The sequence below is a fragment of the Amblyomma americanum genome, chromosome 5 (genome assembly GCF_052857255.1).
Source record: "Amblyomma americanum isolate KBUSLIRL-KWMA chromosome 5, ASM5285725v1, whole genome shotgun sequence".
NCBI lineage: Eukaryota > Metazoa > Arthropoda > Arachnida > Ixodida > Ixodidae > Amblyomma > Amblyomma americanum.
In genome coordinates this window covers 77132059-77276237 of record NC_135501.1, presented here as the reverse complement: position 1 = coordinate 77276237, position 144179 = coordinate 77132059, and the positions used below count along the sequence as shown (strand labels likewise).

Here is a 144179-nt window from a genome sequence, read left to right as displayed (position 1 = left end):
ACCCGGCCACGGTTTGGTTCAGTCGCTCCACCGCGCCGTTGCAAGCCGGATGGTACGGTGTTGTCTGCTTCTTAGCGATCTTAAGCAGCTCGCAAACTCTCCTCATTAGCTGCGACACGAAGTTCGTTCCCCGATCTGTCAAGAGTTGCCTCGGGGGTCCATGTCGGAGCACGATCTGTTCGACAAATGCTCTTGCAACCGTGTCTGCCTTCTGATCTGGGAGTGCTACCGCTTCCGCGTATTTTGAAAGGTGATCGACAAATACTAAAATGTACCTGTTTCCGGAAGTGGTCGTGGGCAATGGGCCCATTATGTCCATACCTGTCCGCTCGAAGGGAGCCGAAACCTCAGAGAACGGCTGAATTGGAGCTGGTCTTCGTCCCTTGGGTGTTTTTCTTTCGAGACAGGAATGACACTTCGCACAGTAGTCTCTAACATCCTGTCGCATGCCACTCCAAAAGTACAAACGCTCCACACGCCTGCGTGTCTTCGCTACGCCAAAATGACCGGCGCATGGCGCATCGTGAAACGCGCGAAGAACCCTTTCTGTCCACGACCGAGGTATGACGACTCTCTCCCAAGCGGTTTTCTCTGGTCTCCCTTTCCTGGTTGGCCTCGTGCGCCGACACAGGGTGCCGTCTTTGTCAATGAAATAACCTAGCTGTTCGGGGTGAGACGGTGCGCCCTCTAAGCTTTCGATTATTCGCTTCAGGTCAGGATCTTTGCACTGCTCTGTGCGTAATTCGGCGGGGTCGACTACGGGGACAAACTCATCTATAGCTGCCACGGCAGCTGTGCGGCTGAGTGCATCAGCATTCAGATGTGTCTTTCCTGACTTGTGCTCAACTTCAAAGCAGTATTCCTGCAGGTGTAGATTCCATCTAGCGAGTCGCGAGCTAGGGTCCCTGACACTCATCACCCATTTCAGAGGATGGCAGTCTGTGACTAGCTTGAATTTGCGGCCGTAAAGGTAGCATCTGAAGTGCTTTACTGCCCAGACAACGGCGAGGCACTCCCTTTCCGTAGCTCCGTACTTTTGCTCTGTGGGGCTCAGCTGTCGGCTAGCAAAAGCAACGGGATGTTCTTTGCCCTCGATAACCTGAGATAGCACGGCACCAACTGCGAACTTTGACGCATCTGTGGCCATAACGAAGGGCAAATTAAAATCCGGGTGGCGCAACAGCGGTGCACTCATTAGCTTCCTTTTCAGGGCCCCAAAAGCATTCTCCGCGTTTTCGTCCCAGCGAAAGGCGACATTTTTGGCTGTTAAGGCGGTGAGCGGCTTAGCGAGCTTGGCGAACTCCTCTATGTGCCTTCGGTAGTAACCGATCAGGCCGAGAAACTGCCGGACCTGGCGGACGCTAGTCGGGGATGGAAAATCCGAGACACACCTTAGTTTCTCAGGGTCCGGTCGCACGCCGTCAGCTGAAACAACGTGCCCGAGGTATTTCACCTCGTTTTTGAGGAATTGGCACTTAGAGGGCTTCAGCTTGAGACCCGCTCCTCTTAGTCGCACCAAAACGTGCTCAATATCGCGCAAATGGTTCTCAAAACTGTCACTGTATATGATAATGTCATCCATATACACGAAGCACAGCCTCCCCAGAAGACCTGCCAGGATAACATCAGCGGTTCTCTGCCAGACAGCAGGGCTGTTGGCCAGACCCATCGGCATTCTTTTCCATTCATAGTGCCCTGAGGGCGTGTTGAATGCCGTTTTCTCGGCATCTGCCGGATCCATTGCTATCTGCCAGAATCCCGCCGCCATGTCCACTACCGTGAAGTACCTGGCAGAGCCCAGCTGAGAAAGCGTCTCCTGTATATTGGGGATGGGGTATGGATCGATGCGAGTTACGGCATTTAGTTTGCGGTAGTCCACTACCAATCGATACGAGCCATCTGGCTTTTCCACCAATAATGCTGGTGCTCCCCAGGGTGACTTTGAGTGTTCGGCAATGCCGCGATCAATCAGGTCCTGCACCTGCCGCTCCATCTCCTCACGTTGGGAGTAAGGAATCCTGTACGCACGCTGGTAAACGGGCGATGAAGTGCCGGTTTCTATCCTGTGCTTTATAACGCCACAGCAGCCCAAATCCAGGTTGGACGCGGCGAATACTTCCGAGTAGTCGTTCAGCAAACCAGCCAGAGCCTCCCTCTCCCTGGATTTTACGTGAGAAAGATCGAACGACACCTTTGGAGCAGCCGAAGGACTAGCATGCTCTACAGTTGCGAGTACCGTATCGGTGGGCTCACGTGTCTCTATCGCAGAGGTGAAGAAAGCCAATGTTTTGTTCTTGGGAAGGCTCAGTGGCTGCTGGCTACAGTTAACCACCCGTAGGGGCACTCTGTGGGCGTCATTAACTGTCACGAGGCACGCGGCTGCCTTCAGGCCATTGCTGAGAGAGTCGACCGGCTCAAGCACTCCCACGGCGCCGCTCTCTACATCTGAAGGCACAAACGCGTACAAAATGTGCTCCGACCAAGGAAGGACGACCGCCTCATCGACCAGCCTGACGGCAACCCGCGAATATACCTTCTCCAATGATCCCACTGTTTGACGGGTGTCAATATCGGTAATGCGAATCTCAGCCCCTCTCCTGTTCAAAAACGGAACTTTTGATCCGCCCGCATTAACCTCTTCCTCAGAGAATGAGACTACTACCTTCCCTTTTCTCAAAAAATCCTGCCCTAATATACCTGACACTCCGTTTGGCAGAGACACCGTGTCCGGGCATACGTAGCAGGGGTGCTCCAATGCAATTCCGCCGAGAGAGAAGTGTAACCGGTAGAGTCCACTTATGCCAAGAGGATCCCCCGTTATGCCTACAAATTTGGTTGCCATACCACCAGACGCTTCCAACACCTCGCGGTCCCCCTTCCTTCGAAGCGTGTTAAAACTGCTCTCCTTAAGCAATGTCACCTTTGACCCCGTATCTATCAACAATTCCATGCAACAACCATTTAACTTGCAACGCACAACAGGGCATGCCTCGTCGGCCACACAAATTACCACCACCTCATCATCCACTGCTCCCTCCCCACGCTCCTCAGGCTGGGGAGGACTATCTAGTTTTTTGTCTCGGTATCTGGAGCCCCGCTGTAGGCTTGCTTAGGGCGTGTCTCGCCTGCTTCTCTTTGTGGCTCCCCACGGCGCACGTTTTGGCAGAACCTGGCGATGTGTCCGCGACCCTGGCAAGCGAAGCATACGATTTCTTCAAACTCTCGCATACCGCGCCTGTAGCTTTGTGGCGGTCTCCGGTTTCCAGCGAATGGGCGCTGTTGAGCGCGCGCTTCAACCTGGCGTTCTACCTGCTGAGATAGCAGCTGTTCTAAGCGATCTAACCACTCTGTCAAGAGAGCAACCTCAGGGTTGAGCACCGCTCTCTCTATGACGCGTACTCTCGCTGCGGCTGTCGTTAACGCCTCATTTTGTTCCTCATCCAATGCGGCCTCCACGGCTTGGTCGAAATTGCTCGGCTTGCGCGAGAGCACGAACCGGCGCACGGGGTCTTGCAGACCAGCCACGAACAAAGCGGTCATTTCCTCTTTAAGTATATCCTCCGCGTATTTCTTCTTAAGCTGGTCTCCTTCCTCCTCCCTGCCTAACGTATCGCGCTCTAAGCGCTGAAGCCGCGACGCAAACGTTCGCACGTCCTCCCCTACCATCTGTCCGGCGTCACGGAACCTCTGTACTCGCACGTGACGTGGTTCAGTGTCAAAATGCTCAAACGCGATCTTCTTAAATTCCGCAAATGATTTTGTGGATTTTACTTTTTCGTCTCGCCATGCAAAATCATGAGCAGCTCCTGCCATCTTACACCTCGCCATTCCCAGCATTTGAGCATCGGACCATCCCCCATTTTCCCAATCTCTTCTAGCATGGAAAAGAAATCGCAGATTGGAACCCCTGTCTTATCTCCCGTAAACGTCGGAATGACGCTTCCTAATGCCAGCATGCTTGCTCCGAGCGACGGCTGTGGAGTGGGAGCTCCCTCAGATAAAGACATTTTTTTTTCAAGCCCTCCGGTGCCTCAAGCCTCTCAAATGGGGGTAAAAGTCCCACAATCAGTCCCGTGATTCCCTTTTGATTACAATTTTGAAGTCATGAATGTCGCAGCATTCAGAGGACATTTGCTTTTGAGACCCCACTTCTGACACCAGTGTGATGACCCCCATAATGCGCAGGTCCACACGGGACGGAGAGGCAAAGAGACACCGTATGGCTCAGTTTAAACAAACAGATATATTCAATAATTATACATGATTAAGATTCAGAGGCTGGGGCGTCCGAGCTTACGTGCCGACGACTTCATGGGGGCGATGGAGTGGCTCCGGAGTTGGGCTCGAGCGGTTGCTGGTGGTAGCTGCACGCCGTCGGGTTTCGGCGCTGAAGGCCCTCTTGGCGAACGATGTCGTCCTGAGCGTCCCCCTTCCGTACTGCTTCTCGATTTTTATATCCTCTTCTCCACACTCCCTAGGGTGAGGACGCCCACACCGGAGGGGAAGGAGGGGGGCTAGGGCTTTCACTTGGGCGCACAAACATACCACCGCACTTATTGTCTCGCCCCCCTCACGTGTTGAGTCCGAGGGAAAGAATGTTGTCTTCGAGGTAGCGCATAGCGTCGGCTGTGGTAAGACGCGCTCTGGCCCGCTGACCGTTCCCGCGGGTCACCGGCCTCCATTCTCCATCCATCAACTGACACTCGCTCCTCAAGGTAAGGCGCGCTCTGGCCCGCTGACAGTTCCCTTGTCCTGGAATGTGCTCGCGAGGGCCGCCCCTGGAACCGCCACGCCAATTGGGGAGGATAAGCCCGTTTCCCCGCGGCGACGGCGGCGGGTCCCTTCGTTCTGGTCGTCACTCAAAGAGCATGGCTGGGTAATTGATGATGCCGCTGTCATCTGGGTCTCCGTCTACGCCGCGCCGTCGAACGCGGAACCTCGTAGCACACACAAGGAATGTACCTCGTAGCACACACAAGGAATGTACCTCGTAGCACACACAAGGAATGTACCTCGTAGCACACACAAGGAATGTCACAATATATACACATTACGACAGCCCCTCTTCCTCTACTATGCATGCGCACAACCGGCGAGGCGAGCGGCGTCTGCTACACGACGAGCGCAAAGGCTAAATGAGGTCATGCCAGATGGCACGCAGAGCTGTGCCACCACGCCGAAAACGCCACCATGCTGAAGAGGCGAAACGGCTACAGTGATGTAGCTTTCGCTACAAAAGATATTAGGTCGAGGGTCACGAATCCAAGTATTATACTTATAGAAAACCATGATGGTGCTATGAGATTTAGCAGTGAAAATCTATGGAAAATTATCACTGAAGTTGTTTACGAAGAATGTGTTCCAATCTGCTGTTTCACTGGAGCTTCAGATAGCATCACTTGAAGATAATGCTGAAAAAAATCTGGCAAGCGAATCGCTCGTTACAAGAAATTATCGCAAAGATATAGACACTGGCCATGACCTACCCTTACAAAAATTTCTTTAGACAGTTCACAGACTGCTTATATACTTGACTCCATAAAGACTATACACTCTCTATAGACTAGTCTATAGACAGCCTATAGATTTATCGCGATACACTTTTAGTAGACTTTTGTCTATAGACACGTGTCTACTGAAAGTCTAAGCGACACAGGACTTCAGACAGTCTATAGTCGTACTGTAGACATGACCAGACACTTCGTATATATTTTTGTCTATAGACACTCTATACAGAAAACTACTGAAAGAATAGTTGACACAAGTTTATAGACAGTCTACAGACAGTCTACAGACGGACTTACGGCCGTGCAGTTTATGTAGATTTCTGTCTGTAGACAAAAGCCTACCAATCCAGTAGACATAAGGCTATGGACAGTCTACTGACATTTCATATGTGTATGGCCTGGCAGTGCTGGTCACCGTTGTCTATAGACGATATATAGCCGTCTTCCTACAAAACCTGCAACAGACCGTTGTCTAAGGGAGACCGTATACAACCGTTAAAAAACGTCACCACGCAGTCTTCACAAATGGCATAACAATCAATATACATACAACTTTAGTTTCTTTCCATACAGTGAAAATTGCTTTTTGAGGAAACGAAAAGTTGTTAGAGCGCTCGGCAACTGATTCGGAGCTCCCTGGTTCGAACCCGACCGCGGCGGCTGCGTTGTTATGGAGGAAAAACGCTAAAGCGCCCGTGTGCTGTGCGATGCCAGTGCACGTTTAAGATCCCCAGGTGGTCGAAATTATTTCGGAGCCCTACACTACGGCACCTCTCTCTACCTTTCTTCTTTCACTCCAAAGCATTATCCCTTCCCTTACGACGCGGTTCAGGTGTCCAATAATATATATGAGACAAATACTGCGCCATTTCCTTTCCCCAGTAAACCAATATATCGTTGGACACCTGAACCGTACTACCACTACCATACTAATACCGCAACGACAAATACCGTACTACAACTGCAGTGAAGCAGAAATAAATCTTGCGGACACGACACTTACGAGAGCGTACAAAACAGCGATACACCTACCGCAATCAACCTCGACGTAGAAGCTAACGGCTCTTGTCTGCATAACACCTTTGAGGAGCTAAGGGAGGCCCAACTCGTAGCTCAGCTCCAGAGTCTGAAACTGACCAAAACAGTGACAGAGATACTCAAAAGATGCGGCTACGAGGGTGCACTGTCAGAGATAAAGAGATCGAAACGAATACCCGATGAAGTGCGGCAAACAATTAGGGTAGCACCAATTCCCAAAAATATGGCTCCGAACCTGCACGAAGGCCGACGGGAGGCTAGGGCACAGTATGTGAAACAAAACATAGCCAACAAAGAAAACATTAAGTACACAGATGCGGCTGCATACGGAAGAACTAGACAACAAAACAGAAATAGAGTGGTTGCAACGGCAATTATTCATGACCTCAAAAAAATAGCCAGCGCAGCTATCAGGGATGGCACGATTGAGGCGGCCGAAGAGGCTGTCATTGCCCTAGCGGCAGCAGAGGGCTACCGTGCTCAAAGGTCCCTAATAATTTTACCAGACTCGCAAACAGCATGCAGAAACTACATGAATGGCAAAATAGGAGGGAGGGGGAGGGGCAGCGCTCCACATCCTGAAGACAGCCAAACGACCGCCGAAGGAAAAACAATCGCAACACATAATAATGTGGGTACCGGGACACACATGCATCGCGGGGAATGCGGAGGCGGATAGGAGAGCTCGAGAGCTTACAAACCAAGCCTCCAACCAAACCAGCCTCGAGCAGCCTGACGCGGAACCAGTGCCCCTACTCAGAAATTCCGAATTACTATAAGGGGGTAAGGATTAGATATCCCCCTCCTCAGAACAATCTCCACCAGCAGGAAGACTGCTGGTGGACTATAAAAGACTGCGTTCGTCGACGGGGGCCGTCATTTTGGAGCAATCCAGGCAGCCGCGACACTGAGCAGCGGGTAAACCCCTGTTCCTTCTATGAAGTTACGTGCTGGATGTTTTTTCCTGTTTGGTAAAAGAACGTGCATCCGGCTGCAGGATTGCTCCACATTTGGCGAGAATCATGTCTGATAAAGCGCCGTCCACGATCAAGGAGCTAGCAAAGGCCCTGAATGAGATATCTGCTCTTTTTGATGCCAAGCATGTAGAACTGAAAGATACAGTGAAAGCGGTGATTGAAACAGATTGAAACAGAGTTTCAATCACTGAAAGAATCTATGAGCTTGATCAATGAAAATATCGAGGGTTTCAAATCGGAAATGATGGAGATAAGCAAAGAACTTGCTACCACTAGAGCAGAAAATAAGGAAATGTGCAGTACTAACACCAATTTGACATCATAATTAAAGAAGGTCAGGAAAGAGTTGACTGATATGCCATAATACAGCCGCAGAAATAACTTGGAGATAACGGGTGTTCCTGTAGTTGTGGACGAGAACCTGATCTCCACCATAAAAACAATTTCTGAATGCCTGAACACTGAAGTCGTCGAATCTGACATTGAGGTCATTCATCGTGTGCCCACAAAGAAAAGAGATGGACAGAACATAATTGTCAAATTTTTCCCGTGCACTGCGGGATAACTTTCTGAAAGTTGCAAAGAGGCAAACACTGAATGTTTCTTATTTGGGTTTTGAGGGCGACACGCCGATTTATGTGAATGAGCACTTGTGTCCTTGTCACATATATTAAGGTGCCTAAATTAAATTTTAAATGAAAAAAGTGTGAGGAAGACAACGCGAATTAGCCGAAGAACAAAAAAGAGGAATAAGCATTTGTTGAGGTGGAAAGAGATGATTGGTGGAGAAGCATTCGGTGAGGTGGAGAGAGATGATTGGTGGAGAGGCATTCGGTGAGGTTGAGAGCGATGATTGGTGGAGAAGAGAAGAAGACGACGACAAGGCTTACGTGGACTAACACCGAGGCTATAAAAGGGCGAATGAGAGTCAGGCACAGGGGGAACAGCAGAGAAGCGGAGGCTCCGGCGGGTGAGGGTCACTTTGGCTGGAAGAAAGCGACGCCGGCTACTGCTCCGGTGAGCTCGCGTTCTAAGGCATCGCATCGTGGGCTTCTTGCCGTGCCTGAGCCCGTTCGGGGGTGTCAACGGAGGACGCGACCACCTGCTACGGCCAGGGGTGTCTCAAGCGCTGTTGCCACCTATCCGGGTGGTGCCCCAACGCCAACAACACCGGCATCACCTCCACGGGCGCTTCGACCTGGAGTTTGTCCGACGCAGCCAGCGACGCCAGCCCAAGCACGTCGAACGCCGCCAGCAACGCCAGCCGAAGAACGCCGAACGCCGCCTCGACGCCGGATACTGGATACATACAACGCCGCAGCCACACCAAACGAAACGGGAGCACGAACGCCGAACGCTAGTAGTAGACGCTGATAGCAGTGTGCACGGGTCGTGTGCATTTATAGTCTTTGTGTTTTGTGTTAGTTTTGTTAGTTTTGTGTTATAGTGTGTGTGTCACGTAGGCTGTATTAAATGTGCGTTTGTGTGGGTATTCCCGTCGCCTAGTCCGTTCTTTCGGTCCGAGTGTTCTCCGGAGAGATTCATGACTGTCCTGCTAACAAATTATTGCTAGGAATGGCACTGAATGCAAAGAAAGACAAAACATGGAAATTCACGTCGGTGTCAGACGGAAAAATCCTGATGCTCAAGGCATAAATTTCACATGTTCTTCATGTGACAAGTGTAGAAGACCTGCAACAAGTTTTCGAACACAATGGCTGTCAGTATAAATAAAATCGAGCAAACCTGGATAGAAAGGGAAACATATCTGTTTTGCATTGCAATATATGCACCATACATAAAAATTTAGACCATCTTCTTTCCTATGTATCTCCACTCTCCTTCCATTATGACTTCATTGCAATTACAGAAACATGGCTAAAGGAAAATGAAACCGCTGAAATACCCGGATATGCCATATCTTTACCAAGGTGCCGCACATCACGTGGTGGGGGTGTATCGCTTTTCATAAAAAATAATGTTAACTACCAGGTTGTCACAAATAGTTCATATAGTAAGCAGTCTGTCGAATCTATTTGTACACCTCGGTTGTGGTATTATTATTGGTGTGGTATACCGGCCTCCCAACGCGAGCGTAATGGACTTTCTCTCGGATATGGAAACTATCATCACCCCGCTAATGACTTCTAATACTCCACTTGTTATATGTGGAGATTTCAATATCGACATTTTAAAGATGGATGTTCCGAGTGCAACTACCTGCTTCTCATGCAGTCATTTAACCTTAAAAACGTTACTTTTTTACCTACTCGAATAACGCAGAAATTTTCATTCCTTATTGATCACATGTTCTGCAACAATAAAATGACTGTACCTAAATCCTTATTGCAATACGTATTCTAGAGACATAAGAACTCGAGTAAATTACGCCTCGGTTCGAAACTTCTTGCAGAACATTGATTTTGGGAAATTGTACGACAGTGATGGGAATATAGAGTGCGACAATTTTGTCCGTTCCGTATCAAATGCCCTAATGAAACCCACGTGCGAATGCACACGTCGTAACTACGAAGAAGCTGTGTGCCCGTGGATAACTGATCATATACTTGCGGTTCTAAAGAAAAAAGACTCCTTCTATCACAAATGGAAGCAAAACAAAACAAACAATTATTATCCTGGTCAATTCAAGCTTTATAGGAATAAGTCGGTTGCGATGATGAGGAGAGCGAAAAAAATTTATTACAGTTATCTAGTTACAAAACCTGCCCTTGACTCGAAACAAGTTTGGAAAATTGTTAAGGACGTCACAGGACCTGGACCGAAGAAACGCGTTACCCCTAACGACCTTTCCGTACAGGTTGTCAATGACTTTAATAACTACTTCAATAATATTGATGAATACCTTGCAAATCAGTTCTCTTTTCAGTGGGCCTCTACTAAGCTACCTAGAGTTGTCCACACCGATTTTAATCTAAATGCAATCACTGACAAGGAAATTACATCTGTAGTAAGCACATTGCCAGTTAATAAAGCGGTTGGGCCCTACAGTATTCAGACCGCAGTTTTAAAGCATAATATCGAAATTCTGTCTAGCCCACTATGCCATATTCTTAACCATGCGACAAAGACTAGTTGATATCCAAAAATTCTAAAAATCGCTAACGTTTTTCCTATTTACAAATCTGGAGACGAAAACGACCCAAGTTGTTATCGTCCAAAATCTGTACTAAGCATTCTAAATACAGTTTTTGAGAAACTAATTGCCATCCAACTAAAAATATTTCATGGTCACTTTAATGTAATCTGTCATCAGCAGCATGGTTTCGTCCCAAACGGGTCGACCTCTACAGCCGTTCTAAAGCTTTCCCAGTTGATAAATTCAGCTCTTAATAAAAACGAAATCGCAATTGGTATATTTTTAGACGTGAAAAAGGCGTTCGACGCTGTATCACATTCAATATTACTGAACAAACTAGCCGCCTATGGGACTGTTAATGACACACTGCAATTTTTCAAGAGTTATTTATCAGGTCGACAACAGAAAGTGGTAATTAACCACCTTGACTCTACATATAGCTATATAAAATGCGGAGTACCCCAAGGATCTGTCCGGGGGCCTCTACTGTTTTCCATTTATATAAATGATATTCCAGATTCAGTCTCACTTTCGCAGATTCTCATTTATGCATACGACACGGCCCTCATATTCACAGGTAATTCGGTTTCTGCGATGCAAACCCCCATGAAACAAGATTTAATGGCCGTTTCCAACTGGTTCAGTAACAATATAGTAACGTTAAACATTGCAAAAACTAAATATGTCGCCTTCCATACAAGAAGAGGAAACATTGACTTTAAGCAGATTAAGATTTGTTTGAACGGTTGTGTAATTGAATCAGTTCATTCATTTAAATATCTTAGTGTTATATTTGACAACAACCTTAACTGGAAGAATCAAGTAAACAGCGTTTCTAATAAAACTGCGTTTGGCTGCTACGTCCTTATTAAGGCTAGACAATACTTTCCACGCAACATATTACGCAGCTTGTACGTTTCATTTGTTCATTGTGACCTGAGTTATTGCAGCGAATCATGGGGGCACACATATTCAACTTATCTCACACCTCTGCTACGCGTACAGAAATGAGCACTAAGGATTATAACATTTTCTTCATTGCATCATCCAAGCCACAATCTGTTTGAAGAAATTCGATTACTAAAATTTTCCGCTCGAGGCGACTACAAAATCTCCCTTCTAGTAAATTGCATGTTAACAACTATCCACTCCCGATGAGCTTATTCACTTTGCCTGTTCGCAACATAAGACACCCTGCCCACGGTAATTTTAATCTTCCGATCCATCACAACACATACGGTGAGAGATTGAGTTCATTGGGACGAAAGTCTGGAATACATTGCCACTGGAAGTAAAGCTTGCCAGAAATTTTAAACTGTCTTCAAAATTATATTTCTTGCAGAATCAAGAAATGATGTGATTTCTCTTTTGTGTTTCTGTGTTTGCATTTTGTCTGAATTCCCCGCGTATAGTTTGCTGAAATGCTGGTGTGCAGCTTCCTTGTACCTTTGCCCAAATGCCTTGTTTTGCATCCTATCGGGCACTGATTGGTTTTGCTGTCTTATTGCTCTGTTTTAATTTTTTTTTACTTTACATATTTATGCGGTTGCCTAAATTTCTTGTTTTGTATTGGATCGGACACTAGCCATGTAGGTTATCGGTCCAAATATTTCGCACAGATTTTCCTTGGGTTATGAAGTAAAGCTTCTTTTGATTTGATTTGATTTGAAGCGGTCTATTGGAGACAGCTACAAACGGGAACTTTCCTGAATCTAAACATACTAAGATCCACCCAGAGCTATATAGCAGCAAGTGCCCGTGGTGCGAGGACAAAGCCACGTTGATTCATACAGCGTGGTGTGAAAAGAACACAAATGCGGCCGCAATAAACAAAATCCCGAGTGCGGAGCAGTGAGAGAGGATGCTTTCCAGCCAGTATCCGGCGGTCCAGGCAGGACTAGTGCGGAAAGCCTACCTGGCGTCAAGACTCAGTGGGGCCCTGGAGTAGGGGCTCCAACCCTGCCACAAGAGCAACAGACCACATCAAAAGATGTGAAGAGTGGCTCGACACTGAGACACACTCATATATTTCTATGAATAAAGTTATTACTACTACTTTTCCGTTTCGCCTCCATCGAAACCCGGCACCCACGGTTGCTCAGTAGACGAGCACCTTCACCACTGAGCAACCGGGGCGGGTAACCAAGCTAGGAATATGCAATACGTGCACCTTAAAAATTCCCCACATTTATACATATAAATGCCGAAAGTAACAATCCGGATAGATTCCTCAAAAGCAATCTTGCGACCTGTTGTATGCAGTCATTCATACGGGCATGTTGACCTGCGTAGCGCAATAATAATAATAATAATAATAATAATAATAATAATAATAATAATAATAATAATAATTGCCTTTGGGGTCAATCTAATATACGATTCGACACCTGAACCGCGCCGTAAGGGAAGGGATAAAGGAGAGAGTGAAAGAAGAAACGAAGAGAGAGGTGCCGTAGCGGAGGGCTCCCGAATAATTTCGATCACCTGGAGATCTTTAACGTGCACTCATATCGCACAGCATACGGGCGCCTTAGCGGTTTGCCTCCATAAAAACACAGCCGCCGCTTTATTTTTCCTTTTAATTCGTTTTTCATTTTTTTAGTTTTTATATTAAGACTCCTTGATGGTTAGCATGATATGCGGTTTCTATTATTTTGGGTACTTTCCCACTCCTGGGGTTTTTTGCTGATGATGACGACAACACGAAAATTTCCTTGGACTGTAGAGGTACGCAGCCTCGCTGTAAAAAATCAGCTGTGGTGCAACGACTGTAAACCGGGTTAGAGAGCGAAAGCTGTGGTGTATCGGTCAACTAGACGCGTCTTGGCTTCTGTAACGTTCGGTGCGTTCCCGCATACTGAATAGGCAGTGCGCCCACCCTGCCACTCTGGCAAGTGGCAGGTAAATGAATGGTTCATCGCGAGAGGTTGGTCACCCAATGAACGCTGCGGCCTATTGCTGCAGTGCTGCTTGTCTGTCACAACGTTGTAAGTGCTAATGCATCAAACCCACTTCTCTCTCTCACCGCCGCCACGTCCCTCAAAGCAAATTTCAGGCGTCCACTGTCCAGGAGAGCCAGTTTTGCACCTTGCTTTCGTAAAAATGAAATTCAAAAAAGGAAATGGCGCAGTATCTGTCTCACATCTCGGCGGACTCCTGAACCGCGCCTTAAGAGAAGGAATAAATAAAGGAGAGACTGAGAGAAGAACGGAAGAAAGAGGTACCCTTATGGAGGGCTCTGGAATAATTTTGACCATTTGGCGATCGCACTGACATCACACAGCACACGGGAGCCTTTGCATTTGGCCTCCATAGAAACGCGGCCGCCGCAGCTGGGGTTGAACCCGTGTACTCCGGATCAGTAGCTGAGCGCCCTAACCACTGAGCTACCACGGCGGGTTCGTCGAAACCATCGGAGTTGTCCACGCCAACGGCGATGAACACAATAAACGCAGTAGGTTTTAAGCTTCAGTGTCCCGTTTCTGCTACAACGTTGGGAACGCCAAAACATGCAGTACTCATCTGTAACTATCGCCACGTAGATTAAAGCGCGACTTAGGCGCGCACTGTCCCAGAGGGCTATTTAAGCCTTTTCCTTTGCTTTGGAAGGAAATTGAAGGTTGGTATAAAAAACGAAAATTGGGTTTTGGGGAAAAGAAATGGCGCAGTGTTTGTCTCACATATCGATGGACACGCTGACCGCACCCTAGTAGTACGTGGTTTTATTGAAATAATAAAAAGGAAGAGATTGTTTGTAGCCCGAGATCTATCATCGATACTGAGGCACCTGAGTTGGCGCAGCACAAGTAAAAGATAGCAGGCAGAATAAACAAATAAAATGAAAGAGGTAAGGGGCAGGAAGAGAGGATAGGGGAGAGGTGCGCAGAGGTTGTGCGCGTGATTAGTTTATGATGGAGCAATAAAAACACACGCGGACAGCACTATCTCGCACCGTAAGGGAAGAGATAAAAGAGAGAGGGAAAGGAGAAAGGAAGAAAGAGGTGCCGTAGTGGTGTGCTCCGGAATGATTTCGACCACGTCGGGATCTTTATCGTGCACTGACATCGCACAGCATGCGGACATCTTAGCGTTTCGCCTCCATCGAAACGCAGTTGCCGCGGTCTCGTTCGAATCGAAAATTAGTTTTGCAGAAAGGGAATGCACTCAGTGTCTCACATATATCGGTGAATATCCGAACCGCGCCGTAAGGAAGGAATAAACGCAGTTGGGCTTAAGGTCTTTCAATGCCTACGCGACGACTGTTTTAGCTAGCACAGTGAAGCTTTTCGCATCGAATAGGGCTAAGAGGTGGTAGAGGGCTGAGTTAGTGTGCCCGCTCGGTACGCATAATGTCGAGCTAGGGTATCGGCCCTAATACCACCATCGAGTCCTGCATGTCCTGGCGCCCAGGTGATGACGTGGTTAAGTGGGAGGTGGCCGCCCTAACGAGGAGAGCCGTGCACAGGACATGACCACTTTTATATAGCTATGCAATCGGCTTGGGAGCTTGTAAATATCCGGGAGACGTGGTGGAGGAGTGGTCACTCATTTTGATGGTAATAGCTGCATCGATGGCTTCTGCGACCGCCGGGTCCTATATCACATTCTATAGCACATCGCTGGAGGCCGCATTGGCCTGTGTCACAAAATTCGGCACATATTGAGACAGATACTGCGCCATTTCCTTTCCCCAAAAAACCAATTATTATTATTATTATCATATTAAAAACGGCACTGCGCGTAAGCAATGGCGCCCGTGCGCTGTAAAATAAAACGAAAAAACAGCGGGGAAGGAACCCCGGGGTGTGTGTAACTTTCCATTCAGCTCACCGGCGCGGCCACAAAGTAAACAGCCACGCGCGGCGTTGATTTCTCTAGAACGTCGGAGAAGTTTCTGCTCGTTCTCGACGGAGAGGGCATGGCCTTGACCACACTAAAGTGATGCTCTCTTCCCTTTGCTCCTGCGCCGATGACTCAGCGTGCCGAGAAAAACAGATTTTTTTGGACGGGGATTTCGGCGCTCGACTAATCTGGTCGCGCGCCCGGCGCGAGATGGAAGTTTGTGCAGTTTAAGCTGAGCGTATGTGCGCGCCTGCCTTTGGCGCGAAGAACAAAAAGACGCGGTCTGCGCCTATAAATGAGGGGCTTCAACCGTTCTCGGTGCGCCCGAGCCACCGTGTAAGCTTCCGGGAAGCGCGCCCACTCGACTCCCGGGAGAACACCACCGCCCAGCCAGGACCAGCGAGGCAACGTGTGCCAGTCTGCGGATCGGCCCCGTCGTGCTCCTCAGGTCGTCGGACTGTCGCAGTGCCCGGTGAACATACTGTGTTTTGTTTGTTTGTCTCTCTCTGCGTTAGCGCACTTCAGGTGCAGATTCTGCTGAATTTTAATCCCTCTCTATTGTTACTTTGCACGAGTTGCATTGTATTTGTAGATCACTTCGTATCTGCTCGTACGAGTGATTGTGAAATCTTCTCTATCGTCTCTTTGCTGTATGAACTTTGATTTGTTTTGCAAACCTTTGGCTCCGACCCATTCTCTGGCTTACGACCGGCGAACGTTGGCCACCAAACGACAAACCCCCGTGTCACTTGGTATCTGGTCTCCGGTTGAGCTTGCCACGCTGAGTCGGGGGCATTTTCCTTATAACCGAGACCGCTATTCTCACAAGCTCTAAATGTGGCTGGGGGCGAAGGAGATGCCCTCGACTTAGCGTGGCAAGCTCAGCCGGAGACCAGCTACCAGAGATACAAGGGGGTTTGCCGTTTGGTGTCCAGCGTTCGCCAGTCGTAAGCCAGATAATGGGTCGGAGCCAAAGGTTTGCAAAACAAAACAAAGTGTATACAGCAAATAGACGATAGAGAGGACTTCACAGTCACTCGTACGAGCAGATACAAAGTGATTTACAAATGCAATGCAACTCGTGCAAAGTAACGATAGAGAGAGACTACAATTCAACTGAATCTTGGGACCTAAAGTGCACTAACGCAGAGAGAGCCAAAGAAAACACAGTTTGTTCACCGGGCACTGCGACAGTCCGACGACCTGAGGAGCACGACGGGGCCGATCCGCAGACTGGCACACGTTGCCTCGCTGGTCCTTGGCTGGTCGAGTGGCGTTTTCTCGGGAGTCGAGCGGGCGCGCTTCTCGGAAGCTTAACGGCGGCTCGTGCTAACAGCCACCGGTTGAAGCCCCTCATTTATTGGGGCAGAACGCATCTTTTTGTTCTTCGCGCCAAGGTAGGCGCGCACATACACGCAGTATCGACTGCACAAGCTCCTTCTCCTACTCCTGCCGGGCGCGCGACCCCATTGGTCGGACGCGGAAACCGCCTTCCAGAAATTTCTGGTTCCTTCTTGCATGTGAAGACGCCAGCGCGTGAGTGAAGGGGAGATGGTATGACTTTAGCGCGGTCGAGGTGACGCCCTCTCCGTCTGACGATGAGTAGAAACTACTCAGACATTCTAGCGACTGCCTTCGGAGCTATACGCAGGGCACTCACAAAAAATGGGAAATATAGTTTCGTCATAACCGCAGATGGCAAATGCAGGGCTACCAGCCATTTCGATTAAGAACGAGTAATGGTTGGTGGAAGCGACACCAAGTTAAGGCGACGCAGCAGTTTCTTCACATCGTGGTAAGCCGGATGAAAGCCGAATCTTGAGATCTGGGTGAAAAGCTTTCAAACAGGAAGTGGAAAATTGGCCGGAATTCCATGCGGCAAGCATTATGTCCCGCGCTGGAGCGCGAAGCCTGCGCGCTGCGTTTTTCTGTTTTTTGGGTGGTGGGTGGGAGGGAAAAAGCTCAGTATCTGCTTCACACACCAGCGGACACCTGAACCACACCGTAAGGGACGGGGTAAAGGAAGGAATGAAAGAAGAAAGGAAGAAGGTGCGGTAATGGAGGACTCAGGAATAATTTCCACCACCTGGAGGTCTTTAACGTGCACTGTTATCGCACAGCACGCGGGCGCCTTAGCGTTTCGCCTCCATCGAAACGCAGCCGCCGCGGTCGTATTCGAACCTGGGAACTCCGGATCAGTAGCCGAGCAGCTAACCACTGAGCCACCGCGGGGTGTCTGTTCTCGAAAAGTTGATCGACACAAAATCGCCGTCGTGGTGAGCAGTTCGTGCCGCCTCATCCGCGCGGTGATTGCCTGCTATGCCGCTGTGCCCCGGCAGCCACTGGTAGCTAATGGCGTGCCCTCTATTTATGACACATTGATGTTGTCGAATTTCCGCGACCAGTTGTTCATGGACTCCACGTCGAAGGGAAGCTTGTAAGCGTTGGAGGGCAACTTTTGAGTCGGTACAACTTGACCACTGCTGAGGGCGCTGCTGGTATGTGTTCTATGGTGACATGAAGAGCAGTGAGTTCTCCACCCGTAGAAAAGTTCTGGTGAGCAATCCTAACTATAATTTGTTGTAGTCCTTCCGGGGATGACCATCTAGCCTGAAGAACTCGCAGGGTTCACTGAGCCGTCGGTGTAGACATGCACCCGGTTTGCATCGTGCTCGTGGAAATATTCAAGGGTGACTTGTTTTAGCTCTATCGGCGATAAATCAATCTTCTTCTTTATTCCAGGTATTCAAAGAAGCCCACGGGGATTTTGCAGGCTCCAGAGCGGCGAGGACTGTCTAGGGGCGGGTGTAAACAGCGACGTTAGAATGACGCGATGTACATCATGGCGTTTGTAAACGATGGGCGCGGCCTGGTATTAGGTAGACTGGCTATATGGTGCGAGGGAGCCCGAGATATCTGTCGAAAATGTGTCCTCAGTGCGTCAACTGCTAGGCAGGTAGGAATTGGATGCTCCTGGGCGGTGAGTACAGATGCGGCCGTAGAGGCCCATTCCTAGGAAACTTTCCATCCTAGGAAACTCCGCCGAGCTTCAGCTGGAACTATTTGGAGACTTCGTATGTTTTTTTTTCCAATGTTTCCAAGTGCAGGGTCGCTGTAGCGAAGAAATACTATGAATAAGGCATTGTAGCGCAGCATCATCGACCGCAGTGCCCCTCCCCACGGCTTTCCCCCAAGAAAGGCGAGAACGCGAGAAATCGCTGTCAGTCTCTTTTTCATGTATGACATAGAGGGGGTCGATGATAGATATCGGTCGATCCCAGAGATCGATGGCTCTTTGCGTATGGTATTGCTATGCTGTTTAAGCATACGATATAAAGAGACATGTTCTTGCGTGTGTACGCCACAAGCGAGCACATTTCGGGTTGAAATCTCTAAGCCTAGCAGATGGAGGTATGCTGTAAGCAGACTTTATGCCCTTGGAACTCTTGCTCGTACTTGTGGGCGCGTTGCGCAGATACAGATATCAACCGCATAGATTTACAGTTGCGCCGACTGTGGTAGTATGTCGACAAGCCCGACAAGGGTAAGGTTCAGCAGCGTTGGGCTAAGCACTCCACCCTGCGGTACTCCACGGGAAGTGAAATAGGATGTTTAGCTATGCTAATTCTCTACAATGAGAGATCTGTTGGATAAATAACTACGTATTCAGCAGAACACGCAACCACCAAGCTGGGCAGCTTCCAGAGCGCCCAAATAGGCCTGGTGAGTTACATTGCCGTATGCGCCCTTTTATCCACGAACACTGCCGCGGTCAATGCCACGGGTGCTCCACAGCTACGCGCAAATTCTTATTTAAAAAGTTATGCAAACATGCTTTTTGCAAGCTCGGGTGCCATTTTGTAATTAATCCTCTTCCGTACTCTCATGCCGCATGTACTTAAACGCATCCTGACACTATAAAGCTGCTGCTTCGTACTCAAATCGCTACAGATAGTTTTTTTCCACGATCTTCCTCTCCATACTCACATTCGTGACATTTTAGCACAGCCTTACAATATCTCGGTTCAAGATTTAGCCTTAACTGCAGCTGAGACTAAAGCTGTAATAAATTCAATCTCGCTGGCGTCTTCTCCAGGCCCTGAAGTAATCTCTTCTCGTTCTATTATCGCCTTACGATACAGATATGATTGTGCTAGCTTCTAGCAAACAGAAAACAATGAAACTTCTCAAGACAGTAAAAAGCCCCATTATTGATATTCTTCAACTCTTTCATATATTCTCCTCTGCATCAGCGTTCACAGTCACTAAGAACCTACCGCCTAACTTTATTGCGATATTAGTGATGGCCGCTAGAATGAAACCCTTTTTGAAGGCTCAGTGCACGCTGCAGGTCCAAAGGCTATGAAATTTTTTATCGCGTACGATTTAAGTTTTTTTCGTACCGTACTCTATATAGTCCTTTATATCCTGGGGCAGAACATTAGTTCTGAGAGACAAAGTAGTGAAGGATTGGATATTTGTTTCCTCGCCCCGGTTCCTTGATGACCTTTGGCATATCGCCCAGCACACGGACGACCTTTGCATATTCCTACCACCAAAATGCCGTCAGAATTCAGTGTGCTGCTTATATTGCTCAAAAAAATTAAACTAAACAAGGATGCAACATATTTGAAGTAAATTTTAACAAAAAGAATTTATTGGAAAAGTAACGGACAACCGCTTCATTAAAAAAATAACAGCCGTTTACTTACAGGTATGTTGCACCAAATGGTCGAGAGGCAGCTGTTCTTACTAGTCTGTCAGCTCTGTGTCTATGTTCCTGTTCTGTGTCTCCCTCTTTGGCGCTGGTTTTCTTGCTGTCATCATTTAGACTCTATTCAAATGACAACCCAGTCAAAGCACACTACAGGATTCTAAGACAGAAAATGTGTGTAGTCTGTAGTCTTGTCGTATTTTTGGGCATGTCTTGTGCAGTCTGTTTTGTCTTCTGTAGTCTGTCTTGTTTTTTATAGTCTGTCTTCTGAAGTTTGTCCTGTCTTGTGTAGTCTGTCTTGACTTCTGTAGTCTCTCTTGTCTTCTGTAGTGTGCCTTGTCTTCTGTAGTGTGTCTTGTGTAGTGCTCGTACACCGTGTCACAGTCGTTACTGTGTCACCTGTCAATTAACACAGGATTTGTGTGTTCTAGAGTAGGCAATGCACAAAAACGCACAGCTTGTTAATGGTCGTCTGTCAATTAACACAAGCTTTGTGCATTCCAGAGTAATTCATGCATAAAACCACTAGAATTGAAACAAAAATGATCAATTTTTATTTAGTGTTTCGTGCTTTTTTTCGACCTTGCTTATGCACGCTGTCCAGCGTTGTCCTGGCCGCAGGTTTCTAGATACATCGCCCATGAGCCAAGAAAAGTTGTCTTTGTCTTGGCTGAAAAAAAGAAAAAAATAGAGTTCAATGCAGCTACCTGCACAAAAAAAATGTGAAAGCATTGACGCTTCGTCGACACTGGTCGCTTTTCAAATTTGGCGCCATGGTTGTTTTCTCATTGACTTGATTGGTTATCAACTGACTCTTATTTTACTCTCATTTTATCCCAGCAACCATTCCGAGTTTTCAAATTTTCTGCCATGCATCAGTCGGGCCCACTCACTGAATACCCGCCCAGTCTAATCACCTGTTCATTGCCTTTTCCTGCTCATTAATTACCTAATTGCTTCTAATTTATCATTCTTTTTCCTATCTCCTAGTTACGTATAGGTCATTTATCACTGGCGACGTGATTGCTCATTTCGAATTTTCAAACTTGGCGCCAAGATTTGGTTTGTCCATACTTCCAGTTTTTCGAATTTGGCGCTACGCTCTAACTCCGCCTATTTTCAGCCTTTTCAAATTTCGCGGCACGTTTTCTTTGGCCCAGCAACTTTGATTATCTGATTGCGAAATTTTTTTCGCACAGCATCCTCACATCATCCTCTTCCAATTTCAACCACTCGTATGATGCTATCTCTTCTGAGTTGCCCGCAACTTCTGCGGACATGCACCCGGCAACATAGCCTAGTAAAGCTCTCACTTTATTCAAAATGTAATACTGAACAAGGCTCACGACTGGCCGAGTTGGTACTGACTAACCTCAAAACCAGCCAGAAGACACAACACACGAGAAGACATGGGCTCAAGAAGAGGCTGGACTAACAAAAATTTCATGGAAGGTTTTGATTATTTGATTTGATTTGTGTGGGTTTAACGTCCCAAAGCGACTCAGGCTATTAGGGACGCCGTAGTGGAGGGCTCCGGAAATTTAGACGACCTGGGGTTCTTTAGCATGCACTGACAACGCACAGTACACGGGCCTCTAAAATTTCGCCTCCATCGAAAATCGACTGCCGCAGCCAGGATCGGACCCGCGTCTCTCGGGACAGGAGCCAAGCGCCATAACCACTGAGCCACGGTGGCGGCATCATTGAAGGAAAGCCGGAAAAGAAGACCGGCGAAGAAATATGGGCCCACAATAACCCAAAGCAGTGAAAAGGCGAAATGCAATCAAAAGTCACTTACATACTAATGATTCATCTAAAGAAGCAAATTTCTTACGGTAAAGGTTTACCGACGGCTTAGCCACACGTGTCCTTTGCCTTACCGATGTAGTAAGCCTCAACTATCTACCGACAGATTTATTCCTTCCGTAAACTACTGATGTGTCGTGGAAATTAGGCCTGCAAAGAGACAGGTCTTCCGATTTGCATTCACAAGATACGGAGCGTGCAGTGCCAGATTAGAATTTGCCTTTCCCCTATAGCGTGAAATTTCTCAGTCAGGTGCAAATTCCGATATCTGCCTTTCTGCCCATAGTAGTTGCAGCCATAATGCAGTGGAACGCAATAAACTCCATTACTTTTGCAAGTGTTGAACGTTTTTTTTGTGATGCTGTCCATTGTGGGCGATTACCCTTAGTTCTATCAAGCCTTTATTTAATGGCGACGCAAAGGCCTCCTCTCTTGCACTTCCCTGTTAAGACAACAGCAGCATTACGCTTTGCCGCCACTTTCTTGAGACTGTGACATACTGTGGAGGTAAAGTATATCAGCACCATCCGAGTGTGTGTTCTTTACCCTCGAGCGAGTTAAAACATACTATGAAAGGTTGGTGAGATGGGAAAGTGGGAACACAGCTGCCATTAGCTTGGAAACCTGCTACAAGAATGCGTCCTCAGCACAGTGATGGCAAGACTTATGTAAAGCTGATGTCATGCACGCAAATGCACACCCATCAAGTGTTTCCATCTTTACTGACCTTAACCAGCGACAAATACACCCCTTCACCATTCTTCCTCAGCCACGGGTGTCCGACTCGTAGCTAAAAAGAGCCTTCTCCGATCTTTGGCTGTAGTCCCGACAAACATGGTCGTCCACAAAGCGCAGGTCTATATCAAGGAACTGCTAACAATTCTGCTTAGACAATTCTGATGTACAAGACAGGCCTTGACCGCACGCCTTAGAAACTGCTAAAACGTCTGGTGCCAACTTTTCTGAGCCATGTCCAGAAAAGTTAGGTAGTCATGAACATAACGAAATGCTACTATGCCGAGGTCTCCCAAACAGGGCTCTAATGCCTTATCGACTTTATACAAAAAATGTTGCTGAGCATAGGTACGACCTGTATGTAAATACCGCCCGGCCAACTGACAAATGAGGGTTTGCAGTAAAAGGAAAACAGCCCCATGAAGCCAGCAACCAAAATTACGCAATCGTCTGTAGAAACATGTTCATTGTTCACCCTGATGCAGTTTTGCACACGCCTCAGAGGTCTATCATGTGACAATGAATAGTACAGCGCCCCCTCATGTCGATGCTCACTGCAGAGCACCTGCCCAGGTTGCTGTCCACAAGAAGCTAGAACTCCAGAGGACTCCACTTTTGTGAGTTGGCAGGGCGGTATTTACATCAGATATCAGGAGTATGCAGAGGGCCCCAGGTCGCACCGTTCATCCGCGACATTCTTCTGACCAGAGTCGATACCGCATCAAAGCCCTCTTTGGAAGACCTCGGCATAGTAGCATTTCGTTATGTTGATAGCTACCTAATTTTCTTGCACAAGGAGGGTTCAGATAAGTTGGCACAAAATGTTTTAGAAATCTTTAGGCATGCGATCAAAGCCAATCTTTTACGTCTGAATTTCACAAAGCATAATCGTTTGCAGTTTCTTGAATTAGATCTGCGCTTAGCGGACGACCACATATGGCGGCGCCACAGCTCAAGATCGGGAAGCCTCTTAGCTTTGAGCCGAACCACTCGAGGCTGGTGAAGGACAGGTTGGCAATCGCATGCATCACGACCACTTTATGGAAGTTATGCCATCACAGTGTTTAGAATGCATTCTCGGAACAGGTTTCCAAGCCAATGGCACCTGGGTTCCCACTTGCCCATACCGTGCAGCTGTAGGAGTGTGTTTTTACTCGCTCGAGGGAACGGAACACCACTCGCATGATGCTGGCGTAGTTGAGCAGCACAAAAAGGGGGCCTGTATACCTTACCTCCATGTCATTTCGCACCGTCCCAAGAAAGTTGCACTAAAGTACGATGTGGCTGTTGTCTTGACAGCTAGAAGTTATGTCGGAGCCCTTTGCACCACCGCTCAAACTAGGCTTGATACAACTACGGGTAATCATCCGCTATGCACAGTGGAAGATAAAAAATGTTCACCAGTTGCAAAAGTAAATGGGTTTTTCGCGTTCCGCTGCCTTGTAGCTGAAACCACTATGGGCAGACAGGCAGATATCTGAATGTGCGCCTGGCTGAGAGCACTTTCACTGAATAGAGAGGAAGGCGAATTCTTACCTGGCACTGCACGTTCAATCTCGTGAATGCAATCAGAGGACGACCTTTCTCTTTGCACGCCTGATTTCCGCGGCACATCAGTGGTTTAGGGAAGTGATAAATTTGTCCTGATATAGTTGAGGCTTACTACATCGGTAAGGCTAATGACATGTGCCTGGCTAAACCTTCAGTGTACCTTCGCTCTATGGAAATAGTTTTTTAGATGGTTTACTAGTACAACAGAGACTTTCGATTGTTTTTTGCCTTCTCACTGCTTTGGAGTTTTGCGCGCGTGAATCTCTTTGCAGGTCTTCTTTTGCTGCTTTCGTTCAATAAAATTTTAGTTATTAGACCAGCCTCGTCTTGTGGTCATCTCTTCTCCTGTGTTGTGTCTTCGGGCTGGTTTTAAGATATAATGCAGAATGCCGGAAGACAGCCATTTTATAGACAAGTGCACTTATAATGAACGTTCATTTATTACAAAAAATAGTGCTTACTTCATTAATTTCTGCATGAAGTAAATGACACTGCATTAAAATAAAAAAAGACTAGCCCTCATGGCCAAACTGCCGTTACAGAAACAAAGGGACAGCGTAAACCTACCCTACATGCAAAAGCTTGCACTTCAGGCCAATGCAGAAATCAGATCAGATTACTTCCCAAACTGCATGACACTGCCTCGGAAAGAATGTGACAAGCAATAACAGAGCAACAAAAAAGCGAGCTATAGGAAGCAGCCAATCTCATGCAAACAAGCTACAAGGTCAGGCCAACATAGACGTGGAAGGAGAATTTTGAAAAAAAAGCCACAACAAACACATAACTTTTAATTTTTTCACAGCACACTGAGCCCTTTAAATGGCAAATACTTTCCTGAAAAAACATAAAAGAAGCGGCAATTTTTTTTTCGACAATCAATTTTTTTTATGTACGACATTGTTTTTGAAGCATGGGCAGGTGCAGAGTAGTCAGTTTAGTGCATGCATTCCTAAGCAATGCCATGCCAAAAACTGTACTTACAGAAAAAGCTTGCCTTACTGAGTGAATACCACTGGCCATCCACTAATTTCCAAGCCTGCGGCACGTCCCTGGCACAAATCACACGCAACTTGGTGGCTTGCCCAAATTCCATGCAATTATTGGTCTTTAGCTGGAAAAAAATTGAGGGATCAGCGAGATATCAAATTTTACACGCATTGCTTTGTTTCAATGACCGACTAAGAAAAAACAGCGTTTTCTGAGAGCGCAACTAATTTTTTACACTAGCTTTCTACAGTAAACTATGTTTATCGTGACCTCATTAACACTGACTTGCTGCAGGGTCCCAGCACTACTGTGTGCAACTCGATGGTTTGAAATGCTTGTTAGCTCTGAGCCCTTGGACTTGCACTGGTTAATGCAGAAAACCTCTCAAAGGGCAACCAGGGCTTCGAGCTTTAAGCCAAAGGTATTCAGAAGCTCAGTGGTTCTGTGGGAGAACTTGTGGCTGGGTGACACAGTAACTAATGCTGCTCCAGTTACTTTCACTCCATTGCAAAAAACTCGCACAGCAGAGACCTGTCCTCCATTTTGCATTGTAGAAACAATGACTGAAATTCAAAGCACGCACACTAAATGCACATCTACCTTCTAATACAGCTTCTTAATTATGGTTATAATTATTGCAATGAAGTACAAATGAGTGCATGCAGTTTTCAATTTAACCAAAAATTATAAGCAACCGACAAGCAATAAATATTAAAAGAGAAATAAAATAACGAGAATTGTTTAAAAATCTGTCAGAAGAAATATGTGACATCCACTACACTCCAACAGTTCTTCGGATTGTGCACCTTCAAACCACACTTTCTTACAGGCACATTTGCAGAGAAATTGGGTTGAACCGATCTTTCAGAATATTTTTTGGGTGACAGTAGGGAGTAACCACGTTTTACCCAAAAACGAAGGGCCCTACACATTGCATCACAAGGCTAGATGGTGCACTTGAGTCGCCTCTTATGCAAGAAACAGGAACAGAGATATCTTGACTAAATCGAAAAAAGAGGAAGTGAAGTGCATGTGTACGGGCAAGAGAAACAAAATACCAAAGAACACTGGCGAGTGTGGTGAAGAAAGGTCTTTGGGTAGGATCCCGTGCCTGGAAAGAGTTCCGAGCTCAGAGAATCCCCGGCAGCAGAGCTGATGGCACGCAACCATGAATAATTATCAAAGTGAAAATAAGTTACAAAAAAAACAATCGACAATGGCGAACGACTTGAATGCGGGCCGCACAAGCGAGCGATACAGCAAAAAGGTAGAAATCCTAAATAAGTGCAGTTGAATCCCCGAAAGCTCGCAGTGCTCAGGAGAGGCAGCATCGACGCTTAAAGCTCAGGAGACGCAAGATTGATCTAACTTTTACCTAACACTGTGTCAAATCCTGTTCCACAGGAAAAGCACAGATAAGTTTACAAGTGAAAGGCGAGGATTGTGCACCAGCCCTTCGCATGCGATCACTGTCTCAGAATAATTTAGTACGACGAATATTAAGGCACAAGCACTAATCCGATAAGTACCAACCCTGAGCAAAATAGTGCGGTGTCTGATAGCAGCTGGCCTGGCGCAAGCGCTCCACCGCGCGGCACTTCTCGCTCATCGTCTTCTATGCAGTGCAAATCCATGCTTTTGCACTGAGTGTCGAAGTGCTAGAAAGGGAAAGCGTAACTCTGTTGTAATATCTGGTGCCATTTTTATTTACCACGGCACGCGAGTACTAAACGCACATAAAGACAATGCGAGCAACACTTGTCATGCAAGATATAGGCCTTGCGTTTTTGGCGCCGCATTATAGCTGCGGCAACCGCATGAATACTGCCTCCACTCACATTCCTATATAGCCGCATACAAATAGCGCGTGTGAACACAGATCATTAGCAATATTAATCATAAGAATTGTTTTTTGGGGGAAAGGAAATGGCGCAGTATCTGTCTCATATATCTTTGGACACCTGAACCGCGCCGTAAGGGAAGGGATAAAGGAGGGAGTGAAAGAAGAAAGGAAGAATAGGTGCTGTAGTGGAGGGCTCCGGAATAATTTCGACCACCTGAAACGCAGAGCCCCGCCGCGGTGGCTCAGTGGTTAGGGCGCTCGACTACTGATCCTGAGTTCCCGGGTTCGAACCCGACCGTGGCGGCTGCGTTTTTATGGAGGAAAAACGCTAAGGCGCCCGTGTGCTGTGCGATGTCAGTGCACGTTAAAGATCCCCAGGTGTTTGAAATTATTCCGGAACCCTCCACTACGGCACCTCTCTTCCTTTCTTCTTTCACTGCCTTCTTTACCCTTCCCTTACGGCGCGGTTCAGGTGTCCAACGATATATGAGACAGATACTGCGCCATTTGCTTTCCCCAAAAACCAATTAAAAAAAAACGCAGAGCGGGACTCACTGTTCATATGATTCATCCAGGCTTAGTAAAACCGCGCAGGACTCTTCGTTCCCTTTACAGATGACAAGACGTCGCAGCACTGTCTTTCTTCATGGCTTACCCGTTGAAACTCGGCAATGTTGACAGGCCGTAATTCTGGTCGTTGGTTTCCAAAACACACTCCTGCTCACCTTCCTATTGAATGAGATATTCACACGTGTCCGCCGTACAAGCACCCAAGCAATGCCTCAAAGAGGGAAATAATACAAAACGCGACGCGTCGTTTGCGCTGCAATGGCGCCGACGGCTGCGCTTTCGCGTCGTAGAAAAATTGCAACCGACAAAGAAGTTTGTTTTTCAAACCATGAATATTTAATGTATCTTCACAACAGACAATGCGTTTTTTAAAATTATTTTTACATTATTTATGAATATTAAAGCGCTTTTAGTTACTTTTTCTGGGATGTCATTTTTAGAAGCTGCGACCCTGTGATCCCCTGAAGTGACCACGGTGCCCTAGCAGACGACGGAGCAGACGACGCTGTTGACGGAAAGCAATTTCGTTTGATGCCAGATAAAATCACAAAGCTGCGACAAAAACAGCGAAGAAATGCGCCGTAGCTAAAGCTGGCTAATATCGTGGATAAGTTGAACGCAATTGGCACGATGGAGAGCAGCTGCGATGCATCATATTCGCGACACTGGCACGCTCACCGGAGATCATGAAACTTAGCAGCTTAATCTGCGACCAGTACAAGCGAATTGCTTTGATATCAACTGCGTTACGAAACTACGACGATACTTGCGTCACACTTTAGCTAATATGCAACTGCAATTCGCACTCGCCGCATCCTCTTCGCTTGTCATTTCACAAACAAGAGCCCACTAGCGCATCGAAGCAGCCGTGTTTTCAAGTTCGTATCGTTACGATCAATACGAGCTGTTTAGGCACGTACTGGAATTGAAGTTAGCCTGTGCGTCACGAACGGTGACGATGGCGTCGAGGACGATCTTAACTAAGACTCGCCGCAACGCAGCCGAAAACCGAAGCATATGGGCGTTAAAAGTTGTTCAACAGTACTGAAAACGTGTGCATAAAGTATCGCTCAGTCGCAGGCCAGTCGCTCGCTGCTCGATTTTCCAGCCTTCCGAGTGAAAGTCGCAAGCTGTTGAGCCAATCAGTGAGCCAGCCGGAGTGAGCGAGCCGAGCTTTCGGGAACGACGCCGCCCGCGGACGCGCCGGGCAATGAACTACGCGCTACCCCCGGGCCGCCCTAGTATCGCTAAGCCTAGCCGGTTTCACAGCGATGCAGCAGCTGAGTGCACTTCGAAACTGGCTAGCGCTGAGGTGCTGCTCTCCTCATCGTTTTACTGTGAACCTCGTCTCATAGTAAAACAAAGATATGCTCGGTTTCCGCGACACCTTGAGGAGTGGAGCCAACTGAGGCCAGGAGAGCCGCGATTGAGCAGCAGCAATTAAAGGCGCTGTGGGAAGACATCTGTTTGTATTCCTGTTATCGCTTATACCAACGACTCGATATTGGCCAACGATACTCGATCCGACGGCATAGTATGGACTTGAACAAACATTACTTTCGCATTTTTCTGACACTGGCGGCCGGAATCCAGGCTGGCATGCCGGCCCCGAGAAGGGCGCCCGTACGTTATCATGGCGCTTAACTGTATGGCCGTGGTGCACAGCAAAACCCCCAGACAGCCTCCTGTTCGCTCAGAATGTATTACCACACAGTCACACTGGGACCAGAGCAGTTTAGAGGATCGAGCGCGTGTGCACAGGAGCTAGACTGTGTCAAAGCAGGTGAAACTCTTAGAGCGCGCAATTGATGTCGGTCCCAAGACTTTATTCTCATTTCAACCGAGAATCAAATCGGTTCAAACTCGCCGGCCACCGCATTTCACCTTCGGCTGCATACGCTGTTCTCTATATTTAGCGACATTTTCGTGTCACCGTCATGACATTTTCAGTGAAGGCAATGAACGACGGCGTAAAGTATTGTTATGATAAGAAGCACGTCACTGCCGCTAAAAAATTCTCCGCCAACACTGTGTCAGTATTGGACTTAAGAGCGTTAGCTACGACAGCTTCAAGTTTTTAGATCGGGGCGCTCAGCAAACGTGAAGACAAAATACAAACATCTGAGGGCGTTTCGTTTCTGAAAAAATGGCCTGGCTTAGCTAAGGTTAAGCCTAGGATGCGAAGCATCCCTGTCTGTAGGCGGCATCTCGCTGTATGACTGCCTCGGCGTGAGGAGCGGGTCTCTTTTATACAATGCCGCGACGACAATCGCCCCCTAGCGGGAGGAGCGGGAGTTAGCCTTGGTGGTCGCGGCCGCGCTGCGACCGCGCGAGTTGAGCCCCGTTTCTACACAGCTGGCGTGACGTATGACCACGTGTTCGGCTGCAGAGCCCCTAGCGGGAGGAGCGGGAGTTAGCCTTGGTGGTCGCGGCCGCGCGGCGACCGCGCGAGTTGAGCCCCGCCTCTCCTCAGCTGGCGTGACGTCAGACCTCGTGCTCGGCTGCAGCGCCCCTAGCGGGAGGAGCGGGAGTTAGCCTTGGTGGTCGTGGCCGCGCGGCGACCGCGCGAGTTGAGCCCCGTCTCTCCTCAGCTGTCGTGACGTCAGACCACGTGCTCGGCTGCAGCGCCCCTAGCGGGAGGAGCGGGAGTTAGCATCGGTGGTCGCGGCCGCGCGGCGACCGCGCGAGTTGAGCCCCGTCTCTCCTCAGCTGTCGTGACGTCAGACCACGTGCTCGGCTGCAGCGCCCCTAGCGGTAGGAGCAGGAGTTAGCCTTGGTGGTCGCGGCCGCGCCAGGCTGGGCTATGGTTGAGCTAAGTAGTGTCCCTATTATGTTTCGCATAAAATTCCTTCTAAGATAGAAGCAACGCCATTTGCGTCAAAGATTTTGCACTACTATTGTGATTTACAGCCTCCTTCGCTATATTCGGTATGTTTCCCGCTTATATATCAGTTAACGAATTGTATAAACGCGTGCATTAAAACAAGCCGAATCGTTTGATCGCATCCGGAACTCTCTGCGACAAACGATTAGGCCATATGGCTCTCTGGAAGTCCCCGGAATGCTAGGTTTGGGGGCGAAAAGGTTGTCGGGGCGAATCCCACACATATTCTGGGCTTCATTTAAATATTTATTTTATCCGCAGGAACATGACAAGTCAAATGACACGACTTCGATCATTCTTCGTCAAACGGGCGTCCCAAATTTGATGCAAATGGGGGTCCCCGGGGTTCCACTTCGATAGCCGCTATACTGGCATATGTAAAACGGATCGAAGGTATCTGTGACAACTGAGGCTCTACGTGCCCGCTGTTGCTATGTGATATAGTGTGGTAACTGTCTTGGCCAATTTGACCTTCCCTGCAGACAGACGTGTCCTTGAAAAACGTAAGTAGTAAGAGGTGACGCTCTTAAAACTGAAACGCGGAAAATTGATATCGGTGTTGCTTTGAGCATTTAGACAGACAAGTGCGCGCACGTACATACATGCTGCCTTTTTTTATCCGGTTGATTATGGCGAGTAATTTTTCCTGATTGACGATAAACGACATTATTTTCCGTGACGCGCGTATAAGTATCCTTGGCCTTTTCTGCGCCTGTAGTAGTAGCTGTATATTATATTACATGGCTTGAACATGTCACAGAAGCCAAGAGGACACTGACTTTCATTAGCGCCATTCGAATTGCGCAAGCCAATTGGTGTGCAGGCGCTGTCGTGGCTGGCTATACATGCCGCCACCGCAAGCACGTGCGGATGTGCAGGCACCGCTGGCTTCGTCGCTTGTGCATTACAGCTTTCTGGGCTTTCAAAGCCGCAATGTACTCTTGAGCATGCATTACTTTCGTTTGCGCACATCGGAGCTGAATTTGCTATTTAATATCGTACGCTATATGATATATACCTCTCTTCAGTTGCTACTGTATGTCTGTTATATACCCATCACTTGCAAACACAGTTCTCACATGTTTATTAATAATAATTGGTTTTTGGGGAAAGGAAATCGCGCAGTATCTGTCTCATATATCGTTGGACACCTGAACCGCGCCGTAAGGGAAGGGATAAAGGAGGGAGTGAAAGAAGAAAGGAAGAACAGGTGCGGTAGTGGAGGGCTCCGGTGTAATTTCGACCACCTGGGGATCTTTAACGTGCACTGACATCGCACAGCACATGGGCGCCTTAGCGTTTTTCCTTCATAAAAACGCAGCCGCCGCGGTCAGGTTCGAACCCGGGAACTCCGGATCAGTAGTCGAGCGCCCTAACCACTGAGCCGCCGCGGCGGGGCTCACATGTTTACTGATTTCAAATGCAGTAAAAACTGATACCGCAGCTTTCCTGCTCATTAGCCGCTAATTCCATCTCGTAGAAACTCAACTGCACCTAGGAAAGTGCTGCTTTCACTAATGCGAAGAACCAATTTAGGCGGATGAAGATAAAGTGCAGCCTGTACCTGACGTGGTTCTAGTGCGATCCGTCAATTATACCATTTTTACAGCGATTTACTGGAAAGCCATCGCCGCAACTATGCTGCGTGCAGAGGTCAACCGCCATCGGATCGCGGACTCGTGTCACCTGTAATCAGTGACCTTCGAGGTCAGGGACCCCAGCTCCGCAGCCGCAGATAGCTACGCCTACGATGGAACACCGTCGTCCTGCTGGCTCTACGTCTCCTGCCACACGTGCTGCCGAATCGACATGCCAGGCTGAGACATCCTTTCAAGGAACCACTCAGAAGAGAGGCCGCCTGTCGTCTAAGCCTGCCGTATCCCCGCTATACAAGGTGGTAGTTAAGCCGCGCTAACTTTTCTATGTATCAACTTTGACACACCGTTTCCTTCAACCGGCCTTAGACATGTGTCTTGGAACTCACGGATTTCAAGGCTTCGCAAAATACCGCCTCACTAGCCCCGTGACCATTTCGGTGCGCTCATTAAGCGACGTCAACCGCCTCCGCGAAATGCAAACTTTTCCAGGCTCTGCTTCGACCACCGGGACTGTTCAGGCTTACCTGGCATCTGGCTCAGACCTTCGGCGCTATGTCTGGACGAGTGTAGACCCAAGCATCGCACCCAAGGAACTTGTTACTTTGCATTCTTCGTCACTTAAGGTGTTAGAAGATCGCTACATGTGCAGCGAACGTACGTGTACTGTAACTATGCAGGGCCCTTTGTCTGCTCCGGCTCGCATCTCATTTTATAAAGGTATCCTGTAACACCGCCTATACAAACTTGGAGTCGTTTACTGTTATCGTTGCTTTCGGCCCTGACATATGAAAGCGTCTTGCCCGTGTCCTGCAGACGCCTCTAAGAGGGTTTCTAATTCTGAGCAACATCGTTGTGGCCTCTGTGGCAAGGACGATCACGATGACACTTCCAAAGACTGCGCAGTGAAGTGCCGCACTATCGAGAAAAGGCATAAACGCTCCAAGGGTGCTTGTCCAAATCTAATGCCGGAGTCGTCAATTGGTGCCTCGCCTACATCAAACCGCTTTGCACTACTGGTGCTTAGAAAAGATGACACCACCGCACAACATGACGTTGGTGAAGGTCTTACCGCCTCCCAAACGTACAGTTAATCATTGAACCTAGGCAAAACACGCCCTGCAAAACCAACCCAAAAAATTGGCTCTGGATGAGCAACATTAAGATGACATTGCCGAATTGGATAAACGGTTTGCAGTTCTACAGGAGGAGGTGCAACGTCTTTCCCAAAAACGGGCTTTACTTGTCCAGTCTTCCAATCGCCAATGAACTCGCCCATCTCCTTTGACGCAATCAAATGCGCACACATCGCTTGCCCCCTGCGGAACACAACAGCCTTTTTAGTTGACTTCTGTAGAGCTGCTCCTCTTCGTGGCGCGACAACTGCAACGACTGACAAAAATGTTAATAGCTAGCCTTCCTTCGGTTCTCTAAATATGGATTCAACATTCAACACCCACCTATATGTCTTACAATGGAACTGCCAGAGTTTCCAGAACAAGGCAGGCGAATTCCGTCATAGAGTGCGTTTAGGAAAATTCTTGCATGGGCGTTACTTCTACAAGAGGCTAATGTGTGCCCGTGGTTTGGGGCATTACTGTCTACTCTTGCCCAACTATCCCAGACAGCGTTGCAGCACTGCCTCCAGGACACCTGGAAAGGCCGCCTTCTGCGTAGCCAATTGTTACCTTACGACTCACGTTCCACTGGCGTCTTGGTGCGACAATTGGCAAGAGGTTGTGCCTGGGCTGGTTCGCCTTTCCCGCACTGAGGTGGTCCTTCTGTCGTCCTACATACGTCTCTACAGTGGCAGAGCTCCTCGCTTAAAGCTAGAATGGATAGCTCACCTTTGCGGCGCATACCCGGGACGCTCTATTTTGGTTGGCGGCGATTTCAATGCCCGGCATCAGAACTGGGGTTACACCTGCTCTAATGTGCAGAAAATGTAGTGCTGGACACATTTAATGAGGCAGAATTTGTGCTTCTCTATTTTTAACAAGGTTCATAGGAGTTCAGTGTTCACATTGTCGTAAGCACCGCTTTAGTGCAAGAAGGCTAAATACACAGGTCTGTTTTCCGCTTTAGCGAATTCAATGCGTTGGAGGAGCACAAGCAGACATTGATCTAAGCCCCTACTCCTTCTGGACCGATTCTTAATTCTCCGAGTACAGTAGAACCTCGTTGATATGTTCCCGGTTCGTACGATTTCCCGGTTCATACGATCAAAATCGAGGGCAAGAAAAAATGCCCCATAGAGTTACGTGTATTTGTTTCCCGGTTTATACGTTCCCGGATCACACGATTTCCCGGTAAATACGTTTAAAATTTTGACAAATTGTGGTCGTATAATACGTTTATTGACCAACCGCACATGTGCAAACATACAAGTGGGCCGAACGTGAGGGAACGCGACGTGTTTTTTGCGGCACTAGCCCGCCGTATTGGCTTTTCTGCAGTGCCTTGTTGCAAAGAGGCGAAGCATCACAACCATGTCTAGGAACAAAAAAATTAAAAACTGCTCGCTAGAATTCACGAAAGCCGTTTATGCGGGGACGCGATATGAAGAGGAAAAACGCTGAGGTTTCTATGCGGTGCATAAGGGAAAGAAGGCGAAGCTTTTACGAACTACAGCGATGCGCTTATATACCAAAGGGCCGGGTGTGAGAAACGCAACTTAAAGAGCAGAAACGCTGCGACAATCAGCCGCCGCGGTGGCTTTCTCACAGTACTTGGGAGCAAAGGGGGCGAAGCATCGAAAAATGACAAGGAAGAGATTTTAGTTACTATCGTCACTACCGTCGACGGACCGGATGCGCTACGAATTTTCTTCCGCGCTAAAGAAAGCGCGAACGCGGACTGAATTCAGCGAGCACTGGAATAGGATCTGTTCAGCTCTTGTGCCGAGGAATGCCAATCGCGTTTTTATAAAGTGAAATTGTCAATAAATTCTTCTTTTTTGCCTCATTCAACAGCTCCATTTCTCAAAACCACGCTGTTTGGATCATACGTTTTCCCGGTAAATACGTTTTTTCCCGCAATTAAACAAAAACGTATCAACGAGGTTTTACTGTATATTATTTCTTTCTGCCGATGTCCGGACGGGTGTAGACTCAGACGTCGGACCCAAATAACTTGTTTCTTCTTTGCATTCTTCGTCACATAATGGTCGTAGAAGCTCGCTATATGGGCTGGAGACGTACGTCCGTGTGTTGTCCGATCGTAATCTGTCTGTAGGATTTTATGTGAATCGTAGCTCTTTTGCCCTCATGAATCGAATTCATTTTACTCTGTCTCCGGCTGTGCCTAATTTATTTGTTATGACTGCCTACAATGTTTTTAACAGCTGTTCCTCGCTTCTTGGACCAAGTTCATTATTCAGCATGATTGGAATTTCGGTTATTTCTGCGGATGTGCATTTGGGAATATTTGCTTCTTCTTTCCAAACTCTTGACCACACCCTAGTCACATAAGCTGAATTTACAGCTAAAAAGGAATAATTACTGTGCATGAAAGGAGTGCCGAACTTGCACTTTTTCTTCAAAACTTCCTCTTCCTCTTGTTTTTTTTGTTTTACTTAAAAAATAAAAACGCCTATACCAGTGAACAAATGAACTGTACTCAGAGCGAGCTCTGAACGAGAGCCATATTATTGACAATAATTCGGATGGGTGGAAGGTTCGAGCCCCAAATGCAGCACCTGTCAAAAGTCCTTTATTGGCTGTCTGCATTATTATGCGCAGCATTGTCTAAGTGATTAGCGGATTGCAAAAACTAGGTGACTTCGTTTCGACCAACAAAGCTGTGCGCACTTATAAACGGATAGCACTACAATTTCACGTTTAGTTTGTGCACAAGCAATGCCCACCACTTCTGCGGGTAACTAAAATTTCAGAATCTGAAGGTCCAAACCGAAGGTGCAGCTTTATAAAAAATCGCGTTAAAATGGCACCTCATATTTTTAAGAAGAACTTCTGATGTTTGGGAGGTGAAAATGACTGATGAGTGGTTACAATACGGGCCGCAGGAAAAGCACTGCATAGAAGCTTCATGTGAAAAGAAATTTGAAAAGCAGAGGTTCATTTCGGAAATAAATGTTGAATAATAAGCAGAGGCCAATAACTAATTGTAAGAAGGAAAAAAAATGTTTTGTTAAGTTAGGCGAAAAGCACTATCGCCAATCCAGATCTTCACAAGTGTGTCTAAATCTTCAAAGCACAGTTGCCATTGGGAGAACCATGACGAAAGCAAGGAAAACTTTATTTAAAATGCCTTTTTGAAGAATCACGGTCGGACGTGCTTTAGGTTGCGGTGGCAGGATGAGGCTTCATGAACTTTACTTCCTCACAGCACCGACAAGGCATTTTATCTAGATTGACATGGAAATTTTATAAAAATTTCTGTCCCTAATTCTTATTCGGTCCTGTGCTCAGTGATCGAATTTTTTTCTGTCTTCTGCTAAATAACACGGCTGTTGGCTTAATGATCCTTAAGTAACAAAGCAGCATAAGGTTGTCATGTTTGGAGGCTAACAGAATGATTGAAATTTCTCTTCTAGTTACATTATATGTGATTTAAATGGTCCAGGAATAGCCCCAGTCTACTCCGCGGAAGCAAACTTTACTGCATCCGTTTTAGTGTTGACAGCATGCGACTTGTTTTAGACATCGATTACTTCGATGAAGGACAACCGCCCTTACCCTCTTACCACCTTATGTATTCTCCTCAGACCACGTATCTTTGCCTTGCAGATAGCGGGGAAAGGGGTACTGATTACACAGGAGTAACGTACATTACATACCTTTTCGTAATAACGCGAAACTAGCTTGGTCGACAATAAATTAGAGGAAAACATATTTGAAAGTTTTTTGCTGTTAAATATTGTCACGTCGCGCCCAGAATGCAGCAATAGCTCTACTAAAAGGCAGTGAAACTCTGGAGTGAAAAGTTACATTCCTGGCTAAGCAGAAGCTCCAGGCGTCCATCACTAGGCGCTCTTCGAGAACAGGGCAGACTGCGTGAGCGTACCGTAATACTGTGAAACAGCTATAGCGACCGAAAAGTGACAGTGTTCAGCTTTTTATTAAGCTATAGCTATCGGATCCCTGAAGCATAGAAAGTGTTCCGAAGAGAGAGGAGATTCAAGAAAATGGTTGAAAGCACAGTATAGGAGAGGGGACAGCACCTGTGGTAATTCATCCTCATTTCCCTAGCCCTAGTGAACAGCCAAGCTGATGTAACGGTTATAGTGGCGTCATGACTCCGGTAACAGGCCCTAAATGGGCGAACTCTAATGTTTCGCTGGTACAGGAAGCTGTTTTTATTTTCCTGTTAACCGAATCTACTCAAGACGAACGAGTATTTGCGTGTAGCATGGGTGTGTTAATTTCTTTGTACTCAGGACTTCCCGCAGCAGATACCTGCGAGACGTTTTTATGCTTTTGTATCTAAAGAAAAAGAGCTGTCACGATCTCGAGTCTTAATCTCCATTCGACTGATACATCTTAATCGGTGCTGATAGCGCACTCCGAGTAAGAGGTCGCCTCTCGATGAACAGAGCATGGTTTGAAACTTGCGGGCTTCCAGTGACAAGCTTCCTTGTAGTTGGTAAAAATTTTAGTTATAATTTGTAGTTGCTAAAACTTTCCGCTGCAGTTCTCTGAGAGAGGGAGCGAGTGGAATAGATGAACCATAATAAACCGCAGATCGTACTTCGCACGAGGACTTCCTGTTTTTACTTTAATCGGGAAGACAAGGCCTTCAAACTGTTTTTCGATGAAATGAGAAAACTGCTCCACTCTGAAACGGTAGAAAAGCAATGTAAATAAAGAAACCGCTCCTGCAGAAAATCTGTGTCAGTTTTAAAAATATTCTGTGGATGCTTTGGCTTAGTGCATGTGCTACACATGGCGTTTGACCTTATAACGCACACTCGACTACAGGTTCGAGCAGCGGTGTGTGCCTGTTGATATGCGAAGGCAAAAGCACCTGTGGCCTTGATTCCCGGAGCAGACCGTTAAACATGTTTAGCGCCATCCAATAGGCTTTCCTCCCATGCAACAAAATCCAGGGCTCAACTTTCCAGTTGGCATGATAGTGTGACCTCCATTTCATGATCTCTTTAGGAAGATGCTAGCAACACATGCAGGACACTTATTTCCCAGTCATAGACAATTACTTTTTCTCTGACGTTGAGTTAACGGATACAAAGAGATGTTAGTTGTATAAGGTCATTTGAAAACCTAGCAGTCGACGCTTTTTGTGCGTGACAGAAACGTGTGCGTTTAATCCCTACTCGCACATGCTGTCTTCATACATAAGCATGTTTTCAGGTCGGTAGGCACCAGTGCGCGCCAGTTCGTAAAGATGGACATTGCCAAAGTGGAAGCGTTTTAAACGGCATGAAGCGCTGCTACTACTCAGCACAGAAGCAGCTCTGTGCGCGTAGCTCACTGAGAGCAACGCAGACATGTTTTGTAAAATACAGATACACTTTTTTTAAGCGCCAAACGCAGCGGGAAAATTTCCATGAACATCAGAACATGCCTGACATCGAAAACACTGGCACTAAGTTATTGCCCTGTCCAAGCCTGTTGATTTCGGCTAGGCTGTCATTAAACCATGTGTAATCCCTGACCCATTCGGCCATCTTCCTGAATCTTAGCGTTACTTATATCATTTTTTTCCATACCTCGCTGCACTCTCCTTAAGTTGACCCCTTATCGTTAGCCTCCACGCTTCTGCCACATAGGTGGCTACTAGTGAGATACAGCTGTCGCGTACTTTTGTCTTCAGGAATGTTGGTAAACTGTCATTCACGATCTGAGAGAACCTGCCAGATGCAATCGACTCATTCTAGTGCTATCGTCATCTGGATCTGTGGTCACTACCTGCGCTAAGTGGACGTATTCTCTTAAAACTTCAAGCACCTCGTCAGGGGTAGGAAACTCCTGCTAGTTTCGGTTTCAGCCTCCTCAGCGTACCTGGTGACTGGAAGCGATCTCATACCTAAAATTGAATGAACCCTGCCCAGGCACGTAGCGCGGCAAGGCCCCGGTCGTGTCCGAATGGTTGTGAGAGACTGGTATACGAAGCTGCTCTTTTTCGACGCTGGTGTTTCGAATGCTGCTCAGAGATAGCTTTTTCTTTTGCATTCTTTTTTCATAACGAAAATACGGCGCTCTAGTGTGCTTCTCTCCGGCCGCAATGGGATAAATTAGCGCTCACTCTGTATTAGATGGGCAATAGTGTAGGTCTGATTTTGAGATACGGTCATGATGCTCATGTTCGAATTTGTCCCGCATCAATTCTGGTGCAAATCAAAGAAGTCCAAATTTCGTGGCTGTGGTGAAGGAAAATTTTAGCAGCGCCCGGGCATATTTAGAAGCTGCGGTCGTACCGATAGTATGAAAATTAGCCTGGACAATGACTTTGGTACAAATAGATTGCAAAATTTCGGGGCTGGCGAGTTTCGGTCTGCTCCGCCTTATACTTAAAGACTACCATCGTATCCATCACACCCAAATTTGCCTGCACATCGATTTTGGTTGAAATCGATGAAGGCAAAATTTCTGCGGTGGTGTGGGCCGAATTCCGGAGTAGCCAGGGCCAAGTATGGTGACTACCATCGTATCGAGCACATTCAGATTATCCTGGACATCGATTTGGGTCCAAATAAAAGAAGTTCAAATTTCAGCGGAACAAATGTGTGGGGTGGGATGGGCCAGCATTTGGAAACGACCAGGGCCTAATTTGAAGACACTATCCCATTGGTCATAGTCAAAGTTTGCTTCGCAATTTGTTTAAGGGTGTCGCTGTGAACTGTGAGGTCAGACGGTAACTTCATTCTCATGGTACCTTCATTATACCATGTAAAGCCAAGTTCACTGGGCTGGTGTGCAGCCGTTAGTACGAATGTGCCGAGGAACAGGTGTGCCACGCGTGACGTCAAACTTGCGCCGTCACCGCTGCCGCCAAGGACTCGCTGTTCATGTCCGTGTAATGAGTGTGAATGTAAAAATACAGGTATCACACGAGGGACGTGTATCTTCATATAATCTTGGGTGAATGCGGTGTAGCTGGTGAAGATTAAGGAGCGAGTGTTTTTATGCGTCTTAGGTAGTAGGAGTCCGCTGGGGAAAGTTGCATATGTGGCGGGGGTAGAGACGCCCACTTGGGCGGAGGGTTCTAGGAAGGAGGAAAAATTGGTTGAGGTGGTGTAGAGAGGTGAGTGAGTGTGTCCCGCTCGGTACGCATAACCTCAAACTAGGGCAGCGGCTCTAATCCTGCAATCTAGACATGCATCTCCTGGAACCCAGGTGACGCCGTGGTTTTGCGAGACAGCCGCCCAGAACGCGAAGAGCCCTGCACGGGACACCACCACTCCTATGTCGCTATGCAGACGGATCGGAACTTTCGAAATACGTGGGAGGCATGGAGTTTGGTGTCGCTGATTTATAATGTAATGGCTATAGCGATCGGTTCCGCGATCGCCGGGTCTTATTTCAGAACCTATACCACATCGCCCAAATCTGCGTTGGCCTGCAGGACCACCTTTTCTTGATATCTGCGTCAGCGCCTACTTCTTGAAAACCCAAAAATCAGGGCCCAAAAATACAATTTTTTTCCTCCTGCTTCCGCTTCACTACATAATAAAAATAATAATTGGTTTTTCGGGGAACAGAAATGTCGCAGTATCTGTCTGATATATCGTTCAACACCTGAACCGCGCCGTAAGAGAAGGGATAATGGAGGGACTGAAAGAAGAAAGAAAGAAAGAAAGAAAGAAAGAAAGAAAGAAAGAAAGAAAGAAAGAAAGAAAGAAAGAAAGAAAGAGGTGCCGAAGTTTAGGGCTCCGGAATTTTGGCCCCCTGATGATCTTTAACGTGCACTGACATCGCACAGCACACGGACGCCTTAGCGTTTTTCCTCCATAAAAACGCTGCCGCCGCACACCATTTCGTCTGTACCGGCATGGTCAGCGCAAAACTCATATCGCCCGTAAGTCCCGCCGCGGGTGCATTTTCTGCAATGCCATTTTCCGCCTCGCTTCAACTGGCGGCCCACCAGTAGACTTTCCGACTGAAGCACGCCTAGCTCACCTTCATTTCCTGGACTTCTCCCGCCTGTTCCTTACGTCATCATCCTCATCCTTGGCTCCCCTCGCCCTTTGCGCAGGAGCCAGGCTCGACTGCCTGAGTTTGCTTCACCCGCGCGGCAGCCTGCACAAACCTTTATCCTGGACTGGACCCACGTGTACAAACTTCTTCTACATACCGTTTTTTACTTTATCGTGCACCGCGCTAGGGGGGGGGGGGGCATCTTTAGCGGTGCTGATAAAGATGAAGATGGCGCGACCTGCCTCGCGCAGACCAGAAGCTCTCGCTTGTGCAACAACGAACGCTTTGGGCAACCGGCCTGCAAGCAACGTCTACAGCATGCTCCACCGGCTCACTAGCCGCGGCTACCGGGACCAATAAATGTGAATCGCCTTCCACAGCTTAAGTGATCAAGTTCCACTCAGCCAGTTGTAGCTATCGCGTAACTCCGGGTTTTACCAGAGCTAAACCACCGCCAATTCTTTTGCTTTTTAATCAATTTTCAATAAACAGTAATGTGTCATTCATTCATCGATGAGCATCATAAATTATATATATACAAAAAACATCCCGTGTGAACATTGGTTTCGGTTACTGTTGGCATTTTTCAAGTATAAGGAGCCCCTCTATTCCCTTCTCTTGTCTGCTCCTTATCGAGCAGAACATACTTTGTGAAAAAACCTATGCTCCACCTTAAGCCTAGGAGCGGTAGGAGGCTAAACGAGACAAAGTGAAAGTCCGAGGCCTCATTTATGGCCAATGAACGTACTGAAAAACGCAGTGACAGCGACGAACTCACCCCGAAGCGAGAAGTACTTCTTTTTGGAGCACAGCGCCATGTTGGAAACGATATTTTAGCGTTCCCCAGGCTGAACAGGCATGCACGCTAAACTCCGGAAATAAGGTACGTATCGCGAGCGTACGGAAAGGGTGGATTTCAAATATCGTTTTGCGCACGTGCATTACGAAGGACAACTCTTATTTAGCGCATTCTATCTTCCTTCGTGTGTCTGCGTACGCTATAGTAAGCTGCCTGTTGAGCTGGATGTGTTGCCTGGCATCAACGGCAACTCCACATCGAAGCACGGCCGTGTCAGATGCAGTAGCTCACCGAAGAGCGCGGCTACGCACTTTTCGCAGCTAAGTGACTCTGTTTATCTAGATGTTAACTTTTTGACATTGGGTGATAATTATGGGAGCATGGAACGGCTGCTACGCGTTTTTTTACTTCTGCTTTCTTGTCTTTTAAACCTCCTTCACATTTTTTTGCAGCATAGGTCACCACAGAAAAAAAAAATGGGACAACGTGTGTAGCAAGCGGAGTGAATTAAGAAGCTGAATTAGGTTGTCAAGTTCTGAGTCAGACAAGTGTTGGCCGCCTTATGTCCTGCAGTCACTATCACGTGCTTAATCAGCTTCGAGCGCACACCTTTGAACGTCAAAAAATGTTCTTGTACCTTATCCCTTTTACGATATGGCGTCCACGTTTGGGCACGCTATATTTCGAACTTTGTTTCAAAGCGCTTAAAGCTGCTTCCACGAAGTCAGTGATGACGGCTACATTTGAAATTCCTTCTAGATCAAAGAGTTGGGCCATTTGGATCGCTTTCCAAAAACAACAGCTAAAGATGGCTGTCGAGAAGTAATACAATGCTCCTTCGCAGTGCTGCACCTTATTCTGCTTTCATGCGGTAGAATGCTGTGCGATAGAAAATATAAGCTTTTTTTGTCGGATGCGCTTGGGATGATAATGCAAATAACTATTTGGCATAAATCATGATTTTGAAGAATAGGGCTGTAGTTCCGTGAGCACGGAACCGCGCGGCGTGTGTTAATTCCTAAAGCTTTTCAACCATTCGTGTTATATTCGTGAAATAAGGGGTTTCGAATGTACATGCACAAATTTCCAGAATTTTTCTCTATGTTAGGACATAATGCATGTCTTAATGCGTAAAGTTAAATGACAAACTAGCATAAATTTTAAAATCTTAATCGTATTTTTTGGCAGTTGAAAGGTGAAATTCGAAGTTTAAGATGTGGCTTTAAACACACTGTTAATATCGCTAACTGCTTCATGCGTACTGAGAGCTGCAACACTCTCTAACATGGTGACGTTATAGTCCACGGAGCTGATGCGCAAGGCGATGATTCATTTTCGCTGCCCCGAAGCGAAAGATAGGCGGGAATAAACGTCCCGCATTGCTTACGCCGTTGGCTCATTCTAATCCATCAACGACAGCTGCCTCATTCCGAGAGGAATTTTGCACCGATCTTCATCGATTGTCATCTGCAGATACCCATACTGAGATCATGCGAAATCATACGAAATCATGCACTTTCAGTGAATGCGGATTTCGGCTGCCTGAGGCCTTAACAGCACACAGAGATTGCACAATACACCTGCCGCTTGATTTCGCCTCCACCGACTCAAAGCCAACACAAAACCATTTTCACAAATACTGCGCGGCGATTCTCGGATTAAGCTTAAAATTGCGAGGCAAAAAACTTCTCCATTATGAAAATGCCTAAGAAGGCGCATGACCTCTAAGTTTCTTATGCAAATTTGCGCTGTTTTCAGCGCGTAAAGTGTTCATTACTTATTTGCTTAATTTCATTAGTGACGCCAATAATTGTCTAACTTTGTCTACCGCTGCGGTCGCTAAAGCTCAGTGGTTGTGCTGCTCGGCTGCTCGACCTGAAGGACGCGGGATCGATTCCGGCCGCGGCGGTCGCATTTCGATGGAGGCGAAATGCTAAGGGTTCGTGTACTGTGCGATGACAGTGCACGTTAAATAATCTCGGGTGGCCGAAGTTATCCGGAGCCATCCACTATGGCGTGTTTCAAAGCCTGAGTCGCTTTGAGACGGTAAACACATTGGAACCAATTTAACTTTTTGTCTCCGTGGATGTACCACCTAGATTCGAGAACAACTATTTTTAATGCAGATCGTTAGTTTCAAAAATACCGCAAAAAGATAATCTTCAGTAAACTTAATGTGAAAGAACAGCGTGTTAAATGAGTGTTAGCGCAGAACTCGTAAAAAAAGATTTCTAATGAAATTTTTGCGCTGTTTATGCGAGTTACGGAATCTAGCTTGTAAAATATTTCTCTGCAAATAATTCTATGTTGAAAACCGTACTTCATGTAGCAACAACGAAAGACGCTCCCAGATGTGGATGTTGAAGTGCAACTTCTTAAAGCGAAGCCAAAGAATGCTTACAAGATGTATACAAAGATGCAAGGACACGAAGCTCGTTTCCTTGTCCCTGTTTACACGACTTGTGAGCGATTCGGACGCTTTGATTGAAAAAGTTACGCACCAACTCGCTCAGTAGGCAGTCTGGTTTAAATAAAATAGAACTTACAGCTCAGCTACAAATCAGACATTACATATGCCGTGAAAATACAGGGTGCTTTGTTTGGCTTCAAGAATAAAATTTTGTTACGGTATGCATTCGCAAGACGACCAGGGCTCTGTTACTGTCTCGGTGCTGTGGACGACGACGTTGCAGCCAGTGCCGATGTGCGCTGCTCCACATCGGGCGGTCGCGCCTAGCGCTCAGCTAACCACGGCCATAGTATATATGTAGGACATAACAAAAGTGCTCGGTTAATGTTTAGCGTAAACATAGCGTTATATTCGAATATGCAACGTTACCGCCACTAAGACAGTGTTTGAGTAAAGACTTGCCGCTGCCCCTCTACGACAAGTAGCTGGAACTTTGTGTTGTATTTACTGAAACGCACACTTCTATCGTTCAGACACCGCCTCGCGCTGATACTGTTATGATTGATGCTGCTATGCAAAGAATGAAGTTCAGAGTTTTTCTCGGGAAAAAAAATCAGGGTTTACACTTACGCCTTTCTGAGAAATTGCAATGGCCTACAAAGCATTGGTCCTAGTTGACGTTGTCCAATGTGAACTGGTAGACGGTGCTGCTATCTGAGAAAACAAAAAGGAAATACCTTTTATTCGAATGCGGGATTTCTAGGTCGATTCTTTAACTACCTTCGTACAGAATTAAGTGCTATCGTAATTGCTGAAGAAAGCTTAGATTTCTGACAAATTTCGTTAAATCTAATGTCGAATGGCGTCCTGTGGCTTTCTACACGGCTCTGGTATCAAAGAAGGGAATCGAAGGTTGGAGTTTTGGACGTCGGTAATTATTTTTGCTTCGTGTAGGTGCAACATTTAGGTATCTAGTTCATTGTGCTGGATGCCAGTACTTGCCATGGAGTACAAATGCGCTCAAATACGATGTTTGCCCAGTTGTTTTCTCAAAAAATCTCAAGAATAAGTTTCAGACCTCCTCAACTGTCCAAATTTTTCGTGCTGGGAGATGCGCGGACCTAACAAGAACCAAACTCTAACGGTAACTGTATTGCGAGGACGCCGAGTCCACATATCGATTCATTGCTATGAAAACGTTCTCATCTGGGATTCTTTTTAATGAAGGCCAGTGGGCTGTGCAGTTCAGTGAAGGCCAAATTCTGAACTTTTCGCTGGACAGCGGAAGTGTATTTTTTGTCAGCTGTGATTAGTTCGAGAGCATTAAATTTCTTTGTGCGGTGCAACAGGCAGCATGCATTGCTCAACAGAGAAAAACAGATTTTATCATTGCTGGTTAGAATAACTTTTTCCTGAATCTTTCGCTTTATATGAATTTGTGCCGAAACAATGAGCCCAAAAAGTGACCTTTAATTTTATAAATCTCTTGAGTGGTACGAAAATACTACCCCTATTGAGCGCGAAGCAGTTTATTGGGGCATCTGCCAACAACGCCGCGATTTGTCCACTCACCGCTTGCGTAAGTGATATAAAAGACTATTATTGGCGACATCAAAAGTGGAGGTGCCACTGATCCTGGAAAATAAATTGCAAATGCATAAAAATTTATTTCATTACCCGATCTTCATAGCAGCGATGGTACCACTCGAATATTAGGTGCAGCTGAAGATTGCATTTTGTGTACCTCGAAACCCGCGGCATCAAAAGCAGAGGCATGCCCGTGTAGCTTACACTGCTCCTGTAGCGAAACCGCGTATATATGCGCTGAAAACATAAGTGGCGGCTCCTTGGGTGCGAACTCGAGGGTTATGCGACAGTTTAGCTGGTAAAGTAAAACAGACTTAAATGTCAGTCATTGTGAACAATTGATAGCGTAGCTTCCGGTAAGTCACTGGAAATAAAGTGGCGAAGAGCGAGCAATGCGATACTGTTCAGATGTCACTGTGATGTGAGGCAGTTCTCTTTCCAAAGAGTGATACAATCTACTTCTCATAAATGTGCTGTGCATAAAATATTCCGGAAGTTTGTACAAGCAAACTTGTCAAAAAGTCACAAAGTAGGAGCAACACCTGAAGACTGCACATTGTGCCGTGGTCACATTTTTTCGCCATTCGCATTTGCGGCGGCATTAGCGGTGGTATCTATACTTGTCAGACAGTGGTTTCGCGTCAGTCACCGAAAGAGAGCCGAGGGAAAACAACGAAGGAAGTATTGTATCGTCGGTAGATATCCAGCTCACTCCTACAGCACCTTCAAGTGCAGAAGCCGCGCTCAATACCAATTGACTAGTTAAGCCTAAGAAATCACACAGCCAGCGAGAAGAACAGAGGTGCTCGGGAGGGTGCATTGGGGGGACATCAAATCACCGCAGGCTGGCAAACTATGCACTTTTTTGGACACTACTGATATAAGCCTGTTTGGCTTAAGTTCAATCCCTGAGAGTTTATGCCGCGTTGCTCTAAGTTTGCTCTACACTTTGCAGGGACCGCTAATCTTTACCACCGTTGTCCTCGCATACGCGCTTAATTTCTTTTTCCCTCATCGTCATTTGCAACTGGTGATGAGTGCCTGGATAACACATTACCCGGCTCGCGCTGCTTCCTATTTTGCTTCGAACAACGGTCAAACCTTATGCGCATCCAGTACACAGCTGCATCAAATTCGATTCATAAATGTCTGTATCAAATAAATAAATGTCTGCATCAAAAACTGGCTATAATTGCGGCGAAAAACAGCTGCGGCTATCCTGTCCATGAACTCTGCTAAATCTCGTCCGTCCACCCGGTTCTCCAGCGCTGCAATCTACGTTTGCCATCTGTTGTAACCCACTGCGTTATTCCAAGCGGCTCATATCCGGATTGCATGGCCTGCCCACGTTCGTATCTGCTCGTCTTGACCTGAACAAGGATATAATTACCTTACGCATATTTCCTCGACCGTTCTACTACGTTCCTGGCTTCAAATTACCGTTATGATTTTCCCTTCCGTAATTCACTGCGTTTTCCTCAGTGGACCTTGAAGCTCACGAAAAGCAACATCGAGATAGAAAGCTGCTATCAATGCACTGAAAATACGTTTCACGGAGTCTCATCCCATTGTTAATATTTTAACGATCTTCTTCTCGTGGTCACGATATCCGCTCATCCTTCGACCTACACAGATGGATTAGCTTACCACTTGCAATAGATCTTGCATATTTTAAGCTCTTTATTTTTTTCTGGCTAATAAATAATTTCGGGGAGCAGAATAATAGGTAGTGTACAATAAAATAAATACCACTACAATTACCTGATGCCGGCCGCCACCATGATGTTCCGCAGTGTCTACGGGGGATGGAATAACAGGCTGGCAGTAATTCGAATATCATTATACAGGGTGTTTCACCTAAGACTTCCCATCATTTTTAAAGACCGACTATTTGTGTTACAAAAGCTTTTTTGTCATAGAACTGTCCGCAGTCTAGCACAACCGAATACAGCTACGACGTGCTAACTAGCAAGCCGGTTAACTAATATTAAGTGGCTAACTTTTTGAGTACTAGAGCTAGCATTCTTATTTATTGAGAGGTTTGTATCCATATCAGTTTTCAAAATTTCGTTAACATGGTAAGCTCGTTGCTGTGGCTCAACAAATTTCGGCTATTTCTACGCGTTACGTGCACTGCAGAGGTTGCTTTGCCTGCCAGCGTCTCGAAATTGCATGTATTTGGCTCGAAATAGCCAAGATTTGTTGGGCCACAGCGCCGAGGGTAAGTGCACTTTCGAAATGATAAAAACTCATATAGATATTGACTCATACGGTGGGCTACACGGCTCTCAATAATTCTGGAGCCTAATAATAACAGTTTAAAAGTTAACCATTCAATATCAGTTAATCAGTATGGTAAATATCACGTCTTAGCTGTATTCTTATGTATTATACCGATGACAGTGCTGTGCCGAAACAAGCTTTCATTTAACTGAAAAATCCTATTTTTCAAAATTTTGTTAAATCTTAGGTGAAACACCCAGTATGTATTCCCATACGTTGCACTGCATAGTCATGCCGTTTTAAAAAGAATTTTGTTGTGCCCTGTATGCAGCACCTTCAAAATTATCTCATCGAATGAATATAGCAGCTGTGCCTATGTAGCCAAACGCCAAAGAGCAAGAAAAAGCGCTTAAAAGAAAGTGTTTAATTTACTTTCGAAAGCCGCAATTTTATCCGCATAAGGATATTAGCAGATCTGTAAGTGGGGACCGCCTTACGCCAGTATTTGATGTTGTGAAGTTTGTTCAGAGCTGAGTAGCAGCTACATTACTAACAAGGGCGGACGCATACATCCTTGGACGCAAAACCCAGCGCCCTTAAGTGCTAGCAATGATAGAGTCCTGGCGTTACTATTACCGGACCTTGACCATGAATTTTAGTGTCAGAGGAATTGATAACGGAATTAAAGAGATAGAAAAATAGTCATGGCAGGTTTCTCCTAAAATGTGACGGTTGCGAAGGGAACGCAACTATTGAAGGAACTGGAAAGATGAAGCCTTTTGCAACAGTGAAAACATAATTTCTACGTTCGAACAACGCTGTTACGCCATCGGCTAACTAGTTACATTCTACAAATGGCGAAACGACACTTTACCAGAAGTGCGTCGCGAGCGGTCTAACTGCGAGGCTTGAAGTCTGGATATGGAGGCGAGGCCGCATGACCTCATACGGCGGCGCCTACACGCCAATGCTGTAAAGAGCCTGGTCTGTGTGCTCGTTTCCCACTGATGCAAACAGACGAACGATGCTCTTTTGTGTGCAATAGGCGCGGCAGCTGCGGGGATGCTAACGCACCGATGCGAAGGCAGTCGCATCTGCTCGTCCACTCGCGCTAATCGTTCCAACGAGATCTAGATTACCAGAAGAGGAAAGCGCACGTACAGACGTGTCACTTAAGAATTGGGTGAGGCGCGCGCGCACTACACCACTTTGTAGTTCTAAGATGTGGATACTGTACAGATGGGACAGTTTGTTGCTTTCATATGCCACGTTTTTTCACTGATGAGTATTTAACGTGGCCTAGCTGACATACGCAGCGGATAGGCGTTTTCGCATTTCGCTGCAATCATGATGAGGCCGCCGAGACCGAGATTCGATCCCTCAAAATTTGGTTGGGAGCAGCAGCCCAATTCCGAAGCCACTGAGTCACCCCAGGCAGTATACATACATCAAGAGAGCCTTTAGTGTCACTGTTGATGTGCTCCACAAATAAAGGTGGGGAAAATACCGATTAAAGTACACCTTCAGGTGGAGATAAACTTCTGAACTTTAAAATATAACGGATCAAGAAAGGTACACCACCCTCTTCCAAAGGTACACCACCCTCTTCATCAGTGGACCTTGAAGCTCACGAAAAGCAACATCGAGCTAGAAAGCTGCTGTCAATGCACTGAAAATACGTTTCACGGAGTCTCTTCCCATTGTTATCATTTTAACAATTTTCTTCTCATGGTCACGATATCCGCTCATCCTTCGACCTACACAGATGGATTAGCTTACCACTTGCAATAGATGTTGCATATTCTAAGCTCATTTTTTTCTGGGTATTAAGCGCTTTTGGGAAGCAGTAAAACAGGTAGTGTAGAATAAAATAAAAACCTCTACAATTACCTGATCTCGGCCGCCACCCAGCTTTTCCGCAGCGTCTACAGGTGATGGAATAACATGCTCGCAGTAATTCGAGTATAATTATACAGGTTGTTTCCCCTAAGACTTCCCACCATATTAAACACAGCCTATTTGAATTACAAGAACTTTTTTTTGCATAGCATTGTACGCAGTCTAGTACAACGAATAAAGCTACAACGTGCTAACTAGCAGGCTGATGAACTAATATTAAGTGGCCAACTTTTTAAATACTAGTGCTAGCCTTCTTAATTATTGAGAGGCGGTTAGGCCAGCGTTAGTAATATGCATACCAGTTTTTAAATTTTCGTTAACATGGTCAGCTCTGCGCTGTGGTACAGAAATTTTGGCTATTTCTGCGAGTTATGTGCACTGCAGAGGATGCTTTGCCTGCAAGCATCTCGGAAGTCCATGTATTTTGGCTCTATATAGCCAAGATTTGTTGGACTGCAGCACCGAGGATTAGCGCACTTTCGAAACAATAGATACTGATACATATATTGACTCATACGGTGAGCTACACGACTCTCAATAATTCAGGAGTCTAACAGTAATAGTTTAAAACCTATCTATTTAATATAAGTTAATCACCATGGTAGTTATCACGTCTTAGCTGTATTCTGATGTATTATACCGATGACAGTGCTATGCCGAAAAAAGCGCTCATTTAACTGAAAAAGCCCAATTTTCAAAATTTTGTTAAATCTAGGTGAAGCACCCGGTATGACTTTCTATATGTTGCACTGCATTGTCATGCCTTTTTAAAAGGGATCTTGTTGTGTCCTGTATGGATCGAACAGCTTCATAATTATCTCATCGCATGAGGACAGCAGCTGTGCCTACGTAGCCAAAAGAACGCCGAAGTGCTCGAAAAAGCGCTTTTATGAAAGAGTATAATTTCCTTTTGAAAGCCGGATTTTTATCCGCCTAAGAATGTTATCAGATCTGTAAGTGGGCACCGTCGTACGCCAGTATTTAAAGTTGTGATGTTTCTTCAGAGTTGACTAGCAGAAATAATAATACATCATTCGACGCAAAACACTGCGTTCTTAAGTGCTAGCTATCATAGAGTCATGGCGTCACTATTTCCGGACATTGACCACCAATTTTAGTGCAGCGGAGTAATTGATAACAGTATTAAGGAACTAGAAAAAGGCCCACGGCAGGTTTCTCCTCACATGTTAACGTCGGGATGGGAATGCCACTATTAAATGAATTGGAAATCTGAAGCCTTTTGCAACACTGAAAACATCATTTGTGCGTTCGCACGATGCTGTTACGCCATCAGCTAACTCGATATACTCTACCAATAGCGAAACGACGCTTTTTCACAAGTGCGCCGCGAGCAGTCTAACCACAAGGCCGGAAGTTTGGATATGGCGGCGAGGCCGCATGACCGCATATGGCGGCGCCTACACGCCTGCGATGTAACGAACCCGTTCTGTGTGCTTGTTTCCCACTCATGCCGACAAACGAACGATGCTCTTTCGTGTGCAATATGCGCGGGAGCTGCGGAGATGGTAAGGCATCGATGCGAAGGCAGTCGCATCTGCTCTTTCACTCGCGCTTATCGTTCCAACGAGATCAATGTTACTATGAGAGGAAAGCGCACGTACAGACGTGTCACTAAACATTGCGGTGAGGGAGATGCGCACTACACTATCTGGTAGTACTAATATGTGGATCCTGTACAGATGAGATGGTTTTGGGCTTTTTATGTCGCGGTTTGCCACTCGTGGGTATTCAACATGGCCTAGATGATATTGCACAGCGCATAGGCGCTTTCGCATTTCGCTGCCATCATGATGAGGTCACCGTGGCCAAGATTCAATGCCGCAACCTTTGGTTGGTAGCAGCAGCTGAACTCCGAAGCCACTGAGTCACCCCAGGCATTATAAATACATCAAGAGAGCCTTCAGTGTCTGTTGATGTGCTCCACAAATAAAGGTGGGGGAAATACCGATTAAAGTTCTACTTCTGGTGGAAATAAACTTCTGAACTTTAATATATAACGGATCCAGAAAGGTACACCACCCTCTTCCAATTCGTGCGTTCTTCTTTTCCTCTAACAAAATATAACAAAATCTTGATTTAAACATAATTTACTGCTTTATTCGTCAGTGCATCCCATTGCTAGTGCCTAAAGGCTGGTACCGTTATGTCTTAGCTTTTTTAGAGTTTAAGAGAACTGACAAGTTCTCTATTCGAGCAAATAAAAAAAACGTTAAAGAGGATAAAAAAGCGTTAAGGAGCTGCCACTGAGCTGCCCTGAAGAAGGCCTGCCTATGCAGCAGGGGATCTTCGCTGCGGTGAAAAACCCGCTAAACGGAGCAAAAGCTCTTAAAATACTTCTACTCAATAATCTCAGTGTGCGTCTTTTTTATCACGGTGCTTAAGAACTATCGTGCTCGTACAATAGCGGATGACGTGACTATGAATACACTTTCTAGATAAAAAGCTGGTGGAATGAGACCGTGTTTGCAGTGTTTCAACTTGTAATAAAGTTTAATTCAGATAAAATTAAATTTTTGAATAGCAGTTATGGAATGTTGAAAGGAAGCTTACTAGACATAATTTAAAAAAAACTGCTTGAAGACAGAGATATCTTTCCCTATTCTTTATGATCGCTTTTCTGGAGACTGTTTGGCGAGATTTGAATAACTAGTATTTGAAAGGCATATAGTTATCCTATCCTTACGCGCCGTTCAGCTGTTTATATATTTCACACATTTTTAATGGTTGAGAATTAACAGCTGAAATTGTGATCCAGCTCTAAAGGTATAACAATTAACTGTTGCTCATACTACTATCAGAATCATCAGAACGGTTAAAATGTTAACCATACCCCCCCCCCCCCTCCGCCAATTATGCAAAAAATAGGCAATTTTTACGTTTGTTGACTGTTTCCTTAGTGGACAACAACGAATATGATCTGCCTATCTCCACTCAATACACATACCCTGTTTTTAGTAAGGGTTAACTACAAAGAATGTCTTGAAGACAGTTTTTGTTAAATGATGAGTCCCAAATAAAGACGCTCTCGCTGGCCGCTTATTCTGTGGTTTTAAAGTAGGTGCAGCCGCACTGCCGTCATCTCTTCTGCTGAGAACTCTGCGACTACGCTGACATTACTGCTCTCTCTTCGCATGCGAGCTGAACTTCGTTGTGTTAAGATTCGCGTGTCCTGATGGCGAACCCAGTCCATCGAGTGGAACCCAACGTAGCAGATAAACATCAGTAGTGACGCACTGTCACATCGCCAGAAACGCGAACCAATGCATTGATTATTTAGGCGTCAGTTTCAGACCGCCAAGTTGTGTCTATCCTCATATATGGTAGATTAACAGCGCAAATGAGATGTGCTGTGAAGACCAAAAACACACAGTACGGGTGTTCTATGGCATCTATATTAGAACATGTTGTAGGGCTGGATGCCGTGATTCTTCAGACATGGTAAATTGCGGTCCTGTACTGTCATGGTAATGGTCTTCATCCTATATTGTGGGTGTCTTTTTTTCGTGAAACATGCCTCAAGAAACAAGAAAACATTATTATTCACATTCCTAGGGTTTATCAACTAACGCAGAGATCAATAGGACATATCCTCGCTTTTGCATAGGTAGACGCCCTCCACCCTTTAGGTCCCAGCTGATCCATTTTTCGTGATGTTTCCTCCTTTAATTTTGAAAAAAATGAAGCTGTTCAGAGTCAAGCACCTCCCATACCTTTCTTTGTATCTCGCCTTCCAATTGGGTTGTTTTATTTTCTAGTCGATCACATGATTCAAAAAGCGCAGAAGCGTATTTCACATTAGAACTGCTGTTCTTCGCAAAGTAAAACGACGCGCAGAATCAGGAGCGAGCGGACGCTGAAACTTTTTCACGTGAAAGCATAGGACTGAAAGCATGCAACCATATATGATAACACGGTTTTGTTCCGTTTCAAATGAACGGAGCGCTTCACTCTATAGGAAGCTGGAAAATAAATTCAATGACACGTACCTTAGCTTAGATATATGCTATTATGTGTTCATTAAGCCGGCTTTACAGTCTGTACTAACGAATGGTGCACTTTTCTTTTTGTCCGTTGTATGTTCTGCAAAATGCCACCACGTTAGGCACGCAGCTTCAGCTCTCTACCCTAACCAGCCTGCCAACTTGCAACGCCTTCTGTCTCCTTGAGCATTTCCTGATAATTGGTGAAATACCCCTCTGCCAACTATTAACGCGCAATGTAAAAATCTTTATTTTTATTTACGCAAACTTACGGCGTGTCGTCCCCGTTGGCATCCCTGTAAACGATGTCATACTCCGCCGTGGTGCCGTCGTCAGAGAGGGAAGTTCTGTCGTACCTCTCACAATACTTCGTGGACTCCGGGTCGGATGTAACGTACACGTTGAACGCGGGGAAATGTGACAGCACCTGAGAAGATATGCACATTTTACTGGTAAAGACAAACACAGGCAGCGCATAATTTTTGCAGCTTGTTTAATTGAAAACTTGCCAGCAAAGTGGCGCAGCAGTTCTAGCTTCTTCCCTCCTGCTCTCGTAGCCTTCAAACTGCTGTAAAATACTGCCACGAGAGTACATACCTTTAGTGCATGGCCGAAAAAAATTATCCAAGAAGGATACTAAATTTACGCTGCTTTTTCACCATACATAAAAAATGGCTGGCGGTTTAGCATTGTTTAGCATAAAATATCGTGTGACCCACCGCAAAGGCTCAGTGGTTAGCGCGCCCGGCTACTAAGCAGGAGTTTCCTGGATCGGCCGCGTTTCGATGAATGCAAAACACATGAAAGGCGCCCGAGTGCTGTGTGATGCCAGTGCTCGTTAAAGATCAACAGGTGCTGGAAATTATTAGGGCGTCAGCCTTTCTCGGGTTATGAGTGGCGGGACGGCAGTTGAAGACGGATTCTGTCTGCGCGAACTAGCAATTACAAGTTTTATCGTAAATAAAAAAAATGCACAACTTGATTAAGCAACAGTTAAAGAAATTAAAAACAAACAGAAGTAGAAACACAAAATGAAGCAGTAAAGAAATGGAGAAAGAGGACAGGGAAAGAATTTCGCATTTCCGCTCATAAACAGACTGAAGTGCAATCCTCCAGTGAGAGAGCATACCTTTATTAAGGAAATAGGATGACCTGAAATAGTTTGTGAATAGCGATATTTTTTGGTGCGCGTCCGTATAGCCCGCGATGCCGCAAGATCCCACCGCCTCGAGAGTCTTGCGTGCGAGGCCAGCTTATAGTGTCCCACTCGAGCACTCGATGAGAAAGATTTCCCAAGCCTCTTTAGTGGAGGTGGGGTGGGGAGGAAAGTGGGGACTGTATTGACCGGCCCACACCACGTGGGATAGAGAACAGAGCTCGTGGCAGTGTAGGCACAAAGTATTTACTTTCGGGTCATAACGAGCAGCCATGGTAGGACACCAGTTGGTGTTCGTCTGATGCTGTCGCAGAATGCGTTCGTCTGCCTTCGTCAGTCCCTTTGCCGGTGGAGAAAACCAGTGATGCCTGTCTTAGTAATGGTCGAAGATTTCTCGAAACCGCAGAAGCGGTCTGCTAGGCTCATCGGTTGGGGAGGAGGCGGCAGTAGGTGCCGGGAGGATAAGCGCACGGGAAGCCGCATTCGCAGCTTCGTTAACACGAAGACCCTGGTAGACCGGCACCCACACGATTCGTCTAGACGTGGACGCGGAGTCTTTAACGGCGTTGTAGAGTGTATGTCAAATGCTAGTGGATAAACCTCGCCTTTGACACAACTCTCGCAAGCGAAAATAGAGTCTGAGATGACAACGTTTTCATTGGGGTCTAAGACCGCGAGGGTGATAGCGACTTCTTCAATCTGGTGGGCATTCTCAGAGCGGAAGGAGAGCCCATTGGTTTGCAAGTTGTGGTGGCCTACGGCTGCCGTGTGGTTGCCCGATGGAGTCGGAACATGAGAATGGCTTTTCAGGAAAAAATGATGCTGCAGTTACTGTCTCTCATCTCGGTGGACACCCGAACCACGCCGTAGGGGAAGGGATGAAGGTGCGAGTGAAAGAGAGTCAAAGAGGTGCCGTTGTGGACGGCTCCAGAAAAATGACAGGATTTCAGTAGCTCGGACTTGGCTGGGGAAGAGCTGCAGCAAACCTGTAAATATTCCGGAGCCGTCCACAACGGCACCTCTTTGTCTCTTCTTTCACTCGCACCTTCCTTCCTTTTCGTACGGGGCGGTTCGCGTGTACTCCGAGAAGTGAAGAAGTCAAACCGGACATTATTACGATACAAGAACCGATGGGACCCGTTAGTTTACCAGGATACAAAACCATATCACAAAAAAACATACCACACAAAGCAGCAATGACAGCCACGCTAGTGGGTAACGAACTCACGGCCATTCAGCATGAATTCGACGATTCTCAAGCAGACTACACGCTCACCGAAATTATTCCCGCCAGAAAGAGGCAGGGGAGCCTATACGTTCTTAACCTATACAGCTCCCCAAAAGATTAATCCAGAGAAATCCCGGCATTACTAGAGTCCACCACGAAATTAGCCAAGAATGGGCAGCTAGTGATTACGGGCGACTTCAACGCGCCACACGTAGAGTGGGGATACCAGAAGTCAAGCAAGAAAGGCAACATCCTCTGGAACAAAATCCAAGGATTAGGACTCTCGCTACTTAACGATCCTAGCACAGCGACCAGAACTGGCAACAGCGTTAGCCGAGACACCACCCCGGACCTCACGCTAGCCAGGAATGTGCAGAACCCCGCCTGGCGAAACACAGGGACGGATCTAAACAGCGACCACTACATCCTGGCCATTACCCTTCGCACCGAGATTCCGAAGAAGGGCTGGAAGGTAACGAAATTTACAGACTGGGAAAAATTTCGGAAAGAACGGGATTAAACGGCCCCGACTGAAATCGAAGACATCCAAGATTGGGTTAGATCAATATGTAAGGATGTAGAGTCGCACACAAGCGAAATAACAACAGACGCCGCACAACCTAACCTCGATTCAAGATTGGCACACATGTGGGAGGCAAACAATAGTCTTATGAAGAGGTGGAAGAGACAGCGACTCAACAAAAGGCTACGAAGTCGAATCGCCCAACTCGAAAGAGAAATTGAACAATATGCGATAGAACTTACACGGCAACAATGGTATCAAACCTGTGACAGCCTGAACGGACAACTGGGTAGTAAGAGGGCATGGCACCTGCTCCGCCACCTTCTCGACTCCACACAGTCCAAGTCGGCTGCGCAAGGACAGCTCGCTAAAGTCATCCATCAACACCCCGGGGACGAACACTACTTCTTGGACCTCCTCAGGGACAAATACCTAAATACCGCATACGACGGAGAAACGAGCCCACAGTATTCGGGACAACCAAATCCGCAGCTGGACGAGCCGTTCAGTGATGCAGAAGTCTGGGCAGCGCTGGGCCAGCTTAGAACAACCTCAGCGGCAGGACCAGATCTGATTACGAATAAGGTCCTCCGTAACCTGGACCTGAAATCTGTCACTGCAGTCACAGATTACTTCAACGTATGCTGGGAGACAGGAATCATTCCCAGCAGCTGGAAACATGCCCGAGTGACATTTATTCCAAAACCTAACAAGAAACTCAACGTGGACAACCTAAGACCCATATCCCTCACATCCTGTCTCGAGAACCTCATGGAGCACGTGGTTCTGAACAGACTACGGGACTGCACCGAAGACCACAACCTCATGCCACACTCCATGGTGGGCTTCAGAAGAGGACTCTCCACCCAAGACGTCATGCTCCAGCTATCACGTGACATACTCGACCCCTCTATTAAGAACCCAAGAGCAATATTGAGCCTCGATCTCAAAAAGGCATTCGACAACGTGTCACACAATACCATTCTGAAACACCTATCCGACCTCAACCCAGGCGAACGGGCGTACAATTATGTTAAAGCCTTCCTAGAAAATATAACGGTGGAGATCACCATTGGACCACTGAAATCCACCCCAAATAGGCTCGGTAACAGAGGTACACCACAAGGAGCAGTCTTGTCGCCCTTCCTCTTTAATCTGGCTTTAATCAAGCTTCCAGACAGGCTCAACGCAATTCAAAACATTCATCACACTCTGTACGCAGACGACATAACTATCTGGACGAACCGCGGCTCCGATGGACAAATTGAAGAAGCTCTCCAAGCAGCGGCTGAAACGGTTGAGTTGGAGGCAAGGAGAGCCGGCCTCGAGTGTTCCCAACCAAAATCAGAACTCCTAATCGTACGGCGGAGCAAGAAACCATCAGGCGCATCGCCAACATCAGGCGCATCGCCAACAAGAGACGAGGCATGAAGGAGCACGACCTATACAAACTCCTTCAAGCATTCGTCATCAGCAAAATTACATATGCCTTCCCATATCTCCATCTCAAGAAAGTAGAACAAAAGATCGATACCCTATACGGCATGCATACAAAACGGCGTTGGGCATTCCTAAATTCACAGCCAACGAGAAACTCCTCGCCCTGGGAGTACACAATACCTTTTCTGAACTTAAGGAAGCCCATCTAACAACATAGACGGCTCGACTCTCCAGCACTGCAGCGGGCAGAATCATCCTGGACAGACTTGGCATCGAAGGGGAGCCTATGGCGGACCATCCAGGCCCCGTTCCTAGCCATATCCGAAAAAAGATAAAAATATTACCTCTACCCAAGAACATGAACCCGCAAACCCAACAGGGTCGGCGGGAAGCAAGAGCCAGAGCTCTGCATCGACGCTTGCAGAGTCTTCCAGACGTCATCTACGTCGATGCAGCCAACTACCAAGACAGCCCCCACAGATTCGCCATCTGTGGGGTATCTCATCCTCAGGACCCGGACCCGGCCACTCCACTCATGGCAGCTACAGTATTTACCAAGAACGCGGAAACCGCGGAAGAAGCTGCAATTGCAGCTGCTATCGCCTTTACGGACGCTACAACCATCGTTAGCGGTTCCAAATATGCCATTGCGAACTTTGCCAAAGGCCGCATCTCACTCACGGCCAGAAATATCCTGGAAAATGTTAAAGACACATCCCCCCTCCGAGACATTGACCTGATATGGGTCCCGGCGCACGCCGGAAACCCCGGAAACGAGGCCGCCAACGCACAAGCTCGAGTTAAATCCGGCCGAGCAGTAGACGTTCCGAACCCGGCGGCAACCGGTGAAGCGCTTACCTCCTATCACGACCACACCACCCATTTTAGACTCGCACGTAGGCAGTTCCCGCCGCCGCACCCCTCCCTGTCTAGGGAGCAGCAGGTGGCGTGGAGAAGACTACAAACCGACTCTTTCCCCAACCCAAATGTGTACTCGCACATATTTATTACAACTTCCAGCCCTAACTGCCGCTTCTGCGGTGCAAAAGCTACTTTAGACCACATAATCTGGGACTGTAAAGCACATCCCCCACCCCCCTATCTCATGGCTGCTCCCTCACCTGACGCGTGGCTTTCAGTAAAGGTCAGCGACGACCGAGGCACTCAAGTCAAGGCTGTCGAATGGGCCTGTGCGGTACGAGACCTACATGGTCTGGACCTCACTTACTGACCACGAATCTACACTTTCTTTCAATAAAGTTTTTACTCACTCACTCACTCCGAGAAGTGAGACATTTACTGCCCTATCTCCTTTCCAGCAAAAAAAAATTGTCAATTTTCAACACGAATTTCCGCAGGTGGCCACCACCGCCACGTACTTCAAAGCGCGACAGAGGTTAGTGTCCCATCGCTACCGCGGTGGCTCAGTGGTTAGGGCGCTCGGATACTAATCCGAATTACCCGGTTTCGAACCCGACCACGGCGGCCGCATTTCGATGGAGGCGAAACGCACAGGCGTGCTTGTGCTGTACGATGCGAATGCACGTTATAGATCCCCAGGTGGTCGAAATTAATTCCGAAGACATCCACTACCGCGCCTCTTTCTTCGTCTCTTCTCTCAGTCCCTCCTTTATCCCTTAAAAAACAGCACGAATAAGTTGTCCGCCGAGAAGTGAAACAGGTACTGCACCACTTAGCCCACTTTATAAGCTTGCTTTCTGCACCTGCAGTCAGGCAAATGGTACTGTTGAACGCACTATGTATTGCGCTGCCAGCTCATGAGTCAAAGCAAAAACATTTTGAAGTGAAAAGCAAGTGACGTCATGCACGGTGCAGTTTCTCTCCATCTCTCTCTTCCTGGGGGGCGCTGCAAGCGTTCGTCACGAGCGGACGTGCGATTCATGGGCTCCGTTGACAATCTTCGATTGTGGCGGATTAGAATATTGGATCACCATATATTTATCATCCACGAGTTGCCTTCAACGCCTGACACGGCCTGGTACCACCAGTGAGCCTGTGAGTGCCACATTTTCGGCGCTACAGCCTGTCTACTTCTCGTCACCCCGTGAGGAGCGCTAACCCTAACGGCCAAGGGGTTGGGGTGCCTTATCGCCGCGGAGACGCCGGTGCGCCCGCGGATGCGCGGCATAGCGTTCGCGCAACGCGGGTCTAACGACGCTCGCCAGTGAGTGCTCCCGCTTCATCCAGGACTGCCACGACCACGATGACTTCTCTAAGAGGCTACGACCCGACGGAGATGGACTTCAGTCATGTACCAACATCCCAGCAGCAGCTGATGCCCCCGCAGGATCTCCCGAAGGACGGCAACAGCCATGGCTGGAACATATGGTCCCGGCGCAACAACGACAGAGCGGCGCAAGCTAAATCCACACCTCCCAAGGAAGAGCAGGAGAAGAAAGAACGCCGAGAGCCTCCTGCACCGAGACCTCCGCGTCTACCGAGTCTCAAGAATTTTCCATACAAAGTCATCATCCGACCTAAAACCACGGTGGATCTGCAATCTGTGGCTCCACGCTCCTACGATCTCGAATTAGGGATCCAAGCAGCCCTCAACACCCCTCTACAAGAAAAGCCAACGCTGCGCGTTGTTAGCCAGCAGAACATTATAATGGTGTGTACTCACTGTGAGGAAGACGCGTTCCGTCTCGCCAAGCTTAATTGTCTGTACCTCGACGGCAAGAGTATAACGATCACCGCCTACGTTGCCTTGCCAGAGGATGTTTGCAGGGGTGTAATACATAATATCAAGCCTGAAGTGAGTAATGACTCTATCTTCCAAGACGTCTCCTCACCCAGCCATACAATCCTGGGAGCGCGCCGACTGGGCAAGACTACGTCTTCAGTCATCGTCTTCGCCGGGCAGAAGGTTCCCTTCACGGTAAACTACGGGTGGCCAGAGCGCCGCTGCTACATCTACCGTAAAACGAGGGCTGCTTGTATCAACTGCGGAACGCCAGGTCACCGAGCAGACGTCTGCCCGAAACCCAAGGGGGCTGCTTGCCAAACCTGTGGAACGCCGAGTCCAGATGAGACGCACGAGTGTACACCCGTTTGCGCGCTGTGCAAGGGTCCACACAAGACTTACGCAAAAGACTGCAAGGAGAAATTCCAGAGACCGCTGAACAAGAACACTAGTACCGCGTCATCAAACGCGTCATCAACAACAAAACTTGAAGATCAAGAAGGCAGGAGCAGGACGAGGCAGAAGAGGCAGCCTACATCGCGACGGCGAGGAGTGTCGTCATCAGTCTCCCACTCTCGTTCCGCCTCTCGCGGCCGTTCGAGCTCAAGACGCCGGGCAACAGGCTCCAACCAGAACGCCAGTCAAGTGGAGGCGGGTAAAGAACAAGGGTAGGAGAACCTCAACAAGCCCATCGGGGCGCTGAAGAAGACGTCCTCGGGCCAGCTTTCAGATTCGAAGGTGAGCTTTGCAGAATGGCCTCCCCTTCCCTCCTCCTCCCCTCAGAATAACACGGAGTTAGCAGCACTCAAAAACGAGATAGAAAGTCTGAAAAAACAAGTGACCGCTTTAACAATCCAAAACCAAGAGCTTAAGCGAGCAACTACTAACGCAATAACGCCGGTAGCTCAGCCGACTCCTGAAAACCAAAAACAGCAGGCAGTACCTAGCTCCCAGCCTGCCTTAGGCGAGGTCTACCAACAAATCATCCAAGAACTGAGGTCCTTCAAGGAGGAGTTTCAAGCTTTTCCAATTTATGTGAACGCTCAATTCCAAGACATTCGAAATCAGATTGCAAACAACCGACGATACACGGAGACGGCAATTTCTGGACTTCGGAAGGAACCTGCGTATAAAAGGCATAAGTCGAAATTCGCTCGTACAATGCACGTGGACGAACCATCCGATACGGATTCAACATGCCAGCCAAACCTAGAGTAAAGATCTGGCAGTGGAACTGCCGGGGATACAGGAGAAAGCAGGCTGCTCTTAATCTCCTTCTATCTCAGGAATCTGACCCACCGGCAGCTATCCTAATTCAAGAACCCCACCTAATGCCTATGAAGCTCCAAGACTATGTGACTTATCAGCACGACCAGTTAACTGCCATGTTAGTGCACAAATTATACACTGCCATATTGCACGACACTTTCGAGCCGGATGTTGCGCACTGCTATATAACTATTCTTCCTCTCCAGAGAGGAGCGGCAAGCACGCACGTATTGAATGTATACAGCCCTCCAAAAGACAGGAACGGAAAATTGGGTTCCCTCATAAAGAAATTTCTGACCTTAGCGGGCCATGCCCCCTGCGTGATTGGAGGCGACTTCAACGCACCACACCCTTCATGGGGCTACCCGGCGGCGACACCGAAAGGCAGAAAACTAGAAGAAGTAGTGGCGCAAGAGGGGTTATCGATCCTCACCGATCCCACTTACCCTACGAGGCTGGGAAACAGTGTCAGTAGAGATACATGTCCTGACCTGACGTTCACCAAGAACATACAAAACGCCATTTGGAAGAATACCGAACAGCACCTGGGAAGCGATCACTTCATACTCTCTCTGGAGATAAGCACAAACGCGTGCAAGCGCAAAATAGGTATCGCAAGAGTTACGAACTGGGACAGGTGGAGAAAGGCCCAGGCATCTACTGCAAATACTATTACCGACCTAGAGGAATGGGTTAAAGATGAGGTGCACTCTTTGAAAGCCTTTACAAAAGAGGTCTGCACGACAGAAGATTGCCCAGCGGTCGATCCGCACCTTCTACATTTATGGGAAGCGCGGCACTCATTGACAAAGAGATGGCGCAGACAACGGCTTAACCGCAAACTCAAGAAAAAAATAGAGGAGATAAACAAAGAGGCAGAATCCTATGCCATATCCTTAACCAGACAGAACTGGCATTTGCTCTGCGATGGTATTCAGGGGAAGCAAGGTGTGTCAAAGACTTGGAAGCTCCTACGTGTCCTAATCGACCCCAGCAGCAGCAAGTCGGCCACTAAAGACAGGCTCACGAAGATCGTACACACCACCCCGGGTACGGACACAGAGTTGATCGAAAAGCTCAAGACCAGGTATCTGTGCACGGACCAAGTCGTGGAACAGCCGGAGTATCCTGGACTGCCAAATCCCAAGCTGGACCTCCCACTCACGAAAGAAGAAATCAAAGCAGAAATCGCGGCCATGAGAAAAAATGCAGCTCCAGGTCCAGATCAAATAACAGCGAAGCTCTTATTTAACCTCAGCGATGACACCATCACCGTGCTGGTGGAATGCTTCAACGAGCAGCATTGGGCTACAGGAACGTTACCAATATCCTGGAAGACAGCCGAGGTTCTGTTCATTCCGAAGGCGAACAAACCCCTTAAACTGGATAATCTACGACCGATATCGCTGACCTCGTGTTTGGGGAAGCTCATAGAGAGGGTCATCAACACGAGACTGAGTAGATACTTAGAAGAAAACAACCTCCTACCTAATACTCAATTCGGCTTTCGCCCTCACCTATCGACACAGGACGCCCTCTTGTACCTGTACAAAGACCTCCTTGAGACACCTCTCAAGTCACAGACAAGGGCGATCCTGGCACTTGATTTGAAAGGAGCGTTCGATAACGTTCTACATAAAAACATCCTGCAAAGCCTCGCCGATACCAACTGTGGCGCAAGAACCTGCAACTATATCAAAAACTTCTTATCAGTCAGGCAAGCCACTATAAACTTCGGTGGAATAAAATCAGATCCCATCACTCTAGGCCCGAGGGGAACTCCGCAAGGGGCGGTACTGTCACCCCTCTTGTTCAATTTGGCTATGAAAGATCTACCAGGCCTTCTTTCCGAAATCCCCGGCGTCAAACACACATTATATGCGGATGATATCACTGTCTGGTGCAACTCGGGGAGTGACGCCGAGATCGAGGAGCGTCTTCAAGCAGCAGCCGACACGGTGGACCGCTACGCCAGGGAGAGAGGTCTCCAGTGTGCGCCGGAAAAGTCCGAGTTGCTAATCCTGAAGAACCCGAGGACACCCCTAGCGCAGAACATCTCGGTGTATATAGAGAACCACCCAGTACAGAAACCCACGGAGATCAAGATACTAGGGCAGTATATCCCGCAGGGGCGACAGAACACCACCACTATGAAGAAGCTTACAACATCCACCGAGCAAATCCTCCGCATGATACATTGTATCCGAAATAAACACCATGGCATGAAGGAAAGGGACACCATCCGCTTAGTGCAAGCTTTCGTGATCTCTCGGATAATGTACGGGACGGCATTCCTTAACCTCTCCAGGTCGGAAATTGAAAAGTTGGAGGTACTCATCAGGAAAGCCTACAAGACGGCACTGGGGCTACCAAACTCCACGCCAACAGCAAAGCTCATGGCTCTAGGAGTACATAATACCCTCAAAGAGATGTGGGAAGCACAATGGTTCTCACAACTGAATCGGCTCGCACTCACAAAACCCGGCAGAGAACTGCTCGATAAAATCCATGTTAATCTGCCCTATACAATTGACCAAAGGGAAGAGGTTCCACGCGATGTGAGAAGACGCATAAACGTGCACCCCATTCCGCGGAATATGCATCCCGCATATAACACCGAGAGGAGGAAAGCAAGAGGTGAATCCCTGCAGAAGAAATGGGACAAGCAAATTAACACCCTTTACGTGGACGCAGCAGGACCAAATAATGGAGTCATGACTATTGTGGTCTCAACGCCTTCAGGGTCGATGGTGAACTGCGCCTCGGTGAAAACATCTAACCCCACTCACGCAGAGGAGGCAGCTATTGCATTAGCTGTAGCATCTAACCCCAACGCCGTTGTGCTCACTGATTCCCAGAACGCCTGTCGAAACTTCAATAACGGATTAATTCACAAGTCAGGGTTGTCATTGCTGACTAAGCATCCACCCAACCAGGTCTCAGTAATCTGGTTCCCCGGTCACCTGGAACTACCAGGCGGAAACGAAGCCGCCCACAGGCATGCCCGAGCTCTTCTATACCGGACGTCTCCCCCTGATGACCATGAAGGGTGCCGCGACCTAATAGGCTTAGCAGTGTATGCTGACAATCTTGCGCCATACAGAACAGCCAGAAAGGAGTACCCAACACCACACAAATCCCTCAACAAGTTAGAATAGAACACCCTTAGGAGACTACAAACCAACACCTACCCAACACCAGCTAAATTACACCAGTGGTACCCTACACTATACTCTCCACAGTGTCCACATTGTGGAGCGGTAGCTAACCTCTACCATATGGTGTGGGCATGCCAATATAATCCCTTAGTTGACCCCATTCCCAACCCCTCGGAGGAGCAGTGGGAGGCTATTCTGCTCAGCGATGATCCTGACCGTCAGCACTGGCTGGTGGGGAGGGCCAGCGCAGCAGCAGCAGCCAGTGGACTACCGGACTAGGCGGTCCACCCACATGTTCGGAGAACATTGAAGAAATAAAGACGTTTGTAATCAATCAATCAATCTCTCTTCCTTGTGACTAGTGCGTGTGCGCCACTAGTAGCTCCGAGCCACAGGTGTCCCGCCGCTGCGCAGCTCCGCGCCTTTCCTCAAAACACAACTTTCGATTTTCAGTTTTCTCTTTCCTCTTTCTTTCTCTCCTTTATCTCTTCCTTTACGGCGCAATTCGGGTGTGCACCGAGATATGTGAGACGGTTACTGTGCCTTTTCCTTTCCGCAAAATCCAAACAAAACGAGTGAGCCAACGGCGTTCATAGAGTTCATTGGCGTTGACTTTGCAAAGACAGTTCATTTTGAGGAACGGAAAGGCGCACAACCGGCTCTGTGGGCCACTGGAGACCTCAATCTCGCTTTTTCTTGGTATAACCTGGAATAGCTGGGCTAATCGACATTAATTTTTAGAGCTTCGTTAGATCTCATTTGCAGAGATCAAAATGAAGTGAACAAAAACCTCTTCTAACCACGATAGAGGCAGAAAACGTCAAGAGAAAGATCGGCACGGCCCGCCTAATGGATTGGGATGCATTTCGACCACACAGCCGACAGCTACAAAGCGAAATCACCACGATAGAGGAGTGGTGCCAGCAGCTAAAGCAAATACAGGAAATGCACATGCAAGAAGTAGATACAAGGGAACAAGTACTGGAGGTGGACAAGCGGCTACTCGGGCTATGGGAGGCAATACGCGGGCTCACCAAAAGATGGAAAAAACAGAAGCTGAATCAGAAGCTCAAGAAGAAAATTGCGGAAATCACAACTCAGGCGGAAGAGTACGCGGCACAGCTAGCCAGACAAGGGTGGCAACAGTTCAGCAGCTCGCTGAACGGAACACTCAGCACGGCTAAAACGTGGCGCATACTTAAAGCCCGCCCTTATGGATCCCACAAAGACTAAGGCCGAAAGCAGAAAGGAGACTCAGAGACTCGTACACCAATACGAGGGTAACGACGAGCAACTACTCGAGGCGGTAAGAACAAAATGCTACGGCAAGAACGCACCCGAAGGCTACGACGGGGAGTACCTAGGAATAGAGAACCCCGGCATGGACAGACCCATAACACGCGAGGAAGTCACCGCGGCAATGAGGGCGATAACCAAGAACACGGCAGCGGCAGCTGACAGAATCAGAAACTCCCTGATGCGCAACCTCAGCGACGAGGCGACGGATCAACTAACAGCGTACCTCAACACACTGTGGAAAGAGGGAAGAATCCCAGACGAGTGGAAGCACGCCGTAGTGGTGATGATCCCTAAACCGGGCAAGAATCTGCAGATAGAGAACCTCAGACCCATCTCTCTCACCTCATGCTTGTGGAAGCTCTACGAGAAAATCATCACGAAACAGATCCAACTACACCTAGCAAACAAATGGCTATACCCGCACAGCATGTTTGGATTCAGAAAAAACCTATTGACACAAGATGACCTCCTACAGATCAAGGAGGAGGTCCTCGAATCAGCACCCAAAACGGGCGAAAACATAGTCATGGCCATCGACATCAAAGGGGCCTTTGACTATGTCAGCCACGCAGCCGTCATGGAAGGGCTGAATAACGCCAACTGCGGAAGAAGGACCCATGACTACGTGAGTGCCTTCCTGACCAACCGAACGGCCACATTAGGACTTGGGGACTTGAGAAGCGATATCTTCACTACCCCGAGCAGAGGAACGCCACAAAGCTCCGTCATCTCGCCCATATTATTTAACATAGCGATGATTGGTCTAGCCAAGGAAACTCAGCAAGATCGAAGGTATACAACACGCAATGTACGCAGATGATATTACAGTCTGGGTCAGGCAGAAACACAAGAGAAACTGCAAGAAGCAGCAAGCTGCGTGGAAGATTATGTTAAAGAAAGGGGACTAGCCTGCCCCACGGAGAAATCCGAGCTCCTGAGAGTAGGAAGACGCCCCACCCAAGCAGAGCTAGAAGTGAAGCTCGAGGGACAAAACATACCAGAGAGAAACATGATACGAGTCTTGGGCATGTGGATCCCAGGAAGTAATAAATGCAGCCACACGATCAGCCTGCTCCAAACGTCAACGGAGCAGGTGAGTCGTATGACAACCAGGGTCTCCCAAAGAAGATACAGAATGAAAGAAGCTGATACGATAAAACTGGTCAGAAGTCGGGTGGTCAGCAGAGTCACCTACTCGCTCCCGTACCACCCCATTAACGAGCAAGAAAGAGAAGAAGCTGACACGCTCTTAAGAAAAGCCTACAAGACGGCGCTACACCTGCCTAGAAACACGCCAAACGACAAGCTGCTGCAGCTGGGGCTCAGCAACACCTTCAGTGAACTAGCGGAAGCACAACTCATGACGCAGAATTCCAGACTGCGAACGTCAGCCGCCGGCCGAGCACTCCTAAAGAGGTTGGTTACGACAGGGAAGGGCATTTTGATCGACCCGCCGATATCCCCGACAACATCCGTAAAACCCTCCAAGTCTCTCCTATACCAAAGAACATGGACCCGAATCTCCACGCGGCTAGGAGACAGGCGCGGCAAGATTATGTGGAACGCCATTTGGCTAAACTATAAAACACAGTGTACACGGACGCAGCACTTTATCCGTGGGATAAACGCACAAGAATAATCAATGCCGCCGCAGCAGTCGTGGATTACGCCGGCAAACCGATCACATACGCAACCCTACGGGGCCATACGGTAGCAGAGGGGAAGGAAGTCGCTGTTGCGCTAGCGGCGGCCGAAGGCTATCGGAGAAACAAATCACTGATCATATTAACCGACTCGGAATCCACATGCAGGAACTACGCGCAAGGTAGAGTCTGCAAGGCGGCCCTAAGAATCCTCCACGAAACAGGGCTCCCTAGCCAAAACTTAACCCACAAGATACTCTGGATACCGGCACACACGGAGATAAAGGGAAACTCAAGGGTGGATAGATTAGTTTGCGAGATCACGATCCGAGCTGAGCTGTTGGAGACCCTGGAGAACCCTACCATAGTAGAGCCAGTATATGGGGAGCTGCCAAATTGCTAGAGCGGACAGAGGCTCAAGCACCCTCCGCCACACAACAGATTAACACAAGAGGCAGTGAACTGGCGGAGACTGCAAACAGGAGCATTCTTCAACCTATACATCCTACACAAAATGTACCCTGCACAATTCAGGGACACATGCCCGTGGTGCGGGCCATCCCCCATACTATACCATATTACATGGGAGTGCGAACGCAATTATGCATTCCACAAACCCAAAACCCCGAGTGCGGAGCAATGGGAGGGTCTGCTCATCAGCAGTGACTGCACAGCCCAAAGGGGCCTTGTGCAGCACGCACGCGAAGCAGCAAGACTCAGCGGAGCCCTGGAATAGGGGCCCGACCTTGCGAAGAGGCCAGACGTCCACGATGAAGACGACGGCCCACCGCTAATCTCATTGAGATTTCAATAAATGTTTTTCTCTCTCTCAATTTTCAGCTCCTCTACTCGGTTTGATAATTCCCGCAAGTGTTATTTTCACCTGATCGTTTTAACAGCCGCGTACAAACAGGACGGCTGGCGCATCATTTGTTATTAAACTTTATGAACGCAAGTGAAAATTCCACACCACGAACTCATTGCATTACGGCGATAGATACTCTCTCCAGTTCAATTCGTTGCTTCGAGCTGGCATTGCTTTTTTACACGGGGCTTCAGCCTCCCTCGAACTCACCGTCGTCCGCGTTCTTGAAGTGTGTCTGCTCCTCTCCGAGATTGGTAGGTTTAAAGCAAAAATCTCGGCTTCTCGCAAGCAAAGCTGAAGGTCAAATGACGCTTCACTTTGACCCCTAAATTAATAAAAATAATAATTGGTTTTGGAGGAAAGGAAATGGCGCAGTATGTCTCATATAATGTTGGACACCTGAACCGCGCCGTAAGGGAAGGGATAAAGGTGGGGGTGAAAGAAGAAACGAATAAAGAGGTGCCGTAGTGGAGGGCTCCAGAATAATTTCTACCACATGGGCATCTTTGACGTAAACTGACATCGCACAGCACACGGGCGCCTTAGCGTTTTTCCTCCATAAAAACGCAAACGCCGCAGTAGGGCTCGAACCCGGGAACTCCGGATTAGTAGTCGAGCGCTGTAACCACTGAGCCACCGGGGTGGGTATTAAAGATCCCCACGAGGTCGAAATTATCCCGGAGCCCTCCACTACGGCACCTCTTTCTTTCTTCTTTCACTCCTTCCTTTATTTTTTCCTGTTCGGCACGGTTCTGGTGTCCAATGAAATATGAGACAGATATTGCGGTATTTCCTTTCCCAAAAAACCAATTATTGTTATTATTATTACCACCAGTATATCTCTCTCTCACTTCCGCCACATACCTCAAAGCAGGATTGGGGCGTCCACTGACCCAGGGAGCCAGTTATGCGTTCCTTCTTTCTTCAAAATCATGTGTGCCTAGAACGTTGTTAATGCCAAAGCCAATGAACAAACAGAACGCCGAGCTTTTTTTAGGATGACTGCGCAATTCCTAGCTAACAAACAGCTGCCATTGTTTAAGAGCTGTGTCATGAGTGGAGATGAATTAAGCATCGATTATATTTTGCAGCTAAATTAGCACGCCTTTCTAGTTGAATCGCTGCAGACTTACGCGCTGGCTACGAAGACATGGTGTAGCGAAGTGCAGAGACCGGCTCCATCCGCAAGACAGGACATGCGCAACGCTATGTCGCCGTTCAATATACAGCTCCTCTACTCGATTTGATAGTTCCCGCAAGTATTGTTTTCACCGGATCGTTATAACAGCCGCGTACAAACAGGATGGTTGGCGCATCATTTGTCATTAAACTTTATGAACCCAACTGAGAATTTCACAGCACGAACTCTCTCCCGTTCAATTCGTTGCTTCGAGCTGGCATTGCTTCTTTACACGGGGCTTCAGCCTCCCTCGAACGCACCGTCGTCCGCATTCTCGAAGTGTGCCTTCCCCTATCCGAGATTGGTAGGTTTAAAGCGAAAATATACGCTTCCATCAAGCTAAGCCGAAGGTCAAATGACGCTCCAATTTGAACCCAAACTGAAGGCTCTCCTTAGATGTGGCTGTGTCGTCATACCACGCGACTTACCGCTTGCTCCTAGGCCAGCGCTCGCCGCCTACACACCGCAGACGTGGAGCCAGAACCTCTCTCCGGGACGAGTTCTTCCACAGAACATTAGAGGCGCCGGACTTCTTCTAGCGATCCATACGACAGAGAGCGTCACGAGGCCGCGTTGGCTAGAAAGAACTCACGAAAGCGGACTCGTGGAGTTGTTGAAACCGACGAAGAACTGAAGGCTTGTCTGGAGAGGCAACGACACAGGCAACAAGGGTATCTCAAGTGGAAAAAGGCGGTGGATGCTGCCAGCGTCTCTGCGCGAACATCGGTTGTCTTTTGATCCTTACAACCTGATTCAGCTGGATTGAGCCACAGCCAAATTTTTTTTTAATTCGGCGACTTGTTTTGTTGCTTTTTAAGAACGCTGTTTTCGTTTATTTTTTCAGCGAAGGTTACTTTCTTGTAGTGAAAAACTTCTTTCCCGGCGATATAATGTATTCGTATGCGGTGAAGAGTCATTGCTTTGGTCCGAGCAGTCCATTGATGGCTAACTAACACAAAAAGACCGAACATGCATTTGTGTGCGTAAAAGAAAATCTGGTACCATTAAAGCAAAGCAGACGTTACATGATAATGAAAATAGTGAATTGTTATGCCGCAAGGGCATCTGCGCCCAAATGGTGCCATGGCAATAGGTATCAAAGGCCCATTTCCCAAGGATTTTACTCCGATTAAGCCGAGCACCAGGCCAGAGAAAGCTTGTACCCACTGTATCACCGGTGGGTGCCCGTAGGCACTGGGCATCGAACCCCGCACCTCCCGCATGCGAGGCGTATGCTAAACCATTAGGCCACCGCTGCGGTTTTTTCATGTCATTATTGCCGGTTCTGCAGTGTTTGACATGATGGTGTTTAACATGATGTCTACATGATGGAACCGCTATACAAAAATGCCAGTGCAAATTTATTTCTAAAAAAGCTGTCATGTTTTCATTTGGTTGCTGTACTGGGCTGAACGAGGCAGGGGCGGGGCGTCAGGCGGTCTCTGTGTTGACGAAATTAGCCGCTGAAATTGCCGCTGACTCCCGGGGTTAGCCGCAACATCACACTTTTTTGACGCTTATGCACGGTTATGCGTCAACGTCCTAACAAGCAGTGATCTGCCCTAAAGGGGGATACGACCGTGAACGAACAGCGTTACGTTAGGAGACGACGTCAGGCGAACATATGTAGCTCAGCGGCCGTTCAGCACACACGTGCCCACCGCTGTGCTACTTAATCCTACCATCGTCTCTCCACCCCTCTAGCTTCTGTACTGTGACGATTTTCTACTCCCATTGAGTGCAATTCCTACCCTACAACCAGGTAGTTGCGGCCAGCTTGGAAAGGATACTGACTGTCAAAAGGGTACATGCTTGGGCTTCTTCGTTCCTAACCTTAGCTCGTCCTTATCGATTAATACCAAGTTTTGAAGGTTTAATTCCTTGTACTTTCACTGTTCCGCATTCTTGGGTTTAGACGAATGAATCGTTTGCCGCACTGCTGTAATTTAATGGTTTTGTTTGTTTACATCTTATTATGGTCCTTTGCATTTGCTGTGAATATATTTTTCGTTGTTTTCCTGCTAGTATTCTTATAATCGTGTTGTAACGCTTTTCTCACAACTGTAATGCCAAATAGGCGCTGTGGGTAATGTGATAAATAAAGAAAAAAAGTCTAAGCCTTACTTATGCCGAAGGTTCCCAGCCTACGGTTGAAATAGTCTCTGTCAACAGCGAGTGGCCGTGTTGACGTGACCACCTCGCACAAAGAACAAGATAGGCAGGACAGGATGCAAAAGAGTACTAGTGCCGAGACAACAGATACGATTAACGAGATGTAACATATCTGTTTGTTCAACGAGAAAGGAAATGAGTGAAGCTGTCGTTGACAGGTCATCTATGAGACACGCAGTTTGTGTGCCCGATGTATTGATAATATTGCTTATATTACAGATAAAAAAGCAAATTTCTTTTTTGCTCAGATGTCCAGTAGGCCTCTTTTATGGCTCCACTTCATGTCTGTTGTCTCAAAGAGATAAAATATAGGTCTATATCAACATCACGTCCATGAAAACGAAGCTACAAGCAGCCAATGCGTTTATTTTTTGTAGCAGTTTGTACAAAATAAGTTTTCACTAGTTCAAGGGGCAAACCTTCCTAAATGTCTGCACTTTTGAATCACGCTCTTCTGTCATTTCGCTGTCTAGTAAATTTAGACTTTTGCTGTTTGCAGTGGTTGTCAAATTTCTTCCAATTTTTTTATTCCGTTTAGCCTTTGGACATTCTTGGCCCCTCAACATGGGTTTTACAGAGATCTTAAGCACAGTCAGTAATGGCGCTGCGTGAACTCGCAGTATCCTGGCGGAAACGGCCGCACTATGTTCCGCAGCACGGATAGGGCCTCATCGCCGTCCATGATTACCCACGTGATCGGGCCCCTGATGAAGTACTCGGCGGTCATGGTCAGGAAGCGCACCTTGGGAAAGAAAGGACGCATCACCAATTTCAGCTGCAGCGGGGAACGCGTGCCGCGGCTCCTGACGCACTGCTCCTGGGCCCAGCGCACGGCGGGTTCCGCCACCCCTATCTGAGGGACGTACCTGATATGCACACAGAACATATCACAGAAAGAAGGAGTGTTCGTGTAGCGATAGCTTACATTACGGTAGTATTTCGAGCTTCAGCGTGGTGGCGCCGCTACCCTGTGGCTGCGCGACCACGCCGTGGCTAAACCGCCACGCCGTCGCTTCACTGCGACGCTATCACGGGGTTGGTCACATGGTCGAAATCAAGAGGAATAAATCAATCCTAGTCGAAATCAAGGGGAATAAATGGGCATATAAAGCGACGGCAGTATAACCGTTGGTCCTTAAGGTTAATAGAGTGAATTCTAACAGAATGTAAGAGTAGCAGTGGCGGCAGCAAGTTAGGTGGGCAGAGGAGATAAGAAGTTTGTAGGCATAGTGCGGATGCTGCTGGCGAAGGACCGGGTTAATTGGATAGACATGGGAGAGGCCTTTGCCCTGCATTGGGTGTAGTCAGGTTGGTGAGGATGATGAAATAAAACAAAAATGCATGACTGTATTAAGTCACAGTTATCACGCAACATATATGTAACGAAATAAACAGAGCAAGAAAAAGAAATAAAATAAAAAACTAAATTGAAACAAAAATAGTAATAACTAAAAAGCAATGAAAAACAATCAGCAAGAAGAAACACTAAATGGCGCAGACAATAACATGAAAATTGTAGGGACAAAGAAGACAGGAAAATACGTTCGCATTTCCGCTGTCAAGCAGACTTTAGTGCAGTTCTCTGGAGAGAGAACAAACCTTTATTAAGGAAATAGAGAGGCTGAGCCGACGTAGTTGGTGAATACCGATATCTTCTTGGACCTCGTCCGTATAGCCCGGGATGCCCCAAGATCCCTCTGCCCTACGAGCCCGGCGTGCGAGGGCAGCTTGTGGTGTCACACTCGAGCACTCGTGAAGAAAGATCTCCCAAGCCTCTTTAGTGGGTGTGAGGTGGGGAGTGAAGTGGGGACTGTGTGCAGGCCCACCCCATGTGGGATAGGGAACAGAGCTCATCACAGTGTGGACATAAAGGATTCACTTTCGGGGCCTAGCGAGCAGCTATGGCGGTACACCAGTAGGTGTTCGTCTGCAGATGTCGCCGAATGCGTTCGTCTGCATTCTACAGCCCCTCTTCTGGAGGAAGGAACTGGCGATGCCTGTCTTTCTAATAGTCGACGAAATCTCAAAACCGCAGAAGCGGTCGGCTAGGCTCATCGGTTGGCGAGCAGGCGGTAGTAGGTGTCTGGAGGATAAGCGCTGGAGCAGCCGCATTCGCAGCTTCCTAACCACGGAGTCCCTGGTAGGCTGGCACCCACGTGATGCATCTAGGCAGGCTTGGGCTCGGAGTCTTTTCTCTGCTCAGTAGAACAGTAAATACTTACTGAAATACAATAGCAACGTATAACCAAAGGCCCGCCGCTCATGACAGTACCCTAAATGTGGGCGATATACAACTCCAACAAATGAACAACGTGTTCAGTAACTACTTCCAAGCACTTTCGCATTATGGTTTCGGCGGGATCTTCTGGCACTTTTGGAGATCACGCAATAAAGTAACGTTGCCCCCAGAGTAGTTTCAATCTGTTTGAGACATTCATGGTAATGAAAGATGTCCGAGTCATTACTGTCTAAGAGATAGTACTCTGGAAAAAAAGAACAATAATAGGCTGCGACGCAGAAGTGACAACTTTGTGCTGTTATCTCCAAAACAATTGCCTATCTGTGCCAAAGTTAGATGCCATTTCCTGCCGCTTCTCCATATCGCAATGCCGCCGCAGTGGCTCAGTGTTTATGGTACTCGGTTGCTGTCCCGAACGGCGCGGGTTTTATCCCGACCACGATGGTCGAATTTCGGTGGAGGAAAAATTCTAGAGTCCCGTGTACTGTGCAATGTCAGCGCACGCGAAAGAACCCCAGATGAAGAAATTTCCGTAGCCCTTTAATACGGCGTCCCTCATAGCCCTCGTCGCTTTGGGACGTTAAACCCCCATAAACCACAATCCACGTTTATTACAATAACCAGGGCCTGATTAAAAAAAATAGGGGCCCTGGACTAATGCGCATGCTGGCAGCCTTTCCTTATACTGGCTAACCCTTTCCCTCTGTCGCCTGCTACGCTACTGGAAATATGTCATGCTTCAGTTTAATTGCGCCAAAATAAAAAGAATGAAGTGCGATCAACGGGATTAATATTATTGTTATTATTATAAATAAACAACAAAGCTTTCTTGAAACTCGAGCTGTTGTAAACACCAACACATATGTTCACTTTCTGATTAATCTGCATTGTGTTTTCAGCAAAAGCTAGGTTTTAAGGAAAAGTTTAGTGCAATCAAGACGAACAAGAACGTAGAAAAGACAACACAGCTCAGATGTCGATCGTTCTGAAGCTAGGCTTTGTTTGCATCACTAAGTTTAATTCGGTGAGGAGACGCATGGTTTTATCTAAAACATTCTTTATTAAAATTCAAACATCAGACTGCAGTAATCCTTATACACGTTACTCTATAAATATGCAATATATATATAATACTTAAGGCAATGCAAACATCATAAAATGCACTAGAATACAGGTGAAAATTACCAAGTGTAATTACGAAACATTATTTGAAAATTTTTTTTGTTCAAGGCAAGACAAGCAAGGAGACACCAAATAAGCACCAAAACAACAAAAAATACAGTTCTTTATAAGCACGTTAAATTTCGCAAGAACAAACAAGAGACGAACAAGGAAGATTTGCATATCTTGAAATACATTGCTCTGCGCTTCAATGGCAACGCAGAGGCTCGGAGGCGGCACAACGAACTTATTGGAACTATTCATGTATAGCGCAAACAGTCCTCTTTTAAAATGGCATCTTTCGAGCCTTCGCTTTTGCAAAATCACATATAGTCCGTTCGCAGGATACATTGCAGTGGAGCTCACTTTCAATAGACATGATTGCAAGTGAGTTCACCTAGGCGTCTAGGAGGCTCAAACAAGGGCAATTTTTTATCAGCGACAACTTGGAAAAAGGTCGTTCGGTCTCGTAGTTTGCCACTGGTATGCTTAAGTACATTCGCTAAGCAATAGAAAGGTTCGGAAACACATCAATAAGCTTTCGTGCAGCAACTTCATTATTCCCAGGGGACTAGTGTCCTGGCAAAAAGAGTTGTTTATGATATTCGCAAACTGAACGATTTGAGTGAAAAATGCTGGCTCCAAATCTTTTTGTAGCTTTTAATCAACTTGTCTGCCTGCTGTGCCATGGAGGCCTTGCTCCCAACTTCTGTGAGCAATTTTAAGAATCCGATACACAGCCTTTCGTACTCGCAAAGCAGAGCCTAGACTGTCAAGTACAACATTGTAGGTCTCTACGATAAACTTTTTTCTACCTTGTAGCCCACTATCGCTTTTCCCGTCCGGCGCTTACTCAAAGCACTCATGCTAATAACATTGATTGGTACTCAGCTTGTGTGCTCTCTCTTCGAAGGTATCAAAGAGAGGTCGCAAAGAATTAACAAAGTTCTCTAGCAGTTGAAATGTTTAGCAGTTGAAATGTCTATGCCTGGTTTCTGAAATACTACGCTCATTTTGTCAAAGCGGTCCAAGATTTCACTCCAGAAAATCGCCAAGAATGCAGTCTCTTGTTTTTTTATTTTCTTGAATAGAGAGTGCGCTTCGTTTCTAGTGTTACCGTATTCTTCCTTGTTCGTTGATATAGCTTCAAGGCAACACAAGACTGCATTGAAATTTTTCTGAATGGCCTTACATGATTGAGCGTGCCTTGACCACCTGGTCCCAGAAAGACTTTTTAAAACAAGCTGCTGGCCAGTTCCGCCCATGCTGTACAAATGATACTTCCATCGCTTAGGTGAGGCAGCAAAGAACACATACAGTGTCCGAATTACAGTTAAAAATTTGACTCCCTCAAGGCAACTGTCAACGCTACACGCGCCAGCTAACATCAGTGATTGACAAGCACACGAGACGTAGGCTGCCATTTCGTTCAAGTGCTTGATTTGAGCTTGCAGTCTCTTGTATGTTTCTGACATATTACTCACATTGTCATAAGCTTGGCCCCTACAATCATCAATTGAGATGCCACTGGTCGTCAAGAGAGATATCACGGTTTCGAAAAGATACAAGCCGGCATGCGATTTGATTGAAACAAATCCAAGAAATCGTTCGTACACTTTCCCATTTAAATAGTATCGTAGCGTTTGATGTGCTTGTCTAGAAAGAGATAAAACTTGGAAATGGCCTCAAGGACACTCATATAATTGCCATTTCGCGGTGAACAATTATCTCCTCACTGCCCCTAAACGCTAGGTTGCGCTACGCAAGAAGCTTAACTACAACGACTACGCGCTTCAACACCTCTGTCCAGTAAGCGGTCTCAGTGACAAGATGCTTAACCAGCTCCTTGTCAATAGTGCTGCTTGAATTAGAGCGGGCGAGCCATGTTGCGAGGCTGTTCCGGTGCTCGACGCTATTTTCATGATCGCAAAGCTTTTCTTCGGCTCTTTTCTAATAAGAAAAGCCGAGCGCGGTGAAAGCACTAGGGATGCTTGAAATCGAAAATTGTTTGCACATGAAATAGTAAACGTAACCTTTGGACATCGATTGCATTAACCAGTGTCGGTCGTACGCCCCCCATTTACAGCGTTTCGCACGAAAGGATGAGGTGATATATAGCGTTCAGAGTTTTCTATTGCTTTCCGGAAGACGGAAAATCTTTTGCCCGACTTTGAAAATACAATAGCAATTTCTCAAGGCATAAACACCGAAAGCTGTCAGTAATAACGTCCGGCCACTTAGCAGGATCACTTCGGCGAATTTCGCAACATACATCTTGCTGGGGGGAGTCTGTACTTCTCTGTTGCCGCAACGAGAAGCCGTCTCATTCGTCCTCTTGAGGGACACTTTGTGGGTGGGAACATGATTATTTGAAGCCAAACTAACAGGAAACAAGTCAGTCGGTTCATGGAGTGTTGTTTTATGGCGCTAGTCAGTAGAAGGAGGCTCATCGGGGAGGTTTGGCACCTGTTGATCAGCAGTAGTAGAAGTCGGGCGTGGCATACTGGACACCCGGAGCTCTGTGGCAAGGGCCCGGCGGAATAGCATAGACGTTGCTGACTCAGGAACAGGGCAGGGCTCGGTTAGCGTCGGTTGCTCAGAAATATGGACGACCGAGGTTGGCACCGTTTTCACAGGATCCAGACAACCAAGATCAGTCAAACTTGCTTCTTGCCAGGATACCGTGGCGATATAGTTGTCAAGTCTTCCACAGAAGCATAGTTGGTACTATTGGGAGTTTGACACAGACTCTGGGTATAGCAATCGTACCGTTCCGCGGAAGCTGCATTCAGTAGGTACTTTGTCATCTATGGTAGCTTCTTTTCATGCTCTTCTCTTTCTAACTTCGCCTTTCGTTTAGACGCACCACTTTGATGCTTCCGACTGAGCATTTAGGATCAATGGATGCTAATTGTTCACCGCTCCGGGCACTTCTTCAGTCCGACGCGACCGCAGGTGTCCAACGGTCGTCGTCCCGATGACTGGCGCACGCTGCATCGACAATCTGTGGCTGGTTGAGAGTGGTGCGTCCCCCGGGAGCTCCTCAGCGGGCAGGCTTACTCAAGCTTAATCGGCGGCTCGGGGCTGAATCGCAGCCCGCCATCAACTTCCTTTTATAGACGAACGCCGCTTCTGTCTTTTACTAGCGCCAAAGCAGGCGTTCACATACGCATAGTTCCTTGTATAAATTCCCTCCTTCCCCGTACAAACTTACTCCTTCTCCCGTTCCGGTCTCGCCATCCTATTGACTAGGAGGTATCGTCTGTTCTGGGAGGTTAACGATTTTTCTTTCGCCCCGTAGACACCGAGCGCGAGAACGAAGGGCAGAGGGTGACTCCTAGCGCGGGCGAAGTCACGCACCCTCCGTCGCCTCTGAGTCTTCTTCTGTTTCTTTCTGGAAAGTTTGGCGGCCAGCCTGACCTACTTTTTCCGTCCAGCGCGCACGAGTGTGCGCAGCCACTTGGCAGGAATGGGCCCTGGAGACAGGCCTTTGCGTCCAGCTCTCCAACTTCCGCCTTCACTCTTCCACAACCCTAGCCCTAACCGTGAAAATTCCATGCCTCACGGCACGCCGACAAATGCACGTGTCACGTCTTATTTTCCTTTCCTGCCTAGACTCTGTCATCATACTGATTATCATATTCTACCGGACTCATCCTCCCCCGCCCAAATTACCATCACGGTAATGAAAAGTCGAATGCACTGTTGGGTACTGCAGCACATCCGTTCTATGAGAACGACAGCGGCGGAACTATTTGAGAGGTGGAGGGTGGCATGGTGGTGACGATGGGCAAGAGAGATTTAGGTCCTCATCCCACATTACATGTTTTAGGTGTTTCCCCCTTGCCCCTCCTCTCCAGACAGCACTGGACAGATGGACTGACAGGAAACCACGAAAACTCTTCCAAGCAAACGCACCTTGTTTCCTAAGAGAGAGGTCTCCGCTGAGGTGGCGGGGGATTCCTGTTTATGCAGCTCGACAAGCACTCTCCAAATGATCAGGATAAGCCCATGCTGTTTACAGTAGGCGGGGACCCCGTCTGCTCGTTTCGGTTTTCTCGATTCATACATGTAACTCGAAGATCCGTTGCCCATGGTTCCATATACTAAGCAGGTCAGATTAAATGGGCCCCCTTCTCCTACTGTCCTAGGTGAGGCCCTGGGCTGCAGCACCCTTAGCCCCCCCCCCCCCTTCTTAGTCCAGCGCTGGCAAAAAGAGGTGGCAGGGCTTGAGCGCTTCGCTATCGTGAGGCACATTTTTGACTAGGGCTTTGTAATCTGGCACCAGTGCGAAAGGAGGTACCCCCTGCTTCCTGTATGTGGGACCGACAAAAGTGCGAGTGACAAGAACAGAACTCAGATAAATTCATGACACAACATGCGGCCTTTTCAATATAGATATAGGTGCTCATTTCAGGCCAGTATCTCGATTGTCGTTGCTCTGTTATGGCACCTCGAATGCCATTGTTCGGAGACAGGAAATGCGGCTGGTGCCGGGCAAGTGGTATTATTTAGTGAAGTAAACGAACTTATTTCACCACAGCGGTCATGGCTAGCACAGAGTTCAAATCAGTTAGCTACAAATCGGACATTATATATGCCGTGAAAATCAAGGTTGCTCTGTTTAGCTTCAAGATTAAATATTTGCTACGGTATGTAGTCGCAAGACGACCAGGGCGTTGTACTGTCGCTGTGCTGTCGATGACGGCGTTGCAGCCAGTGCCGATGTGACCGGGCTTTTGTGTGCTGCTCCACTACGGACTGTCGTGCCTAGCGTTCAGCTAACTCTGGTCATAATATATGTGTAGGACATAACAAAAGTGGCCGGTGAAGTTTTAACGTAAACACAACGTTATTTTCGAAAATGTAACATTACCGCCACTAAGACTGAGGAATGACTTGCCGCTGCCTCGCTGCGACAAGTAGTGGGTAGTTTCTGTATTTACGTTGTGCGCGTGTGTGTGTTATGCCTTTTTCCCCTTCTTTCTTCCTCCTTTTAGCCACCTAAATCCTCTTCTCCAGTGCAGGGTAGCCAACCGGAACCCCTTTCTGGTTAACATCCCTGTCTTTCCCTCCTCCTCTTTATCTATCTATCTATCTATCTATCTATCTATCTATCTATCTATCTATCTATCTATCTATCTATCTATCTATCTATCTATCTATCTATCTATCTATCTATCTATCTATCTATCTATCTATCTATCTATCTATCTATCTATCTATCTATCTATCTATCTATCTATCTATCTATCTATCTATCTATCTATCTATCTATCTATCTATCTATCTATCTATCTATCTATCTATCTATCTATCTATCTATCTATCTATTTATCTATCTATCTATCTATCTATCTATCTATCTATCTATCTATCTATCTATCTATCTATCTATCTATCTATCTATCTATCTATCTATCTATCTATCTATCTATCTATCTATCTATCTATCTATCTATCTATCTATCTATCTATCTATCAATCAATCAATCAATCAATCAATCAATCAATCAATCAATCAATCAATCAATCAATCAATCAATCAATCAATCAATCTATCTATCTATCTATCTATCTATCTATCTATCTATCTATCTATCTATCTATCTATCTATCTATCTATCTATCTATCTATCTATCTATCTATATATCTATCTATCTATCTATCTATCTATCTATCTATCTATCTATCTATCTATCTATCTATCTATCTATCTATCTATCTATCTATCTATCTATCTATCTATCTATCTATCTATCTATCTATCTATCTATCTATCTATCTATCTATCTATCTATCTATCTATCTATCTATCTATCTATCTATCTATCTATCTATCTATCTATCTATCTATCTATCTACGGAAACGAACACTTCTTTAGCCTTTACACTGCCTCGTGCTGATACTGTTATGATTGATGCTCCTATGTAAAGAATGGAGTTCAGCGTTTTTCTCGGGAAAAAAAAAGATCAGGATTTACACTTACGGATTTCTGTGCGGTTCCAGTGGCCTACAAAGCATTGGTCCTTTTTGATGCAGTCCAATGTGAACAGGTAGACGGCGCTGCTATCTGATAAAAGAAAAAAAAAGCAGATACGTGTTGTATGAATGCGGGATTTTCAGGTAGGTTCTTTAACTATCTTCGTGCAGAACTAAGCTGCTATCGTAACTGCTGAGAAAAACTTAAATCTTTGTCATATTTTCTTAACGCTAATGACGAATGGCGTCCTGTTTCTTTCGACATGGCTCTGGAATCAAAAAAGGAAATCGAAGTTGGGAATTTGAGACGTCGGTAAATATTTTTACTCCGTGTATGTACAACCTTTAGGTGTCTTCTTAATGGTTGAGCTGGATGCCAGTACTTGACACGGAGTACAAATGCACTCAAATGCGATCTTTGCCCAGTTGGTTCCTCCCAAAATCTAAAGAATAAGTTTCACAACTTCTCAGCTCTCCAAATTCTCTGTGCTGGGAGATTTGCGGACCTAAAAAGAAGCAAAACTCTAACGGTAACTGTATTGCTAGGACGCGGAGTCCACATATCGATTCATTCCTATGAAAACGTTCTCATCTGCGTTTGTTTTTTGCAGGCCATTGGGCTGAGCATTTCGATGAAGAGCAATATACTGAACTTTTCGCTGCACCGCGGAAGTGTATTTTTTGTCAGCTGTGATTAGGTCGAGAGCATTAAAATTCTTTGAACAATAAAAGAGGCAGCAGGTATTGCTGCATTCAGAAAAAGAGATTTCATCATTGGTGGATAGAATAACGTTTTCCTGAATACCTCGCTTTATATTAATTTCAAACAAAACACGGTAAGTGACCTTTTATTTTATAAATCTCTTGTGTGGTGCGAATATCCTACTCCTGCTGAGCACGAAGCAATTTATTGGGGCATCTGTCAACAACTCCGCAATTTGTCCACTCACCGCTTCCGTAAGTGACATAAATGAGTGCATTATTACCGACATCAAAAGTGGAGGTGTCACTGATCCTGGAAAAGAAATTGGAAATCCATAAAAATAATTTTCATTACCCTATCTTCATAGCAGCAATGGTACCACCTGACTATTAGGTGCAGCTGAAGATTGCATTTTGGATACCTTGAAATCCGCGGCATCAAAAACAAAGGCATGCCCGTGTAGCTTGCACTGCTCCTGTAGCGAAACCGCGTATATATACGCTGAAAACCTAAGTGGCGGCCTTGGGCGCGAACTCGAGGGTATGCGAAAATTTAGCTGTTAAAGTAAAACAGATATAAATGCCAGTCATTGTGCACAATTGATGGCGTAGCTTCCGGTAAGTCACTGCAAATAAAGTGGCGAACAGCGAGGAATGCGATGCTTTTCAGATGTCATTGTGATCTGGGGCAGTTTTCTTTCCAAAAAGTGATACAATCTACTTAAAAAAATGCACTGTACATAAATAAATTCGTGGAAGTTTGAAAATATAAACTTGCCAAGCAGATACAAAGTAGGAGCAACATCTCAAGTTTTCACATTGTGCCGCGGTAACATTTGTTCACCAATATCCGTATTTGCGGCGGCAATAGCGGTTGTATCTATAAGTGGCGGCTCCTTGGGCGCGAACTCGAGGGTATGCGAAAATTTAGCTGTTAAAGTAAAACAGTAATAACTCACTAAGCCAAAGCGATCATACAGCCAGCGAAGAGAACACGGTTACTTGGAAGCGTACATTGGGAGACTTGAAATCACTGTGGGCTGGCAAACTGTTCACTTTTCAGAAACTACTGATATATTCCCCTGTTAGGCTTATGTTCAATCACTGGAAGTTTATGCCGCGTGGCTCTATGGTTGTTCTACACTTACGAGGAACCGCAAATCTTTACCACTGTTTTCCTCGCATACGCGCCTAATTTCTTTTTCCCTCATCGTCATGTGCAACTGGCGGTGAGTGCCTAGATATTAAATTGCCCGGCTGGGGCAGCTTTCTATTTTGCTTCGGAAAACCGTTAAAACCGTACGCCCGTCCTGTACAAAGCCGCATCTCATTCGATTCATCATCCTATTGTCCGTAGCGGAATAAATGTCTGCATCAAAAACTGGCTATAATTGCGGCGAAAAACATCTATGGCTATCCTATCCAGGAACTGTGCTAAATCTCGTCCGTCCACCCGGTTCTCCGCCATTGCAGTCTACGTATGGCATCTGTCGTAACCCACTGCGTTATTCCAAGCGGCTCATATCCGGATTCCATGGTCTGCCCACGTTCGTTTGCTCGTCTTGGCCTGAACAAGGATATCACAAACTTACGTATGCTTCTTCACCCGTTCTACTACATTTCTGGCTTCTAATGCGTTTTCCTCAGTGGACCTTGAAGCTAACGAAAAGCAACATCGAGCTGGAAAGCTGATATCAATGCACTGGAAATATGTTTCGTGGAGTCTCTTCCCATTGTTAATATTTTAACGATTTTCTTCTTGTGGTCACAATATGCGCTCACCCCTTGACCTACACAGATGGATTCGGTAACCACTTCCAATAGGACATTGGATACTGTAAACTCTTTATTTTCTTATCTGGCTATTAAACGCTTTTGGGGGGCAAAAGAAAAAGTAGTGTACAATAAAATGAAAACCACTACAATTACCTGATCCAGGCCGCCACCCTGCTGTTCCGCAGCGTATACAGGGGATGCAATAACAGGCTGGCAGTAATTCAAGTATTATTATACAGGATGTTTCACCTAAGACTTCCCACCATTTTTAAACACAGGCTATTTGAGTTAAAACAGCTTTTTTTTGGCATAGCATTGTCCGCAGTCTAGTACAACGGAATACAGGTACGATGGTGCTAACTAGCAGGCTGATTGACTAATATTAAGTGGCTAACTTTTTTAATCACTAGTGCTACTATTCTTATTTATTAAGAGGAGTGTAGCCCAGCGTAAGTAATATCCATATCAGGTTTTAGAATGTCGTTAACATGGTCGCCTCGGTGCTGTAGCGGTACGGTGGGCTACACGACTCTCAATAATTCAGGAGCCTAACAGTAATAGTTTAAAGGTTAACATTCAAAATCAGTTAATCAGCATGGTAGTTAGCACCTCTTAGCTGTATTCTGATGTATTATACCGATGACAGTGCTTTGCCGAAAAAAGCGTTCATTTAACTGAAAAAGCCTATTTTTCAAAATTTTGTTAATTCTTAGGTGAAACACCCGGTATTTATTCCTATATGTTGCACTGCATTCACATGCCGTTTCAAAAGGGTTTTTGTTGCGTCCTGTATGGATCTAACAGCTTCATAATTATCTCATCGCATGAGGACAGCAGCTGTGCCTACGTAGCCAAAAGAACGCCGAAGTGCTCGAAAAAGCACTTTAAAGATAGAGTATAATTTCCTTTTGAAATCCGGATTTTTATCCGCCTAAGAATGTTAGCAGATCTGTAAGTGGGCACCGTCTTACGACAGTATTTGAAGTTGTGATGTTTCTTCAGAGCTGAGTAGCACAAACATTAATAATACATCCTTGGACGCAAAACACTGCGTTCTTAAGTGCTAGCTATCATAGAGTCATGGCGTTACCATTAGCGGACCTTGATCATGAATTTTAGTGCACCAGAGGAATTGATAACAGTATTAAGAGGCTTGAAAAAGGCCCACGGGAGGTTTCTTCTTAAAAGTGAACGTTGCGATGAGAACGCCACGATTAAATGAATTGGAAAGCTGAAGCCTTTTGCAACACTGAAAACATCATTTGTTCGTTCGCACAACGATGTTGCGCCATCGGCTAACCAGTTACACTCTAGAAATGGCGATATGATGCTTTTTCAGAAGTGCGCCGCGAGCAGTCTAACTGCGAGGCTGGAAGTCTGTATATGGCGGCGAGGCCGCATGACCTCATATGGCGGCGCCTACAGGTCCGCAATGTAAAGAGCCTGGCCTGTGTGCTCGTTTCCCACTGATGCAAACAAACGAACGATGCTCGTTCGTGTGCAATGCGCGCGGGAGCTGCGGAGATGCTAAGGCACCGATGCGAAGGCAGTCGCATCAGCTCGACCACTCGCGCTAATCGTTCCAACAAAATCTTGGTTACCATAAGAGGATAGCGCATGTACAGACGTGTCACTAAACATTGCGGTGAGGCGCATGCGCACTACACCATTTTGTAGTTCTAAGATGTGGACCCTGTAATGATGGGACGGGTTGTTGCTTCGTTATGCCACGTTTTGTCATTTGTGAGTATTTAACGTGGCCTAGCTGACATTGCACAGCGCATAGGCGTTTTCGCATCTCGCTGCCATCAGCATGAGGCCGCAGTGGCTAGGATTCAATCCGTCAAACTGTGGTTGGGAGCAGCAGCCGAACTCCGAAGCCACTGAGTCACCCCAGGCAGTATATATACATCAAAAGAGCCTTCAGTGTCACTGTTGGTGTGCTCCACAAATAACGGTGGGGAAAATACCGATTAAAGTACAACTGCTGGTGGAAATAAACATCTTAACTGTAAAATATAACGGATCAGCAAACTTGCAGCGCACTCCTCTAATTTGTGCATTCTTCTTTTCCACTAACAAGATATAATATAGAGTCTGGTATTGTCGGAAATGTTTTGATTTTTAACACAATTTTGCGGCTTTTTTCGCCAGTGCATCTCTTTGCTAGTGTCTAAAGGTTGGTACCGTTATTTATTAGCTTTTTTTAAGAGCTTAACAGAAGTTACAAGTTCTCTATTCTTTATATGGAAAAAAATCCTTAAAGAGGACATAATAAGCCTTAAGGAGCTTCCACTGAGCTGCGCTGTAGAAGGCCTACCTACGCAGCAGGCGCTCTTCGCTGCGGTGAAAAACCCGCTGAACGGAGCGAAAGCTCTTAAAATCTTTCTACTCGATTTTCTCAGTGTGCCTCTTTTTTATCACACTGCTAAAGTTGTAAAACTACCGTTCTCGTACTACAGCGGGTGACGTGGCTTTGAAGGTACTTTCTAGATAAAAAGCTGGTGGAATGAGAGAGTGTTTGCACTGTTTCAACTTTTATTGAAGTTATATTCTCATAAAAACTAAATTTCTTAAAAGCAGTTGTGGAATGTTGAAAGGAAGCTTACTAGACATAATTTAAAAAAAACTGCGTGAAGACAGAGATGCCTTTCGCTATTCTTTACGATCGCTTTTCCGGAGACTGTTTAGCAAGAATTGAATAAGTAGTATTTGAAAGGCATATAGTTATCCTAACCTTACACGCCGTGCAGCTGGTTATAAATTTCACAACTTTTGAATGGTTAAGAATTAACAACTGAAATTGTGATTCAGCTCTAAAGGTATAAGGATTAACTGTTGCTGATGCTACTATCAGAATCATCAGAGCGGTTCAAATGTTAACCGTACCGCCCCCGCCGGCCTCCCTACCCCCAATCAATTATGCAAAAAATTGGCATTTTTATATTTGTTGAATGTTTCTTTAGTGGACAACAACGAATATGATCTGCCTATACCCCCTCAATACACATACCCGGTTTTTAGAAAGGGTTAACTACAAAGAATGACTTGAAGACGGCTTTTGGTAAATGATGACTCTCAAATAATGACGCCCTCGCAGGTCGCTCATTATGTGGTTTTAAATTACGTGCAGCCGCACTGCCGTCATCACTTCTGCTGAGAACTCTGTACCACGCTGTCATTACTGCTCTCTCTTCGCATGCGGGCTGAACTACATCATGTTAAGATTCTCGTGTCGTGATGGCGAACCCAGTCCATCGAGTGGAACCAGTCACAGTAGGTAAACAAATGTGGTGCGCACTGTCACGTCGCCAGAAACGCGAACCAATGGATTGATTATTTAGGTGTCAGTTTCAGACCGCCAAGCTGTGTCTATCCTGATATATGGTAGATTAACAGCGCAAATGAGATGTGCTGTGAAGGCAAAAAACACACAGTACGGGTGTTCTACGGCATCTATATTAGAACATGTTGTAGGGCTGGATGGCGTAATTCTTCAGACATGGTAAATTGCCGTCCTGTCCTGTCATGGTAATGGTCTTCATCCTATATTGTGGGTGTCTTTTTTTCGTGCAACTTTAACATGCCTCAAGAAAGAAAACATTGTTCACATTCGTGGGGTTTATCAACAAACGCACACATCAATATGACATATTCTTGTTTTAGCATAAGTAGATGCTCTCTATTCATTAGATTCAAGCAGATCCATTTTTCGTGACGTTTTCTTCTTTAACTTTGGACAAGAATGAAGCTGTTAAGAGTCAAGCACGTCCCATACCTTTCTTTGTGGATGGCCTTCCAACTGGGCTGTTTTATTTTCTAGTCGATCACATGAACCAAAAAGCGCAGCAGCGCATTTCACATTAGAACTGCTGTTCTTCGCAAAGTAAAACGACGCACAGAATCAGGAGCGAGCGGACACTGAAGCTTTTTCACGTGAAAGCATAGGACTGAAAGTGTGCAACCAGATATGGTAGGACAGTTTTTTCTTTTTTAAATGGACGGAGCGCTTCACTGCATAGGAAGCTGGAAAATAAATTCAGTGACAGGTTCCTTACTTTAGATATATGCTATTATGTGTTCATTAAGCCGGCTTTACAGTCTGTACTAACGAATGGTGCACTTTTCTTTGTGTCCGTTGTAGGTTCTGCAAAATGACACCACGTTATGCACGCAGCTTCAGCTCTCTACCCTAACCAGCCTGCCAACTTGCAACGCCTTCTGTCTCCTTGAGCATTTCCTGATAATTGGTGAAATACCCCACTGCGAACTATTATGGCGCAATTTAAAATTCTTTATTCTTTTTTACGGAAACTCACGGCGTGTCGTCCCCGTTGGCATCCCTGTAAACGATGTCATACTCCGCCGTGGTGCCGTCGTCGGAGATAGAAATTCTGTCGTACCTCTCACAATACTTTGTGGGCTCCGGGTCGGACGTGACGTACACGTTGAACACGGGGAAATGTGACAGCACCTGAGAAGATATGCACATTTTACTGGTAAAGACAACCACAGGCAGCGCATAATTTTTGCAGCTTGTTTAATTGAAGGCTTGCCAGCAAAGTGGCGCAGCAGTTCTAGCGCCTTCTCTCCTGCTCTTGTGGCCTTTAAACTGCTGGAAAATACTGCCACGGGTGTACATACCTTTAGAGCATGGGTGAAAAAATTATTTGGGAAGGCTACTCAATTTACGCGGCTTTTTCATCATACATAAAATATGGCTGGCGAATTAGTGTTGTTTAGCATAAAATAATGTGCGGCCCTCCGCGATGGCTCAGAGGTTAGTGCGCCCGGCTACTAGGAACGAGTTTCCTGGTTCGAATTCGGCCGTGGCGGCAACGTTTCAATGGGGGCACAACACAAAAAAGGCGCCCGCAAGCTGTGTGATATCAGTGCTCGTTAAAGATCCCTGGTGGTCGAAATTACTAAAACGTAAGCATTTCTTGTGTTATGAGTGGTGGGGACGGCAGTTGTAAACGGAATTTGTCCGCGCGAGCTGCCAATGATAAGTTGTATGGTAAATAAAAAAAACGCAGAACTTCATTGAACAACAGTTATCCAGCTACATATATGTAACTAAATATAAGCAAAAATGGAAATAAAAAGTGAAAAAATAAAACAAAAATTGCAATAAAAATGGCATAAAAAGAATTTAAAATAAACAGCGAGTAGGAACACAAAAATGACGCAGAAAAAAATAAAAATAAAAAAGAGGACAGGGAAAGGCTTTCTCATTTCTGCTCATAAGCAGGCTGAATTGCAATCCTCTGGTGAGAGAGCAAATCTTTATTAAAGGAAAAGAGAGGATGATCTGACGTAGTTGATGAATTCCGATATCTTTTTGGTCCGCGTCCGTATAGTCCGGGATGCCGCAAGGTCACGCCACCTGGCGAGTCCGGCGTGCGAGGCCAGTTTGCGTTGTCCCACTGGAGCACTCGAGGAAAAAGATCTCCCAAGCCTGTCTAGTGGGCGTGGTGTGGGGAAAGAAGTGGGGTCCGTATTGACAGGCCCGAACCACGTGGGATAGAGACAGAGCTCGTGTCAGTGTAGGCACAAAGTATTTACTTTTGTGGCATAACGAGCAGTCATGGTGGGACATCAGTAGGTGTTCGTCAGATGCTGTCGCAGAATGCGTTCGTCTGCCTTCGACAGTCCCTTTGCCGGTGGAGAAAGCCAGTGATGGCTGCCTTAGTAATGATCCATGATTTCTCAAAACCGCAGAAGCAGTGTGCTAGGCTCATCGGTTGGGGAGGAGGCGGTAGTAGGTGCCCGGAGGATAAGAACTCAGGCCGCCGCAATCGCAGCTTCGTTACCACGGAAACCCTGGTGGGCCGGCCCCCACACGATGCGTCTAGGCGTAGGCGCGGAGTCTAACGGCGATGTAGAGTGTATGTCAAATTCTAGAGGAGATACCTCGCCTTTGACACAACTCTCGCAAGCGAAAAGGGAGTCTGAGATGACCTTTTCATTGTGGGTCCCTGACCACGAGGGCGATGGTGACTTCTTCAGCCCGGTGGGCATTCTCGGCGCGGAAGTGAAGCCCATTGGTTTGCAACTTGTGGTGGACTACGGCTGCCGTGTGGTGGCCCGACGGAGTTGGACCCTGAGAATTGGTTTATCAGGAAAGAAGATGGGGCAGTAACTGTCTCTCATCTCGTTGGAAACTGTTGGTGTCGTTGTGGACGGCTTCGTTAAGGTCATAGGATTACAGTAGCTCAGACTTGGCTGGGGCACAGCTACTGCAACCGTGTAAATTTTCCGGAGCCGTCCACAAAGGCACCTCTTTGTCTCTCTTCTTTCACTCGCACCTTCCTCCTTTGTCTTGCGGCGCGGTTCGGGTGTACACCAAGAAGTGAGACATTTACTGTCCTATCTATTTTCCTCAAAACCCAATTTTCAATTTTCAACAAGAATTTTCCGCAGGTGGGCACCACCGCCACGTACTTCAAAGCGCGACAGAGGTTAGTGTCCCATTCCCGCCGCGGTGGCTCAGTGGTTAGGGCGCTCGGAAACTTATTCGAAGTACCCGGGTTCGAACCCCACCATGGCGGCCGCATTTCAATGGAGGCGAAACGCACAGGTGTGCTTGTGCTGTGCGATGTGAGTGCACGTTAAAGATCCCCAGGTGGTCCAAATTAATTCCGAAGACTTCCACTACTGCGCCTCTTTATTCATCTCTTCTCTCAGTCTCTCCTTTATCCCTTTCCTTACACCACGGATAAGGTGTCTGCGGAGATGTGAAACAGATACTGCACCACTTAGCCCACTTTAAAAACTTGCTTTCTGCGCCTGCAGTCAGGCAAAAGGTACTTTTTAGCCCACTTCGTAATGCGCTGCCAGCTCATGAGTCAAAAGAAAAGCGTTTTGAAGAGAAAAGCTTCACTACGCTAGTTTTTTGCCCTAATTCTGAAGCAATAAATGAAATGGCTATCTGCTGGAAGATTTATTGCGCTCAATGACTCAGGAAAAACACATATCAGGAGAAATTTTTGTCTTCCAGATAAAAAACGAAGTCGTTGGACCGTAGGAGAAACCAGCAGTATGAAGAACTTTGAAGATACGATACGCCGCACGTAAGAGTAAGCTGTAGTAAAGGACGTCCTACAGGGCGCTACGTCGCGAGCAAATAACGAAACTTCCTGCGATCAGTCTAAGTTTTCCAGAGCACACACGAGCAACGGAGCTTCCCGCGGTTGTTATCTTCTTCCTTGAGCGCCAGCCCCTAAAGGTTCCGTAGCCAAAGGCCTGTTTTACGAAGCTTTATTTTTACACAGGCCATCATGGCTTGCACTTCTTAAGCTGCATGCAGAAGTAGCGTGCAGTCGGGGAGAAATGTCTATAGACCACGTGTTCGGCAGGCGATGCCGACAATTCCACCATTAGTCGTCGGCTGGAGAGCATACCTGTGGAGGCGACAGCCAAAGTTTTGTTCTTTTACCCCAAGAATTGCCGTCTCTCTCCAGCGGTTAGCAATAGACCTGTGGGTTTTGTTTACAGAAATAATTGTTCGCAAACTTAAGGCATCAAACTTAATTTGTACGCACATTAAACAAGCACACTTGTAGTGAGACGGCGCTATTTGACATTTCGGTTGAAAGCCAAAGCCAGTTAAGGATGGTAGGATTTGTGCACACTGAGAACTTACTTTTCCTTTCGCAGCTCATGAAATAGATGTGCTCCATGCGCTCGTGGTGATCTTTTTATGAAGCTTGGAATGGCAGATATTATGCGTGCATTTTTTTTAATACGGCCAGTTGCCATATAACACAGATAGCAGAATTATAGCTCTTTTCTTTTCTTGGATGGCGATTCTGTGTGGAAACGATCCTGTAAAAAGAGGCACATGTTTTTTTTTATCCTGGAGTGCTCAAACCACACCTGCCACCATTTACGTCCATGTGGTAAAAATATTTCTTTGTTTTTGCAGTATTCGCCATTCACTTCTTTTCTCATATAGCAGAAAGCAGCCGTTTCAAAGAGCGGTGCAATCAAAAAAGATGTAGTCGGACTTCTCTTTCTAGCCTTTAATATTCGACTATAATATCGACATCTGGTTCTTTATATTGTATTTTCCACCATTGAAAATGCATTAGGCACCCGCCAATAAACCGCGTTGCGAAATACTGGCACTGGGATTTTTACGAAAGAGATTATATCGGGTTTTTTATTTATGTTCATGCTTCACTTTTGCTTCAGATGTAGTCTTCTAAACAAGAAGCTTCATTTTGAGACCTTTGTTCTTTATCGTTTTATAAACTTTGTCATGAAAAAGTGCGTAGGCTGTAGACCTTAGAGAACAGACAACCCTAGCATACAAGCAGATTCGCACATGGAGCTCACCTTTATATTCACATAAGAAGAGACAAAGGACATGAGGTGTTTTATATCCCATTAAGTGTTTAGATGCTCCTTTAAGATTTTTAAGACTAGACAATATGGCTTTCTACCGTTTTCACCTCAGGTGTTTTCTCTGCATCGCAGAGTCATTAATCGCAGAGTGCATTAATGAATCGAACGAGGTGAGGGATGTTCTCGTATTCCCACACAACCTGCTGGAATGGGCCATTTGTGTAGCTCTCTTTACCGTTGCTAGCGCATTGCCATTTGCCATGTATGGATGTTCGACGCCTGGTGCAATATTTTTTAGAAATGTGCAGTGGACGTCACTGGAGTATTCGCATAGCATCTCGTTCCCTGCACGAAATCTTTTACCCTACCTATGACTTAGTTGCGATCACCGCTGGCTATCTGAAATGTCCTCGTTTATGTTTAAACAATTTGTGACCATGAACACCTTTGTTGATTCTATCAAATTTTTCCACCGCCAAATTATTTTCTCTGCGGGGTATCTTCAACCTACACTTTTTATTCCAATAAAATGAACTTATGTATGCGAATAGAAATAGAATAGAGAAGTAGACTACAAGGGCAGACGTGTGGGTCAGTCGGTGGTTCATACTTGGATTAAACAGCGCGAAAGACGCGGACGTAGAAAGGAAACTCAAGACACAAATAGCGCTGACTAACAACTACATTTATTCATGAAATATACACGTATATATACAGATGGCTTGATGCTCGACAGGTGCGAATCAAATAGCGCTGTGTGTGCCTTGTGTCTGCATTCTACGTCCGCGTCTTTTGCGCTGTTTAAACCGAGATGTACGCGCTGGATTTGTTGACGAAACTGAGCAACATCTCTTCCTTGGGACACTAGATCCGTCCATTTAAGTCCGGTGGTTAACCATGAATCACTGTCCTTTAAACACAGTATATTTTTTTTTTCTGCCTCAGGGAGAGTTGAGTACACGGGAGGTAGTCTGTGTGTATAGCTCAATGACAGGAAAGAGTGAACTAGCCAGGAATCTTTGAAGAGGCAAACGGATGATGCTGGCTCCGTCTATTGAATGGGTAGGGCGATACCGAGGGGAAGGCTCGCCGACTTTGCAGAAAGACCTCTTGCCAGCGGCAAGGCCGGTAGAATGACAGGTTCCCTCACCTTTGGTATCCTGTCGCCTTGCATGGCAAAGGTGATTAGATTTGCGAACATAGGGTAGTTGTAAAAGTGGTGGGGGCTGAACTGACGAAGCGAGAACGGGTTCTGTTTTGGCTTCCGTACAGTTTTGGCTCGCTATATGTACGGAGGACTACGTGCATGTAACGTAATGGCACCGCTTTGGTGCCAGCGGAGGAGGAAACTGCGGTTGATTCGCCAAGTTAGGCATGATTCGAATTAAGCGCAGTAAGAGTTCAGTTTTCATTTCGAATCTGGTGTTCGGCGCGCGCCCGCACACACACAAACGCGCGCGCGCGCCCGCGCACACGCACGCACGCACGACACACACACACACACGCACGCACACACTTACGCACGCACGCACACGCACACGCACAAGCACACACACACAAGTGTAGATGCGCTGTGTTCTTAGCTCTGTGGTTGTTCTGTGCGCAGTTCGAAAATGAACTTCAATCTCCAACTAGCCAGCCAGAAAAAGCTTCTCGTGTTCACATCCATTGTTCACGAATAAAGTTGCTCGGATAGCGGTAATTCGTTAATGTCCATATATACAGAACTGGTGTTTCTGTACTTCACATTCGTAGATCACTGGGAGTCCTCATACCCTTCCTGGCACTGTGGTACAGCGGTTAATCGATGCGCCACTGCCCTGCAATGGTGGGTACTGGCACCGGTGGGGTCTGCTAGACCCAGGTTGCGCTTCCTGAGCAAACTTTCGCGGTTAATTCTTAATATAACTGCGACCTGCCATGGTGGGCAGTATGCTTCTTCCGACAAGAAGGTTGCAGGCGCAAATTTTAGCCACCTGTTCAGGTTGCCGACAACCATGTGGGCAAGCGGGCAGCCTGCCACAAGCACATGCACGCCAAATGTGGGGAATGGCCACTGTAAGTTCTAGCGCTTTAAAAAGGCCAGAAGTCCTGAACATTCCTCAACTGATCCCTCCGGTTACTGAGTGTGCTGGCTGAAGAATCTGTGGAAGCGTCAATAAGAAACAAAACTTCTTTTCAGTTATAAAAAAGGCGATCAGCCCGCTTCTAGCAAGCTTCTAAGCATCTTATCACCTCTCGGAGGCTTGTAGGCCTGCAGATCGTGGACCTCTCCAGGAACTCCATGAGACACGGGGGAGTACACAAAAATCAGAGTAAGGCGACACCTAGCGCGATCACCTCTGGCCTTCAAGGTACAAAGTAGCCTTCTACATTGATTGGCTTGGCGTGCAATGACCACGAAAAGCGTTCTACTGCTTTGGTAGCGTTCAGCTATTTCATGGGTATGTAGGACGAATTTGACAAATGTCATATTCTCACTTTTAGTCGCCAGACCAACCTGACATCAAAATAATGACAGTTTGTCGGCAATGTGCATAAAGCCAGGACCCTCCCGAGTTCACGAATATAAAGAATGTTATAATAAAAATGGCTATAAAAGAACTAGTATTGTGTGAAGCAAAAAGTTCGTGTTTCAACATTTTGAGAAAATGCATGTGCATAACCCAGTGAAAGATCATTCATTTTGGTGCTTTCATACTTCGTTGAGAGACAGGAAGAAGGTGGAATTCTTGACGCTAGTTTTCAGGGAACAACGGTTTGCTGCATTTGCCCAGAACACACAGAAAACAGTCATCAAGTGCCCGACAGCAGCGTTCAGCTAAAAAAAATTGGATGTGGTTAAGCTCTGGTTAAACCTGGTGGCAGCGAGAGGTACAGGCTATGACTACGCTTAGGCTTCGCTTTGGTTAAGCGATTTAATGCTACTGATGATTTCCTTAGGTAATCTCTGTCTATGCTTGTTTCGTTTCAACGCGGATGTCTGGCCTCCTTCATAGACGCCAAACTCGGCACGTCGTCTTCTACCTTCGCGGATTTACTGTAAGAGGGTAATCCAGCTCGTCTAGCCGCGTCGTCATTAAGACGCTTATCGAGACGTTTGACACGTTCTTCTTCGGTCTCTTCGGCACGCTGTCTCATCCTTGTTTCGCTCCGACGCCAAAGTCTGGCTTCTTTCAGCCTAGCAGACTCATCGTTGTCCATAACGGCCGAAGCAGAAGGCAGCGTTTCTTTGGCGCCGCGTCAGCATGTGGGCTGCTGGCGTCGCCGGAGGCGAAAATTCGGCGCTTGGAGCGAGGCGACGCAGGGAGACGCACATATCTGGTGAGGCCAGATCTGAGCGTCGGGGCCGAAAATACCTCGTAGGTGGGGATCGGTGGGGCCAAAAGCCGCGGCCCGTTTCTGCGAAGGCAGCAGTGCCCCTTCTGCACCCTTGCTTTTGTCCCCTTGCATGCCCCCGCATAAGGTCGCCGTCGCCGCTTAATGGTACGATTCGCTACGGACAGGGAACAATTGAGGGGTTTTACGAACGATGTCTCGCCATCCCCGTCTTGAGACGCCAGTTCGTATATCCTGATGTGTTTGGTCGCCCTGTCCTGCAGGCTGCGAGCGACGACGCCCGTAGACAAGACGCTGACGTGACGCCGAACAAACGCTGCGGCTCGCTTCCCCCTACGCCGAACCGTATGTACATATATATACACTGCGACAGCCTTTCTCCCTCTACTACGAATGCGCACAACTGGCGAGGCGAGTTGCGTCTGCTCCACGACGAGCGCAATGGCGGAGTGACGTCATACCAGGTGACGCGCTAAGCGTTGCGACCACCCCGAAAGTGCGACCATGCTGAAGAGGCGAAGGAGCTGCAGTAATGTAGCTTTCGCTACAAACGATAATAGATGGAGAGTCACGAATGCAAGTATTATACTTTTAGGAAACCATGATGGTGCTATGAGTATTATCAGTGAAAATCTACGGAAAATTATCACTGAAGTTGTTTACGAAGATGTGTTCCAATCTGCTGTTTCACTGGAGCCTCAGGTAGCGTCACTTGAAGATAATGCTGAAAAAATTGTGGCAAGCACTTCGCTCGTTACAAGAAATTACCTCTTTGCATGCGCGGCCCTAGGACTTCAATACTGTCTACCACCGGAATGGAATTGTGACTTACTCGCAAAGCAATATCACAGCTTTTTCATGGAGGAGTGTTTCTTTTCTTTTGTTGAGATGACTCAAAAATAACCCCCCAATTTTTCTGCCTAGCATTTTAACTCAATTGGCTCGAGATATTTCTCTATTACGCCTATGGTTCTCTGAAGTTCGCTTTGAATCTGTCCATCGCTACTCCTGCTCACCCACCGCGTCAAATCATCGGCATATAAGGTGTGATGCAAATTTTTGATTCCGTTCAGCTGCCCTGGGAGCCCAATCTTCGCTGCATTAAACAGGGTCGGAGAGAGAACTGACCTTTGCGGCGTCCATCTATTCCCCAATCTAATGTTTATAGCAATTGTCCCCCCAGGCTGATGGTAGCAGTCCGAATTGAGAGAAAGGCTCTTACGTAGTAATATGTCATGACTCCAACATTTAGCGTGCTAAGGTTCTCAAGTATGGCTACGTTTGTGACACTATCAATAGCTTCGGAGACGTTCAGTGCCAAAAGGACCATAGTATCAAAAATATTTTTATCGATTACCTGCTCGTTAAGCTGTAGAATTGCATCGCATGCCAGTAGGTTTGATCTGAAGCCCTTAATTGTATCAGGGTAAAGTGTTTGGGGGGATTAACGTCCCAAAGCGACTCAGGCTATGAGAGACGCCAGTATCAGGATAATGATTTTGTAATAAGAACACAGCACACTACTAATACAGCACACAACGCAGCACAGCGCAGTAATAAGAGCACATCACAGTAATAAGCACAGCGTCACGAACAACCAGCCGAACCGTCCAGGCACAGAACAGAGACCGCGTTCAGTCCAGAGCACGCACGAGCGACCGAGCGTTCGGCGCTCGAGCTTCGGAGTGTTCGGCGCTCGAGCTTCGGAGTGTTCGGCGCTCGAGCTTCGCAATGTTCGGCGCTTCTCGTCGTCTTCTTCGTTGAGCGCCAACCTCTGAAGATTCTAAAGCCCGTGTCCAGTCTTACAATTTTGACCTTCCATGACTCTATTCAGTTATAGATTGAATTTTGTGCTCCATCAATTTTCCAACCCAAGACTTGATGGAAATGGGTCTGACATGCTCAAAGCTGAGCTTCTTTTCTGGCTTCGCAATGAAGACCAGTTTCATAACTTTTTACGCTTTCGGTATCTCTCCCTTGTCCCAGCATTCTTCCATACAGGTTGTAAGATTCCGAATGGAACCGTTGTCAAGATTCCTGAGCATGCTGTTGTTGATTCTCTCGGCCCCGGCTGCCGTTTTGGTTCTTAGGCTGTTGAGTTCAGCCCTCACTTCCCCGACAGTGACGGGACTGTCCAATACCGGGTTTACCGAGCCGCGTACGGAAGTACTCCAGAACAGCTATGGTAGCGATCCCTAACCTCGGCTCTAAGTTCCATTGTCGGACCTGCATATTTACGCACCAGCTCTTGAAGCTGCTGTCGAGCCTCCCATATTGTTTTCTCCGGAGCTAATATATGTCGGAGCAGTTTCCACGTTCTGGCACGGCCAATATTCCAATTCATTTGTTACACAAATATTGCCCAATTTTGCTTGGTGAGTTCCAATGCATGCTCTTCAATGTCTTTGTTGAATGCTGCAAGTTTTCTGAGATTCCTATCACCTTTTCTCTGGATAATCTTCTGTAGGGGCGCTGGCATCGCCAGCGACGCTGGCGAAGATGCTGATGAGAGCTCGCCCTCGCTCGCGCAACAGAGAACGCATCCGGCAAGCGGCCTGGCTTGCAACATCGACAGTCCACTCCGCCAGCTCACCAGTTGGGGCTACCGTGACCTCTAATGAATGTGGATCACTTTCCTCATCTTGTTACCCCGGACGACAGCTTCGACACACGCAACGGCGCTCACGCCGCCTTCCTGCGCTCCAGTTACCGATTGAGAAGCTGCGGCGCCATTTCACGCAGCCCCCCCCTCCCTGGCCACATTCCCTCACCGAGCTACTTCAGATTTCCCTCTAACCAGCTAACACTACACACCAGAGCCGCTCCCTATACAGGTCTGTCCACTATTGCCGCCACTGGATGTGTCCTCAGCCACTATTCGGCAAGTGCCACGCATGCACGTGTCGGTCTCTTGCCAACCTTCTCAACCAGCTGCCTCATACTACACCGCGATCTTTCCTAAGTTTGCTCCAGCAGCCTCTACTTACGGCCATCCACTTGCGAGCTCCCGTCCCAGGGCGCCTCCTGCCCATCCCTGCTTGCCAGCTGTGGCGCTTGGACCATCACCAGAAGACCCTCTCTCGACCCGGGCCCCAACTCGTTTCTGGTCGCATGTTCGCTTGCTACCTCTAGCCTAACCAGAGTGAGCCCAAGTCTTCTTATCGCGGGGCGCAAATTCAAGCCCCACCAGAGCATAGTCACTCATCACTCGCCACCTGAACCGCCTGGCTCGGATCCCTGCTAGCCTGGCGCCTTCACAAGTGACTGTTCTTTGGCGACAGACAAGATAGCCATTGAAGGAGGTGTCATGCTTCCGACGCATTGCAGCATGCCCCATCCAACACCGCCAATGTACTCGGCCCTGTTACTTCCTATTCCAACCACTACGTCACGGACGTGTGCCCTCAGTACTCAGCAAGCAGTCCCAACGCCACAGTGGGCTCACTTTTGCAAACAGTCAGTACACAACGTCGCCCGCTTCCATCACTCCCCTACACGGCAGCCCGAGCCCCGCGGAGCAGATCGCAAGCCCAATGGCGTGCGCTGTCGTTTCACCGTCGCCAGCGGCCGAGGCATTCCCTTCTCTTCTACGGCTGTGGTTTTCTCTTGCCATAACTTCGCATACACCGTGTGGGCCAGCACACATCTCATATCTCCCGTAAATCCCCACGCGGCGGCGTTTTCTGTATTGGCCTTTCCCGGACAACTACTGGAGGGGCCTTTCCCGGCCCCGCCAATAGGCCTTACGACTGAAGCACGCCTAGCTCGCCTCCCGTTCGTCGATGACTTTTCGAGCCTGTTTGTTGTGTCATCCTCACCATCTTTTGGCTCCTCTCGCCCTATGCGAAGCAGCCAGGCTCAAGCACCCGAGCTCGTTTCTCGCGCACGACGGCCTTCACGAACTCTGACCCGAACTTCACTCGCCTGAAGAAACTTGGCAGATACCGTTTTTATACCATTTTAAAATTGTCTTCTATCGCGCATCGCGCGGGGGGGGGGGGGGAGGGGGCCACCTGTAGCGGCACTCGCATCGCCAGCGGCTCTGATGATGATGGGATCGAGACCTCGCTCGCTCAACACAGCGCGCATTCGGCAACCGGCCTGGCCAGCAACATCAACAGCCCGCTCCGCCTGTTTTTTTTCTTCCATAAACCCACGAGATGTCTATCAACGACTTCCGGATCACCTTAAAACTCAATCTCTTCGGTACCGTCCTGAACAGATTGAATAACTCTCTTGCTCCAATTTTTAATATCGCTTATCGTGTCCGACCCCGACCAGGTACTTCTAACGGTATCCGAATGTACAGTCTCAACCCTCTTCTTACTGAATACCGGTGGGCCATTCTCCACGATGGTCTCTTGCATCCTATGATCGCTACCTAGGTCTTTCCCGGTGTTGCACTATGTAGCAGTGATGCATGCCGCTACGATCAAGGTTGCATCTGGTGTCGTGTCCACGGATGCGCTATTTCTCTTCCTAGTCGGCCTCATTGGGTCAGTAATAAGAGTGAGCCCATGTTGTAGAATTTTTTGCCAGAGACTCCTGACTTTGACCTGAATGAATTTATCTCCCCCTGCCTGCCGGATGGCGCGCATTAAAATCGCCAAGTATCAAGATGAAATCCTTTTTGAAATAACCTTAATCTCTGTAAAAGGATCGCCAAAGTCACATTTGCGCTGCCTTGGTGAAATATACACGTTCAGGAAGGAAAGATTCTTGTTGCGATTACAAGGGATGAGTTCGACCAAAACATGGTCGATATGCGCATTCCCCGTATCGTGCTGCAGCGTTGAAATGTTTCTTTTTTACAAAGGTAGTCACTTCGGTAGCGTGCTCGACCCGGAAAAATTTGTAACCCGCTAATTTACCATTTTTGCCTCACTTCTTGGTTGCAATAATCTCCAGTAGATTGCCATTGGCGAGGGCGAGAAAGCACTGCAGAGCCGCTTGTTTACGCGAGAAACATTTACAGTTCAACTCGAAATCATTATTACAGTGACGCGCAGGTACATTGTGTTTGAGTATTTGAGCCTCTTAGCATAGCCGTTGCAACTGTCTTTCCCTATAGTCAGCCTACATTTGCTCGACAGCCGTGCCCATCTCTTTCAGCTGCTCAAGTACCGTTTGTAGCATTCCATGCAAAAGCTTTGTTTCAACCTCAAGAGCTACAATTCTCACTCCGTGATGATCCTCGATCGCTTTTTTCTTAGACCTCTTCCTCTTTAAGGGTGGAGGATTAGGTGTCCGGGATGTTTCCGGTTCCGGTGCAGGTTTATTTGCAAATGTTTCTTAATGTTATCAAGGTTTTTTTGTAATTCTGCAATTTGCTCTTGTAAAATCTCGTTTTGCTCTTCAAGAGCATTAATAATTTCTGCATTAACATCCTGGGAGACCTTATTTACCCAACCCACCTTTGGTCCAGTAGACATTGTCTTCGTCTGCGCGTCTTCGTCTGCGTGCCGCTACTACGCTCCTGGGGTTCCTTCGGCGTAGGTTTATCTTTTCCCAGTGATAGAAGTCGAGGGAAAGATATCGAGCGCTGTCTCGACTTGCTCCGATGCTCCGATTCACACCTCGAACGGTCTCTAAACCAGCTTTTCCAGCTGCGCTGTTTTTCTGCGTCAGCCTTGCGTCGCTCTTCATTCTCTCTCGCTTCGTATTCAAGCTTCATTTCCCTCTATCGCTTCTTGACTATTTAAGGTGTTCGGAAGAGTGCCTTGCATCTCTTATCTGCGGTGATGTGATCCTTGCCATACAGTTGGCACCACGGCAGTGTCGGCACACACTCGTGGGCCTTCGTCTGGGAGGTTGCCACACACACTCACAATCTGCAGGTGGGCTGTGTCACAGGTAACCACACCTCAACAAACATGTAGCGTACTTCATATCTCTTCTTGTATAGAAAGCACTTCATTGGCGCCCCGAAACAGATCATCCATTTCGGCACATAGTCGTGACCAATTGTAATGATCACCGATTTAGAGTCGCCCATCCTGCGCAACAAGAATGGGAGGATTCTGCGCAGGTGAGAAAGCCAATTCCAATTATTTCTCAGACAGCCTCAGAACGAGACGCGTACCACTTCCTTGCCACAGCTTTCAGGTTCCGCCATGTAAGTCGACACCTCGTACTTCTTGTCGAGCTTAATGGACATCAGTCCCAACATTTTTTTGGCATCGTCCTTGTTGGGCGTGCTTTATATCAATTTGACCTTCTTGTGCTTCATGACGATCCTGTCCTCCTGTTGACCTTTCCGCCACGGACTGCCAGCCGCCATCCTTATCACTCCGCCAATCACTGGCACCGATAGCTTTGTTAGGGTCAGTTCTTCCTTGGGCCTGATAATAATCTTGTGATCCGTGTTCGGAGGACGCGGCAGGTCCGACGCCACCCACGGCTCCGCGAGCTTTGTTCCCGCCGCTTGATACGAGCGTCACCCGCAGACGCCTTATTTGTTGCCACTGTGTCCGACCGGCGTCCCCCTGCCGGCTTTCTCTACTCCACCGCTGAACGTCGCTTTTTTAGCGGCGCCACCTGGGCGTTCTCGTGGTTGGCGCTCCTGAACCTCCACGACACGTTCCGATACTTTCGTCACAAAGTCCTAGCCTTTAAGTTCTGCCGGATCGACATCCGTACCCTCAACGCTCACTGGCATCGTGATGGTGACGCCACAGTCTCTAGGACCTGACGTCGGTGGCCCTCGGCCACCGCTCAGGCCACTTCAGCATTAGGCCTACCTTTTGGCTGATTGAGGCTTTCGGCCTGGTAGAACACACAAGACGGGATAAAATACTACAAGCTTCGTTTACAGTCTTGGTAATAGTATTCACAGGATCCTCCGCGGCACACACACAACAATTTTTCAACAGTAAAATGTTGTTTCCGTCCTAAAAAATGGTCATTCCAGGGAGGCGAATTGCCACACTTCGCGCCCTGGTGGTCCCTTTGAAATCTCCTTGAGTCCCAAAGGACTCTGGTAAAAACAGGGCGCGAGACGAGGTCTCGTCATCCGCTGTCTCAGAATAAGGACGCCGACAATGTAGCAGGGCCTCTCCCAAGAGGTTCTTCATGCGCCTCCAGACCCGCTCTCTGTCATCCTCTCAGCTGTTATCCCACTATTGGGGCACGTCCCCTGCATGCTCCCTATGCGGCGAGTCTATGGCCACACTCTCCCAGATGCTTTTCGGCTACCATGCTGGCCCTCCCCTGCTGGGACAGCACGCCATCTCGAGCTGGGATGACTGGGACGTCTTGCTCACGTCTGCTGACCCGACACCGCTGCTTGCTGAGGTGGCTCGGGCTGCCGACGTCATGTCCCGAAATGACGTACATGACGCAGTGCGGGAGCGCATAGTGGCCTAGCGACCCAGCAAGGTCTAAAATAATAAAATTTAGTTTTGGGGGAAGGAAATAGCGCAGTATCTGTCTCTTATATCGTTGGACGCCTGAACCGCACCGTAAGAGAAGAAAAAAGGAGGGATTGAAAGAATGAAGGAAGAAAGAGGGGTCGTAATGGATGGCTCCGGAATAATTTCTACCACATAGAGATCTTTAACGTGCACTGAAATCGCAAAGCACGCGGAAGAATTAGCGTTTTGCCTCCATAAAAACGCAGCCACCGCGGTCGGGTTCGCACCCAGGAACTCCGGATCAGTAGCCGAGCGGCCTAACCACTGAGACACCACGGCTGGTTGGTCTAAAACTCACTTGCAGAAATAAACCAGTCTGTCTGTCTGTCTGTCTGTCTGTCTGTCTGTCTGTCTGTCTGTCTGTCTGTCTGTCTGTCTGTCTGTCTGTCTGTCTGTCTGTCTGTCTGTCTGTCTGTCTGTCTGTCTGTCTGTCTGTCTGTCTGTCTGTCTGTCTGTCTGTCTGTCTGTCTGTCTGTCTATCTGTCTGTCTGTCTGCTGTCGCTTCCAAACTCTCTTCCACCAAATAAAAGTTTTCATTATCACCACAGACCCACCGCGGTGGCTCAATGGTTAGAGCGCTCGACTACTGATCCGGAGTTCCCAGGTTCGAACCCGACCGCGGCGGCTGCGTTTTCATGGACGCAAAACGCTCAGGCATCCGTGTGCTGTGCGATGTCAGTGCACGTTAAGATCCCCAGGTGGTCGAAATTATTCCGGAGCCCTCCCCTACAGCACATCTTTCTTCCTTTCTTCTTTCACTCCCTCCTATATCTCTTCCCTTACGACGCGGTTGAGGTGTCCGCCGATATATGAGATAGATACTGCGTCATTTCCGTTCCCCCAAACCAATTAATATTATTATTATTGTTTTTCTCATATATCGCTGGACACCTGAACCGTGCGGTAATTGAAGGATAAAGGAGGGAGTGAAAGAAGAAAGAAGGACAGAGGTGCGGTTGTGGTGGACTCCGGAATACTTTCGACCACGTGGGGATCTTTAACGTAAATGAATGAAAAACTTTATTGAATAAGGGTTATTTCTCGCAGCGTAGGTGGAGCCCTCAGTACAGGGCCCCAGTGGCCTTTGCAGTCTTGCGAGCCCTGTCGATCAGCTTGAGCTGCTCTTCAGGCTTCGAGCTGGAATGCGCAGCCTCCCACTGCTCCGGTGTAGGTGTGTTGTTTATCGGCGCTGCCTGCATTTTCTGACAGGCCCATGTAACGTGGTAAAGCGTTGCGTGTTCACCGCATAGCGGGCATTTGTTTTCATAAGTGGATGGATAGATTTTGCTGAGTAAACTCAGATTGGGGTATGTATTAGTCTGTAGTCTCCAGGCAACCGACTGCTGTTTACTAAGGTCTTTGTGGGGAGGTGGGTAGGTCCTCCGGAGGGCTCGTTGGTGTTCTAAGATGGCTCCATACCGTCTAGTGACTGCGTCCAGTTCCCCTTCGGTGCGCGTCTCCCGGTTGGCGTATGCTCGGGCATTGGCGTCCGCACATTGGTTCCCTTTGACAGCCTCATGGCCTGGTGTCCACGTGATGAAGCATCTCGTAAAAGTGATTGTCCTCGCCTTGAGTATGTGAATGGCTGCAGTGGATATGCGTCCACTGCTGTATCTTCTGCACGCCTCTTGCGAGTCTGTAATGATGTGTGCATGGGGCTCGTCACTCTGCTGCGTGATAGCGAGTGCAATTGCTGCTTCCTCAGCCTCGAGTATGTTGTTGGTTTTTATCGAAGCGCAGTTGAATTCCCTGAGCTGGTGATCCACCACGCTGGCTACCGAGCCATATCGGTGTCTGTATGTTGTTGCGTCAACATATAATACGTCTTTTGCCCCGGCGAAGCTTCTTTCATGGAATTCAGATCTTGCCTTTCTTCTCGCCTTATGTATACCTGGAAGCATGTTTTTTGGAATCGCACTGATCTCAATGATCCTCCTGATTTCATTTGGAACGCTCGCTGTGCTATCGATTTCTTTCAAAGCGTCCCTCATGCCCAGCAACCGCAGCGTGTTACTGCTTGTTGCGGACAGCATCAGTCTTGTTTTCTGCGCGATAAGGTGGGCCTCGATATGTTCTTGTACTGTGTTGTTTATGCCCAGTTTAAGGAATTTTTCCGTCGAAGTGCTGACCGGCAGTCCGAGAGCGCATTTTTATGCTTTTCTAAGAATTGCCTCCAACTGCTCCGTTTCTTGCTCGAGCGGTGTTTGGTAGGGGACGCCGTATAAGATCCTACTGACCACGAGGGCCTGTACTAGCCTACATGTGTCTTCCTCCTTCATACCTCTTCTTCTGTTGGAAATTCTTGCAATCATCCTGGTGATCTGTGCTGTGGTATTTGCTAGCTGTCTGATCGTGTGATCAATACGACGGTTGCTTTGGACCCACATGCAGAGGATCCTAACTTTCGATACTTCTGGAACCTTCGTTTCCCCTATGTAGATATCTATGGAGTTTTGCAGATCATACCCTTGTCTGTAGACTCTGAGCACCTCGGATTTTTCAGGGGAGCATGCAAGTCCACAGTGTCGGGCGTATGCGTTGACCGTGTCTGCCGCTCGCTGAAGAAGCTCTTGTTTTTCGCCTAAGGATCCCCTTGTCACCCAGATTGTGATATCATCTGCGTAGATGGCATGCCTGATTTCTTCAATTTCTTCGAGCGCCCTCGCTAAACCAATCATTGCAATATTAAAAAGCATAGGTGATAGAACAGAGCCTTGTGGTGTTCCTTTTTCTGGGTTGGTGAAGGTGTCAGTCCTGATGCCTCCTATTCCAATGGTAGCGGTTCGGTTAGTCAGAAAGGCTTTCACATAGTTGAATATTCTCTGCCCACAACCCAGTTTGCTGAGCCCCTCCAGCACAGCCCTGTGACTGACGTTGTCGAAGGCCGCTTGAAGGTCGAGAGCGAGCAAGATGTTTTCTCCATATTTTGGAACGGAAGTAAGCACCTCCTCCTTGATCTGCAGGAGAACGTCCTGTGTCGATAGGTATTTTCGAAATCCAAACATAGTGTGCGGCTGGAGTTCGTTGTCCTCAAGGTGGGTCTGCAACCTGTGATGCACAACTCTCTCGTACACTTTTCCCAAGCATGATGTTAAGGAAATGGGTCTAAGATTGTCCAGGTGTGGGTGTCTTTCCGGACTTCGGAATCATTACTATTTCCGCATCTCTCCAGTCGTCCGGGAGGGTCCCCTGTTCCCAGTGTTTATTGATGATCTCCGTGAATCTTTTGATTGAATTGTCATCCAGATTCCTTATCATGGCATTGGTGATGCCAGCCCTCCCTGGTGTTGTGTTCTTTGTGGCGGACATCACAGCGTGTCTGACTTCTTCTATGGTAAGGGGTTCGTCCAGAGCGGGATTCGTTTCGCCCGTGTATGCCAAGCTGCTGTCGGCGTATGTTGCATAGCCGATGTAACGCTGCTTGATGTTCTGTAGCATCTCCTCGTCAGTGCCTTGGAACTGGTGCGCGATCCTTTGGGTCGTCTTACGGGTTTCGGATTTTGTGGTGGTTGAGTCTATGAGAGCCCTTAGCAAAACCCATGTCTTGGCCCAACCTAGAGTCCCCTGAAGTTCGTTGCACTTTTGGTTCCAGTCGCGCCTCGAGAGCTCCGTCGCATATTCTTCAGCTTGTCTGGTGACCTCAGCGATCTTACGCTTGAGCCGCCTATTATGCTTTTGCCTTTTCCACCTTTTTAGCAGGCCCCGTCTGGCGTCCCAAAGGTGTAAGAGATGTTTGTCCACCTCGGGTGTGTTGGTAGTGAGGGCGACCTTTCGGGTTAGTTTTCGCCAGCCTGTCTTGATTCTTGCGACCCAGCCCTCTATGTCGGTGATCTCAGCGTCTTCATGCTGTGCCCTTGATTTCCTATAGGCTTCCCAGTTTGTCAGTCTAGCCTGGCTATGTTGTCGCCTGATCGGGAGGGTTTCTATATGGATGCGCAGGATGCAGTGGTCACTGCCTAGAGTTTCGCCGTCGTTTTCCCATCTTGCGTGCCTTACCCCTTTGGCAAATGATAAGTCTGGGCACGAATCTCGGTTGATGCTGTTCCCCACTCGCGTGGGTTGGGTGTGGTCAGTGATGAGGGTGAGCCTTCTACGATCAGCTTCCCTGGCTAGATCCCTGCCTTTTGGGGTTTCCAGAACGTAGCCCCAACTTTTATTCCAGGCATTAAAGTCCCCCAGAATAACGATACCGTTCTTGCCTGCTGCTTCTTCCGCTTTGCCTAGCAGGTAGCTGAAATTGGCTTTCCTCTGGCTCGGCGGGCTGTACACGTTAAGTAGGAAGGTGCTTTCTTGGCTTCTCTTTTGGGTAATGATTTCTATAAGGACGTGGTCAATGTCCGTTCCGTCCATGTCGTGTCTGATTGCGGTGACTGCTTTTGCAACCAGCGTGGCGACCTTGCTTTGCCCCTGCCCCTCGTAGACGGAGTACCCCGCGAGAGTGAGTGAGCAGCCGGTTTCCTGTAGGGCGATTATGTCTGGCGGAGAGGTGCGATTTGTGATCTGTTGTTTAAGAAGACCCTGCTTTCGGCGGATCCCACGGCAGTTCCACTGCCATATTTCAAGGGTTTCCAACTTGACCGAGCGTTTACGGTTGCTCGCCATACTGGGATGGCCTGTTATAGGGTTTTCCTCTGGATTTCATGGCTGTGAATTGTACTAGACGCTCTCTATCCTTGGGCGTCTCGTCTTGGATGTTGGAGATGAGGTTGCTAAGATTTGCGCGTCTCGATCTGGTGAAAACAATACTTGCGGGAACTATCAAAACGAGCAGAGGAGCTGAATTGAACAGCGACATATCGTTGCGCCTGTTCTGTAATGCGGATGGAGCCGGTCTATGCACTTCGCTACACCATGTCTTCGTAGCCAGCGCGTAAGTCTGCAGCGATTAAACTAGAAAGGCGTGCTAAGTTAGCTGCAACATATAATCGATGCTTAATACATCTCCACTCATGACACAGCCCTAAAAGAGTGGCAGCGGTTTGTTAGCTAGGAATTGCGCAGTCATCCTAAAAAAACTTGCCGTTCAGTTTGTTCATTGGATTTTGCAGTAACAACGTTCTAGACACACATGATTTCGAAGAAAGGAGGAACGCATAACTGGCTCCCTGGGTCAGTAGACGCCTCAATACTGCTTTGAGGTATGTGGTGGTAGTGAGAGAGGGATATAGTGGTGGTAATAATAATAACAATAATTGGATTTGGAGGAAAGGAAATGGCGCAATATCTGTCTCATATTTCCTTGGACACCAGAACCGTGCCGAGCAAGAAAAAATAAAGGAAGGAGTGAAAGAAGAAAGAAAGAGGTGCTGTAGTGGAGTGCTCCGGGATAATTTCGACCTCGTGGGGATCTTTAATACCCACCGCGGTGGCTCAGTGGTTACAGCGCTCGACTACTAATCCTGAGTTCCCGGGTTCGAATCCAACCGCGGCGGTTGCGTTTTTATGGAGGAAAAACGCTAAGGCGCCCGTGTGCTGTGCGATGTCAGTTTACGTTAAAGATACCCATGTGGTCGAAATAATTCTGGAGCCCTCCACTACGGCCCCTCTTTCTTCCTTTCTTCTTTCACTCCCTTCTTTATCCCTTCCCTTCCGGCGCAGTTCTGGTGTGCAATGAAATATGAGACATAGTGCGCCATTTCGTTTCCCCCAAAACCAATTAATGTTATAATTACCACCACTATATCCCTCTCTCACTACCGCCACGTTCCTCAAAGCAGAATTGAGGCGTCCACTGACCCAGGGAGCCAGTTATGCGTTCCTCCTTTCCTCAAAATCATTAAAGTCTAGAACGTTGTCAACGCCAAAGCCAATGAACAAACTTAACGCCGACAGTTTTTTTAAGATGACTACGCAATTCCCAGTTAACAAACAGCTCCCACTATTTTAGGGCTGTGTCATGACTGGAGATGTATTAAGCATCGATTATATTTTTCAGCTGGCTTAGCACGCTTTCTAGTTGAATCGCTGCAGACTTGCGCGCTGGCTGCGAAGACATGATATAGCGAAGTACAGAGACTGGCGCCATCCGCAATGTAGAACAGGCGCAAAACTATGTCGCCGTTCAATAATGTTAATTGCTACCGCAAGTGTTTTTTTCACCGGATCGTTATAACAGCCGCGTGCAAACAAAACGGTTGGCGCATCATTTTCGATTAAAGATTATGAACGCAAATGAGAATTTCATGGCACGAATCCACTGCATGGCGAAAATTCTTGAAGCGCCGACCAATCGTTAAAAAGATGATGTTTCGGCCCCGGCTTACGGAAGCCTTGTTTCCAATGAAAGAAAGACAGGAGTGAAGGTAAGTTATATAGGTTTCTTTATATGACGCAAGCAGCGGGAGTAAATCGGCGGTAAATTTGCATTCGCTGCAATTAAGCGTGTTTGCCGTCGTCTGAATATAAAAAGATTATAGGTAAAGCCTTGTCGTCTTGCTCTTTTCTTTTCCGATTATCTTCGTGCCGTCCTAGTCGATGTCACGGCCCTCGGAGATAGCATGATCGGCCAGTGCGTTTGTTGCCACGCGCTTGTTCTTGACATCATTGTGGTGCTGCTGCAATCTTTCCTGAAAATCAACTGTTTCACCGATATAGACATGCTCAAAATCAGCGCAGGGAACCGTGTACACGATGCCAGGGAACTTCTCCTTTATCTTAATTTGTCTTTTACTGCAACCATCGCGTGTCGCAGCTTCCGCGTGGGTACATGTGCGAAGTCGACTTCGTACGACTGGAGTGAGCAGGATAAACTTTTACTTACTCCGGGGACGTAGGGTATCGGAATCCTTTTCTTATCTCGCTGGGGTTGCTGCGGCGGCAGGTGAGCTAGGCGATTCTCAGATTTTCGTATATAAGAACTGGGATAGCCCGAAGCCATCAGGTCGCGGCGAACGGTGTCCAGATCTGTCGCTTTTTCTTCCAGCGTTGAGCAGAGGTTCTCCGATCGGCGGACAAGCGAGGCGACAAAGGACCTCTTGTGACAGGTCGGGTGTACGGAACTGAAGTTGAGGTACATGCCAGTGTGCGTGTCCTTCCGGAATACACTGAATGATATTCCAGGGCAATCGCGTTTTACCAGAAGGTCCAAAAAGGCAGACGGCCATCTACTTCCTCTTCTGTAGTAAACTGTATGGCCGGTTCCATGCTCTTCAGGTGCAAAAGGAATGTGCTCACATCCGATTTCTTGATTATGGAGAAACAGTCGTCCACATAACGAAGAAAGACTTTCGGGTACGGCGTGAAGCATGAAAGGGCGCAGAACTCCAGTGAATATATTGTCAAGTTCGCAGCGGTGACAGAAATTGATGCTCCCATAGCCGTATCATGGACCTGTTTATATATGTTCTCCGCCGCGCATAGCAGCAAAGTTGCGCAGGCAAGGACAAGAGTGACCGAAACCTGGGTGCATAGTGGATTTTTAAAAATTATTTATGGTGTTCATTAATGGGTGTAATAGATACTTGTATAAAAAGCTGATTACAAAGTAGAAGAGAAAACAATCACATGCCACCGGTGGGGTCCGAACCCACCACCTCCGTTTCGGTGAGCGTTGGCTTCCTTTATGTATGTCATAACGATCCCCCCTTTTCATTTTCCTTGAGTGTTCAATAGCTAACGAGGATTTCTGCGCATCCGTTCTGCACATCCTCGGTATAACGCATGTAGGGCTCACTGCAAAAGTCGTTAAAGTCGTTAAAAGAGATGACAGCATCACAAAGGACAAATTACACACAATACCTGCTTCACACTGACTTTGACAGAATCTTCATCTTCTATGCGCGATGAGGCATATAATATTAAATTTCTGGACGGCAACAATGCTTTCTTTAATTTCAACTGGTCTCAAAAAGCGCTGCAACTTTTGTACTCTGCAGCGCCCTGTCAGCGCTGAGGTCGACGCTAACGAGCAATTTTTCCTATGTCATGTATTTTTCATTTCTCCTGACGGACATTCGTAAAAAGTTACAAATGCCATTATTGATATTATTTTCCCAAACTCTCGTAACGTACAAAATACAATGATCAACCACATACAGGTTACTCGAGCTTTTAATAGCCAACTGCAAGACCGCACCCGCCGACTGGTGGAGAAAGAAGAAGTAATAAGTTCTCTGCAACAAGGAATGCACAACTGCCTGGCAAGAGACCTACGCGGTACACGTCAACTAACATATGAACTGCGATACTTGCCATTCAACGAATCCCAAGGTCTCATTCTTATCTCAGCTGTTCAAACTTACCCGTCGACAGTTTTTGAAAATAATTTTTGAGCTGTGCAAAAACCCCTCTTCACAAATGCTTTATATTACCAGGTGTATACAAGTGGACAGAACAGTTTTCTTAATCCTACCTTTTTAACAAACACGAAACAATACAGTCCTTAGTCACTGCAACTATAATATACCGACCAGCGTGGCGCTAAAGCTTCGTGCTAAGCAGCCGCTGAACGGCTATTGTGGACGTTGCGATATTGGAAACTAAGTGGTGGTCGTTTTCCCAAGCTACTCCCTTTGGGAGAATTCTCCGAACACGCACCCTCATTCCCCTTCCTCAATTCAGGGTAGCCAACCGGAACATTCTTGTGACTAACCTCCCTGCCTTTTCTCTACCATTTTTCTCTTTCTCTCCGAACACGCCAGATTAACAAGATATTAGCCGCCGAATTTTGCACTGCACCCGCGAAATAGAGAATGCTAGGAAATTGCATTGCACGCGAGTCGCCTCCCTCTGCGGCGTAGCTGATGCGCAAGGCGTTCATTCATTTTCCCTGCCCCGAAGCGAAAGATAGGCGGGAAATACGCCGTTTGCTCGTTCTAATCCATGAACGACGGCTGCGTCATTACGAGAGTAATTTTGCGCCAATCATCATCGATTGCCATCTGCGGATACCCATACTGAGTTCATGCGAAATCATACGAAACCATGCACATTGAATGAATGCGGATTTCGCCTGGCTGAGGCCTTAATAGCACACTGAGATTGCACAATACACTAGCCGCTTCATTTCGACTCTACCGACTTAAAGCCAAAGCCAACACAAAGCCATTTTCACAAATCCACTGCGTCGATTCTGAGATTAAGCTTAAAATTTTGAGGCAAAATCTTCACCAATTTGAGCGGTTTTCAGTCGCCTGAGTGTTCATTACTTATTTGCTTAATTACATTAGCGACGCCAATTATCGTCTAACTTCATATCTAGCACGACGATCGCTAAAGCTGAGTTGTGCTGCTCGGCTGCTCGACCTGAAATACGCGGGTTTGATCCTGGCCGCGGCGGTCGCATTTCGATGGAGGCGAAACGTTAAGGGCCCGTGTACTGTACGATGACAGTGCACGCTAAAGAATCTCGGGTGGTCGAAGTTATCCGGAGCCATCCACTACGGCGTCTTTCGAAGCCTGAGTCGCTTTGGAACGGTAAATCCATTGGAACCAATCTAACTTTTTGTCTGCTTAGATGCACTACCTGGATTCGAGAACTATTTTTAAAGGCTGATCGTTGGTTTCTATAATACCATCTACTTCATGGTTGTGCTGGATGCCAGTACTTGACATGGAGTACAAATTCACTCAAATGCGATCTTTGCCCAGTTCTTTCCTCCCAAAATATCAAGAATCAGTTTCACACCTCCTCATTTGTCCAAATATTTTTTTTGCTAGCAGATGCGCGGACTTAGCAAGAAGCAAAACTCTAACGGTAACTGTATTGCGAGGACGCCGTGTCCTTATATTGATTCATTTCTATGAAAACGTTATCTTCTGCGTTTCTTTTTTTTATTAAGGCCAGTGGGGTGCGCAGTTATATGAAGGGCAAATTTTTGAACCTTTCGCTGCACCGCGGAAGTGTAGTTTTTGTCAACTGTGATTAGATCGAGAGCATTAAATTTCTTTGATCGATGCAACCGGCCGCAGGCATTGCTCAATGGAAAAAAGCAGATTTCATCATTGGTGGTTAGAATAACTTTTTCCTGAATCCTTCGCATTATATGAATTTGAGCCCAAACAAGGTAAGTGACCTTTAATTTTATAAATCTCTTGCGTGGCACGGAAATCCTACTCCTGGTTTGCGCGAAGCAGTTAATTGGGGCATCTGTCAACAACGCCACAATTTATTCACTCACCGCTTCTGTAAGTGACATAAATGACAGTATTATTGGTGACATCAAAAGTGGATGTGTCTCAGATTTTTTAAAATAAATTGGAAATGTATAAAAATTATTTTCTTTACCCGATCTTCATAGCAGCGATGGTACCACCTGACTATTAGGTGCACCTTTAGATCGCAATTTGGATACCTTCATATCCATGGCATCTAAAACAGAGGCATGCCCGTGTAGCTTACACAGCTCCTGTAGCGAACCGCCTCTAAATGCGCTGAAAACGTAGGTAGCGGCTCCTCTAGGGCTATACGACACTTTAGTTGGTAAAGTAAAATAGATTTAAATACCAGATATTGTGCACAATTGATAGCGCACCTTCCGATAAGCCACTGGAAACAGAGTGGCGAACAGTGAGCAATGCAATGCTCTTCGGATATCATTGTTACGTCAGCAGTTGTCTGTCCAAAGAGTGATACAATATACTTAACAGAAATGCACTGTAGATACATAAATTCCCGTAAGCTTGAAAAAATAAACTTGTCAAGCAGACACAAAGTAGGAGCAACGTATGAAGTTTGCACATTGTGCCGTGGCCCTATTTTTTCACCAATATCTGTATTTGCGGCGGCAATAGTGCCGGTATCCAAACTTGTCATACTATGGTTTTGCTTTAGTCACCGAATGAAACAGCCGAGGCAAAAGAGCGAAGGAAGCATTGTATCGTCGATAGATATCCAACTCACTCCTACAGCGTCCTCAAGTGCAGAATCCGCGCTCAGTACTAACTCACTGAGCCAAAGCGATCATACAACCTGCGAGAAGAACAGAGTTACTTGGAAGCGTGCATTGGGAGACGTCAAATCACTGTAGGCTGGCAAACTGTTCACTTTTCGGACACTACTGATATAATCCCCTTTTTGGCTAAATTTCAATCTCTGGAAGTGTATGCCGCGTGGCTGTAAGGTTGCTCTACACTTACGAGGAACCGCCAATCTTTACCACCGTTGTCGTCGCATACGCGCCTAATTTCTTTTTCGCTCATCGTCATTTGCAACTGGTGATGAGTGCCTGGATAACACATTGCCCGGCTGGCGCTGCTTCCTATTTTGCTTCGAACAACGGTCAAACCTTATGCGCATCCAGTACACAGCTGCATCAAATTCGATTCATAAATGTCTGTATCAAATAAATAAATGTCTGCATCAAAAACTGGCTATAATTGCGGCGAAAAACAGCTGCGGCTATCCTGTCCATGAACTCTGCTAAATCTCGTCCGTCCACCCGGTTCTCCAGCGCTGCAATCTACGTTTGCCATCTGTTGTAACCCACTGCGTTATTCCAAGCGGCTCACATCCGGATTGCATGGCCTGTCCACGTTCGTGTCTACTCGTCTTGACCTGAACAAGGATATAATTACCTTACGTATATTTCCTCGCCCGTTCTACTACGTTCCTGGCTTCTAATTACCGTTATGATTTTCCCCTCCGTAATTCACTGCGTTTTCCTCAGTGGACCTTGAAGCTCACGAAAAGCAACATCGAGATAGAAAGCTGCTATCAATGCACTGAAAATACGTTTCACGGAGTCTCATCCCATTGTTATTATTTTAACAATTTTCTTCTCGTGGTCACGATATCCGCTCATCCTTCGACCTACACAGATGGATTAGCTTACCGCTTGCAATAGATGTTGCATATTCTAAGCTCATTTTTTTCTGGCTATTAAGCGCTTTTGGGGAGCAGTAAAACAGGTAGCGTAGATTAAAATAAAAACCCATACAATTACCTGATCCCGGCCGCCACCCAGCTTTTCCGCAGCGTCTACAGGTGATGGAATAACATGCTCGCAGTAATTCGAGTATTATTATGCAGGTTCTTTCACCTATGAATTCCCACCATATTAAACACAGCCTATTTGAATTACAAGAGCTTTTTTTTGCATAGCATTGTCCGCAGTCTAGTGCAACGGAATAAAGCTACAACGTGCTAAATAGCAGGCCGATCAACTAGTATTAAGTATTAAGCGGCCAACTTTTCAAATACTAGTGCTATCCTTCTTCATTATTGAGAGGCGGTTAGGCCAGCGTTAGTAATATGCATACCAGTTTTTAAATTTTCGTTAACATGGTCAGCTCTGTGCTGTGGCACACAAATTTTGGCTATTTCTGCCAGTTATGTGCACTGCGGAGGATGCTTTGCCTGTAAGCATCTCAAAAGTCCATGTATTTTGGATCTAAAGAGCCAATATTTGTTGGACTGCAGCAGCGAGGATTAGTGCACTTTCGAAACAATAGATACTGATACATATATTGACTCATACGGTAAGCTACACGACTCTCAATAATTCAGGAGTCTAACAGTTATAGTTTAAAACCTATCTATTTAATATCAGTTAATCAGCATGGTAGTTAGCACGTCTTAGCTGTAGTCTGATGTATTATACCGAAGACAGTGCTGTGCCGAAAAAAGCGTTCATTTAACTGAAATAGCCCATTTTTCAAAATTTTGTTAAATCTAGGTGAAGCACCCGGTATGTATTTCTATATGTTGCACTGCATTGTCATGCCTTTTTAAAAGGGATTTTGTTTTGTCCTGTATGGATCGAACCGCTTCAAAATTATCTCATCGCATGAGGACAGCAGCTGTGCCTACGTAGCCAAAGGAATGCCGAAGAGCAAGAAAAAGCGCATTAAAGAAAGTGTATAACTTTCTTTTGAAAGTCGGATTTTTATCCGCCTAAAAATATTAGCAGATCTGTAAGTGGGCACCGTCGTTTGTGCGTTCGCATGATGCTGTTACGCCATCAGCTAGCTCGATATACTCTACAAATAGCGAAACGACGCTTTTTCACAAGTGCGCCGCGAGCAGTCTAACTACAAGGCCGGAAGTCTGGATATGGCGGCGAGGCCGCATGACCGCATACGGCGGCGCCTACACGCCTGCGATGAAGAGCCCGTTCTGTGTGCTTGTTTCCCACTCATGCCGACAAACGAACGATGCTCTTTCGTGTGCAATATGCGCGGGAGCTGCGGAGATGGTAAGGCATCGATGCGAAGGCAGTCGCATCTGCGCTTTCACTCGCGCTTATCGTTCCAACGAGATCTATGTTACCATGAGAGGAAAGCGCTCGTACAGACGTGTCACTAAACATTGCGGTGAGGCGGATGCGCACTACACTTTTTTTAGTTCTAATATGTGGATCCTGTACAGATGAAATGGTTTTGGGCTTTTTATGTCGCGGTTTGCCACTCGTGGGTATTCAACATGGCCTAGATGACATTGCACAGCGTATAGGCGCTTTCGCATTTCGCTGCCATCATGATGAGGTCACCGTGGCCAAGATAAAATGCCTCAACCTTTGGTTGGTAGCAGCAGCCGAACTCCGAAGCCACTGAGTCACCCCAGGCAGTATATATACATCAAAAGAGCCTTCAGTGTCACTGTTGATGTGCTCCAGAAATGAAGGTGTGGAATATACCGATTAAAGTACAACTGCTGGTGGAAAAAACTTTTGAACTGTAAAATATAACGGATCAGGAAACGTGCAACGCCCTCTTCTAATTTGTGAATTCTTCTATTCCACTAACAAAATATAATAGAGAGTCTGGTATTGCCCGAAAATTGTGGTTTTTAATATCATTTACGGCTTTCTTCGCCAGTGCATCTCTTTGCTAGTGTCTAAAGGTTGGTACCGTTGTGTCTTAGCAATCTTGTAACAGTTTTAGAAAACTGACAAGTTCTCTATTCTGTTTTAGCCCCAAAAAACGTTAAAGAGGATAAAAAAGCATTAAGGAGCTGCCACTGAGCTGCGCTGAAGAAGGCCTGCCTCCGCAGCAGTGGCTACCGTTGAAATACGCTAAACAGAGCAAAAGCTCTTAAAATTATTCTGCTCAATTTTCTTGGTGTGCCTCTTTTTTATCACCCTGCTCAAGTTGGAAAACTATCGTGCTCATACTATAGCGGGTGACGTGACTTTGAAGGCACTTTCTAGATAAAAAGCTGGTGGAATGAGACAGTGTTTGCAGTGTTTCGACTTTTAATAAAGTTTTGTTCTCATAAAAACCAAGTTCTTAAATAGCAGTTATGGAATGTTGAAAGGAAGCTTATTGACATAATTACAAAGACTGCCTGAAGACAGATATACCTTTCCCTGTTCTATACGATCGCTTTTGTGTAGACTGGCAAGAATTGAATAACTAGTAATTGAAAGGAATATAGTTATCCTAACCTTACGCGCCGTGCAGCTGGTTAAAAATTTCACAGCTTTTTAATGGTTAAGAATTAACACCTAAATTGTGATTCAGCTCTAAAGGTATAAGGATTAACTGTTGCTGATACTACTATCAGAATCATCAGAGCGGTTTAAATGTTAAGCGTACCGCCCCCTCCCCACCCGGCAATTACGCAAAAAATGGGCATTATCACGTTCGTTCAATGTTTCCTAAGTGGACAACAACGAATATGATCTGCCTATCCCCGCTCAATACACATACCTGGTTTTTAGGAAGGCTTAACTACAAAGAATGACTTGAAGACAGCTTTTGTTAAATGTTGTGTCTCAAATAAAAACTCCCTCGCAGGTCGCTCATTATGTGGTTTTAAAGTAGTTGCAGCCGCACTGCCGCCATCCCATCTGCTGAGAACTCTGTGACCACGCATTCATTACTGCTCTCTCTCTTCGCATGCGAACTGAACTGCGTCAGGTTATGATTCGCGTGTCCTGATGGCGAACCGAGTCCATCGATTGGAACCCGACGTAGTAGATAAACAACAGTAGTGACGCACTTCCACATCGCCAGAAACGCGAACCAATGGATTGAATATTTAGGCGTCAGTTCCAGATTGCCAAGTTGTGTCTATTCTTATATGTGGTAGATTAACAGCGCAAGTGCGATGTGCTGTGAAAACCAAAAACGTACAGGACGCGTGTTCTACTGCATCTAGAGGTGAACATGTTGCAGGACTAGGTGGCGTGATTCATCAGACATGGCAAAGTTCCTTTCCTGTTCTGTCATGGTAATGGTCTTTATCCTACCTTCACGGTGTTTTTTGTGCAACTTTAACATGCCTCAAGAAAGAAGAAAACATTATTGTTAACATTCCTAAGGTTTATCATCTAACGCACAGATCAATAGCACATATCCTTGTTTTTTGCATAAGTAGATGCTCTAGATTCTTTAGATTCCAGCTGATCCATTTTTCATGACTTTTCTTCTTTAATTCTGAACAAAAATGAAGCTGTTTAGAGTCAAGCACCTCCCATACCTTTCGTTGTGGCTCGATTTCTGACAAGGTTGTTTTATTTTCCAGTCAATCACATGAACCGAAAAGGGTAGCAGCGTATTTCACATTAGAACTGCTGTCCTTCTCAAAGTAAAACGACGCGCAGAATCAGGAGCGAGCGGACGCTGAAGCTATTTCACGTGAAAGTATAGGACTGAAAGGATGCAACCAGATATGGTAGGACGGTTTTGTTCCGTTTCAAATGAAAGGAGCGTTTCACTGTATAGGAAACTAGAAAATAAATTCAGTAACACGTACCTTAGCTTAGATATATGCAATTCAGTGTTAATTAAACCGACTTTATATTCTGTACTAACGAATGCGGCAATTTTCTTTGTGTCCGTTGTAGATTCTGCAAAATGCCACCACGTTAGGCACGCAGCTTCAGCTCTCTACACTAACCAGCCTGCCAACTTCCAACGCCTTCTGTCTCCTTGAGCATTTCCTGATAAATGGTGAAATACCCCACTGCCAACTATTAACGCGCAATGCAAAAATCTTTATTTTTATTTACGCAAACTTACGGCATGTCGTCCCCGTTGGCATCCCTGTAAACGATGTCATACTCCGCCGTGGTGCCGTCGTCAGAGAGGAAAGTTCTCTCGTACCTCTCACAATATTTCGTGGGCTCCGGGTTGGACGTGACGTACACGTTGAACACGGGGAAATTTGACAGCACCTGAGAAGATATGCACATTTTACTGGTAAAGAAAACCACAGGCAGCGCATAAGTTTTGCAGCTTGTTTAATTGAAGGCTTGCCAGCAAAGTGGCGCAGCAGTTCTAGCGCCTTCTCTACTGCTCTCGTAACCGTTAAACTGCTGCAAAATGCTGCCACGAGTTTACCTTTACACGGTGGGTGAAAAAAATATATATATCAAAGATGAATACTATGTTTGCGCGGCTTTTTCATCATAGATAAAAACTGCCTGGCGGTTCAACTTTGTTAAGCACAAAATATTACGCGACCCACAGCGGTGGCCCAGTGGTTAGCGTGCCCGGCTACTCCCAGAAGGAATTTTCTGGTTCGAATTCGGCCGTGGCGACCGCGTTTCAATGGAGGCAATTTACAAAACAGGCGCCCGCATGCTGTATGATGTAGGTGCTCGTTAAAGACCCCCGGTGGTGGAAATTATTAAGGCGTAAGCCTTTCTTGGGTTATGAGTTGCGGGGACGGCAGTTGTCGACAGAATTTGTCCGCGCGAATTGCCGATGATAAGTTGTAAGGTCAATAAAACAAAAATGCAGAACTTCATTAAGCAGCAGTTATCAGGCAGCATATATGTAACTAAATAAAACCAAAAATGAAAATAAAAATAAAGAAAAAATAAACAAATAGCAAGAAAACATGATATAAAAAGAAATTAAAACCAAACAGCAAGTAGAAACAAAAACTTACGCCGAAAAAAAATAAAAAATAAAAATGAAGAAAGAAGACAGGGAAAGCTTTCGCATTTCCGCTCATAAGCAGACTGAAGTGCAATCCTCTACTGAGAGAAGAAACTTTTATTAAGGAAATAGAGAGGATGATCTGACGTAGTTGGTGAATACCGATATCTTTTTGGTCCGCGTCCGTATAGTCCGGGATGTCGCAAGATTCCGCCGTCTCGCGAGTCCGGCGTGCGAGGCCAGCTTGTGGTGTCCCACTCGAGCACTCGAGGAGAAAGATCTCCCATGCGTCTCTAGTGGGACTGGTGTGGGGAAAGATGTGGGGTCTGTATTGACAGGCCCACACCACGTGGGATAGAGACAGGGCTCGTGACAGTGTAGGCACAAAGTATTTACTTTTGTGGCATAACGAGCAGCCCTGGTGGGACACCTGTAGGTGTTCGTCTGGTGCTGTCGCAGAATGCGTTCGTCTGCCTTCGACAGTCCCTTTGCCAGTGGAGGGAACTGGTGATGCTTGTCTTAGTAATGGGCGACGATTTCTCGAAACCGCTGAAGCGGTCTGCTAGGCTCATCGGTTGGGGAGGAGGCGGTAGTAGGCTTTCGGAGGATAAGCGCTCGGGCAGCCGCATTCGCAGCTTCGTTACCATGGAGACCCTGGTGGGCCGGCGCCCACACGATTCGTCTAGGCGTAGGCGCGGAGTCTTTAACCGCGTTGTAGAGTGTACGTCTAATGCTAGAAAAGATACCTCGCCTTTGACACAACTCTCGCAAGCGAAAAGGGAGTCTGAGATGACAACCGTTTCATTGGGAGTCTACGACTGCGAGGACGATAGCGATTCCTCAGCCCGGTGGGTATTCTCGGCGCGGAAGGAGAGCCCATTGGTTTGCAAGTTGTGGTGGACTACGGCTGCCGTGTGGTGGCCAGACGGAGTCGGACCATGAGAATTGGTTTCTGAGGAAAGAATATGGGTCAGTAACTGTCTCTCACCTCGGTGCACACCAGAACCGCACCGTAGGGGAAAGGAGGAAGGTGCGAGTGAAAGAGAGACAAAGAAGTGCCGTTGTGGACGGCTCCGGAAAAATTACAGGATTACAGTAGCTCGGACTTGGCTGGGGCCGAGCTGCTGCAACCCTGTAAACTTTCCGGAGCCGTCCACAACGGCACCTCTTTGTCTCTCTTCTTTCACTCGCACCTTCCTCCCTTTTCATACGGCGCGGTGCGGGTGTACACCGAGAAGTGAGACATTTACTGCCCTATCTTCTTTCTTTAAAACCAATTTTCAATTCCGCTGGTGGCCACCACCGCCACGTACTTCAAAGCGCGACAGAGGTTAGTGTCCCATCCCCGCCGCGGTGGCTCAGTGGTTAGGGCGCTCGGCTACTGATCCGAAGTATCCGGGTTCCAACCCGACCACGGCTGCCGCATTTCGATGGAGGCGAAACGCACAGGCAGGCTTGTGCTGTGCGATTTGAGTGCACGTTAAAGATCCCCAATCGATCGAAATTAATCCCGAAGACCTCCACTACTGCGCCTCTTTCTTCGTCTCTTCTCTCAGTCCCTCCTTTATCCCTTATCTTACACCACGGATAAGGTGTCCGCCGAGATGTGAAGGATACTGCACCATTTAGCCCACTTTATAAGCTTGCTTTCTGCGCCTGCAGTCAGGCAAATGGTACTTTTGAACCAACTTTGTAATGCGCTGCCAGCTTATGAGTCAAAAGGAAAGCGCCTTGAAGCGAAACGCTTCACTACGCTAGTCAACACCGCGCTTCGCGTGGTAAGTGACGTCACGCATGGCGCAGTATTTCCCTCCCTCTCGCTTTCTAGTGACTAGTGCGCGTGCGCCACTAGGAGCACCGAGCCAGAGGTGTTTCACCGCTGCGCAGCTCTGCGCCTTTCCTCAAAATACAACGTTCGAATTTCAGTTCTCTCTGTCCTCTTTCTCTCACTCCTTTATCACTTCCTTTACGGCGCGATTCGGGTGTCCACCGAGATGTGTGAGACGGTTACTGTGCCATTGTCTTTCCTCAAAAGCCACACAAAGCGACTGAGCCAATGGCGTTCATAGAGTTCATAGGCGTTGGCAACTTTGCAAAGACAGTTCCTTTTCAGGAAAGGAAAGGCGCACAACCGGCTCCGTGGGCGACTGGAGACCTCAATCTCGCTTACGCTTGGTATATCCTGGAATAGCTGGGCTAGTCCACATTATTTTTTAGAGCTTCGTTAGATCTCATTTGATGAGACAAAAATGATGTGAACAAAAAATTGCAGACTAAGCCACGCGACTCAGAACAGGCAATTTTTTTTTTTCATTATGGCGACACTCTGCCTTTTAAAAGCTGCGTTACCTTTACCTGTTACACTCGGTAAATGTATATGCGTGCAGATGAGGATGGTATTCAGATTAGACTTGTTTTGCCATAAATGCTGTGTCTCTTTACAGCAAAAGGTGTGTACCACAACCGGGGAAAAACGTCGATTTCGCGAATTCTCCAAATCGCGTTTGGACTCTCGCAGAACGAAACAAAATTTTCTGGAAACTGACTCTGTGTTCGATAATTATATGTAAGCTGTTCTGTTAGAAGTAGCGCTTTAAACGTTCCTGGCTTTTGTAATTTTTCATTAAAAATATCGCATAAATGATTAAGTACAATGGACGCTTCAAGAAAGCCATTTTTTTACTGGGCGACAATAGGACTTGTAGGAACTAGAGGATAAAATTTCTCGCGGTTTTCATCAATCCTTTTATTTATCGTGAATTCCTACTCTTTGTCGAGTAAATTTTTTGTTTATTTGCTTGTGCAAATTTTCAGAAATTCAAGAATTCAGAATAATGGCCAACAATAAATCTAATTTGTCAAAAACTAACACGTCCGATTTTCTTTTAAATTTGACTGAAAGCCCTTTAGTAACACGAAATTCTAGAAAAACGGTAAGTGTCGAATTATATTGCATAAATTGAAAATTAGGTCCCTATTACAGAAAATATTTTATCAAGCTACCGTTAAAATGAATAGCCCTCAGAAAAATAATAATAAAAATTTCAACTGAATGCATTTGCTCCTGTTTTTTTTTTCTAAAACGACAGAATATCACGAAATAACTTCCTATTTATTAGGGCGTATTATTTTATTTTGTTCAACGCTTTAAGCACCCCATTTCGCGTACTGTTTCTAGGTATATCTAATGGAAGCAAAACAGTTAAGTACTCCGAAATTAAATTTTGTAATGTTAATGTAATGTTAATATACTCTATTTACTGTTTTTGCCTATTGTTGTAGTCCTGCACGTTTTTGTTTATTTTTGTGAATTTTTTATCCCCGCTCACTCCACGTAGAAGATAATGTTTATGCATTTTCGGACGGCGACTTTTTGGGATGTGAATTTCCATGCCTGTATTAAAAACGGACTTTCAACTGAGCAGGGTATGTTGCTGAGCTAGCTGATTGGATTCGGCCATTATGGAATGTGCAGCGCTTGCGGACGACGGACATAGACGACAAGGACAAACAACTTCTTCAAACACTTCACATTCCATAATGACAGAACCCAATCAGCTAGCTCAGCAACATACCCTGCTCAGTTAATAGTGCGATTTGACATCCAGGTGTCCACACTCTGATAAGTCCAAAAGGAAACTGAATCCGTATATTATAAGTGGCCCCAACAGATCTTGCGACGGTCCTTACACAGTCCTGGTTAGGACTGAGCATTTGGAAAGGGGTTCTATCTTAAACTCGAGCACATTGGAGTAAGCGCGGGGTATCCCTCCCGTAGCGCAATAACACCATCAGATTCTCGAGGTCTGTTTATACTAGCCACAGCGAGACTGAACACCTTCAATGGGTTCCCATCAGTGCCTCGAGCACTTTGGAGTAATGCCCCAAGTATGCATAAACATGGGTTGCGATACATTGTGGTCTGGTCATGTTGAAGAACCTGGCTTAGGAAAAGGAGAACCTGGAAAGCGGCCCTTGAAGGGCTGGTTGTCTCGATGGTCGGAGCCAATAAGCTGCCATTACGCCACTCCGACATCTGAATTCCTTTTCCTTACATTGTGTACAAACACACAATTTCACAGAAGTTGAGCGAGGTTGTTTCCCCGGACCTGATCAATGGCAGTGTTTTCGTTCATTAGTTTCGTTGATTAGTTTAGTTAATTAGTTCTTGACCATCAGCTGAAAATATTCTCCCGAGCCGCATCTTCGGTGGATTCATTTATGACTACTGTTGGATTAAGCCTGTGGTTATTAGCGGAGCAAGCAGAGGCAATTTCATTCTTTATCTTTTACGAGGCTTCGCCATAAAAAATGTCTCTGTTGGAATAAAGCAAGGATGACAGGAAGGCGTGTGGACGAGACGACGGTGAGATGCCAAACCCGGAAAGTTATACCTAATCAGCTAGCGATGGACAATTGTAGGGATCTTACCTGCTTGGCATCGCAGTCTTGGGAGCTTTGCCGGCAGTCTTGTGCGTTGACGGGCGGAACCACTGTCATCAAAGAAAGTACCGCTACGAGAACGACCAGCCAGTTGAAATGCGGAGACGAGTCCATTACGAGAGCGCTACGAAATGTATAAAGAAGCGCGCTTCGGATAAGGTATTGGGAAAAGCAATCGGTTTTGTTGCCCAAATTCAAAAGCGATAAATAGAATGGCTGTCTGCTGGAAGATTTATTGCGCTGAATGGCTCAGGAAAAGCACATATCGGGAGAAATTTTTGTCTTCCAGTTAATAATTAAGTCGTTGGACCGTAGGAGAAATCAGCAGCGTGAAGTACTTTGAAGGTACGATACGCCGCACGCAAGAGTAAGCTGTAGTAAAGGACGTCCTGCAGGCTGTTACTTCGCGAGGAATTAACGAAACGTCCTCCGATCAGTCTTAGTATTTCAGAGCACGGGCGAGCATCGGAGCGTCCCGCGGTTGTTGTCTTCCTTCAGTGCCAGCCGCTAAAGGTTCCGGAGCCAAAGGCCTGTGTTACGAAGCTTTAAATTTAACAAAGGCCATCATGACATGCGCTTCTTAAGCTGCATACAGGAGTAGTGTACAGTTGGGGAGAAAAGTCTATAGACCACATATGCGGCAAACGATGCCGACAGTTCTACCATTGTTCGTCGGCTGGAGAGCATACCTGTGGAGGCGACAGCCAAGGTTTTGTGCTTTTACTAAAAGAATTGCGGTCTCTCTCCAGCGGTTAGCAATAGACCTGTGAGTTTCGTTTACAGAAAATATTGGGCACAAACCTAAGATATAAAACTTAATTAGTACGCTCAATAAGCAAGCACACTAGTAGTAAGACTGCGCTATTCGACATTTCGGTCGTAAGTCAAAGCAAGTTAAGGATGGTAGGATTTGTTCACACTGAGAACTTTTCCTTTCGAAGCTCCTGAAATCGATGTGCTCCGTGCGCTCGTGGTGATCTCTTTATGAAGCTTGGACTGGCAGACATTATGCGTGCAATTTTTTTTTATTTGACCAGGTGCCATATATCACAGTTGGCAGAATTATAGCTCTTTATTTTGTTGGGCTCCGACCCTGAGCGCGAACGATACTGAAAAATGAGGCACATGTTTTCATTCTGGAGTGCTCAAAGCCTACCTGCCACCATTTATGTCCATGTGTTGGAAATATTTCTTTGTTTTTGCAGTATTCGCCACTGACCTCTTTTTTCATATAGCAGAAAACAGCCGTTTCAAAGAACGGTGCAATCGAAAAAAGATGTCGTTGGGCTTCACTTTCTTTCCCTTAATATTCGACCATATTATCGACATCCGGTTCTTTCTTTTGTATTTTCCAAGTTTGAAAATGCATTAGGCACCCGCCAGTAACCCGCGTTGCGAAAAACTGGCACTGGGAGTTTTCCGAAAGAGATAGTATTGTGCCTTTCATTGATCTTCATGCGTCAGTTTTGCTTAAGTTGTAGTCTTCTAAAAAAGAAGCTTCATTTTGGGAGCTTTGTACCTTATAGTTTTAAAAACTTTCTCATGAAAGAATGCGTAGCCTGTAGGCCTTCGAAAACAGACAGCCATAGCATACAACCAGATTCGCACATGGAGCCTACCTCTACATTCAGATAAGAAGAAACAAAAGAGAGCAGGTTATTTATATCCCATTAAGAGTTTATATGCTCCATTAAGAATTTTAAGAGAGGGACAATCCAGTATTTTAATGTTTTTACTTCAAGTATGTTCTCTGCATCGCAAAGTCATTAGTGCAATTAATGATTCGAACGAGGTGATGGGTGTTCTCGCGTTCACAAACAACCTGCTGGAATGGCCCTTTATGTAGCTCTGTTTACCGTTGCTAGCACATAGCCATTTATCATGAATGGATGTGCGACACATATGGCAATAATTTTTAGCAATATGCAGTGGACGTCACAGGAGTATTCGTGCAGCATCTCGGCCCCTGCACAAACATTTTTACATAACCTGGGACTTAGTGGCAATCACAGCTGGCTATCTGCAATGTCCTCGTTTATGTTTAAACAATCGATGACCATGAGCACAATTGTCGATTCTTGCAAATTTTTCCACCGGCAATTTTTTTTCGCGGGACATCTTCAAAGTAATCTTTTTATTCTATTATAATGAACTATAGTATACGAATAGAAATAGAATACAGATGTACACGCTGGATTTGTTGACGAACTCGAGCAACGTCTCTTTCTTGCGACCCTAGATCCACCCATCTCAGTCCGGTGGTCCACCAGGAATCACTGTGCTTTAAACACGGTATATATTTTTCTGTCTCACGGATAGGTGAGTACACGGGAGGTAATCTGTGCGTTTAGCTCAACGACAGGAGAGGGATGAAAGAGCCAGGAATCTCTGAAGAGGCAAACGGATGATGCTGGCTCCGTCGATTGAATGGGTAGGGCGAGAGCGAGAGGAAGGCTCGCCGACTTTGCAGAAATACTTCTTACCAGCAGCAAGTCCGGTAGGATGACCGGTTTCCTCACCTTTGGTATCCTGTCGCCTTGCATGGCAAAGGTGATTACGTTTGCATACATAGGGTAGTTGTAGAAGCGGTGGGGGCTGAATGAACGAAGCGAGGACGGGTACTGTTTTCGCTGCTGTAGAGTTTTGGCTAGCTATATGTACGGAGGACTATGTACATGCAAGGTAATGGCACCGCTTTGGTGCCAGTGGAGGTGTAAAATGCGGTTGATTCGCTTAGTTAGGCCTCATTCGAATTAACTGCAGTAAAAGTTCGGTTTTCACTTCGAATCACACACACGTACGAGCACAAACACACAGTGACACTCATACACACACACGCACACACACACACGCAAACACACAAGCGCAGTTGTGCTGTATCCTTTGCTCTGTGGTTGTTCTGTGTATAATTCGAAAGTGAACTTCAATCTCCAACTAGCCCGCCACAAAACGCTTCTCGTGTTCACATCCATTGTTCACGAATAAATTTGTTGGCATAGCAGTAATCGGTCAATGTCTGTATATACAGAATTGGTGATTACGTACTTAACATTCATAGAACACTGGGAGTCCTCATACCATTCCTGGCGCTGTGGTACGGCGGTTAGGCGATACGCCACTGCCATTCAACGGCGGGTACTGCCATCGGTGGGGTCTGTTATACCCAGGTTGCGCTTCCTGATGAAACTCTCGTGGGTGAATCCTTAATTCAACTTCGACCTACCACGGTGGGCACTATGCTTCTTCCGGTGAGCATGTTGCAGGTGGACATTTATAGCCACCTTTTGAGCTTGCCGACAACCAGGTGGGCAAGTGGGCAGCCTGAAAGAAACACACCGGCCAAATGCGGGGAACGGTCACGGTAAGTGCTAGCGCTTTAAAAATGCCAGAAGTCCTGAACATTCCTCAAATGATCCTGCTGGTTGCTCAGGGTGGCGGCTGAAGAATCTGTGGAAGCGCCAGTGAGAAAAAACACTTCATTTCATTAATATAAAAGGCGATCAGCCCGCTTCTAGCAAGCTATTTTGCCTCTTACCACCGCTCGGTGACTGGTAGGCCAGCAGCTCGTGGACCTCTCAAGGAACCCCATGAGAAACGGGGAGTCAACAACAAGCAGAGTAAGGCGACACCTAGCACGATCACCACCGGCTTTCAAGGTGAAAAGTATCTTTCTACATTGATAGGCTTGGCGTGTGATGACCACAAAAAGGGTTCTACTGCTTTAGTAGTGCTGAGCCATTTCATGGGCCTGATGAATCATTTTGACGAATGTGATGATCGCTCATGTTCGCACTTAGAGTCGGTTGACCAACTTGGCATAAAAATAATGACAGTTTGTCGGCAATGTGCATAAAGGCAGGATCCTCATGATTTCAAAAATATAACGAATGTTTTTATAAAGTAACTATAAAAGAATTATATTGTATTAAACACAAGGTTACTGCTTTCAACATTTTGAGAAAATTCATGTACATCATTCGGTGAAAGATCCTTCATTTTGCAGCATTCATACTATGTTGATAGACATGAAGAATGTAGACTTCTTCACGCTGCTTTGCAAGGAAGAACGGTTTGCTACACTTGCCCAGAACCTACCGAAAACAGTCACCAAGTGCCCGACAGCAGCGTTGAGCTAAAAAAATTGGCTGTGGTTTAGCTTTGGTTAAACTCGGTAGGTAGCGAGAGCTAAAGGTCATGACTACGCTTAAGCTTCGCTGTGGTTAAGCGATTAATTGCTACTGATTATTTCCTTAGGGAATCTCTGTCTATGCTTCTTTCGTTCCAACGCCGAAGTCTGACTTTCTTCAGAGACTCCAAACTCTACCCGTCGTCTTCTACCTTCGAGGATTCACTGTCGGATGCTCAGCGAGCTGTTCTAGCCGCGTCGTCAATATGATGCTTAACGAGACGTTTGACACGCTCTTCTCGGTCTCTTCGGCACGCTGTCTCATCCTTGTTTCGTTCCGACACCAAAGTCTGGCTTCTTTCAGCCTAGCTGACTCATCGTTCTCCATAACGGCAGAAGCGCAAGGCAGCGTTTCTTTGGAGCCGCGTCAGCGTGGGAGCTACTGGCGTCACCGGAGGCAAAAATTCGGCGCTTGTAGCGAGGCGATGCAAGGAGACGCAGATATCCGGCGAAGCCAGATCTTAGCGTCGGCGCCGGAAATACTTCGTAGGTGGGGACTGTTGGGGCCAGAAGCCGCGGGTCGTTTCTGCGAAGGCAGCAGTGCCCCTTCTGTGCCCTTGCTATTGTCCCCCTTGCATGCCCCCGCATAAGGTCCCCGTCGCCACTGAATGGGACGATTAGCTACGGACAGGGGATAACGGAGGGGCTTTACGGACGATGTCTCCCAACCCCATCTGGAAAGCTATTTCGTATGTCCTCATGTGTTTGGTCGCCCTCTCCTGCGTGCTTCGAGCGTCGACGAGACGCGGACGCGACGGTGAACAAACTCTGCGGCTGGCCTCCCGATACGCCGGACCGCATGTACATATTTACACACTGCGACAGCCCCTCTTCCTCTACTATGCATGCGCACAACTGGCGAAGCGAGTGGTGTCTGCTCCACGACGAGCGCAAAGGCTGAATGACGTCATGCTAGATGGCGCGCAGCTCGATGCGACAACGCCGAAAATGCGCCCATGCAGAGGCGAAGCGGCTACAGTGATGTAGCTTTCGCTACAAAAGATATTAGATTGAGAGTCACGAATGCATGTACTATAATTCCAGGAAACCATGATGGTGCAAAGAGTATTAGCAGTGAAAATCTACGGAAAATTATCACTGAAGTTTTTTACGAATAATGTTTTCCAATCTGCTGTTTCACTGGAGCCTCAGGTAGCGTCACTTGAAGATAATGCTGAAAAAATATGGCAAGCACTTCGCTCGTTAACAAGAAATTATCTCAAAGATAGACGCTGGTCTTGACCTACCCTTAAAAAATTTCTTTAGATAGTCCACCGACTGTTTATATATTTGACTCCATATAGACTATAGACTTTCTATAGACTAGTCTATATACAGCCTATAGATTTATGGCGATACAGTTTCATTAGACTTTCGTCAATAGACAAGCGTACTGAAAGTCTAAGCAACACAGGACTGCAGACAGTCTATAGGCGAACTGTAGACTTTCGACCAGTCACTTCATATAGATTTTTGTCTATAGACAGTCTATAGACAGGGTCTACAGACAGACTAATGGCCGTGCAATTCATGTAGTTGTCTGTCTATAGACAAAAGAATACCGGTCTAGTAGACATAAAGCTATGGACAGTCTACTGACATTTCATAAGTATATGGCCTGGCAGTGCTGGGCAGCGTTTTTTATAGACGATGTATTAAAGTATATCTACAAAACCTGCAACAGACCGTTGTCTAAGGGAGACTGTGTACAACCGTTCAAAAAGGTCACCACGCAGCCTTCACAAATGGCATAACGATCAATATACATACAAATTAAGTTTCTTTCCATACTGTGAAAATTGCTTTTTGAGGAAACGAAAAGTGGTTAGGGCGCTCGGCTATTGATCCGGAGTTCCCGGGTTCGAACCCCACCGCGGCGGCTGCGCTGTTGTGGAGGAAAAACGCTAAGGCGACCGTGTGCTGTGCGATGTCAGTGCACGTCAAAGATTCCGATGTGGTCGAAATTATTCCGGAGACCTCCAATACGGCACCTCTCTCTTCCTTTCTTCTTTCACCCCCTTCCATTATCCATTCCATTACGGCGCGGTTCAAATGTCCAATGATATATGAGACAGATACAGCGCCTTTTCTTTTCCCCATAAGCCAATATATCGTTCGACACCTGAACCGTACTACAACTACCGTCCTAAAACCGCAACTACAAATACCGTACTTCAAATACCGTACTACAACTGCAACGAAGCAGAAATAAATCTAGCGGACACGATACTTAGGAGAGCATACAAAACAGCGGTACACCTACCGCTATCAACCTCGACGTAGAAACTAACGGCTCTTCTCTGCATAACACTTTTGAGGAGCTAAGACAGGCCCAACTCGTACCTCATCTCCAGAGGTTAAAAAAAAACCAAACCGGGACAGAGCTGCTCAAAGGTGCGGCTACCAGGGTGCACTGTCTGAGATAAAATGATCAAAGCGAATAACCGATGAACTACGGCCAACCATTAGGGTAGCACATTCTCCAAATTATGGATCCGAACCTGCACAAAGGGCGACGGGACGCCAGGGCACAGTATGTGAAACAGAACATAGCTAACAAAGAAAACATTACGTACACGGATGCGGCTGCTTACGGAAGAACTAGACAATAAATCAGAAATAGAGTGGTTGCAATGGCAATTAATCATGAGCTGAAAGAAATAGCCAGCGCAGCTATCAGGGATGTAACGATTGAAGAGGCCGAAGAGGCTGCAATTGCCCTAGCGGCGTCATATGGCTACCATGCTCAAAGGTCCCTAATAATTCTAGCAGACTCGCAAACAGCATGCATAAACTACATGAATGGCAAAATAGGGAGTGGGGGGCCGCGCCACATCTTAAAGACAGCCAAATTACCGCCGAAGGAAAAACATTGCAACAGATAATAATGTGGGTACCGGGACGCGCAGGTATCGCGGGGAATGCCGAGGCGGATAGGAGAGCTCGAGAGCGTACAAATCGAGCCTCCAACCAAACCAACCTCGAGCAGCCTGACGCGGAACCAGTGCCTTTAGGATACTCAGATATTCTGAATTACTATAAGGTGGTCAGGATTAGATATCCCCCACCTCACAAAAATCTAAACCAGCAGGAATCGGTCTATTGGAGAAAGCTACAAACGCAACTATCCCGAATCTAAAAATGCTAAGTAAGATCCACGCAGGGCTATATAGCAGCAAATGCGCGTGGTGCGAGGACCAATCCACGTTGAGTCATACAGCGTGGTGTGAAACGAGAACAAATGCGGCTGCATAAACAAAATCCCAAGTGCGGAGCAGTGGGAGAGGATGTTTTCCAGCGAGGATCCGGCGGTCCAGGCAGGTCTGGTCCGGAAAGCCTACCTGGCATCAAGACTCAGTGAGGCCCTGGAGTAATGTCTCCAACCCTGCCACAAGAGCAACAGACCATATTAAAAGAGGTGATTAGTGGCTCTACACTGAGACCCACTCATATATTTCTTTGAATAAAGTTATTACTACTACTTTTCCGTTTCGCCTCCATTGAAACCCGTCCCCCACGGTTGGGTTCGGACCGGTGTACTCCGGCTCAGTAGACGAGCACCTTCACCACTGAGCCACCATGGTGGGTAACCAGGCTGGGAATATGCAATACGCATACCTTAAAATTGCGGCACATTTATAAGTAACAATCCGGCTAGCTTCGTCAAAAGCAATCCTGCGACCTGTTGTTTGACGAGCGACAGACGGGTTTCCGTGGGATGCGGTGCACGGCTGATTCTATATCGGACGTTGTTACAGCGCTGGAGCATGCCAGGGCAGCAGGCCAGGTTGCGCTGCTACTGCTACTGGACGTCTCGGGTGCTTTTGACAACGTTCACCGCGCACCAATTCTCGCGGTGCTAGAGGTGGCTGGTGTGAACGGGCGCCTTTTGCGATACGTTCATGGCTTCCTGAGCGGGCGCACCATGCGCGTACGAGTAGCGGGTAAGCACTCCAAGCCTCGCCCGGTCGACATGGGCGTGCCGCGGGGCTCTGACCTATCACCATTTCTGTTTAATGTGGCCATGTCGGTGGTGCCGGCCTCCCTCCCCACGAGCGGGCGACACCATGTTTACATGTCCATATATGCAGACGACCTAGCTCTGTGGTGCCGGGGACCACCGGGCGAGGCGTTCCGCGTGCGGGGGTGCATTCAGGGAGCCCTGACCGCAATCGATACCAGCTTGCGCGGCTTTGGTCTGTCGACGAGCGCGGGCAAATCGGTGGCCATGGCCTGCGTTTCGCGCTCGCGCGCGCACCTTGCGCCACTGTCACTGGATGTGACTCCGATTCCTTGGCGTAAATCGGTGCGGTACCTTGGCCTGGACATCGACTGGCGCCTTTCGTTCCGCCCCGCGGCGACCAAGGCCTGTCTGCAGATGAAGAGGATCACCGCCGCCGGGCACAAGCTCACCTCTCGAGGCCAGGGCATCTCCCAGCAAGCCGCGCTGCGTCTATACAATGCCGCAGCTTTGGGGGCGGTGCTCTATGCGCTGCCGCTCGTCACGGTGCGCAAGCCGTGCTGGAAGAAGCTCGAGCTTCAGCACCGCAAGTCCCTGCGCGTGTGCCTAGGCCTGCCCAAAAACTCGCAGTGCGCCGCAACGTTGGCCGAGGCAGGAGCGTGGCCCCTTGAGCTCCAAGCAGCGCGCAGGGCACTGAATCACATCGACCGGCTTCACCGCGCACCGGACGGCGGCTCTCTGCTGCAGCGTATGCGCTCGCACCCGCGCTCACGAATGGGCGCGGCGCTCCTCGAGTATGAGCAATTGGCCCAAGGCCCACCCCCCTACGGCTCCTTCGCGCCCTGGCCTGCTGCCTCGGAGGTACAGCGAGAGATCGTCGGCATTGCGGGAAAGCGGAGCACACCCCTCTGTGCTGTGCAGCAGCTGGCCAGAGCCGTCATACACGAGGAGCTCCAGGACCATCTCCTCATGTACACCGACGGCTCAGTGTCCCGCGACAGCTGCTCCCTTGCTGCGGCGGCCACCATCCCCGCCCTGCGACTGCACAGCCAGCAACACGCGTCCTTCCTGGGCTCCTCCACCACGGCGGAGTTGATGGGAATCCGGCTCGGCCTGGACCTGCTGCTCACCCTCGGCCCTCCGCCGCCACCCTCAGCCGCCTGCAATCTAACGGCCGCGGTACCCCACTAGTGCGGGAAATTCGCTCGCGTATCGAGCGCCTCGCGCAGAGAGGTTGTGCCGTGCGTGCACAGTGGGTGCCCGGCCACTGCGGCATCGCCGGTAACGAAGAAGCTGACGACCTCGCGACCGCTGCACACCAACTACCTGCCAGCGATCTGCCCCTTGCGCTGGAGGACGTGCGTGCGGCCATCCACGACCATCTCCGAAAGCAGCACCCCGACCCACGCATCGCAGGAGGTCAGCGCATCGACAGTGTCACCGGCTGTCGCGCACTTACACGGTCACAACGTGCAATGATCCTCCGCGCGCGCATTGGCTGCATGTGGCCCGGGGAACGACGGGTGCGTCACGGATTCGCGACGAGTGATGTGTGTGACGGATGCGGTGCAGTGGAAACACTAGAACATCTGCTCCTTCGCTGTTCCGCGTTCGCCGATGCTCGTCGCGATATGCTCGCGGCCTATAGGGCGCAGGGCATACTACCAGACTCCATCAAGGCGCTATTGTGGCCGCAGGGCAATGGGCGCACTCGTGAGCGAACTTTGGTGAGCCTCTGTGCATTCCTCGAACACACGGGCTTGACGTCCCGTCTGTTCTCCGTCAGGTAGTTACACGCAGTGACCGAACGCTCCGCGAGTTCTACCTTGAACGATTAATAACTGGACGCCCCACTCCAGTTGTAACCAACACAGTGCTGTGCGCGTGTGTGATTTAATTGCTCTAAAATGAACTAATCACGCGCACAACCTGGAGACATTTCTTATTGTGTAAATAGTTTGTACATATTACTTCTCCCCCTGTCCTCTATTCCTGTCCCCTCACCTCTTTCATTTCATTTCTCCATTCTGCCTGCTGTCCTTTATTTCCGCTGCCCCAGCTCAGGTGCTTCAGTATCGATGGCAGATGCCGGGGCAGGCAAAAATCTTTTCCATCCTTTTTACTATTATTTTTAATAAAACCACTACCACCACCACCACGTGTTGTATGCAGTCATTCATATGGGCGTGTTGACCTGCACAGCGCAATAATAATAATATAAAATAATAATAATAATAATAATAATAATAATAATAATAATAATATTAATAATAATATTAATATTTGGTTTTGGGGAAATGAAATGGCGCAGTATCTGTCTAATATATGATTGGACCCCCGAACCGCGCCGTAAGGGACGGGATAAAGAGGGGAGTGAAAGCAGAAGTAAGAAAGAGGTGCCGTAATGGAGGGCTCCGGAATAATTTCGGCCACCTGGGGATCTTTAACGTGCACTGATATCGCACAGCGTACGGGCGCCTTAGCGTTTTGCCTAAAAAAACGCAGCCGCCGCGGTCGGGTTCGAAGCCGGGAGCTCCGAATCAGTAGTCGAGCGCTCAAACCACTGAGTCACCGCGGCGGGTGCCTGCACGGCGTAAAGGAAAAATATAAGGGGAACTGAAAAAACTCCACCTCTGCCTATGTGCTTTTTATCAAAAAGCACATATCCTGGTTACACCATGCTAGAAAGGTAATCTGGATATTTTGGTTTGGTTTTATTGGATGCAAAGTCTCAAGGTGACTCAGGCTATAAGAGACGCTGTAGTGAAAGGCTGTGGATAACATCGACCAATTGCAGATTTTACCGCGCACTGGCAGCGTGTAGTACAAGGGTCTCAGCATTTCTCCTCTATCAAAATACGACGATGGATTGAACCTTGATCTTTCAGGTCGCCATGCAAACACAATAACCACTGAGCCATCGCGCCAACTTCATTTCAGTATATCCGTATGAGAAATTCTGAGCGGTTTGTTTAAAATGTTGTAACTAAGACCAATAATTCCTGGAGCCATCTACCTCTACACTCAATACCTACTGCTAATACTGATGACTGTATAACATCATTTTACATTAATTGGAACAGAAGGTTTTGAAGAATTGTGTCAGGAGATCTTAAATTTGCTATGACAACGCACAGCCACGGGCTCCTTTCCATTTCGCCTCCATCGAGACGTGACCGCCGCGGCCAGGAAGGTTTAGACTTCCTTGATTTTGAGGAAAGGGAAGGCGCATAACTGGCTCCTGGGTCTGTGGACACCTAAGCAGCACTTTGAGGAACGTGGCGGTGCTGCAAAAAGCTCTGTCTTCGCACTTTCATGTTTAGCAATGCTTAACCACAAACCAATTTTTTTTTCGGCTCAAGTAATAGAAAAGGTATCAACTTGGTCAAAACTCTGACGTAGCCCTCTCTGTGCAGTCTCATGCAGCCGAGTTTCTATGTTTTCGAGGTACCGGTATTTTAATAACTAGACATATAACCACTGAGCCATGATTACAGTGCGCGTTGAATCGGATAGCATATTATAGCTATATGTGTATGGATTGGATCGCAGAGCGCTGTCGCCTTACGACTCGTCAGAAGCATGGTATTAAGGTTCCGCTCACTTTTTTCATTCATTCATTCGTGACTCCTCAGAGGCCGGGTATCAACGTTCCGCTCAGATTATTCATTCATTCATTCATTCATTCATTCAATCAATCAAGCTGAAGACCACTCGTGTGAGACGAAGGAATTCCCAGTTGGGTTTGCTTACGACCTGAAGAAAAATAATTTGAAGGACGATTGCGGTACTCCTTGATGCGAAATTTGAGCGCAGCTCCGTAGGCGTTTTCATTTTGCAATAATTTGGGGAAAAGAATGGGCGAACGCTTAAGCTTCTTGTTTAAGAGTGGGACGCGATAGGGTGTTACAGTGTTGCTAAGGGGTTCAGGAACGCCATGCTCGTTGGAATTCAATTGAATTGGTTTTTGGGGAACGGAAACTGCGCAATATCTGTCTCGCATCTCGACGGAAACCTGAACCGCGCCGTAAGGGAAGGGATAAAGGAGGGATTGAGAGAAGGAAGGCAGGAAGCAAGAAATAGGTGTCGTAGTGGAGGGCTCCGGAGTAATTTCGAACACATAGGGGTTTTTAACATACACTGCCATCGCACAGCGCATGGGCGTTTTTGCGCTCCGCCTCCACCGAAACGCGGCCGCCGTGTCGGGTTCAAACCCAGGTACTTTGGCTCAGTATCCGAGCGTCCTAACCACTGAGCAACCGCGGCGGGTTCATGCCCATTGGAGAATGTAAGGAAAGGAAATGCCGCCTGTATCACATGTCTCGGTGGACACCGGAACCGTTCCATAAGGGAAGGAAAATTAAAAAGAATTTGGTTTTAAGGAAAGGAAATGACGCCTGTCACATATATTGATGGACACCAGAAAGGAATATATCCGACGTGCGGTGCCGACCACTACAACTACGAGGACGCTGACGACTTTTTGACCAAACGAGCTGTATAAGCTTTCGCGTAATAATGTAACACTCTTCTATTACTAGTCTCATTTCCGTAAAGTTTGCTTTAAAATCGGAGAAAAGGATGGAGATATTTTGAACCTGCTGCACCAAAGCATGGCTCATAAGGAGACAAACTTAAAACAGGCTGACATTTTCGATGGCGTGGCCTTCGCGGTCAGTCTAACGCGTGCAGCAGATTTCACAGCACCGCCCAACAACGGAGCAGAGCGTGACGCGACTGCGAGGAGGGCACCTGTGCCAATGCTGACAAACTTCCCCTCCCCTAGCCATCTACCTCCGCACATGCACCCAGGCCCCATACCGCCACTACCTATAGGGCGTGGTGACGCCAGCCACACACCGTATTCTTGCCACAGCCACCTCCCTCGACTGAACGGTTACTCGTTGTGGATCCCTGGGCATGCCTCGATCCCCGGTAATGAGCGCGTTCTTCCGCTGGCCCGAGAACTGGCCCGAGGCACCCAACCCTGCGCAAGAGGCCCCATCAGGCCTTTACACATATCAGGATATCACCGCATTCTACAAACTCAGCCGCATTACATTACCGCCACCCCACAGTACTTTGTCTCCCTCATCCAGCACCACAAGGCGACAATTGCAGACGGGCTGTTTATTTCACCCTACCGTCTCTCATGCTTTCACCCCACCTTTCCTCCTCATTGTAACACCTGTGGTGTGCTCAGATCCATACTTTTCCACTACCTTTGGGAATGTCCTTCCCCACAGGCAGTACCCCCCATCCCCAATCCAACTCATTCTTCCTGGGAGGCTGTTTTACGGACCACTCAGCCCGCCGGCCAGAAATGGCTGGTGGATCAGGCCTTATGTGAGGCGCAAGCCCGTGGACTCCTGGACCATACAAGACCACCCTGGAAGATATTTTCTTTCCCTTTTTGTATTAAAAGCTATTTTTATCCATCCAACCTCCGCACATCCAGCGGCGACGGACGACGGCTCGCACCATTTTGACGCCAGCTACGAGGGAGAAGCGGTGCTTTCGCTCGGTCGCCATGGCCAGTATCTAAGGGACTGACTAACTGGAAAACTTTATTTTCAAAAGTATGTACAGGGAGGTGCAGAGTGGTACTTAAGGGGCCGTTCCTTACAAACGCTAGGTGCGCTGCTCTTTACAGGAGCCCGTTGGCTGTAGCTGGTGCTTAAACTTTGCTATTGTTACAAGAAGGTACTTTTTCTCTAGAGATGTTATTCACCGTTTAATGGTCAAGGAGATGGTTGCTGTTGCGAACAAAAAAGCACGTCTCTTGTAACTGTTTGGCCCATTAAATATGGGTCCTATTAAGATCTACATGTTTTTTCCTATATGAACTGAATAAATTGGTTTAAATCTGATTTTTGCTATTGCCGTAAATTTTTGCATTTTATGTCCTTAATAACGTCGAAGTTTCCCGGTAGTTGTGCTGCATCTTCTTTTGGAAAGCGCGTATTCAGCGTTGATTGTCCTGCTCCAAACCGATGGTGCTTGGCATTAGGTATCGATATTTTGGGCAACGTGCGATTCATCTACCGTTTTGTAAGCTCTCTGTAAGAAAAGATATATTTAGTTTGCGGAGAAGGAAATGAAACAAAATAACTATACTCAAGCAAGATCCAGGTGTCTCAACGGATTAGCTAATGCTTCAGACATCCCGATCGTATCTATGCCACCCAGGACCGCTCTCGCTGCATTAACGCATGGCAATTGCACATTCAAAATAATGTTTGGGCAATACCTTGGAAATATCTTCGTTAAACGGGAATTACCAGTGCAAAGTGCCGTGAAACACGGCGCGCTCGTCTCACAGCGATATTTAGTGCGACGAGAGGCCGACCGGACCGGGTCAACAGCGTCGAAAGCGCCACCTCGCGAGAGGGAGCCTAATGGGGTCCCGTTTGGCAGCTGTACAGACCTTAATAACCGTCAAGTAACAAAGCGGCAATGATGCCATCTTTGGAAGCTAAAAGAATTATTACAATTTGGCTCTTGTACACTATATACATATATATATATATATATATATATATATATATATATATATATATATATATATATATATATATATATATATTAAATGCCCAGAAATCAGACCAATCCATTATGTGAAAGCCACCTTTTTGCATCCGTTTTAGCGTTGATAGGCGTGTGATTTGTTTTAGAGACTTCGATGAAGGACAACCGCCCTTACCCTCTTAGAACCTAATGTCTTCTCCTCGGCTCCCGTATTTTGCCTTGCATAAAGCTGGATGGGTGGGGGCTGATTCAATGAAGAAATTTGATCATTACGTACCTTCCTGCATGTAGTGCGCAACGTTCAGTGCTAGTTAACTGACTAGAAGGTAAATTAGGGGAAAGTCTAAGTTTTTCCACTTAAATTTTGCGGCAGCGCTGCCGCAATCGTGTGGAAAGACTACAAATTCACTAATTGTTTTACCACCCAAAAAAACGCTAAATGTTAGATCCCTGCTTAAAGCAGAGGCGCCAGGCTGACATCACTAGACGTTGTACGCGAACGAGACAGACTTTGTGAGCGTACATCAGTACTGTAATGCAACTTTAGCGACAGAAAAGTGACAATGTTCAGCTTTTCTTAGGCTATAGCTCTGGGCTGCCTCAAGATAGAAAGAAAAAGTTTCGAACTGAGATGAAATTCAAGAAAATAGTTGAACACACGGTGAGAATAACTGGAGATGCCGCCTACTGGAATTCATACCTATTTCCCTAGCCCGAGCGCACAGCCAAGCAGATGTAACAGTTAGAGTTGCACGATGCCTTCGGTAACAGACCCTAAATGGGCGATCTCTAATGCTTCCTTGGAACATGAAGATCATTTTATTTTCCTGTCAACCGAGTTTACTGAAGACGAAACTGTTCTTTGCGCTTACAATTCGTTTGTTTGTTTCACAGCATTCAGAGCATCCCGTAGAAAATTCCTGCGCGTTGCTTTTATGCGTTTGTATCCAGAGAGAAAGAGCGGTAATGTTCGAGTTTTGATATCCCTTCGATGAATACATGTTAATTTGTGCTCGCAATGCATTATGAGTAAAAGCTCGTCTCTCAATTGACCAGGGGCGGTTAGATACTTGCGCGCTCCCAACTAAAATTTGCTTGTCAGTTGATAAAATTTTGGCTATTTTTGCAGTTGCTGAACATTTTTACTGCAGTTTTATTGAAGTCGGATTAAGCTGAAACGATACACAATAATAATCAGCGGATTGTAATTCGCAAGAGGTATCTCTGCTTTTACTCTGAATGGCACGACAGAGGCCTTCAGACTGTTTTTTGAGAAAATGAGAAAACAACTTCACTCTGAAACGGGAGAAAACGAGTGAAAATAATGAAACCACTGCGGCAGGCAACCTGTGCTTCTCTTTCAAATGTACATTGTTTGGATGCTTCTGACCAGCGAATATGCAACACGTGGCATTTGGCCTTGTAAAGTACACTGCGTTATAGGTTCCAGCAACGGAGTTTGGATGTTTATATGCGAAGGTGAGAGCAGCTGTGGCCTTTAATGCTAGAAAAGAGCGTTCAGTATGTTTGGCGCCATCCAATACACTTTCCATCTATGTAGCAGAAGGCAGGGCTCCACTTTGCAGTTTGCTGTATGTACTACCGCTATTTGCATAGCTGTTTGCGGAGGTGTCAGCAACTGATATAGGACACTTATTTCATAATCATCACCATTTCACAGTAATCACATAAACCATAGTCAACACCATAAAGGGTCAGTAAACGTATTCAAAGAGATCTTAGTTGAGTAACTGCCGATAAGACGTGCCTAGTGCGTAATACAGATGAGAGGCTATAATCAATAATTTCTCTTCTGCCTTCATAAATATGTTCTCCGGCCGGAAGGCGACAGTGGACGGGTTCGTAAAGGCGGACAATGCAAAGATGAGAGAGTGGAAGAGAGCCTGAGCCGCTGTTGGTACTCAACGCCGAAGCGGCTCCGTGAGCATAGCTCACTGAGACCAACACATGATTATTTTTGCGCTAAACGGACATATTTTATTTGTATGTACTGAAGACAGCTAGTAAAAGAACATCAGACCATGCTTAACATCGAAGCACTGTAGCGCAAAGTTTATGGGCTCTGTATAATATTTTAGCACAGCGCTAACAGACATACAAAAGTACCTGATATGCCTTGGGGGGTACAAAAGAAATGAAGTAATTCCGAGACTTTGAAAGGGTCTTATGGCTTGGGGCTGATTACCGCATGCCTTGTTGTAGGTAAAATCAGACGCCCTACAAATACTTCAGGATAGCCATAGAACGGTTGGCAGACTGCCTCCGAGTGGTCACGGAAAAACAAAACACACAGAGAAATATACCCGGAAAATACCCGGATGTACCGAGAGGAAAGGTGTAGACTGCCAGAACTGCACCCCAAACTCACAAGGCAACAACAGACGATTCTGCGTCGAGCGCAGGCGGGATCGCTTGTGCATCCTGTACTGATGAACCGCATGTACCTTACGGAACACGATATAGTCTGTCCTTTTTGCAAAAGGGGAAAAGGCACTCAGCTGCGAGTCTTGCTAAAGTTCACAGAACTCAAGACCCCCCTCCCCTACTCCCCTTCCCTCCAACACCCCAAATCCCTAACCCATTGAGCGATGGGAGACCTTGCTATTCAGCCCCTCCCTACCGATTCAGCTCGCACTCACGGACAAGGGCCAGGAGCTACTGAGAACATATGGGTCCCGTAACTAAGGAACCACCCTGTCTGGTGCCTCGTGCCCCACCGATTTATTTCGGGCCCAATCAATGTTGATTCATCAACAACAGAGAAATACAGCATTAGAAGAGGGACTGAGTAAAAAGGTGCGTAGCCAGTCTTCAACTAGTTGGGCAAAAATGTGGACCCGAGTTTGATGGACATGTTTATAAACCGCACTACAGGACACCTAGGAAGCAAAAAAGAAGTTTCCACGAATATGGAAAAGAAAGTTCATGAATCCTCAACTGCGAACTGTTGAAAAAAGTGTTGGCTCCAATCCACGCTATACCCACCGCAGTGGCTCAGTGGTTAGCGCACTCGGCTACTGATTCCGGAGTTCCCGGGTTCGAACACGACTACAGCGGCTGCGTTTTTGTGGAGACAAAACGATAAGGCGCCTGTGTGCTGTGCGATGTCAGTGCACGTTAAAGATCACCAGGCGGTCGAAATTATTCCGGAGCCCTCCACTACGGCATCTTTTTCTTCCTTCAACGGGCAAGGCATCGTGCCGAACGGACAATGACGGATGGACGGAAGGCAACAACTTTGATTATACGAAAAAAAATTTTTCAGGGTTATCTTATACTGGTCCAGAAGTCCACAGGCTTGTGTTTCACGTAAAGCCCGATTCGCCACACCAGCCATTTCTGGCCGGCGGGCTGTGCGGTCCGTAAACCGTCCTCCCAGGAAGAATGAGTGTAATTGGGGATGAGGGTATTCAGTGCCTGTGGCGAAGGGTATTCCCAAAGGTTGTGGAGAAGTGTGTATCTCGGCACGCCAAAGTAGAAAAATTTCCGTTCGATATCACTTACTTCATGCCTTGGCGAGCTTTACGAACGAGTGGTATCAAGAATACTGCAGCAACACATGGAAGACGAAGATCTGTACCCCCACAGCATGTTCGGATTCCGCACCAAATTATCTACGCAAGAAATCCTCCTACGGATCAAGGAAGAAGCCCTTAGCAACATTTCATACAACAGAGAGAACGTGATAATGGCCCTGGATGTCAAGGGCGCATTCGACAACGTTATTCAGGCAGCCATCCTGGAAGGGCTGGACGGTCTAAACAGCAGCATGAAAATACACAGGTATGTGAAGGCATTCCTTTCAAATCGCGCGGCAACGGTGGGATTAGGAGACCTGCGAAGTGACAAGTTCCACACCCCAACAAACGAACCCCGCAAGGATCCGTCATTTCACCGATTTTGTTTAACATCGCAATGATAGGATTGGCCCGTAAACTAGATAACATCGATGGCATACAACACACCATATATTTCAAACCAAATAAAAAAATTTATTTTCAACATTGATACAATGTTGATGGCTTCCGTGGCAAAAAGCTGTGAGGACAGCTTGACTAGGTCAGGGAACCATTTTGGCAGCAACGACATCACGGTCTGGACCAACCAAGCCTCCCTCAGCCAAAAAGAACAACGCCTGCAAGCAGCAGCAGCAACGAGCGTAGAAGAATACGTAAAGAAAAGAGGCCTCGCCTGTTCAACGAAAAAGTCTGAGCTCCTGAGAGTCAGGCAAGGAAGGCGATCGGAGGAAGATCTCAACGTCATCCTCGAAGGGCAAAAAATACCGGAGAAATAACTAATTAGGGTGTTGGGAATCTGGGTGTAAAGCAACCAGCGATGCACACACGCAATCGGCCTCCTCAAACAAGCAACAACGCAGGTCACCCGAATGATCACCCGAGCATCGCAGAGAAGCGGTATGAAGGAGGGGACACGATAAAGCTGGTCAGAAGCCTCGTGATCTGCCGAGTCACGTATTACCTCCCGTACTA

At 47.0% G+C, this 144179-nt stretch overlaps 1 protein-coding gene and 1 long non-coding RNA gene across 2 annotated transcripts; both read right to left on the bottom strand.

Annotated features, from left to right (window-relative positions):
- Positions 1–20740: 20740 nt before the first annotated feature.
- LOC144134833 (uncharacterized) lies at positions 20741–27967 on the bottom strand. Its single transcript, XR_013315273.1, has 4 exons — positions 27656–27967; positions 26791–26915; positions 25252–25381; positions 20741–20845 (listed from the first exon to the last, which is right to left on the bottom strand). It is a non-coding gene; the product is annotated as an uncharacterized LOC144134833 (long non-coding RNA).
- Positions 27968–45105: 17138 nt separating this feature from the next.
- Positions 45106–125111, bottom strand: LOC144134832 (uncharacterized). The gene is made up of 7 exons (XM_077667656.1): positions 124982–125111; positions 119687–119841; positions 89003–89157; positions 82213–82296; positions 54457–54611; positions 46047–46109; positions 45106–45188 (listed from the first exon to the last, which is right to left on the bottom strand). Exons 1-5 carry the CDS (start codon positions 125105–125107, stop codon positions 54544–54546), a joined length of 588 nt encoding a protein of 195 aa, XP_077523782.1. The 5' UTR covers positions 125108–125111; the 3' UTR covers positions 45106–45188; positions 46047–46109; positions 54457–54543.
- Positions 125112–144179: the final 19068 nt, after the last annotated feature.

Bases quoted from the DNA above. Each gene is read 5' to 3' on its own strand.
- LOC144134832 (XM_077667656.1), bottom strand. From the start codon at position 125,107: ATGGACTCGTCTCCGCATTTCAACTGGCTGGTCGTTCTCGTAGCGGTA. The intron at 89,158-119,686 runs GTAAGTTTGCGT...ATATCTTCTCAG, and splicing joins GCCAACGGGGACGACATGCC to GTGCTGTCACATTTCCCCGT. The intron at 54,612-82,212 runs GTAAGTGTAAAT...ATATCTTCTCAG, and splicing joins CTGGAACCGCACAGAAATCC to GTGCTGTCACATTTCCCCGC.